At 34.3% G+C, this 128,043-nt stretch overlaps 13 protein-coding genes, 1 long non-coding RNA gene, 1 other non-coding gene and 5 pseudogenes across 21 annotated transcripts; 12 read left to right on the top strand and 8 right to left on the bottom strand.

Moving 5' to 3' along the window:
- The first annotated feature begins 7,927 nt into the window (after positions 1-7,927).
- Positions 7,928-12,914, top strand: LOC120193401. The gene is made up of 4 exons (XM_039195907.1): positions 7,928-8,432; positions 9,361-9,593; positions 9,741-10,521; positions 10,633-12,914. Exons 2-4 carry the CDS (start codon positions 9,363-9,365, stop codon positions 12,711-12,713), a joined length of 3,093 nt encoding a protein of 1,030 aa, XP_039051838.1. The 5' UTR covers positions 7,928-8,432; positions 9,361-9,362; the 3' UTR covers positions 12,714-12,914.
- Positions 12,915-14,351: 1,437 nt separating this feature from the next.
- LOC120193337 lies at positions 14,352-16,610 on the top strand (annotated as a pseudogene).
- A 460-nt stretch (positions 16,611-17,070) lies between these two features.
- LOC120193350 (probable LRR receptor-like serine/threonine-protein kinase At1g34110) lies at positions 17,071-20,662 on the bottom strand. Its single transcript, XM_039195860.1, has 9 exons — positions 20,520-20,662; positions 20,365-20,436; positions 20,204-20,277; positions 19,635-19,778; positions 19,436-19,516; positions 19,246-19,317; positions 19,091-19,162; positions 18,785-18,856; positions 17,071-17,226 (listed from the first exon to the last, which is right to left on the bottom strand). Exons 4-9 carry the CDS (start codon positions 19,673-19,675, stop codon positions 17,202-17,204), a joined length of 363 nt encoding a protein of 120 aa, XP_039051791.1. The 5' UTR covers positions 19,676-19,778; positions 20,204-20,277; positions 20,365-20,436; positions 20,520-20,662; the 3' UTR covers positions 17,071-17,201.
- Positions 18,197-18,279, bottom strand: TRNAL-UAA. Its single transcript has one exon. It is a non-coding gene; the product is annotated as a tRNA-Leu (tRNA).
- A 9,799-nt stretch (positions 20,663-30,461) lies between the features above and the next one.
- On the top strand, positions 30,462-35,030 carry LOC120193356 (probable WRKY transcription factor 57). 2 transcript variants are annotated; one of them, XM_039195867.1, is made up of 4 exons: positions 30,462-31,009; positions 31,845-31,988; positions 32,931-33,301; positions 34,935-35,030. In XM_039195867.1, exons 1-3 carry the CDS (start codon positions 30,597-30,599, stop codon positions 33,286-33,288), a joined length of 915 nt encoding a protein of 304 aa, XP_039051798.1. In that variant the 5' UTR covers positions 30,462-30,596; the 3' UTR covers positions 33,289-33,301; positions 34,935-35,030. The 2 variants fall into 2 exon arrangements, with proteins under 2 accessions (XP_039051798.1, XP_039051797.1); XM_039195866.1 differs by lacking the exon at positions 34,935-35,030 and having other exon boundaries at positions 32,931-33,416.
- Positions 35,031-38,541: 3,511 nt separating this feature from the next.
- On the bottom strand, positions 38,542-39,673 carry LOC120193417 (zinc finger protein ZAT1-like). The gene has a single exon (XM_039195918.1). It carries the CDS (start codon positions 39,598-39,600, stop codon positions 38,542-38,544), a length of 1,059 nt encoding a protein of 352 aa, XP_039051849.1. The 5' UTR covers positions 39,601-39,673.
- A 20,547-nt stretch (positions 39,674-60,220) lies between these two features.
- LOC120193435 (UDP-glucose 6-dehydrogenase 1-like) lies at positions 60,221-62,471 on the bottom strand. The gene is made up of 2 exons (XM_039195927.1): positions 62,377-62,471; positions 60,221-61,902 (listed from the first exon to the last, which is right to left on the bottom strand). The coding sequence occupies exon 2, from the start codon at positions 61,890-61,892 to the stop codon at positions 60,450-60,452; it is 1,443 nt and encodes a 480-aa protein (XP_039051858.1). The 5' UTR covers positions 61,893-61,902; positions 62,377-62,471; the 3' UTR covers positions 60,221-60,449.
- Positions 62,472-67,077: 4,606 nt separating this feature from the next.
- LOC120193335 (probable methyltransferase PMT5) lies at positions 67,078-68,715 on the top strand (the record flags this gene model as incomplete). Its single annotated transcript, XM_039195848.1, has 4 exons — positions 67,078-67,604; positions 67,791-67,926; positions 68,139-68,379; positions 68,461-68,715. Coding segments are annotated over 4 exons (1,134 nt in total), but the record flags the coding sequence as incomplete, so codon positions are not given.
- Positions 68,716-69,429: 714 nt separating this feature from the next.
- Positions 69,430-70,512, top strand: LOC120193299 (PLASMODESMATA CALLOSE-BINDING PROTEIN 3-like). The gene is made up of 4 exons (XM_039195822.1): positions 69,430-69,536; positions 69,666-69,908; positions 69,990-70,020; positions 70,112-70,512. Exons 1-4 carry the CDS (start codon positions 69,485-69,487, stop codon positions 70,467-70,469), a joined length of 684 nt encoding a protein of 227 aa, XP_039051753.1. The 5' UTR covers positions 69,430-69,484; the 3' UTR covers positions 70,470-70,512.
- A 1,393-nt stretch (positions 70,513-71,905) lies between these two features.
- Positions 71,906-73,783, bottom strand: LOC120193404 (histone H1-like). 4 transcript variants are annotated; one of them, XM_039195913.1, is made up of 5 exons: positions 73,708-73,783; positions 73,583-73,635; positions 72,771-73,549; positions 72,204-72,257; positions 71,906-72,104 (listed from the first exon to the last, which is right to left on the bottom strand). In XM_039195913.1, the coding sequence occupies exons 1-5, from the start codon at positions 73,728-73,730 to the stop codon at positions 71,910-71,912; spliced, it is 1,104 nt and encodes a 367-aa protein (XP_039051844.1). In that variant the 5' UTR covers positions 73,731-73,783; the 3' UTR covers positions 71,906-71,909. The 4 variants fall into 4 exon arrangements, with proteins under 4 accessions (XP_039051844.1, XP_039051842.1, XP_039051843.1 ...); XM_039195911.1 differs by having other exon boundaries at positions 73,583-73,776; XM_039195912.1 differs by having other exon boundaries at positions 72,771-73,635; positions 73,708-73,745.
- A 1,937-nt stretch (positions 73,784-75,720) lies between these two features.
- On the bottom strand, positions 75,721-79,374 carry LOC120193403 (magnesium transporter MRS2-5-like). Of its 2 annotated transcripts, none has more exons than XM_039195908.1 (7): positions 79,153-79,374; positions 77,979-78,528; positions 77,478-77,548; positions 76,837-76,965; positions 76,412-76,750; positions 76,106-76,153; positions 75,721-75,997 (listed from the first exon to the last, which is right to left on the bottom strand). In XM_039195908.1, exons 2-7 carry the CDS (start codon positions 78,409-78,411, stop codon positions 75,767-75,769), a joined length of 1,251 nt encoding a protein of 416 aa, XP_039051839.1. In that variant the 5' UTR covers positions 78,412-78,528; positions 79,153-79,374; the 3' UTR covers positions 75,721-75,766. The 2 variants fall into 2 exon arrangements, with proteins under 2 accessions (XP_039051839.1, XP_039051840.1); XM_039195909.1 differs by lacking the exon at positions 79,153-79,374 and adding an exon at positions 78,699-78,748 and having other exon boundaries at positions 77,979-78,521.
- Positions 79,375-81,035: 1,661 nt separating this feature from the next.
- LOC120193416 lies at positions 81,036-83,509 on the top strand (annotated as a pseudogene).
- Positions 83,510-84,592: 1,083 nt separating this feature from the next.
- On the top strand, positions 84,593-89,189 carry LOC120193338 (annotated as a pseudogene).
- Positions 89,190-90,357: 1,168 nt separating this feature from the next.
- On the top strand, positions 90,358-91,771 carry LOC120193414 (annotated as a pseudogene).
- An 862-nt stretch (positions 91,772-92,633) lies between these two features.
- On the top strand, positions 92,634-101,168 carry LOC120193339 (annotated as a pseudogene).
- Positions 101,169-101,836: 668 nt separating this feature from the next.
- Positions 101,837-104,327, bottom strand: LOC120193413 (fructokinase-like 2, chloroplastic). The gene is given in 4 exon segments (XM_039195917.1): positions 101,837-102,292; positions 102,830-103,269; positions 103,385-103,986; positions 104,309-104,327. Coding segments are annotated over 4 exon segments (1,383 nt in total). The 3' UTR covers positions 101,837-101,970.
- Positions 104,328-104,454: 127 nt separating this feature from the next.
- Positions 104,455-106,371, top strand: LOC120193436 (folate synthesis bifunctional protein, mitochondrial-like). Its single transcript, XM_039195928.1, has 2 exons — positions 104,455-104,582; positions 104,885-106,371. The coding sequence occupies exons 1-2, from the start codon at positions 104,516-104,518 to the stop codon at positions 106,348-106,350; spliced, it is 1,533 nt and encodes a 510-aa protein (XP_039051859.1). The 5' UTR covers positions 104,455-104,515; the 3' UTR covers positions 106,351-106,371.
- Positions 106,372-109,322: 2,951 nt separating this feature from the next.
- LOC120193361 lies at positions 109,323-116,931 on the top strand. Of its 2 annotated transcripts, XM_039195872.1 has the most exons (7): positions 109,323-109,328; positions 114,513-114,921; positions 115,018-115,121; positions 115,397-115,493; positions 115,587-115,778; positions 116,404-116,462; positions 116,649-116,931. In XM_039195872.1, exons 2-7 carry the CDS (start codon positions 114,522-114,524, stop codon positions 116,691-116,693), a joined length of 897 nt encoding a protein of 298 aa, XP_039051803.1. In that variant the 5' UTR covers positions 109,323-109,328; positions 114,513-114,521; the 3' UTR covers positions 116,694-116,931. The 2 variants fall into 2 exon arrangements, with proteins under 2 accessions (XP_039051803.1, XP_039051804.1); XM_039195873.1 differs by lacking the exons at positions 116,404-116,462; positions 116,649-116,931 and having other exon boundaries at positions 115,397-115,498; positions 115,588-115,707.
- Positions 115,793-116,214, top strand: LOC120193363. Its single transcript, XR_005522858.1, has 2 exons — positions 115,793-116,009; positions 116,089-116,214. It is a non-coding gene; the product is annotated as an uncharacterized LOC120193363 (long non-coding RNA).
- Positions 116,932-117,629: 698 nt separating the features above from the next.
- Positions 117,630-121,641, bottom strand: LOC120193362 (transcription factor BIM2-like). Its single transcript, XM_039195874.1, has 4 exons — positions 121,435-121,641; positions 120,587-120,918; positions 118,090-118,181; positions 117,630-117,894 (listed from the first exon to the last, which is right to left on the bottom strand). The coding sequence occupies exons 2-4, from the start codon at positions 120,713-120,715 to the stop codon at positions 117,804-117,806; spliced, it is 312 nt and encodes a 103-aa protein (XP_039051805.1). The 5' UTR covers positions 120,716-120,918; positions 121,435-121,641; the 3' UTR covers positions 117,630-117,803.
- Between the last annotated feature and the right edge of the window lie 6,402 nt (positions 121,642-128,043).

Below are 128,043 nucleotides of genomic sequence, written 5' to 3'. Positions count from 1 at the left end.
TATTTAAAATTTTCTATATTTGTATAGTTTAAATTTAAAATTTAAAATCTAAAGAAAAATCAAATAAGCCCTTGAACTTAAAAAAAACCAATTTGACCCTCGAATTCGATAAAAAAAATTAATTTAGCCCATCTGCCATGTCACCAACCACGGTGGGCTGCCACATCAACACCATAAAATATCACGTCAGTACCGTAATGGTTAACGATGGAAACTATTGATAAAATGATTACATTGAGTTTATTTTTAAAGTTTGAGGACCACATTGGTGAAAAAACTAACAAAGCCCACATTTATTTTAAGAAAAAAAATTATGAGGCCTCACCTTTTGCCTTGAAGTTTTAATTAGTTTATGAACGTTATATATATATATATATATAAATAAGTAATTAAATATTTTTATTAAAAATAGGTAAATTGTGCTAATAGTTCCTTTTGTTTAGGGTCTAATCGACTTTGGTCACTAATTTAAAAATTAAGCGTAAATGGTCCCTCACATTATCGGTATGTCCAATTTAAGTCCCTCAGCTATTAATTTTCGTTAACTCCCTTTTGTTTAAGCCTCTTTTGTTGAAGTCCCTAGCATGGCTGACGGATTATAATCGAACGGGAGTTAATGACTGAGGGACTAAAATTGAACGGATCGATAATGTTAGGGAATCAAATCGAATGGATCGATAACGTTAGGGATCATTTCCCCTTAATTTTTAAATTAGTGAACAAATTCAGTCAGAGTGAAAACATAAGGGATTATTCGTATAGTTTACCCAAAAAATACTAATCTAATTTTATTCAAAAATAGGAAATATCCTAAATCACAATAAAAAATTACTATCATAATCGTAAATTAAATACATAATTAGTACAAATTCCTATAATTATTGCAACAAAACTATAAACTTAAGATCACATAAGGACCATACAATGAAAGATTAAAATCTAACCAAGAAAACTCAAACAAAGATAGATCTAAGCAAATATGATCACATCAACAAACGAACCACAAAAGGAGATCAAGCTATTGAAAGACCACTGACAAACCGCAAATCAGACTTAAGCGACGTGAAAAGTTATCCACAAACACATAACGGGTATCCAAATCCAATCTGAGGGTCCAAAGCACGGTAAATCAATAATATAACATATAAATATCATCTTTATCAGTCATGACGATGTCTAGTCAACCCTTAGAAAAAGATAAGTGAAAACAACAGTCAAACGGCCGAAAAACATGACATAAAAGCAAATGAAAATGTGTCGTGCAGACATAATTATTGAAAATAAAAAATAAAAGAAAATAAAAAGACAATAAAAAATACTGACAGTCGACGACCAACATAAAAATTGGTGCCGTCGCAGGTCAACAAAGACAAAAAAAGAAGAAGATAAGAACGTCTTATCAATGAGAGAAAATTAGGAGAAAAAGAGATTAGTAATTGAAATTTTAATTATACATGTTATAAATATTAACTAAAAAATTATTTTAAAAAACGATTAATATAATTATATTATTGACAAGAAAATAAAATCGTTGAACAAATGTGCAAATTAATCTTTCAGAGGGACATTGTACTTGTACCATATTTTCAGATAAATGTATCGTATTATAATTGTTAAACAAGAGCAAAGTTAATCTATAGAAGTATTTGATAATCTTTTTCGAAATTTATACTCATGTTTAGATTAAATAAAATAATATTATATTCCCAATAATAATATTTCTACGGGTAGATATAGGAATATAATTTCCTTTAATTTCTTAGGTATTATATAATTTTTATCATTTGGACACTAATGCACCATTAGAGATTTATTTTACTTAGATTTTGGACAATAATTCCATTTAATTTCTTATGTATTATTAAATATATTTAATTTTTCAAATATTTTTATGTATTTAAAAGGTTCTTGGATGATCATATCACCATGAGTTGAACACCGCCAAAGGTAGGCAGTGACCTTGGCATCCAGAAAAAGGTAAATCTGAACTTTAATCCCTTTAAAAATTAAGAAATTATAACTTAATACAATAAGAAAATTACATTTTGATCCCTAACGGTCAATAAATAATTATGAACCATGCCACGTGAGTTCATAAAATTGTTTGCATTTTTAATAAAATGAGGCAATAATTTAGGAGTTAATGCTAGGCTGACGTCCAGACACTTAACCATTACTTATAGTAAAATAATATATTTTTAAAAGGCCTGATATTTTTCAAAAATGTATTTTTTGGTCCACCACCAGGGATGATGTAGCTAATTCTTATCATGGAAATAAAATGACTTCATTCCCAAATAAAACAAATAAATTGGACACATCATGGATGGTGAGATAAGCCTAAATATGACTCTGTACTTGTATTGCTTTCATATAATTTAAATATTTTTGTATTATTTATTAATAATATAATTTTATTTTCTTTAAAATTTTATAATCGCATATCTCTATACTTTTAATATAATTTTTTAAAATTTCTCGCTTTCGACCTAAAATATTATAGACCCAAATAGGCGGAAACTCTGAGTTAACAGTAGATAGTGTTAATAATATCTCCATCTGTTAAAACTTGTGGTGGTTCCAGTCATAAGAGTTGAAACCATTAAGTAATATAGGCTCGAATGGTACCGAAACAGGCCCTAAATTGCTCGGTCTCGAAGAGCTCCCACTCGACAAAACTATAAAATAGAACAGAAAAGCCCAATGCCTTTGATGTGTTTACGTACGTGGGTTGTACATATACTCTGTATCATTAAATTATAATTAAATTATCTTTATGAGTAATAAGATTTTTAAATATTGTAAAATAACTATTGAATTTATTAAATTATTATAAAATGATTTTAATACACTATATATAAAAATAAATTATGATAAGTTTAAAATATTATAATAAATTAAATTATTAGTACATAAATTTAGGAGGGTGGAAGATGACACAAATCTTTTTCCTACTGACTTTATCGGAAAAGCCGGGGAAAAGTAAACATGATGTTCTGTAAATTATGAAGCTCATCTCCTCGGAATTCGTGGAAAACAAAATCATTGATTTCCTTACTACCTCTTGTGTAGGGTTGGAAAAAGTAACGACGTTCGTTTAGTTAAAATAGTGGCCGACCTAATTTAATTACTATTAATTGAATTAATCAAATTTATTAACTGTTAATCGAATTAATTTTTTTAAAAATATTAATCAAACTGAATAAATTTCAGTTAATTCGGTTAATTTTTGAATTAATCGAATTTTTTTTAATTTTTCTAATTTATATAAAAATTGAATATTTTTTAATTCAAAAAAAATTACAATTAATTTAAATAATATATAATTATAAAATAAAAATTTTATATGAATTTTTAATTAGTTAATATTAATTTAAGTTTAAAAATTATTGGATCTTAAATTATTAATTGGGTTTTAGATGGTTTGGGCTTGAGTCCATATGTTATATGTAATATATTTAATATTTAAAATTTAATTTCGGTTAATTAACCGATTTCGAACCGAATTAACCGTTAACTGAATTCTTAAAATTTTATTAACCGTTCCCCGATCGAATTAATTTGGTGGCTGACCGAATTAACCGAACTAATTCGATTCGGTCGATTAATTCGGTTAAAACCGAAAAATGAACACCCCTAGGAAAAAATGTAGATTGGTCGGGATATTTCCAGTACAACATCTTTAATATACGATTAAGGAAATACATTATTAGAAATATTATTTTTTAAAAGTTTTTGGTAAAGTGTTATCTAAAATATTATTTTTTTTTCTATGTAAAATGTTAATAATGATCGCTACCTAAAATATTTAACATTTTCAGTAAAACACTATCTAAAACATTATTTTTTCTATCGAAAATATTAATATAGGGTTCTACTGGAAATTAGTTAGCGAAATTAAAATTTTCGATAAAAATAATGTTCTAGGTAACGCTTTACCGGAAATGTTAAAAAAATTAATATTTTCGATAAAATATTTCATTAACCGTATATTAAGGTTACCGTACAACAAAACTACCCAGGTCGATCGGGTTCGAATTGACTTGCTTTTATGGAATCAATTTTTCTAAACCATCTTTAATTTGTTACATATATATAACTTCTATTATATTTTTAAGTAGTTTGAAAATATATATGTTTAGATAGACTTTTAATTTTTTTATTAAAATTTAAAGTAAATTTAATTCTAATAATTATTTAAAATACCAGTAATATAATTTTTAATTCTAGAATAAAATTTAAAAAATAATCATGTATGCACGAACCAATCAATCTTAGTGATTAAAGAGATAATTATCATTCTTATAGGTTTAAAGTTTGAGCACGGCCTGTGTAGAGGTGTTTGAACGTTTGTTGTCAAATAATTGATAATATTACGAATATATACTGCCTTATATTCAACTAATAAAAATAAATATGTATAGTTAACTTTTATTTAAATTAACAAATAAACAAATGAGATACACCACATCATAAGGTAGTATGTAATTTTGATTGCAATATGGTATAAATAGACTATAAATCATGATACATAATATAAATAAAATATAAATATTTAAACGTATTAAAATCTTTATAAAATAAATTATTGTGTCAAATTTATAATAACTTAAATTCGATTGGAATACTTTAAAAAATAAAATACAGTATATATGGCACTAAGTTTATAGCCTTTAGGAAAAATGATTTCAGCTTATCAATCTCAATTTTAAAATTGTTTTATTTTATATACGTCTAGGGTAATATCATTTTAAAGACTCTCAACCAATTAACTATGGACGGTCAGACCCGGTCGGTGCTCAAACCCATGGCTTCGGGAGTAAATACACCAATGACTGTCATTTAAATTTTAGGATAAACTATAAGTTTAGTACCTAAATTTTGTTTCAAAATCATACCTAATATTTAGCTTAGGTTTCCATTTGGTACTATGTAGCTAAAAAATTAAAAGAATTGATGTTGTATATTTTTTTTTTCAATGATCGTTTTACATTACATTATGATGACACATCAACATCATATTAAGTTTTCAACGACAGTGTATCAAAATGAAATCTAAACTAAACATTAGGTATGATTTTGAAAAAAAAAATAAAGTTTGGATACCAAAATGAACTAAAAGTAATAGCTTAGGTACAAAACATGTATTCTACCCTAAATTTTACCAAGATTAATTTTACCCGTCTAAACAAAACTCTAAGAATGGATAAACTATCTTTGACCCCCTGAAATTCTTCAAATATCCATTCAATCATTTTAATCCTTGAAATAAATATGAAAAATGATAGATGGTTTAAATTTTAGTAAAATTGAACATTTTGTCCTCACTGTTTTTTAAATTAAATACATAATAAGTCTATATTATTTTAAATTTAAAAACTTTACTCGTCCCAATATTTGATCCTAGCTTCGCCACCGAAACATAATGAAAACTATAAATTATCATCATAATAAAAAAACAACAGGAAAAGTTTGAGGGACTAGATAATGAATAAAACTTTTCATATGATCTGTTGAAAAGCTGATAAGGAGACGGGCCACATTTATCTCATCCGATCTTCTTGAATTGTCATGGCGACTACATCTTGAACCCACCAAGTAATAATTGGTTGGGAGAAAGAGAAAATAAAATGTATGCAACTTTGAATTACTTCTTGCCTAATTGATACCTCATATTAATAAAATCACAATTTAACACTAATTAATGCATGCATTGTCAATTATTTAATAATCTAATTAACGTCCTCGTTTACATAGAAATTAATTTTTATACTATTAATTTCCTCCATAATAAAATAAAAATTAATTTTTAATAAGCTTTAAGCTAAACCCTTGATATAAAATAATTTTTATATTAAATGCTTAAATTTGAGTCAAAATTTTGATATTTAAAGAAACTATTGTTATCTTTTGAAATTCTGAATTTGAGCACAACGTCTGCACCTACAGGGTCACACACTAGGATTGAAACGAGCAAAGATGTACAATTTGTTGTACGTTACTAAAATATATATAGAGTTAATTAAGTATATATTTTAATAATCTTGAATATTTAATTTCAATTAATTAAATATAGATTTAATTAATTTGAGTTTATTTATTAAATTAAACAAATATGTGTAAATAAAAAATATTTATTTATTAAATAAATAAATTTAAACAAATATATGTTCAAGCCATTGATCTTACAGATTAATTTTTTATAATATTCATTTATTAATTGTTATAAAAACTCATATCTTTACATATCATTCAAAAACTCACTTTCTTAAAAAAGAAAACAAAATAAAAGGGAAATGAAAGAAAGTAGGTTAAGACATTTGGTATTTTTATATCGAATATTTATTATTATTTTTATGGTACTATTTTTTGGGTACAACTACATGTGTATTTATCAAAAAATTAATTTGGATTGGGAACTATAGATGCCTATTATGGAACAACTCTCTCACTATAATTTGCTTTATTTATGACGTCAAATTTCAAATTTTTAACTTTATTTAAAAAATCTAATGTATTATCTCGTTAAATCAACTGATTGTAAGTTTTATATTACTCATTTTAATGTTGGTTAAAATACTTAAAATAATATAATAGTTCTTGAATTTTGTTTCTTATTATATCTAAACAAATCTATAATTTATAATATTTAAATTTAAAAATTTATTATTTTTCTAACATTATATCATATACGATATTTTAAATATTATTGACATTCTTCAATATGACAACGTAGTTATATTTGGAACCACTTACATAAAAATGAAGAAAAAAACCTACGAAATATTCAAAATTTATTTATTTTTAAATAAATAAATTGTTTGTTTGTAAACATTCTAAGAAATGACCGACTTTTCTCTCTCTCTCTTCTTCTTGGCCACATGATCCCATGATAATCTCAAACAGAAGCCACGTCTTAGGTTTTTAGATTTGACAGCCCTTCACCCTTGTTTTTGGTAAAATTTATAATTAGTCCTTGTAGTATGTGGAAGATAATGATTTAATCTTTGTACACTAAGTTAGTAAATTATAATCTTTATACTTTTAAAATTTTAGACTATACCCAAACAATACAAATATAATGTAGTTAAAAATATCAAATCGAAGAACAATAAATGAATATATAACTTATGAACACACATAGTACATGTACTAATATAGCAGGACCTCACCTTATAAAAGATATTTTATTGAGAGAAAGTAATTTTTAATCTTTGAACTCGTCAAAATTTCTCAATCTGGTATTTAAATTTTTTAGCCCACATTGACCCTTAAACTTAAAATTTATTTTTCTTTTATCATTTTGGTAAGTGAAGGTTTGAGATTGTGCAACGTATCACAATATCAGAGTGTTATATCATCAAAAGAACTGAGAATATGAAAAGTTTTCAAACTGAAGGACTAAAGTGTACCAAAAAAAGTTGAGGGATCAAAATGGGAAGAGTTTCCAAGTTCAGGGACTAAAAGTTGCTTTATCCCTTTTATCAATAAACAGCCTTTGTTTGATGGTAAAGTAGAACAGAGGATCGACCAATCAAATTCAACATAAACAACGTCAGTAGGCGAAAAAAAATAAATAAATAAGAGCTAAATTTTGTAGTTATGTCTGATTGTGATTAATCAAACTGTTTTCTCTCTCTTAAACCTCAAGAAAACTCATCATTCACACAGTATCAGAGGGCCCCACCTATTGTCTGTTGTATTAATTAACTATCACCCAGGTAAACACCGATTAAAAATGCAAATTATCTCCAAAAAATACCCTAAAAATTGGATATTTTAAACTTTAATAAATTAGGGGGTTTATATTATAATGGAGGTTAAATATCTGTACCAAAAAGCAAGGAAGGTGGAGAGAATCTAGAAATGCTCATTTATTTTATAGTTCCTCAAAAAACCCAAAGGGGAGAGAAAATTATATAAAAAAATGTATAGAAATGAAGGAAATGTGAGAGAAAGATGTGAAGAAGAGCAAACAGAGAATAAAAAAAAAGGAGAAAGACCAGATGTTGACAAATTTAATGTCACTGCTCTTAGAAGATCGTTCGTTTCCTGAGAATATTTCTTCACCTGGGATCTCCATCTTTCTCTCTCTAACTCCATCCCAAAGCAATAAACTCCTCCATATATATTTCCCTTTTTCTTCTCAATATTCTCTCTCTAGAAGCAAAAATAAATATTAGAATTTTAACAAGATTATTTCTTTCTCTTTCGTCCCGATGACGATCTATAGTGTTAACAAAGCACCCACTTTGTTGTTTTAGCTGTATTGTCTTTTTATTACTATATTTTTGTTGTTTTAAAGCTTTAATCTTTTGTTGATATTCCGGGTAGTTTTGGGAGCTTTTGAATTTATCTATGATGGGGAAGTGTTCAAGCTAAATCCATGGGAGAATCTCGAATGAATTTTGATTAGAGGATGTGGGTCTGAGGTAAAATTTTGTTCCTTTTTCACTTTCTGGTAATTTGACTTATATATATATATATATATAATTTATTATCTTATGATTTTGTTAATTGGGTTTTCTTTATTTTCTTTAATTATTCATTACTTTTTCCTCTTTTTTGGCTAGTCTGATAAATTGTGGGGGTTATAATGGCTTTGCAATTGAGTTAATTAAGCCTAAATCTCAACTTTATTTATATTTTGAATTTTTGGATTTTGGTTGATGATTATTTTGATTGGATGGATGATCTCAGCTTTTGTAATGATATGTTCATCTGTTAATATTTGCTTAATTTCTGTATTAGTTATGTTGGATCTTTTGCCTTATTGATCATAGGATCCCTAACTTCCCTTCTTTATCAGTATCCGTTTCTGCAAAATTTTGCCTTTATATGGGAAGTTATAACATATAGGAAGTGTTGTGGTGATTAATTGATACTGTTGTTGCTTACATTATACTTGTATAAATCTTAGTGTATGTGTATGCTTTTGGTTGCATTGCTTATGGACTTATACGATCACGACTTATTTCATCGAGCTTCGATTGCTGTAATTGCATGCATCATATGAAATTGCAGATATCATCAATGAGGGTGTTTTCTTTAATACTATGATTCTTGGTACGAAGGTGAAACTCTGCAATTTTAGGTGGATTGTGCTCTTTATACTTGTGATAGTTTAAGGTAATCCCGATTGGCTGTTGAATTCACTCGTCTACTGGGAACCTAGGCCTTCAACTATATCGGATATTAGGCTTGGTTTAATGTTGGTAGTCGTTTTTGGGTAGAGCAAAAATGACTCCATAACTGATTACTCCATTCTAATGGTTATTGCTTTTAATGTTCATGGAGTCTGGCAACAATAGGGTTCTATTCTCCTTGTTATGTCATTCTGGTCTTGTTTATTGATTTCAGGAATGGGAACAAAAGTTCAGTTGAAAAGCTGTTTGCCCGGATATTTTTCAATGAGGGATCTCAACGAGGATTCAAATAGTTGTAGCTGGCCACATTATTATGAGGATAAAACCTTGACAAATGGTCAGCATTACAATGGCTTTTTCTCGAGGAATGTCGATGCATATCTCGGGCATGATAAGGACACATTGAAGAGAATAATGTTCAAGCACGAGGATATTTTTAAGAATCAGGTAATAAGATCTTTGCTGTTTTTGTGCCTTTATATATGGTCTTCACCTGCATGTTTGAATGGAGTTGAGTCACTGAATGTTGCTTGTTTATATAATAGACTTTGTTTCGAAGATATTTAAATATCTAAGTTCTTTTTATTCCTCTAGGTGTCTGAGCTTCACCGCTTGTACAGAATACAAAGGGAGTTGATGGATGAATTTAAAAAGAAAGATTTACAAAACAATCGGATTCCTATTGAGCCATCGTTATCATCAAGCCTGTTAGCGTCGCAAATTACAACCGAAGAGGCTAACAAATGGCATATCCCTAGCTTCCCGGTGGCAAACTCTCTTAATGGTCTACCATCAGTTTCTGCTGTTGAAGATACTTATTCTCGCCTTAGTTCAGTGAAGGGAAGTAGCAACCGAGCCGATCCCTTAACCCGGAATGGAGGTAACATAAAGGATGCTGAGGTGTTGGACTGCAGACCCACAAAAGTAAGAAGGAAAATGTTTGATCTTGAACTTCCAGCAGACGAGTACATTGACACTGAAGAAGCAGAACAGTTCAGAGATGACACAGCATCTGGCACGTCAAGTTATCTTCTGAATGGAAATGGGAAAATCAGGCCTGCGGGTGGTGGAAAGCCATTTCATGCAGGGAAGACTGATTGCCTCGAAGATGCTTCAAAGTCCAATTCATGCTTGAGGGGTAAAAATAGTTTGGCTGACTTGAATGAGCCTGCTCAGATCGAAGAAACTGATGGTTCTGCATTTTCACACTTTCTAGGCCATGAACTGTCTGCTAAGCTGAAGCAAGAGCTTCCTTGTTTTCCAAAAGACATTTCTGTGAATTCTCTTCGCGAAAGTGAGAAGAAGTCTGTAAGTAATGTACATGTTGAAAAAAACGGAACCGTGAGACGATTCTTCTGTGACGTGCTTGAAGCAGGTAATACTCACTTGTGAACTACTGAACTTAAAAAATCACTGATTGCCCTTCCTATCATAATGTTACATGTATTTATGATTATTCTTGTGTGGTTGTTATCTCCGTTTTCAGGGCACAGTGCAAGCAACTCAAAGTTGATTTCTAAAGGTTTTCAGCAACAGAAGTCGCCTGTATCTTCTCAGCAGGTACAGGTTCCTTATGAAAAAACTCCTGATCCTCGAACATTTTGGGCAATCGATCAAAGCAAGGCCGATCTCTCAAAAGAAATAATACTCCGAGGTTTAGAAGTTCCCAAAAGAAATGGTGAAATCTTTAATAACAGTCATCCCGAGTCGATTGTCATGTCTAATGTACGTAATTTGAATCCATTTGCTTCTTCTGAAGTCATAAAGCCGTGGTCTCATTCGGTTACTTATTGGGACAAGCCTTGCAGTAGCTTAAGCGAGAAGTCAATGACAGTTCCAACTCACCCATTTTTGAATTCACCTGGTCCTTCAAGTAAGAGTTCTGTGATGTCGTCTCCGAGCATTGGGATTTTCGGAGAGAAGTGGCAGATGAGTAGCAATTCTAGACTTAATCCAAGTTTCGGAAGTGAATTTTCCAATCGAAATGGTTTTTATTATGGTTCCTCATCGGTGTCCAAGGAATCTGCAGTTCGCTTCCCATCAGTGAGTTATGATAGTAAGGGGGTCTCTGAGCACTTCCCTTCTCATGGTTCAACTAAGCCTTACGGCTGTTCAACTAGCGGTGATATGAAGTCAACAAGTGTTGTAAATTTGAATGTCGTGCTTTCAAACAGGGCATCAGATGAGCCGGTTTTGCAATGCGGTACTCGAATAGATGGAGGAAGAAACCGTGAAGATCATCTCCGAGGGCTACCGTGGCTACAAACCATGCCTTTTTGTAAGAATGATGCCACAAGTGCTGGCAATGATTTCAATCAAAATGTTACACAGGATGTGAAGTCGGTTTCATTCTCCAATAATGTTGACACCAGCAGGAGTGAACATCTGCACAACGAAAAGATACTCGGGATCCCCATTTTCGAAAAGCCTTTTGTTTCTAAGAACGAATCTTCTTTGACTGCACCGCACACATCTGTTCCTCGATTTGCCGAAGTTGAAGCAGAAAATAAAGGAAGGAATAGGTTACTTGATATTAACTTACCTTGTGATGCAACTCTTCTGGACATGAACCAAGACATTGTTGCAGAGAATTCAGCCATAGAGAAGGAAACAAATACAAAGGTCTCAAGTTTCCGACTTCAGTTGGACTTGAACTCCTGTGTTGACGAGGATGAAGCTTCTTTTACACCCTCCGTTCCGAGCACCGGTACGAAGACAACTCCAGGGATAGATTTGGAAGCACCATTAATTTCGGACCCTGAAGATGTCATTCGTGGCGAAGAATTATTGGAAAAGGCATCTGAACCATCTTTGCAGTCAAAACAAAGTAAAGATCACTTTGTGCAGGATGAACTTGCAAAGATTGCAGCTGAGGCAATAGTTGCCATCTCATCATCTTGCCGGGACAGTAATTCGGATGATGTTGATTGCAATTCATCTGAAAACACTATGACAGACCCCCTAAATTGGTTTGTTGAGACAATTTCCTCTTTTGGAGAAGATCTCGAGAGGAAGTTCGAGGCTCTTACTAGCGGTAAAGATAGAGATCGAGATGAATCTTCCTTAGAAGAGATTGATTATTTTGAATCAATGGTTTTGAACTTAGCAGAAACCCGGGAAGAGGATTATATGCCTGAGCCTCTGGTACCTGAAAACTTCAGAGTAGAAGAAACAGGAGCTACATCTTTGTTAACGACTCGAGCACGAAGGGGACAGAGAAGGCGAGGAAGGCAGCAGAGGGACTTTCAAAGGGACATCCTTCCAGGCCTTGTTTCCCTATCAAGGTATGAGGTTACGGAAGATCTTCAGACATTTGGAGGACTTATGAGAGCAACCGGTTATTCATGGAACTCTACCAGAGCCGGGTGTGGCCGGGGGAGGCGACGGTCGGTAACTAGTTCCTCTACTCTAGTAGCTGCCACAACTTGCATGTCATTGACACAGGAGCTTAATAACATTGAAGTGGGGCTGGAGGATCGAAGCCTTACTGGATGGGGGAAGACAACTAGGCGGCCACGCAGGCAACGATGTCCAACGGGTAATCCTCCATCTATTGCATTAACCTAAGAAAAAAGAATTTGAGGCTTTATTCATCGAGATTGCTATAGAGAAAACTAGGTCATTATTGTTCATCTGCTTTGAGATTTCCTCTTAGCCTGAAATTAGGCAATACTTGATTTTCTGTCTTGGGGTGATTAAGAACAACTTGCATTACCCATAAATAATGTTGCATTATTTCTTCCAAGACATATAGGACAAACATGCCTTCAGTTTTGCCAATATAGTGAAACCACAAGAGCTTTTCTTGTGTCATTGCGGCTGTTTTGAACGGCGCCAAGTGTTTGTGGTTTGTTTGGTCTGGTTAATCACTAATCTACGTTCCTAGGATTCGGTTGTAAGTGTCGTCGGATATGGATGAGTGTCCAATATTGGTATGTTCAGTTTTGTTCAGGTTCTTTCATGTGTTTGGAGGATCTTTTCAGGGTCATATATCCATACTCATGTTCGGATACGCATTCATCGAATACGAGCATCGGTTCCTCCAACAGATATATAAATGTTAAAGATTTTCGAAACATTTTTCGGACAAAAGGGTAAATATCCCAGAAAGAATTTCGAATAACAGCTGAGAAAATATGGGAAAATTGTTTGTTTCATGAGAAAGTTGCAAAAGAAGAATGGAAAATTTGTGTGGTTCATGACAAAAGGTAAATATCCATTCAAAATTATGTGATTGAATTGGTACTAGGATTTTTTTTCTTCAAATTTTTGTAAATTATAAAAATAACAAAAAGGAGAATAAGAAAGTGAGAAGCACGGAGAGAAAGAGAGCGTGGAGAAGGATTGATAAGATGAAGGATTTCGTATGCAGCAGAAAAGGAGGTGTCCGAGTCCGAGTTGATTCGTAGTACAATATATCTCCCGATGGTCGTTAGTCAAATGCCCCATCGCTTTTAGATTCTCTCTTGCCCAATCACCATTCACTTTCCACTTTTCAATGTCGAGTCCCCCGTCTTATTTTATTTCTCCTTTTGAGGCTTGCTTAATTTTTCATTTGCACATTGATCCTCCATCTTTTATTTATCTATATGATAGCGCTCCATTCAAATAACTAATTAATGATAAAAATATATTAATATTAATATATACTACAATTAAATAAACTAGTTTAACTCCTTTAATAATTAAAAGTTTTAAATTAATACACCGCTTAAATATATTTTGGCCCCTCTAAAAGGGTTAAACTTCAGTTCAATCCTTTCAAAAAATTTAAAAGTGTAATAAGCTAAAGCAATGCTAAAACTACAATTTGACTAGAAATATAAAATTCAATTTCGACCCTCCAGGAAGTTTTGTGATTTCACCCCTAAGAAGGTTAAAATTTGACCTTTTTCTAAATATAGTTTTATATAAAAATATATTATTTGAATTAATCATCGGTATCCGATCTATTGATATATTAATTCAGTTGATCGAATCTAAATTTTTTAAGAATAATCATATTTTATTTTACCATTGAGGTGACCTGATAAGTTTGTAATTTTTTAAAGATAATTTAGATACCGTATAAAAGAATTTAATAAAATTAAATTAAATTAAATTATAAATAAAAATAAAAATATATAGATAAGAAACCTACCTCTTGGAATTACTTCAAAAATCAACTAACGAATCAATAACTGAGGAAACCAAACCGTACGACAAAAAATGGCGGGTGCGTTTAACTACAAAGCTTAAACGTTAAATAACAATGGTGACAAAACTTCTCGCTTTCTTTCACAGGCGAGTTTCTCGTCCTCTTACTAGGAGGGAGCCTTACTTTCAATGGAGATCTCTTTCTTACACTATTGACCGCCCTTCTGAATACCCTTCGTCTTCGAGCCATTCTTTTGCATCAGTGCTCTCGATTTCTTCGAACCCGTCTTTTGCTCTTCTGGGTTTTTGCAAGAACATCGATTGTCTGAAGAAAGTCCGCGCCTTGTTCGTTGTAAGTGGGATCAAAAGTGATCTTTTGTGCCATACCAAATTGGTTGGCCTTTATGGAACATTTGGGCATGTTGGTTGTGCCCGGTTGGTGTTCGATCGAATTCCTGAACCAGATTTTTATTCATGGAAAGTGATGATCAGGTGGTACTTTTTGAACAATTTGTATACGGAGATTATTGGGTTTTATACTCGTATGAGAATGTGTGTTGGAACGTGTGATAATGTCTTCTTTTCGATTGTGTTAAGGGCGTGTAGCGAATTGCAGGATATTGATGGAGTAAAGTACAATGTGAAATCATCAAGGTAGGGAATCCTGATAGTTTTGTTCAAACTGGCCTTGTTGATATGTACGCTAAATGTAGACAAATCGAATGTTCGCGGAAGGTTTTCGGTGAAATTCTTTGTAGAAACGTGGTTTCTTGGACTTCGATGCTCGCAGGATATGTACAGAATAATTGCGCTAAAGAAGCATTGGTTTTGTTTAATAGGATGAGAGAAGCAATGGTTGAGAGCAACCATTTCACGTTAGTTAGCTTAGTGACTGCTTGTGGAAAATTGGGGGCTTTGCATCAGGGGTGCATGGATATTTTATTAAGACAGGTATCGAACTTAATTCTTACTTGGTGACTGCTGTTCTAGACATGTATGTTAAGTGCGGTGGTCTACGGGATGCTCGTTCTGTATTCAACAAACTTTCTTCTGTTGATCTTGTATCAATGACTGCAATGATTGTCGGATATTCTCAGAGCAGATTTCCTGACGAGGCTTTGAAGTTGTTTGCTGATAAGAAAAGTTTTGGGATATTCCCCAATGCCGTTACCGTTGCAAGTTTGCTTTCAGCATGTGCACAGTTGAGCAATTTGAGCATTGGAAGGTTAGTTCATTCTTTGGGGATTCGGCTTGGAGTTATTGTTCCAACAGTGGTAAAAGCCCTAGTGGACATGTATGCAAAGTGTGGAGCGATTAGAGATGCTAGGTACTTATTTGAGACTGTCTCAGATTAGAATTTAATTGCCTGGAACACGATCATCTCTGGTTACTCACAAAATGGGTTTGCATATGATGCACTCGAACTGTTTCATCGAATGAGATCGAAATCAGTGTCACCTGATGCTGTCACACTGGTTAGCGTCTTGTCAGCCTGTGCTTCAGTTGGTGTTCTCCAAGTTGGTTCTTCACTTCATGCTTACTCTATAAAAAGCTGGCCTACTATCGTCTAGTGTTTATGTTGGCACTGCGCTTTTGAATTTCTACGCCAAATGTGGGGATTCTAAATCTGCTCGTGTCGTGTTTGACAGTATGGGAGAGAAAAACACTGTCACGTGGAGTGCAATGATTGGTGGTTATGGAATTCAAGGGGACAGTAGTGGTTTTCTTGCACTTTTCAGTGATATGATTAAGGAAAACTTAGAGCCAAATGAAGTAATCTTCACAAGGATTTTATCTGCATGTACCCATACGGGGAGGCTCGGGGAAGGATGGAAATATTTTAACTCAATGTGCCAGGACTATAACTTTGTTCCTTCTATGAAGCACTATGCATGCATGGTTGATATGTTGGCCCGTGCTGGAAGGCTTGAAGAAGCCTTTGATTTTATCGAAAAATTGCCTTTTAAACCAGATCTTACTTTGTTTGGAGCTTTTCTTCATGGATGCGGACTCCATTCGAGATTCGATCTCGGGGAAGTGGCTATCAAGAAAATGCTCGATCTGCATCCTGATAAGGCTTGTTATTACGTTCTTATTTCTAACTTGTATGCCTCGGATGGGAGATGGGCTCAGGTTAATCGGGTAAGGGAATTGATGAAGCAGAGTGGATTGAGCAAAAACCCTTGTTGCAGCATAACAGAGATGGAAACTAATAAAAACCTTTCGTTTTCTAGAGTAGCATGTCTTGCTTAATCTTTGACATGCTTCGTCAGAGTTGACCAGACCTTATCAGAAAAACTGAAGGTAATCTGGCACTGTGTTGACTTTGAAAGGCATGTCGAGTTCTAGATGTTGGTTTCTAGAGTAGCATGTCTTGCTTAATCTTTGACATGCTTCGTCAGAGTTGACCAGACCTTATCAGAAAAACTGAAGGTAATCTGGCACTGTGTTGACGTTACAAAGGTTCTTTGAAAGGCATGTCGAGTTCTAGATGTTGGTTTTGCACTAGAAGTCGTAGCTGGTTGAAGTTGAAATGTCCTGGATCTTCAATGGGTATCGGTAATGAAGCTTGTGGCAAGAAATAAGGTGCCGACGGAGAATATAGTTTCCGAGAGCAGTTTGAAGATTCATTGCTGTAACTTTCTTGTGTTATTACTCTAACATGCGAGCATTAATTATTAGCAATTTTCAAGGCCCGGGAAATCGTTCAGCCAATTCGAGCTCTATATATGGAAACATGAGATGTTATCCAGCATTTGGTAATCTATGAATACAAAATATAGTTCTTATGATATTGCAGAAGAATTCCCCTTGCCAACATTTTCAGTTCCAAATGGTTACAATATTAAACTAGAGAACACGAAATCGGGACGGCCAATCACTCGCGAGGAACGTAACTGAAGAGTCGCACAAGTTTATCTATTTACACGGCTTTCTTCCACACCTGTAGATAAGTTCCAAGAACAAATTACAGAATCATTTTTCAACGGCAAATATTTAAGACATACCGCATCCTCCACGAACGCTTGTAAAGCGAAAATGGTATCCTTTATTTATATTTGGCCGATTGGGCTTTATTTATATTCTTTTAGGTATAATGACAAAATTAAAACCTAATGTTTACATAAATTGTCACTTTACTCTTTTTGGGAGTATTTTAACTCAAATGTTTCAATTTTTTTTTTTTATCAAAATTACTCATATTGTATGAAAATCGTTAGTTAACTCACAATCAACACATGTTGCTAACGTAATATTTTTACATTTGTTTAACTGATGATGTGACATATATCAGATCATCACGTCATTTCTTCTTGTGTGACATAACAAATATCTTGTCATCATTTTGAGTAACATGATACATGATTGTTTTGATGACATGACACATATCAAATCATTAACTAAACATATAAATGTCCACATTAACAACATATGTTGACAATTAGTTAACTAATAATTTTCATCCAATATAAGTAAATTTAATTTAAAATGTTTTAATTAGAAGCTTTAATACTCCAAAAACGAGTAAGTAGCAAAGTGGTCATTTATATAAACGTTGAGAGTTAATTTTTTCATTAAAAATGGTTAATAAATTCTGAAAAATAAAATAAAATAAAATAATGGTTTCAATTTATCTACTATGTTAAAATTTGGAATGTAATCTCTAATTTAATTTAACATAACTTAATCCCTCTATTTTCATAATATTTGAATTAGATCTAAACTGACAACACCATTATTTTATTGCTAAAATGATGACATAAATTTTATAAAATAAAAATTACTTATTTGCTTGACATGTAAATTTATAATTGGACCAAGAACATTATATAAAAAAACAAATTATAAAAAAATTAAAATAGATATCAAAATAGAAGGACTAAAACCATAATTACACCAAACAAAAGAGAGCTTGCTGACTGTGAGGTTCGAACTCACGCGCATTTATATGCAGCAGATCTTAAGTCTGCCCCCTTAACCTCTCGGGCAAATCAGCTGATTGTTATATACTTAAAACAACATTTATACATATGATATTTTAGCAAAATAAAGTCAATAATCAAATTCATGCACCAAAATCACATTAACCTATTTTATTCATACCAAACTTATAAGACTGATGCTTGTTAAGCAGAATGATAAACAATTTTGATATCTTTCAAGTAAATCTAAGTTTTAAGTTTCAGAGAGTTTTTTCGTATTTGCAATTTGATACGACTCAAATTTGAAATAATCAGGCTCTAATGTGATTATCAGATACCGAGTCTTAGACTCAAAAATGAATCAGAAATGACAACCAGAAGAAATCATATATTGTTGTTTTGACTAAATTAGTAACTCCGAGTCTGTAATTTCGAGAAATATGTGCAAACCAATCAGGTTTACACCTTCAAGGAAAGAATTTCCTTCAATGTACCGGTAAAGAAAGTTAAATAACCTCCCAATTAACAGACATTATAAGAGTTAATTTTGCATGATCAGGGCGTTAAAGAGAAACTTACATTTCTTGCAAGAAGGGATGCTTATAGAATGCTTCAGGAATTCTTCTTGCAAATTGATTGTGATCTAAATACCTGCATTTCCAGTATGAGCAAATATTAAGAACATGTACGAAGACAAGTTCATACTATTATCTTGCTCCGACTCTTCATTCTACTTGAAGAGTTTGTATCGGACAGTTTAAGTTCACTCTATTATCAAGCAAACAAGCAAACCAATTAACATCAATGTTTTAATTCAACGAAACTGTACCCCAGGGCACCCGTGTCTTGTCAATCAGAACCAAAAATGTAAAGCAATGAACTTACAACGACATCAACGCACGGAGACGAGCAACTTCAGATGGTGTTTCTCCCGACAGTTTGTTGTGAGATAGGTACCTGTAATCAATATACCAATTAATGAAAATCAGAGTTATACTCCATGTCCTCAAAGGTTAAAAACTTAAAATGACTGTACTTACAAGATTTCTAAGTCGGTCAAGTTTGCGAGCTGTGCTGGAGTTCCACCGGTCAAGTAATTATTGTTTAGGTACCTATAGGCCATAGTTTCAAATAAAAAGGGCTGCCATTTAGACAATTCTTAAATACAGGGTTTCAAAAACACAACAAAGTCATTGTTAATACTCGACTGAAATGAATCTTGAATCTTACATGTTCCGAAGTGCTGGGAAGCAACCATCAATGCTTATGAGTTGTTTTATAGTACTGACCACATGATTGTTCCCGACATCCCTACAATGATAGTGTTAGAACACGATGCACAATAGAAACAATGGAAATAGAACAGATATCCTTATGTGCAAAGACTGATCAAGAATGTTAAACGTTTTATGGAGATTAGTAGTCTTACAAGAACTGAAGTTTGTTCAAACTGCCTAGCTCGGCCTGCATATGACCCAAGTAACGGTTTTGATGTAGATGTAGGTAGCGAAGTTCCGTAAGAGTTGCCAGCTCCTTTGGGATTTCCCCTTTCAAATTATTGAAGCTCAGGTACCTAAACAAGTTCCACTTGGTGATTTCAGAACAACTTAAGATACATACACTCACCACTCTCAAACTAATAAAGCAGGGAGAACATCCTGTAGCTTATTCCACCTCAAATTACTACACCAAAAACAAAAAATCAAAGAAACGGAATCAAACCAAAGTTACAAAAACCTGAGAAAGTTAACTTGTATTTGAATGTTACTCTGACATGGGTATATGTTTAAATTTTTCTATAGTTTTTCGTGTATTTGGTAGGTTATATTCTCGTATCCATGTCCGGAAATGTGTTGAGCACAGTTGTCGAACATAAATATTTGGAGAAAAATGAAGATGCAAAGCAATACAGCTTTATTCCATAGTCAAAGAATCTAGTTATGACGCTGCAGAACATATGATGTTGATTAAAACCAAAAGAAAAATAAGGTAACATACACAGCATTCGAAGATGTTTGAGCCGACCAATTTGAGGCGGAATCGGTCCGGTTAGCTTGTTGTTATGCATATCACTGCCATTTTCAACAATCATACTAGGTTTCAGTAAAAATCGTTCAATTAATTAACAGAAAAAAATTGAGAAAAATATTTAATCATACAGTCGAGTAAGATCTAGCAAATTCGTCACTGCAACAGGAAATGGCCCGACGATTTAAACTGCATAAACTTCCCTGCCAATTAAACGAACCAAACTAAAAACAAATAAAAACTGAAGCTAACTAAATTCAAGAGAGAGAGAGAAACGGAAAAGTACAGATCGGTGACAACTCTATAATCGCCGACGAAGGAACAGGTGACGATTGGCCACGGCGGAAGATTGCCGCCGCCACAAGGATCGTCGCCGACCCAGGTGTACACAACCGTCCATCCCTACGACGCCTTTACTTCATTCAATGCTTTAGCTGACAAAACCAAAACAAAACATATTACAAGAAAGAAAGAAAGAAAAGGAATTTTAACGTGGAAATTCAGGATAACTAAGTTCATTACCGTCGCGTTTGAGAGTTGTGCAAAAGGAAAAAAAGTTTTGGATTTAATTGATATTTTAGAAGAAATTAAGGATTAAATTGTAAAATTTTAAAGTTTGAAGACTGATTTATAAATTGTATGAAATTTAGTGGCTAAACTATTAATTTAGTCGATTTTCTATAGGTGATAATTATAAACTCTCCCCGCTAGTTTTCTAGAGAGATTTTTACAGTTTTTCTCTTTCCCTCAATCCTTTCGTTATGAATCGTCGTCGTTCGTCGTTAATTTCAGATGGAAGTATCGTCAATTTTAACTCGATTTCAGTTGATTTTTCGTCGATTCACGACAATCCGTTTTCGACACCTTCCGCACCATCGTGTTCCTTGTATCGTTCTGAGTCCATCGGTGTTCTCCGTTTCTCTGTCGTCGCCGCCACGTGGAGGGGGTGAGAAAGTCAAAGTTTTTGACGTTTCGGAATCGAGCTCTCCGCCGTTCAAAATTGTGAACCGAGCTTGGTAAGTGTCTCAAAATTCCTTAAAATAATTTTAGGAATTTTTCCGGGAATTTTCCGACACCGTATCACTGTTCACGCGCCACCCCCGATAGTGGGCATCGTCTGAGTGTTAATTTTGCAATAAATTTATGTTTAGGTATTATTTGTGTAAAATTTGGATGTTAGTTTTGTAAATAATTGTAGAAGGTGGCTAATTTTGTAATTAATTTTTGTTAGTGTGATATTTGTGTAAAATGATCGACTGTTGACTGCGTTGATCGTTGACCACAATTGACCAGAACTTTGACCAGCGTTGACCGGGCATTAAATGATATTTGAATTTGACCGAGAATACATATCCTAACGTTCTTCGACGTTCCGAATCCGATTCCGATGTCCGTTTTTCGAAATTCGAACCCGAATGCCTCGAAACTGCCAGTCAAAGCCGTTGTCTTTGACCGAAAATTCAAAATTTTCGAAAAGTTATATTTTATGTTTTTGATGTCTCAAATCTATTTTTGGGGTTCGTTTCGTCAAACTTGAACCCCGGTAAGCTATTTTTGACTGATTTATCACCCGATTCGATCCGTTTTTCGAAATTAAGCTTCATTTTTTTTGTAATTTCTGTTGATATGCATCTGAGGAATTATTGGAATATGATTTAAAGATCGAGAGCATTCGAATGGAATTTTTATAGTCGATCAGTATGTCACGAAAATCGAGGTAATATTTTACTACCTTTTTATGCTTTATGGAACATGTTGATATTGATAAATGTATGAATATAAAAATGTTTGGTCTCATTTGTGTAGTTAGTTAATTTCTACACTCGAACTGAATACAGTAAAAATGCGATAACTGAATATGATTCATATGATTAATATAAGAAATTGGAGGATAGTTGGAATTAAATTACAAGCTTTGTGATAAAGTGATAAATGAATCAGTCTGGTTGTGCAAATTATAATTTATTTCACCAAATGTACTTGGATTGGAAATTATGAAAATACTTCGATAGGGTAAAATTAAGAAAATACCCTTATGTTGTAAGATGACAAGAATTGTCTCTGAAAGTTGATTAATAACTTTTGAAAATATATATTGATCTGATAAAATTTCATATGTGCTTAGGAAGTGATAGTTTTACTTGGAAAATATGGATAAGCGGTTTTTAACCCCAAGAGGGTTTGTGCAAGATACTAGAAGTATGTTAAATAATCATTTCAAGATAAGAGAATGTTGGATAAAGCAATTAATCATAGGATCTCTAAATTATACTATTTTTGTTAAGATTTAATACCGAAATTATCTGGTTAAGAAATTATGAAAATGCCCTTGAGAGGTAAAAATAGCTCGAGTTGACCCTGAATGAGAAAGTACATTGAGGATTCGTACTTAACTCGATTTAAGTCCGTATTTGATTGTTAAGATCCTGACTTAGTGCAGAAAAATTCCTGATATTTCGTTTGTAAAATCTGAGAAGGCACTTGACCGAAAATATTCGAGTTATAAGTTAATACCTGAAGAATGATTTATCAATGGTGCTCTTTTGTCAGAATTGTTTGAATGGACTGAAATAAATGATAAGTTTTGAATTTAATAATAAGATTGGACGGAATGAATTATTGGACTACAATAGATCTGTAAAATGACCAGAATACCCTTAGAATGCAAATGACCAAGAATATCACCAAGCTCAGGAATGATTGGATATCCTCGAGCTCTGAAATGAATGGAATAAAGCTGAACACCAAAATAACCAAAATACCCTTATGGCATATACTAAGCATATGTTTTGAATTAATTAAGAAATCTAAGTAAATATGGGTGTTGTACTACCCTTAAAAGTTATGGAACACAACTTAAGTAAGTTGATCAACGTTAATGATATGTCAGTTCCTGATCTGCACAGATATCACTTGAATGAGTGTACGTCTACTCAAGTTTGGCTCGAAGATAATTTTTGGAAGTATTCAGCTCAGCTCAACTCTAGATCGCATTCAATACTAAGGATTTGATATTTGTTCGACAAATTAACCACGAAGACTGAACTGAACTGAAAGAAAGTACAATATATATCCGAAATTCAGAGACATCCAAACTAATCTGGAAAACCCTAAAGTAACTGAAATGAACTTGACTACTAAATGAATTAAGTAATATCAAGGACTGAGGATTAAGTAAGTGATTTGGATGAGTATAGAAACGTTAATGATCATACATGATGTAATTTTCTTATGGATCATGAACTATAAATCAAGCACGTCAGCAGTTCATGATATAATGAAAGCGTGAACATGAAATTAAGAGCATTAGAATATCTGTTAGTCTCCTTAAGATCTGTTCAGTGATGACTCGGAAGATGATCTATGGATAAGAATATTTGGTATTAAAGAGTAAATACCCGGGAAGGTTAATGAATTGACAATTATTAGTCCTGAGAGCTATTCATCTGGAGTTGTTCGATAATCCGAGTAATCGACATAGATTGTAAAGGTCATGAACCTTCATTTCTTCCTTACCAACTCAAGTCATATTCTGAATAACTGATGATTTCGTCAGTTATTGAACTCTTCCAATAGTGATTCTAAATTCTGATATTCTATCGGTATACTGAAGATCTGTATTCCTCCACCTGTTAAGATTATCCAATATCTTTGAATAATATCTATAAATTCTGGTGTGTTCCCTACTCACATGAATATTTTATCTGATTTTCGATTTGAATTCTGATCTGATACTTGACATGGATTCTGATATGATATCTGACATGGATTCTGATATGATACTTGACTTGGATTCTGATTTGATACTTGACCTGGATTTTGATATGATACTTGACATGAATTATGCTTTGATTTTTGATATATCCGTTTACGGACGGAACATATTTTATTTGGGGGGTATTGTTGGAGGAAGAATACTTGGAGGCTCTTCGGCTGTGTGCTCAGGGCCTTACTGGACGTGACGGGGTTGTATGGTTCTGGGGAACCTACACATTTTGTTCGTGACGGATGGGGATATATATATATATATATATGTTTTAAAAGATATGTATCTTTTTACTGGTTTTACGGTAACACACTAGATAACCTATTCTGATATCCTGAACTTAGTCGTCTGAAATATTTCTTTGAACTGAAAGCTCATTGTCCGTTACCATTTGAAATACCAGTAGGATTTCTGCTCAACATAAATATTTGTAGATGTCTGAACCGATAAGAAAAATATATGTTTATATGTATCTGCACGTTCATCAGCATCATCTGGTAGTTCTGTATTACTGAGCATTTCAAAGCTCACTCTATTACTCACCTTTGTAGGTTAAAAGAATCGTACAAGTATATCAATCAACATCAGTAAGGAAGTTCTTCCGGGGTTACTTGCAGAGTACGCTACATGTGATTAGGGAGCATGTAATTATATTTTATTTTATATATGAGTTTGAAAATCTATTTTTTTCTGCATATTAATAAATCATTTTATAAGTTACATGTTTTAAGAAATTTTTTAAATTTTCCGCTATTTTTACAGTGAGTTGCTCCGGTGGCCCTAATGTGACACTCCAGATCGGATCAGGTTATCCGTATCGGTCTGAGGAGGTTACATTTAGTAGTATTATAGCTTTGGTTTGAGTCAAAATTTTCAAGATAGACCGGCCGGTCGAATTTTAAAAGGCGTTTGATCAGTACATGCCCCTAGACTACAATCGTACTTCTCTGAGCCGAAACTCCAAGGTTGGGTCCCTATCTGTAACGAGCAAACCTAAGTTTTTATCCATTAAGGTTCTACCCTTGCATAAAGGAATACCAGTAACGTCTGTCTAAATTATGTAAAGTACCCTACGAGTAATGTGAGAGTTACTCATTCGAGAAATTTTAACATGACTCCGGAAATGAAATTGGGATATGTTGCTACTCTATGAGCCTATTCTCGTAACCAAGACTAAATTGATTTCACAAGGATAAAGTTGTTTTGATTATTTATTGAAATGAGAGAGAGTTCTAATGAGAATATATACTCAGCTCGTTAAGAATTTGTAGAGGATCTGTACTTTTGGTAAAAATAATGTGAAGCTATGAAAGATCTGAAGGAAGTTTCATTTCTGAAATAATGTGACATGAATGAATTTCGAGGACGAAATTATTTTAAGGAGAGGATAATTGTACACCCCAATTTAGAGGCTAAATTTTAGAAATTATAAAGTATTGGATTTAATTGGTATTTTAGAAGAAATTAAGGATTAAATTATAAAATTTCAAAGTTAGAAGACTATTTTATAAAGTGTATGAAATTCAGTGGCTAAACTATTAATTTAGCCAATTTTCTATAGGAGAGAATTATAAACTCTCCCCCGTTAGTTTTTCAGAGAAATTTTCCCAATTTTCCTCTTCCCCTCAACCCCCTTTCAACTCCGATCTACTCACCATCCGACGTCCGATCGACGAACCGAAACTACCATCGTGTACGTTGTTGACCAAACAAAACCCTTCAAACCTTTCGTTATGAATCGTCGTCGTTCGTCGTTAATTTCAGTTGGAAGTATCGTCGATTTTAACTCGATTTCAGTTGATTTTTTATCGATTCACGACGATCCGACAATCCGTTTTCAACAACTCCTGCACCATCGTGTTCCTTGCATCATTTCGTGTCAACCGGTGTTCTCCGTTTCTCCGTTGTCACCGGCGCGTAGAGGGGTAAGAAAGTCAAAGTTTCCAACGTTTCGGGATCGAGCTCTCCACCGTTCAAAATTGTGAACCGAGCTTGGTAGGTGTCACAAAATGCCTTAAAATAATTTTTAGGAATTTTAGTGGGAATTTTCCGACACCGTATCACTGTTCACGCGCCACCCCCCGAGAGTGGGCATCGTCTAGGTGTTAATTTTATAATAAATTTCTATTTGGGTGATATTCGTGTAAAATTCAGGTGTTAGTTTTGTAAATAATTGCAAAAGGTGGCTAATTTTGTAATTAATTTCTGTTAGGGTGATATTTGTGTAAAATGGTCGACTGTTGATCGTTGACATGTGTTGATCATTGACCGGCGTTGACCATTGTTGACCAGCGTTGATCGGGCATTAAACGACCTTTGACTTTGATCAAGTATACCTATCCTGACGTTTTTCGACGTTTCGAATCCGATTCAGTAGTCCGTTTTTCAAAATTTGGACCTGAAGGCCTCGAAATTGCCAGTTAAACACATTGACTTTGACCGAAAATTTAAAATTTTCGAAAAGTCATATTTTATGTTTTTTATGTCCCAAATCCGATTCGATCCGTTTTTCGAAATCAATCTCCGTTTTTTATGTAATTTCTGTTGATATGCATATGAGGAATTATTGAAAGATGATTTAAAGATCGAGGGCGTTCGAATGAAATTTTTATGGTCGATCAGTATGTCACGAAAATCGAGGTAATACTTTACTACCTCTTTATGCTTTATGGAACATGTTGATATTGGTAAATGCATGAATAAAAAAAATGTTTGGTCTCATTTGTGTAGTTAATTAATTTCTACACTCGATCTGAATACAGTAAAAATACGATAACTGAATATGGTTCATATGATTAATATAAGAAATTGGAGGATAGTTGGAATTAAATTACAAGCTTTGTGATAAAGTGATAAATGAATCAGTCTGGTTATGTAAATTATAATTTATTTCATCAAAGATACTTGGATTGGAAATTATCAAAATACTTCGATAGGGTAAAATTATGAAAATACCCTTATGTTGTAAGATGACAAGAATTGTCTCTGAAAGTTGATTAATAACTTTTGAAAATATATATTGATTTGATAAAGTTTCATATGTGCTTAGGAAATGATAGTTTTACTTGGAAAATATCGATAAGCGGTTTTTAACCCCAAGAGGGTTTGTGCAAGATACTAGAAGTCTGTTAAAGAATCATTTCAAGATAAGAGAATGTTCGAGAAAGCAATTAATCATAGGATCTCTAAATTATATTATTTTTGTTAAGATTTAATACCGAAATTATCTGGTTAAGAAATTACGAAAATGCCCTTGAGAGATAAAATAATTCGAGTTAACCCTAAATGAAAAAGTACATTGAGGATTTGTACTTACGTTGATATTTAAAATTGTATTGTACCAACTGTTGATTAGTTTAATGGGATGAATTGTTAGATTTTTTTGTCAAAATTTCAAATTATAACATTATAAGTAAATAATTAAATTAAAAACTCAATCTTTTAATTAATATTTATAATATTTGATACAAATTAATTTAATTAATAGATCAAATTTTACCGACAAAATTGAGATTGAATGGTTTGTAAGTTCAGGTGAGAAAAGAGGTTGATTTAATCTTATATGTTAGGGCAATGCATTCTACAAATTTGGAAGAAAATTATAATGGTATCTATAGATTATCCTTTTTAATAAGAATATCTATGAATTTCATATAATGATATTCACAATTTTTTTGTTTAATCAAATCATAATACTAATAAAATAATTAATGAAATTTATATATTTGTATTCTATTAGATATTTTACTATTTTTTGTATAACCACTTATTTTTCATTTATTAATCGACTAATTTTGATCGGGTACTACAGAGACAATAGCGTCAACCATCCCAATCCAGTTTGCTCCATTCGTAAACGTCAAGATTCGAATATCTATATAAAGGCTAAGCAAAGCATCTACAATTAAACAACAAATTAAGGGTCGGTGGGTAAGCACCTCATGTTTTAGTTTTGGAGTGTATGAAATAATACATGCTTCGGTTATTATGATGCATGGCAATCACATACATATAAACGCCACGCGTGTCGGAGTTGATTAATTGATCATATACGTTAAACCTAATTAATTAATTAACATTAATTGGATATCGACAACGCTGTGTTTGATCCTCATAAAGTAGTTGTTTCCCATAATGGGTTCAAGTAATGTGCGGTTTCTTACAATAGGTGGACTGACAAATTATGAATACAATATACTTCAAAATAATTATAAATTTTAATTAAATAAGAATTTGTAGAGCACTATTGGCTAAATTAAATAAGAATTTCGTGGTGTTATTTTTTAAATTAAATAATATTAAAGATGATTATGACAAGTGTGGTGGGATTACTTATATTGATTTCGCAATATAAAATATAGGAGTAAAATCTTATTGAAATAATTAAGTGGGATCCAAACCAGCTTTGTATGCTGAAGACGAGACTGCAACCGAATCAATTTGGCTTATCAAATTAGTCACACAAAAGATGGCTAATCAAATGAACATCATGTATAAGGGAATCTATCTAAATTGGTTACTTTAAGTGGTAGTAATATATTTTTTAGGATAAACCACATATTTGGTCACCTACCTATTACTCAATTTATGTTTTAGTCACTAATTATTATTTTTTTCAACATCGTATCTAAAGTTACGTTTTAGTTACCCACCGTCAAAAAATTAATAGTGATGATGATGTAGCATCTTTTTTAAAAAAAATTAATATTGACATGACATTAACTTATGGTGACATATCATCATCACCGTTAATTAGATTTAAACTAAAATAATATCATATTTAAAAAACTAAAATAAAATCGAATCTAAAACTTCAACTATCAGTTTCAACCTTGATCAATTGTGCTAAAGATTCAGTTTTTAATTTTATATCATAATTAAAATTATAATAGTAAGATGAATAAATTTTAATTAACTACCAATTAATCTAACACATTAGATCTCTTAAATAACATTTATTATTTAATTTTTGACGTAATTAAAGAAGTAAATTAGACTGAGTAGATATAGGCCTAAACATATATATATATATATATATATATATATATATATATATATAATATATATATATATATATATATATATATATATATATAATTTCTACAATATTCTCTTTAAAATAATCAATCAAAAAATTATATATATTTATATCAAACTTCCACGAAATTCCAATAAAATTTCCACATCTCCTTATTTATATTGTTAAGAATTTCAATCTTAAACCAGTTAAAAAAATTCTTAACCAAAATATAAACAACTTACCAAAATGCCGCTAATAAGTTAACATGGGAAAGTCTTACGTACGACAACTTTAATATATAATTAAGGAAATGTGATACAATTTTTTTATTATTTTTTAATAAAAATAGTAAAAAATTTACGGAAACATTATTATTTCTACCGGTTTTATTATTATTAGGTGTTTTACCGATTTTGTTAATATATTCGATAAATTATTACTTAAAATATTATTTTTTTCTACTGATTTTTTTATTATTTAACACTTTACCGAAAATATTAAAAAATATTAATATTTTAAATAAAAATAATAATATTTTAAATAATTTTTACCGATTTTATTAAAAATAACAATAATAAAAAAACCGGTAATATATTAAAGCTACCGCTGAGTAGAACTTTCCAAGTTAACATAGGCGACGCGCCAACAGACTGTCGCCCTTTCTCTTTTTCCCAATCCCGTTGCTCAAATATCAGCCTCGCGTCACTATTCTGGTTTGACGCCAATACTTGGTTTAATTTTGCTATAGTCCCTTTCATTTTTTTTCAGTTTATAAATCTAATCTTATTTTTAATCTCGAAAATTTAGTTCCTTCATTAGTGTTGGTCTAATAATTGAAGTGTAATTAATAATACTTCAAAAATATTTCATTAAAATGAATTCTTTTGAATTCTCAAGCTAACAAATTTGCTTACGATACCTATATTACTCATAAGTAAATATTTTTTTTGAATATTCTACTATAGATAATTAAAGTGACAGTTGATAATATTTTTTACACGATTTTTTAAAGCGTTAAGTTGATTGCGTGAGCTTTTTTTCTCTAAAAAATTCATATAATCTATTTGAAATAGAGACAAAACTGAGATTAAAGATTAAAAAAGGTTAAATTATTTCACATTAGAAGAATAAGGGTATATTAGATATTTAAATTTAAAAATTTGAAAGAAAAAAGTATTATCTAATTAGAACTAAAACTAAAAAAAAGTCTCAAAATACTATTATTCCAAACAATTTGGAATCAATTATTAAACTAAAAGAGCAAGAAATATTAAAATCACAAAATTAAAGGTAGATGGACTAAATTTCAAATATACAAATATTATATGGACTGAAAGCAAATTAGTCTTTTTTGTGTAACTTTTAATTTTTTTCCCTTAGTCGTTTCCTTCACCTCTTTCGATCGATGGGAGAAAAAGAAAGTTTTTCAAAAACCACGCGTGCCTTCTCCAGCACTAAAACTCACACATACGCAGAACGCCAAAACCCTAGCTCTTCTTATTTCTCTCTCCGCGTTTCTTTTAGATTCTGTTTGGATGCTTTGAATCCTTTGATTTTCCACCCTTTAGTTTGCTGATATGGAAGATAAAGAGGGGAGCAATCCAGGAGGTGAGTTTACATCGGAGTCGAGCTGGACACTTTCCGAGGGAGGACCTGACTCGGTGTCCAACAGCGTTAATTACTTCTTCGACTGGGAGAGTAGTATACTCAGTGAATTCGGCTTGGATCTACGGCAGGGTCATGCTGACAAGTTCGGACGGTTCGCTGAACTAGATCGGCCTGAAGCCAGGCCTGAATTGGCGGGAAAATTTAGCGGCTCACAAAGCTGCGCTGCAGCTGATGATGTTGCTCGTTGTTCAGTTTCGGGGACGGCTTCGAATCCGGGTGGGTCAGCTGTCGTGTCGACGTCGAATCTGTCGGGGTATTCGAGCTCCAGCGAGGATCTGCCGGAGAAATCTACGGGATCCGGCAGAAAACCGCCCGAGATACCGTGAGTAGTAGTGAACATAACCTTCGCCAATGATGAAAATGAGATAAAAAATCATTAAATAAATTGACCGTTTATTTATTTCTTTATTTTTATTATTTCGAGGACTGAGTCGCAACTACGTACAGATCCTGGTGGTAAAATAACAGATTGTAGTACAGAGGGTGCAATTTTCGGTGTCAGTACATTCTGAAACTGTAGAAATAAACAAATTGTTTCGTGCAAGTTGGGGAATGAGGTAAGGTAGTCTCGTAATTTTTGTGAAACAATGCGTTTAAGGGAATATAGGCGTGAAACCAAGAGGGACTTTTCGGCTATTAACGAAATGGCATTGAACGCCGTTACGCCGCCGCTATTGCGGCTGGAATATGCCGCTCTTCCTTTTCTTTTACTTATTCTTCCCTTTCGGTTCTTGTTTCAAGTTTTAATCACGTTAATTTTAAGGCAAACAGTGGGAATATAGCTGGTAAAATCCCTCTTTAGATAACGTAAATCATAGAGTTTAGATCATATTTTCTTCCACGATTTTTTTATGAAGTCTCTTTTTTGTTCTAAATTCATCCCCTCCTGTAAAAGTGAAACGGGCGTTGCAAATCATTCATTATATGTTATCTGAGTGTTATTTTTTAGGCGGGTTTCTCGATTGCTTTAGGAATCTGCGAATGCCGTTCATATGGTATTGCATTTCATGTTCTAAGAAAGTTGCTTGTTATTTGCATAGTATTAAGTACAAGTATCTTAATTCTTCGCATTTAATTCTTTTTTCAAACAGAAGCTTTTAATATTTAGGGATTTTCTTCTTTTCATTTTGATAATTGTAGGTGGGATGTTTTTGTAGGAGTAAGGTGAGGAAGAAGGGGCAAAAACGAATACGGCAGCCACGTTTTGCATTTATGACCAAGAGTGAGGTTGATCATCTTGAAGACGGCTACCGATGGCGGAAATATGGGCAAAAAGCTGTTAAAAACAGTCCATTTCCTCGGTCTGTTGCTATTTCTCTATTATTGATGATACACAGAAATTTGACATTTTACCCACTTTTAGAACTGATTCAATGCCATATTTCTGTTAAAAAATTAAACAATATACTGAAACATGGTTTCTATCAGTTCTTTTCTGTTTGTCATAGGGGTGGTTTCTATCGGTATACTGACAAAAAAGGGTGGAAAAATGAAATCAAAGGGTTATTATAAAGTAGAGTTAATAATGCCGTTCTTCAACAACGTTAAATTTTGGTTATTAATTAGTTCAGTGTTTTTCATAGTCTCGGAAAGGGAGATTCAAACAGTTCATGAGTATGCCATCTTTAGCACAAGGACGAAGCCATTAAGGATTTGGGAGGGACTGTGACCCTAAATTTGTTATATAATGATACATTAGATTTTTTCTAATTTAAATATTAATTAAATAAAAATTTTGTTTCTTTTAAATTTTAGATTTAAATACTTATTAAATTCTTGTTCTCTTTGTGTAAAATAATTTAATTCATCCCAATGTTTAATTCTAGCTTCATCCTTGTCTAACATCCTAAAAATTGATTCTCTATTTTCTTAAACCACAAGTCTGAATTTTTTGCTGCATAAATAGTTTTGTTCAGCCTTATTTATGCGAGAAAAAGTTTACTTTGCATTATCTAAAGTGGTCAAATTTATAAAGCAAAGTCTTCAATAAGGGAAGGGGTAGGGTTGTTCAGGAATCGAATCTAAAATTTTGTAAGTTAATTTGATATAAATCTTCTAAATTCTAACACTCCCTTTATGGTTTAGTTTAGATTCTTTTATCAAGTAGCAAAAACATGATATTGTTTTTCATAGAATCATTATGTTAGAGCGAAGTCAAATAAGGAATTCATGTTTAAAATAATTAATGGAAGTAAAATTTTCATATTGTTGTGCAAATCTAAGACACATAATTGGTCTTACAGGAGCTACTATCGCTGTACAAACAGCAAATGTACAGTGAAGAAGAGGGTAGAACGCTCTTCTGAAGATCCTACCGTTGTCATTACTACATATGAAGGTCAACACTGTCATCACAGTGTAGCATTCCCCAGAGGGGGACTCATCAGCCATGAAGCTGCCTTTGGTGGTCAATTGACGCCGGCAGTCTCACAATTTTATCATCCAGAGGTACAGTTACATAAGGAAATTCCTCCAAGCAGGACACAATCACAGTTACAGGCACACGAAACACCGATTGACGTAGGAGAAACTCGTTCAGAGCCCCCGACAGATGAAGGGTTACTCGGTGATATCGTCCCTTCCGGAATGCATAACAGATGAGAAAGAAAATATGGTATGCATATCTTCCTTTAACTAAATCAAGTTAATTAACTTACTTCCATGCTCTGCATGTGGTTGTCCATTTGAATTTGTGTGCTTTAAAGGGAGGAATGCAGTATCATTTTTTATCTCAAATTAGGAGGAACAATCAGTACCGAAGTAGCTTGATGCCAAATGGAAATTATGAAGGCATAAGGAAGATGCATAGCTTTGTTATTGATGTGTAATTCAATCTACCATAGCCATGAGGGCTGAGGCTTTCACATGTCTAGACCTTCTTAGCTATACTAGCTAGTGGACCACTGTAATGTTTTTTATATTAAACCCCACAAGCATGAGATATATAGAAAGCTCTTTGATTGATCAGTCTTAATCCATATTGGAACAGTTTAACTGTATTGGAGTACTAATAAATAGGATAGAATATTAAAATAGGACCCTTAATGTTTATCGATATACTGGTATCTATAGTGATATATCCACAGTCATACTTGTGATTTCTTCGCTTGTTTCCACATCATGAATAATGTCTGGTGCATAATTTTATCGACTACTGTTTCTTAGGATTCAGCGTTTGTAGATTGCCTAATTGTTTCTTGATGTTGCCCGCTTACTTGTGTTTATCAGGCATTTGGAAAGGCCTTTCTAGACATGGGTTTTGATAGATTAATGCAACTTTAGTGATTGTGAAAAGATTCTAAAGTACCTGTAGAATCATTTAGATTGACGTTTTAGACGTTCCTTTGCCACTATTCCAGTTGCGTTCTTCGATGAATCACTCCAAATATCAACTAATTGTCTTGTTATATTTTTTATTACTCTTTTAGTTTATACTTTTTCAAATATCTTAAAATTTTGTGAAATTTCAATTCAAAACTTAGAGAAAAATAATTCTGATCTACTTTCTCCATCATCTTCAAATGAAGATATATTGTTCGTCTTCTCCTTCTTCACCTCTTCACTTCTAGAATTTAGAAAATAAATGTTCCAGTGTTGAAAAATTAGAGGAAGTCCGAAAAATTAGATTAAAAATTCAAGAAGGAAGATTTTAGGAATATTTTTCACTAATTTAGAATAAAATTTTAGGATTTCATTATAATTTCTTACATATAGATGTCTTATCATAACACTTTTAAATATTTAATAATGAAATGATGTAAAAATAATTTAAAAATGCATGAAATAAGATTAAAAACAATTGAGCCATGAAATGTATAGTTTACCATTCTTTTAATGTTGTTTAAGTAACAAAACAAAAGATCATGATTATCACTAAATTACTCTTTCCTAATCACATCAAAACACAGTAAGTGAACCTTCAATTTTACTGTTACTTATAATATTACTTTCAGAACTAAATGTAAACTGAGTAAATTGTTCACTGTAGAGTATTAATCCTATGGTACAGGAAGTACAATATCTTTTATTTCTAAATAGTCATGGTCTACAGGATTATGCCAACCGATCATATGATAGGAGGAACCATAGAACTTTCTGTTTTATATAATGTGGGGGGAAAAACAAAAAGCATGTGACAGTTTGCCGACAAAAAAAAAAGTCCATAGAACTAGGGTTTGCCGTTCTCTTTGATGTTTTTCTCATTAAGAGAGTTAGTATTACAAAAATAATGCTGATCGTATCTACAGGCATGTTATTGATTGGTAGAAGCTGAAGAGCAGGCACGCCATGCATGCAAGGCGATTTTTAATCAAGTGGAAGTGAGTACTTCACCAGTTTATCAGATATAATGGCTATAGCTTCTGATCAGTTCATAATCTTATGCTCAGATTTATCTAATCTCAACCCTTGAGTTCTAATTTATGCATCTGAATATTGATATTCTTGGTTATTAGTTTTAGATGTTTAGGAGCATATATAGACGGGGATGGATAGGAACAGTCACTCTTAAAAAAATTAAAATTATTACATATTTTAAATATATTTTATATTTTTTCACCTCCTAAATTATATAACTTTATTCCTACTAAAATTAAAAAAAAATTATTCTTCTAACTTAAAATTCTACGTGGGTCCTTATTCTGGATATTAATCACCGTTAAAGCTGGATTGAAGTAGTTAACTGTTGGTGGTGGTCTACGTGAATGTGAAATGCAGGAATCCATAATAATAATATGAGCATATAGTAAAAGAAAATGGTCCACTTGTTTTGTTCTTTGTTCGTCAGTTGCGTGGATTTCAAAGTTGCTTCAGAGTTGGCAGCCAGCCGACATTGCTTTCTTCTCAAAGCCTGCCCCTACCCAATTACTGTTTCTCAGTACTCCACCAGTTCTTTATGCCGTTGCCTTTATATTATAGTTTCATTGATGTCATCATTATTAGATATGACGGCATATTTAAAATCTGATTATTTCGAATAATTTTTTTAAAAAAATTATAAAATATTATTTATTGGATAATCAATTAAATTTCATTAATCAATTAGGAATTGAGAAAAATTCGACTGAGTTTAAAAATTTGATTTCTTTACTCGTAATATCAAAAATTTAACTCGACTACAAAATTTAAATCAAATTTAAGTTATAAAATAAGACTTGAATAATTTAAATATCTCAAAATTTTTAATAATTAGTGGATTAATTTTTAAGTTTGAGTCGAATCCCTAAACTACGAATGATACGTGTATCTTATATAAAAAATATGAATAAATATGTCTATAATATATGTTTATAAAAAGCCATTTAAATTAAAATTATTTAGTATTAGAAAACATTATAAATACTTTCTATTGAATGTAAATAGGAACTCGAACCAACTCGATTCAAATTTATTAAACTCAAATTGACTTGAAATTTTTTAAATAAAGTTTATATTGTGAAATAAAACTCGTCAATTCAAATAATTTAATTTTTTTAACTCGACTCGATCAAATGCTCATCCCTACAATTAAATACTATTTTAAATCAATTTTTTTAATTCCTTAAGAGTTATTAGAAAATTCACATAGTTAAAAAGGTAGTTTTTTTATTTTAAATAATAATATTATTTGTAAAATTATGAATAAATTTGCTATGTTGTTACTCTATTTGTGAAATATCAAATAATTGTCCGATAAATAAATGCAGGGATTGTCAAAAACTAATGTGCGCGCGTGAACGTATTTATTCTTTCCAATCCATTCAACACGTGAATGTGGTGTTGTTTTCGGATGTAAAGGCCACTTGTTACCGTACACGTGTCATTGTATTTCTCCCGTCCCCACGATCATCGTACGACGGTGGTAAGATGTGTTGCTTTATTCGCCTCTTTCTTTGGGAGTTAATTCGAAGGTTTAATGTATATTTTGTTTTCTGAATTTCTCCTTTAAGTATTTGATTAGTCTTTTAAATTTTTCTAAATTAATTTAGGGTTAGTTTGTTTCACAAAAAAAATGGATTTTTTTTGTAAAATTAGTTATATCTTATGAAAAATATTTTTTGAAAAAGAATTTACGGTATTTAGAAGATATTGTGTAAACCATTTTCCAATAGTTGAAAAATTTTATAGAAATCATTTATTGTAAATATGAAATATAATAAATAATATTATTTATCATAAAAACTTAATATTATTATATTAAAAATATTAGAATAATTTATTTAATTTTATTTATGCAAATAATATTATTAAAATATTATTTCTAAAATTTTATAAATAAAAATGTTAAGATGAGTATAATCTATTAAAATAAAAATATTATAAATTATATTAAAGTTTTATTAAAATAAAAATAATATTTATGTTTTTAAAATTATTAATAAATATATTTTAAATATTTTTATTAAAATATTATTTGACTATTATATTAATATTAAATACATAAATAATATTATTTATTATTATTAATTCAATAATATTTTTAAGAAATTAAGAAATAATATAAATTTTATTAATAATTTATTATATATTATTAAAATAAAATATAATAATATCATGTATTATTATAATATAACTAACTATAATAGTAATATTATTATAATATATTATATTGTTAAAAATATTAATAAATAATATTTTAAATAAATTAATAATTAATATTTTTATTAAAATGATACTAAAATATCATATTAATATTAAATACATAAAATAATATTATTTTAAGTATTTATGCTTTGAAGTGAAAAGTTCATAAAATGACTTACGAAAAATCAAACCGTAAGTCATTTTCCAGAAAATGTAAAAAAAATTATGTTGACTAGTAAAATGTTTTACATTGACCAATCTGCTTTCTTCCAACCAAACACTGAAAAAAATGAGGAAAATGTTTTCCGGAAAAATATTTTACATGAAACAAATAAACCCTAATATCTAGATTTAGTTTTAAATAATTAGTTAATATTCGAGTGATGAAAGGCAAATATATATACATATATATTAATAGTTATATGACCCTATCAATATCTAATATTTATTTTGAAATTTTGCTTTTTATATTTTTTTTTCTTTTTATTTACTGAGACGTTAATTCAGTAAAAAAATTATAAATAAAACGTAGATATTATGTCGATAATTGTTCTAGTGATTTGTGAAAACCGAATCAAATCATAATTTCAAGTACGTGATTGTATAAAATCAAAATCCATGTATCGCATTGTATATTATACCAAAGTTTATGAGTAGCTTTGATATTTATCCAAATTAAACTACATAACAAGACTTCCACTAATAGCAAGCTCAGGAGTTTGGGAAATTTGAGATTTTATGTTTAAATTCGTATATGATGGAATTTTACCTTAGCAAAAAGAAAACAAGTTTTAGATGCAAGAGAACAGGTTGAGGAGGTAAATTCACTTGTCTATACTCTCTAAAACCTCTTGCATCATGAGGAACCTGTGCCCAAAAGTTTGTTAACTTGGAAAATATCAAACTCAGATAGCAACGTGCCGACACTTAATCCGGATGCAGGACCGTCTAGACTCTAGAACCATCGGTTGAACACCGATACAGGCAGCCGGTGACCCTGAGTTATGACTCAAGTCTACCAAGACATGAATCCAACAGCATTCCCCACTGCATCTTCCTTGACAGGAGCCGGAAGGTTAAGGTCAATTAGAGCCGGCATGTCGGCCGTCTTGTTTGATCACCAATGTTCTGTCATCCGAACCTCCTCCGACAAAATGCGACCTTTTATGACCCCCCAAAGCTTGGCCTGGCCTGAAAACCCTGAAGCAAAATGGACACTCATGGCCTTTGTTCTTCTTTGAACCCAATATTTTCTCAGCATTGCTAGATTAACCTTTAGCAACACCAAGGCTCTTAGACTTGGTAACTTTGGTATGACTCGTAGGAGCCGTAAATACGACTCTCATGTATTGATTCGTTGCAGTCGTTTGCCTTCTTATGGCTCGCTCGGTGTCCTCCAAGGGCCCTATGGGAATCAAAGGTCTTGTTACAGGTTAAACACTCGTATTTGCTTCCCATTTGAGGACTGTAATAAGCATTCTTTCCATTCCTTCTTAAATCATACTTGAATTTGCTTTTAAACCCTGATCCAGACACCATTTTAGCCTTCTTGGACCCGCGAAACTCATAGACAGAATCCTCCGATTCCACCTTCTTTGGTCCATTTCTAAAATACCCTGAATCAGAATCCTCGGAAGAATGACAAGTTTCAGCAGATTCCTTCAACTTGTTCTTGTTGGAAACACATTTCATGGCATTCTCAATGGTGATCCTCACATCGATCAACGACGATTTTTCTTCCAACGAGAGCAAGTTGTTGTCCGAAGAATCGGCAACTGAATTCGGCCCTTTCTTATTACAGGAATCCCTCGACAACATCACCAAACACATCGCCACCTCCTCCTGTTCTTGCCCTATCTCCGAAACAGATGAAGAACCATTCCCCAAATTGTCCGAATTATTCGGCTGAACACCGATCGTCTTATACTTAACCCTCTTAAATCTCCTTCGACTCGGAGTCGTCGACGTTTCGGTATTCGACTGACTATCCATAATCAGCTTATGTTTATCGCCACTGTTGAAATGATAAACTCTCTCCTTGTCGGAATGACAAGACATATGACCGCAAAGAGCTTTCATTGATCTAAAACCCTTACCGCATTCTTTACAAATCATCTCTTTAAACGAAGAGCCATTGCTTGAATCCGAAAACCTCTTGGTTTTCTTTGGATTTTCCCTCAAACCAGCAAATCTCTTGAGCTTGTTTAAGGGTAAATCAGCTGATTCTTCTTTAGTTTCAGCATAATTATCGTTGTTCATATGAATTCTTATGTGACCACCTAATGATTTCCCACAAGGGTACCTTTTGTTGCAAAATTTGCAAACGAACTTCTTTTCTTGGTTTAACTCCATTAATGAATCAATGAAACAAACAGAACAAAAAGAAAGAAAACAAAAACCCAGTAAAGGGGACAAGATCAGTAGCTCATTTCTTACTTCAAATCTTCAAAAGAATACTGCATTTTTTCTCTCCGGGATTGCTTCTTTGCTGTAACCAAGAAGCAGAGAAAATAAGCAATTACAGATCGAGAAAATAAAACAGATCATAAAGTTGCTTGCTTTTTTTTTGTTTTCAATGGAGATGATGATCAGACAAAAACCAAGAGCTGTGATGTAACACTTCTTCGTTTCAAGTACAACGAAGAGGTCCAAATTCAATTCTTTATCACTCTTGACTGTTGAAACAGATTAAAATTAAAAGAAAAATATGGGGGTTTTTTTCGAACTGAGGGAAATCAAAAGGAAAGAGATGACGAGTCGCTAATGATGGCGATTGAAGATACTATTTTTTATCCATATTATTATTATTATTATTATTATTATTATTATTATTATTATTATTATCATTATTAATATTATTATTATTATTTTTATTTTTATTATTATTATTATTATTTTATTATTAAATATATTAAATACATATAAATCACAAACCAATTACAATTCAACCGGCCCAGTTATAAACCAACTGAAACCGGTCCAAATCCAACCAGAAACCCTAAATATTTGGGTTTTCAGTTAGGGTTTCCTAACCCTAATCATCCTCAGCCGCCTCATCACATCCGTTGGATCTGGCACGATCCAACGGTCCACATAGCTCCAGAGAGGAACCCTAGGGTTTGATACCCTAGGGCCACGCGGCGCCGCCCCAGCTTCCACGCGGCTGTCGACAGTCTTCTCGCCGCCTCCGGCGCTGCCACGTCCCGAATGAAGGCTCCAGAAGATCATACCAGCCGTCCACGCCATGGCTACTCGGTGAGTCACCACTGGTAGTCCGGTGACTCACCGAGAGCCCTTCTTCGGACCGGTCCGACGGCTACAACGGTGGTGGCTATAAAAGCCACCACCCCACCTGCAAAAAAAAAAAAAGAGACAGAGACAGAGACAGAGACAGAACCGGAGAGAAAGAAAAAAAAAAGACAAAGAAAAGAAAAACAAACAAACTATACCAACGATCTCAGCAGCAAAGAACCAGAAGAAAAAAAAAAAGAAAGAAAAAGGAAGAAGAGGCTTACCAAGGAAACCTTGACCGTCGCCGGAAACACTGAACATCGCCGGAGAACCAAAAATACCGAAGGTACTTTTGTAGATTTGCTCCGATTGGGAGCCTTTTAGGAAGAAATAACACCGGAACCGTCCTTAGGACGGTCCGATCTATATATTAGTGTAAAGAAAAATTTTTCCGGCCACCGGATGCGGTGGCCGGCGGTGATGGTCACGGCGGCAGACGGTTGCCGTCCGGTGACCGGCTTCCCTCCGGTGAGGGAAGCTAGAGAGAAGGCAGAGAGTTTTAAAACTCTCTCTGCTAGAGAGAGAAAAAAAAAAGAAATGAAATGGCTGGCCCTTCGGGCCAGCCGGTTTGGACCATTTATAGTCCTTCCCAAACGACGTCGTTTCGGGAAGGACTATACGTGTAATTATGAAATAGTTAAACCCCGTCCGCAGTCCTCCGGATTTGTAAAATTTACATTTTAGTCACTAAATTAAATTTATAATATTCTTAATTTAGTCTTCGAATTTTAATTTAATTTATTTTAGTCCTTCATATTAAAATAATATATTTAGGATAAATTACAGATTTGATCCATTAATTTCTATAAATAATTTTTTAATCCCTAGTTTATATTTTTAATTTATTTCATTATAAAAATTCGAATTTTAGATAATTTTATTTTAGTCACTAAATCATTAAATCAGAAAATAACATATTTGATCCCTATAATTTTGATTAATTACGAATTAGACTTTTAATTTTATTTTTACTGTAATTTAGTCATTTATTTTATATGTTTTCTTTTATTTTATTGTTTTTAAATATATTGTTTTAATAGTATTTTTATTTTTATGAATAAATATTTTTATATATTCATAAATATATATATAATAGTAATTTTTAAATATTTATCTTAATAAATCGAAGAAAATGAAAGTCTTAATACAACTGGATGTCCTATTCTGATATTTTAAAATTAAAAATTAAATAATATTATTTATCAATATCAAAGAAAAAGAGCTGTCTTAAGGCACCTAGAAGTTCTTTTTAGATATTTTTAAATAAATAAATATTATATATATATATAATTTTGAAAATAATAGAATTAAATAAATTTTCGAATTTTTAAATTTTAATAATAGAGACAATTTATAATTGCAAAGTACCAATTTTGGGCATTGTAGGGGTGCTAATCCTTCCCTAAACGTAACCGACCACGAATCCCTTTTTATTACTAAAAAGAACGAATTTTTGGTTATAAACGCAGATCAGTTTAATTTTTTTTAATTGATGTTTTCTTAAAACTCTTTTAAAAGATATTTTTTAGGTATTCGACCTACCTGACCCAAAAGGCCGATGGCGACTCTTAAATTATTTTCAAAATTATTTATTCACATCAATTTCCTCGCCCAATTTAATATTTCGTGCCCGGACGAAAATCGGTTACGACAGCTTGGCGACTCTGCTGGGGACTGGTCAAACTTTTAAAAAAATCAATTATAAATTGTCTCTATTAGTTAAAAATTAAAAATTTATATATTTAATTTTTAATTCTTTTTTTCAAACTTTTTATTTATTTATTATTTTTATAATATTTATATGTTTTATTTTCTTTGCAAGTATTTCATTTCATTATTTATTTTTCTAAAGTTTGAACATTTCTCCTCACACACAACACTTGCATTGCATAACATAAAGCTCTATAATTGAGTTGTCCCTTTTAAGTGAAAGTGAAAGCAACGTCTTCGTGAGAATTTATTCTCCGTGTCAGACCTAGCAAGTAACTTTCGGGGTTCATATGCTCTCTGTCTTCGTGAGAATTTATTCTCCGTGTCAGGCATAGAGAAATGTATCCCCTCGAATTGAACTCGATCCACTTTAGTCTGTAATGGACTAGGATTGAGGGTTAGCAACCCAAGGGGGCACTAACAAGGACAATTCGGGTACCTTTACTCCTAGTTCTGAAACCCTGCATATAAAAAACCTTAGAAACTCTTCCAATCAGAAGTCATGCCGAAATTTTGTCCAAAATAGGTGTACACACAGGAGAAATGAATTATGTCTTTCCTGTTAATTTATTTTATATGTTTATTTAAATTATTTAGAAAAGCATGTTTAAATTAAATAAATGTTATTATCCTTTAAACTAACTTATTTTCTTTTTGTGTGTTCATTATTTTTCTGTTTGCATTGCATCATACAGGATAAAAGACATTGATCCTTGTGTTAATTGTCGCATTGGAAAGCCTTCATCTATGGATAAAAAGTGTTCAAATCAAATAATTCTGAACTCAGAAGTAAGACAGTGGGCTGAGGATTTACAAAGACAAGAAGGAGATAGTCTGCAGGATGATTATGTATCTGACTTGGCCAGTTATGCTTCAGTTTCACTAAAAAGAAATGATATGCAAGATTTGCGAAGCATTTGGGAAAGTTGGGATTCAAACAAAAAATTGCAGTTTTATCAGACTTACGGAGACATCCCATATCTGCTCTATGTAGAAGTTGATGATGAATTACTCCGAGCCCTAGTTCAATTCTGGAATCCAGGGTACAATTGCTTCACTTTCAATAAGGAGGACTTGGTCCCTACTATTGAAGAATACACAACTTTGTTACATATCGAAGGGGCTTTGGAGAATCGAATCTATTCAAAGTCAATTAAAACTCAACCCTTCCGAGTTAAATTAGCAAAAATTGCCGGGGTACGAGAAGAATGGGTAGCATCCCGTACAAAACAAAAAGGCGAAAGCGAAGGCATTGCTTGGACCAACATCAAAGAACTTATTCAGAGTCATCCAGATATTAAAGTACGATTCGATCTATTTGCTCTGGGTATATATGGTATGGTCATATTCCCAAAAGTATTGGGATATATTGAAGCTGCAGTGGTAGACTTGTTTGAACAACTACCGAAGAAGATTAATCCTGTTTCTGCCATCCTAGCAGAGACCTTCAGATCATTAAATGCTTGCAGAAGGCTAGGAGGTGGACGATTCTCAGGGTGTACTCAGTTGTTATATGTTTGGATCCGTAGTCATTTCTGGAGAACAGAAAAGGTTTCATACCGACGCTTTAATACGGATTATTCACCATTAAAGGAATTTCTGGAGCAGGAATGGCCGAAAGAAATTAAGAAAGATATGTGGATTAATGCCTTTCGAAATTTGCAAAGCAATGACGTTGTTTGGCGAGCCCCGTGGCAAATACAAAGGGAATTCATTTACAGATGTGGGGATTACAACTGGATAATGCTGCTCGGATTATGGGGAGGAATTGGATATGCACCACTTCTGGTTATAAGACAATATGAAGGTCGTCAATTTGTACCTGTCACTGCTGGATTACAGTCATCTGAGTTCGCATTTCACAGCAAAAATTATAAAAGAAATATCATGGAAGCCGTTACAGCTTGGAAAACAACTTTTTGTATTCGAGCTAAAGCAGCAAAAGAAATGCTAACTCCTGATTATGAAGATTGGAGATCTGTCAGAAAAAACGAAAATATTCCTCTACCAGATCAAAATGAGGATATCTCTATGGAAGATCGCATTAAGGTGGTTCCATCAGAGATTGAAATCCTGAGAGCTGAGTTTGAAACAGAAAGAGATGGTTGGTCGAAAGAGTTAGAGCAAATGAGACAAGATAAAGCTATGTTAGGGGTTGACATTGACTTTCATTCATCACAATGTGCAATGTTGAGAAGAGATAAAGAAAAAGGTGAGGATGAGTACAGAGCCTTACAGAAAGATTATCAGGAGTTATATAAATCCCGAAAAGCATCAGGACCTAGCCAATCGACGGTACAGATGACCAGAGAATTGAACATCGAGAAAAGACGAGTTGAAGATCTGAAAGAAAAGAATAGCCGTCTACTCAAAAGCCTGGAAAAAGGAAAGCAAAAAATGGAAGATTTTGAGGTCGACAGACGAGAGCGAATTATAAAGCACAAGGCTGAGCACCGCGAGATCATGAATGAAATACAAAGAGAAAGGAATCGAGCCAAAGATTTAGAAGAGATGAAGAATGACATCTTTGATAAATTTGAAGGCGAGAAAAATATCATGTTCAAGGGATTTGAATCTGAAATGAACCAGTTGATTGCTGAACTTGAAGTCAGAGGCCAAAAGATGGAAGAATCCAATGTTGAAAAAGAAAATGGGAGTTAGAAAGAAAAATTTCAATACCAGACTTGAGGTAGAGCAAGAGGTGGCTAGCAATTGGATGCAAAGATGCAGAAACAAGATGTTCAAATCCAGAAGCTTAATCAAAGAACGCAAGAAGCACGAACAAAACTTGAAGAGGATTTGGATCAGTCTAGAAACAAAAACTCAGAGTTTAATGCTTACATTTTGCAACTGGAAGAATCATTGTTTCAAGAAAAGGTTCGTCTAGGACCTAATGATCTCAAAGAAAGTAATGAGGAAAATGCTTCACTGCGAAGACGCATTAGAGATCTTGAAAAAATTCTGCACAATTGTCAAGTCAGAATCACTGAGTTAGAGCAAACTCTTGAAGGAACAACTGAACGATGGCAAAAGTCAACTGAGTTCTATGTCGAAAGAAGTGAAGAAAGAAGCAATATGGTGTTCGAGGCCATGGTACAAATGAGCGAGGTTGCCAGATATGTTGGGGAACTAGCTGTTGAAGCCGAAATAATTGAGCATCACGTTGATCCAGTTTCTAAGTGTGGAAAGAAGGTGTCATGGTTAATGAAAGAAATTATAGAGCTTAATAGGAAAGCTACGCCTTATCTGTAGTTCTGAACTATTATAAAGAAACTTTTGTATGCCGATGAAAGTTGTTCTATGACAGTTAACTTTTTGGGATCAATATCTTTTTTGCATACATACATTTTGCATACATTCATCATTCATTTCATAATTTTCGCTATGAATTATTTTATTTATTAAGTTAAAATTCATTAATTAAAATTTGAAAAAATAATATTAAGAGATTTTTCAATCGCAGTTACTCTGGCCAAAAGAGAAATACTACATCACTACGGTACTAGACAAGCTACTAAGAGAATTATGGAGGATAAATACAGCGTATTGAAGAACAGCATCATAAAGAACAAGAAGAAATGAGAATGAAGTTGGAAAAAATTGAAGCCAGCATTGCAAATTCACAAGACAGTATGATGAAGAAGATAGAGGATATGTTTAAAAGGCAGGCTATTATTGGAAAAATGCCTGAAAATCCTGTATCTTTTGATCAAGAATCTATGTATCCTCTAGGTTTTCCACCAGAACCAATTTATCATTCTGGTACTACCCCTATACAAATCAATGCTCGTACATCTGCATTACAAGAAGTCAAATCACATGAAGATCAACAAGTGGATCCTGCATCTTCAAACAAAAATCCGCTTATATCAGATGTGAAAGTAGGGGATCTTAATACTGAGCATTTGATCCCAGATTTAAATGAGCTGAATGAGAAACAAAAAGTAAATGAAGAACTGACCAGACAGATCAAGAGTTTAGAAGAGCGAATGAAATCCGTGGAAATAACTGAATCATTCTATGGATTTGATGCTAGTGAGTTGAGTTTGGTTCCAGACCTAATCCTCCCTATCAAGTTCAAAGCTCCCGAATTTGATAAATATAACGGTACTACATGCCCTTCATCCCACATTACTATGTTTTGTCGAAGAATGGCAGGATATGTGAAGGACGAAAAATTGTTAATTCACTGCTTCCAGGATAGTTTGACAGGACCGGCTTTAAAATGGTATACTCAATTGACCAAAGCCAACATTAGATCTTGGAAAGATTTGGCTAAAGCATTTTTAGAGCAGTACCGCCATGTGACAGACATGGTCCCTGATAGATGGACTCTTCAAAACTTGGAGAAAAAGAATAATGAAACATTCAGACAGTATGCCCAGAGATGGCGTGACACTGCAGCCCAAGTTCAACCACCTTTATCAGAAAAAGAGGCCACAGTAATGTTTGTCCATACATTGAAGGCCCCTTATTTAAACCATTTAATGGGGAATGCAACAAGAAATTTTGCAGATTTGGTCATTTCTGGAGAATTAATTGAAAATGTCTTGAAAAGTGGCAAGATTGAATCAAATGATGGGTCTAGTTCCAAAAGACCTACGTACCGGAAAAAGGAGAATGAAGTCAACAATGCAAACTCTTATAGCAAGGATTTATCTAAAAGTGTTACAATAACCCAACCAAGGGTTAAGAAAGAGGAAACAAACACTAATCGAGCAGAGTCCAGAGGATCTCGAAAAGAAAACGAAAGGTTGTCTTTTACACCTTTACCAGTACCATATGCAGAGGTCTATGATTCGCTGTTAAAAGCAGATGTTATACGGCCCTACCCTTTGGTTCCCATGCAACCACCATTCCCTCCTTGGTATGATACAAAGGCACACTGTGTTTACCATGAAGGAATTACAGGACATTCTATTGAAAACTGTCTAGCATTCAAAAGGGTGGTTCAAAATTTGATTAACACTGGGAAGTTGGAATTCAATACACCATCCGCATCAAGTCATCCATTGCCAAATCATGGAGATAAAAACGTGAATGCAATTCATGAAGAGAACAGAAAGAAAGCAAAGACTGACATTTCTGAAATTAAATCTCCATTTGTTTGGATATTCCAACAGCTTTCTTTAGCCGGTATAATTCCACAACAATTCAGGCCAAAGCAGAATGAAGGCAAGAATTATTGTGAATATCATCAGGAGAAAGGGCATAAAATTCAACTATGTCCTGAGTTTAGAAACTTGGTGCAAAAATTGATGAACAACAGAGAAATAGAATTCTTTGAAGAAGAACCCGGGAAAAAAGAAGATGATGTTTGCTCATCAGAGGATTCTAAACCAAATCAAAGAATAAATGATCCTGTGATCATTAATGTGAAATCATCCACGGTGATTCCGGCACCAATAAGGCCAAAAGTAGTCATTACCACTCCTCTACCATTTCCATACAAAGATACCCGCAGGGTACCTTGGAATTATACTACCCATGTTTCAATGGTAGGAGGATCTGATTCTCTAGATAAAACAGAAGAGAAAATACAGAGTTTGAGTACTACATTGACGTCTGAAGCAGTGAGCGAGGTCGGTTTCTTTACAAGAAGTGGGAGATGTTATTCTCCCGAAACATCCAATGCTTCAGAACAAGTGAAAGCAAAAGGAAAAGCCATGGCAATACCTCAGAAGGTATTTGAGGATGAATCCCTTCCAGCATTCAATGAACCTGTGACAGAAAAACAAGCTCAAGAATTTTTGAAATTCTTGAAACATAGTGAGTATAGTGTGGTTGAACAACTACACAAACAACAAGCGAGAATTTCTATTCTTGATCTATTGATGAATTCAGAAGCGCATAGGAATGCTTTGATGAAAATTCTTAATCAAACATTTATCCCCGAAGATATATCCCTCAATAAACTTGACAGAATTGTGGGACATATAGCCGCTGACAATTATATAACATTCACAGATGATGAAATACCGGAAGGCGGAATGGGGTCAGTAAAAGCTTTGAACATCACGACACATTGTCATGGTCATGTGTTACCAGGAGTATTGATTGACAATGGGTCTGCTCTCAATTTGATGCCTCTAATCACACTTCAAAGAATGCCTTTGGATCAATCACACATGAAGAGTTATCAGAATGTGGTACGAGCATTTGATGGTACTAAAAAAGAAGTGCTTGGGAAAATGGAAATACCTTTGTTAATCGGCCCAGTCGTGTACAATATTGACTTTGTGGTGATGGACATCCACCCCACATATAATTGTCTCTTAGGGAGGCCATGGATTCACTCAGCAGGAGCCGTTCCTTCTTCATTACATCAGAAATTGAAATTTGTTGTTGATGGACAACTAATATGCGTCAATGCTGAAGAAGAAATCATTGCGTCTGTAACAAGCGATGTTCCATATATCGATACCAATGATGAGGCTCTTGAATGCTCTTTTCGAGCTCTTGAATTTGTAAATACAACTTTTGTTGCAGAAGGAAGGAAAATTCCATATCCCAGATTGTCTGATTGCACCAAGATGACAGTACAACAAACTTTAGGCATCGGAGCTAAAACTGGGAGAGGTCTAGGAAAGAATCTTCAAGGGATTTCAGTTCCTGTCAGTATAAAGATGAAAAAAGACCGTTTTGGGCTGGGGTTTAAGCCTAATTTTCAACAAAAGAACAAAGAGATGAAAAGAAGATGTGAAGACAGAAAGGCAAAATTGAAAGGAGGAGAAATCCTTTGGAAACACATGTCTTTCCCACAGTTGAGGACAACATTCAGATCAGGGGGAACAATTAATGTGGAACAGCAGCTTGTTGAAGCCTTTAAAGAAGAAAAGTTGACGAAAGATCAAGACATAGTTGAAGAAGCTATGAATGGATTATTTATCAACATGATCACGAATAACAACAAGACTGGCAAGTACTTGGATATGATTCGACCATGCCTTCCTGGAGAAACACTCACCAATTGGACCACTGAAGATCTTCCTATAGTTTTTAATATTAATACAGAGTAATATTCAGAACTAATCTTTATGTTTAGCTCAAAAATATGAAAACTTTTTGTTATCTTGTAAAAGAAATTATGTTAAATATAAGAAATTTTCTTTAAAATTTTCAGATGGCAATCATTCTTTACATTTTCTTACATTTTTACATTTATTTATTTTCATAAATTTACTATATTCTTTCGGAAATGTTCCGACTTAAATTTGCAGGTGTCACCGTGTTAATAGCATGTTTATTCCTAGATTTAATCCAGTGATAAATTTAGAGCAGCCTATATGTCTGGAAGAAATCAATGGTTGTGAAGATGAACTAGAACGTGATGTTCCTACTGAACTATTAAGATTGGTAGAAAAAGAAGACAAACAAATTCTACCCCACAAAGAAGAGGTTGAGACTGTGAATTTGGGAACAGATGAAGAAAGAAAAGAGGTGAAAATTGGTACCACTCTGACAATCCAGATAAAACAAGAATTGATAAATCTCCTTCAAGAGTTCAAAGATATCTTTGCATGGTCTTATCAAGATATGCCTGGTTTGAGCATAGATATAGTGATACACAAGCTTCCAATCAATCCAGAATATAAACCGGTCCAACAAAAGCTCAGAAGAATGAGGCCAGAAATGTTGTTGCAAATCAAAGAAGAAGTGATGAAACAAATCAATGCAGGTTTCCTACAGGCATCTAAATACCCAGAATGGGTAGCCAACATTGTTCCCGTACCAAAGAAAAATGGAAAAGTTCGAATGTGCGTGGATTACAGAGATCTCAACAAAGCTAGTCCGAAAGATAGTTTTCCCTTACCCCACATAGACACATTAGTGGACAATACTGCAGGGCATGCATGGTTTTCATTTATGGATGGCTTTTCAGGATATAATCAGATAAAAATGAATCCTGAAGACATGGAAAAGACAACATTTATAACCATGTGGGGCACATTCTGTTATAAAGTGATGCCATTTGGATTGAAAAATGCAGGGGCAACATATCAAAGAGCCATGGTAACTTTGTTTCATGACATGATGCACAAAGAGATTGAAGTATATGTAGATGACATGATTGCCAAATCCAAAACGGAAAAAGAACATATTCAAAATTTGAGGAAGCTTTTCCAGAGATTGAGGAAGTATCAATTAAAGCTTAACCCCGCTAAATGCACTTTTGGGGTAACTTCTGGGAAACTTTTGGGATTTGTAGTCAGCAAAAAAGGAATTGAGATTGATCCAGATAAAGTAAAAGCAATTCAAGATCTTCCACCACCCAACACAAAAAAAGAAGTTCGAGGCTTTTTGGGGAGATTAAATTATATATCTCGTTTCATTTCTCAATTGACTGACAAATGTGATCCAGTGTTCAAATTACTTCGAAAGAACAATCCTGAAGTCTGGAATGAAGAATGTCAGGAAACTTTGGATATTATTAAGAAATATTTATCCAATGCCCCAATTTTAGTATCACCAATGCCTGATAGACCATTAATTCTCTATTTGACGGTCTTCGAAAATTCGATGGGATGTGTACTAGGACAGCATGATGAATCAGGAAGGAAAGAAAAAGCTATTTATTATCTGAGCAAGAAATTTACCGATTGTGAAGTTCGATATCCACCAATACAAAAATTATGTTGTGCTTTGGTGTGGACTACTCGAAGACTCAGACAATATATGTTATACCATACTACTTGGTTGATATCCAAACTTGATCCTTTAAAGTTCTTAATGGAATCACCAGCTTTGACAGGCAGAATGGCTAGATGGCAGATGTTATTATCTGAGTTTGACATTATCTATGTCAACCAAAAAGCAATAAAAGGAAGTGTCATAGCTGATTTTTTGGCCAGTCGTGTATCAAATGATTATCAGCCTTTGAACTTCAATTTTCCCGATGAAGATCTGTTGTACATATCCATGAATGAAGAAGTCAGAACAAATGATGAATTTACAACTTGGAAACTTTATTTTGACGGAGCATCTAATGCTTTGGGACGAGGAATCGGGGCAGTGTTAATTTCTCCAGAAAATGTTTATTATCCCTTTACAAGTAGACTGGAGTTCTTTTGCACCAATAACATGGCGGAATATGAAGCTTGTGTCATGGGGTTGAAAGCAGCTATAGAAAGAAAAATCAAATTTCTCAAGATATATGGAGATTCATCTTTAGTGGTGTATCAATTGCGAGGAGAATGGGAAACAAAAGATCCCAAATTGTTGGAATATCGAAATTTTACCCTCGAATTAGTGAAAGAATTTGAGAAAATTACCTTCAATTATCTCCCTCGAGAAGAAAATCAAATGGCAGATGCTTTGGCTACATTAGCTGCTATGTTTCAGGCAACTAAGAAAGTTGATATGATGCCAATCAAAATGCAAGTATATGAAATTCCTGCACATTGTTATAGTGTGGAAGAAGAGGTAGATGGTAAACCATGGTATCATGATATCCTGCAATATATCAAAAATCAAAGTTATCCACCGAATGCATCGGAAATTGATAAAAGAACCTTGAGAAGAATGGCTGCTGGATATCTTCTTGATGGAGAGATTATGTATAGAAGAAGCAGTGATCAAATGCTATTGAGATGTTTAAATACCAGCGAAGCTAGAAACGTCATTGAAGAAGTACACAGTGGAATATGTGGAACACATGCAAATGGTCTTTCCATGGCCAGAAAAATAATGAGATATGGATATTATTGGGCTACCATGTACACAGATTGCATTGATTACGCAAGGAAATGTCATAAATGCCAGATATATGCAGACAAGATTCATGTACCCCCATCTCCTTTACATGTAATGACAGCACCCTGGCCATTTTCTATGTGGGGAATAGATGTCATTGGGGCAATCACACCAAAAGCATCAAATGGACATTGCTTCATCCTTGTGGCAATTGATTATTTTACCAAATGGGTTGAAGCTGCTTCATACACCAATATTAAGAGATCCACAGTCTGCAAGTTCATAAAGAAAGAGATAGTTTGCCGGTATGGTCTACCAGAAAGGATCATTACAGATAATGCTCTGAACCTGAACAACAAAATGATGACCGAACTTTGTACACAGTTCAAGATCAAACATGCAAATTCAGTGGCATACCGTCCAAAGATGAATGGGGCAGTTGAAGCAGCAAATAAGAACATCAAGAGAATCATTACAAAGACTACTGAAACTTACAAAGATTGGCACGAGAAGTTACCTTTTGCTCTATATGCATACCGAACTACTGTTCGAACATCTACTGGGGCAACGCCTTTTTCTTTAGTCTACGGGATGGAAGCAGTCTTACCAATTGAAGTTGAGATTCCATCGCTTCGAATATTGAGAGAAACAAAATTGGATGAATCTGAATGGATCCAAGCTAGAGTTGATCAATTGAACCTTATTGAGGAGAAAAGATTGAAAGCTATTTGCCATGGACAGATGTATCAGAAACGGATGATGAAGTCTCATGACAAAAAAGTACATCCAAGAGAATTCCAAGAGGGTGATCTAGTATTAAAAAAGATCTTGCCTATACATAAGGATTTCCGTGGGAAATGGATGCCTAATTGGGAAGGGCCATACGTTGTGAAAAAGCCTTTTCCGGAGGAGCGTTGATCTTGGCAGAAATGGATGGAAAAATTCTGAGAAATCCAATAAACTCGGATTCTGTCAAGAAATATTATGCTTGAAGAAAAAAGAAAAGAAAAAGAAAAGAAAGAAAGAAAAAGAAAAGAAAAAATAGAAAATGAAAAAAGAGAAGAAAAAGAAAGGGGGTCAAGGTGAAAACCCGCAAAGGGCATCTTGTAACCAAATGAAGGATTTGAGTTGAAAACCTGAAAAGGCGGCTCAAAGGCAGGTTGATATTAGGCATCCGGCAATTGAATTCTCTTAAGATTTTGGTAGTTTGGAAGAAACTTCACATCTACAAGCATTTCAACAACGTTTGAGATCTTCCAGACAAAAGCTTACATCATCTCTAAATTGTGTCAACTTGATTAATTTAGAAATACTTATGCTTGTAATTTGTTGAGACATTTGAATTTTTATTCTTATGCTTGCCATAACTTTGAATACAATTATATCTATTTCAAGTTCAATTTATTTGAGATTCAATTTATTTTTGGAAATTCAATTTATTCTTTTCTATTGAATTAACATAATTTTGAAATAAATTAAAGATTTCTGAATATCACTTTATGTTAATACTTTTAAATACATGGAATACAAAATAAGCAAATCATCACCATTTTGAACAATAAGGGTGTTATGCTAGATATAACCTACAACAAGGTCGAATCCGCCAAATCTACTCATCAATTGCTCCAACCGATCACCATTCAGTTCTTGCACATCTGTTTTCAAAGATATACTAAAACAGTAGAAGATGATCTTTGCAGTACTGATTCCAGCAAAAAGAAACAAGACATTGATATCACTGAGAAACATATCTCTATACAGATTCTTGTGTATGGTTTTTAAGGAAACCTAGAAGTATTTCCACCTCATCAGGTTCAAATGGAGCAACTTTATTCCTTCCAACCCATACTAGATTCCATTTTCAGCACTCATTAAGAACATACTTCTGGACACTTGAAGGTGGCTCATCGTCATAAGCTTCAAGAGCCTTACAGATCCTTTCTGTCAATTTGGCACTTCCTGTACATGTTTATAAACAATTCGACTTTGTTCTTGGATCCCACGAAAGCCATCATTTCTTTGTCAATGGAAAAGCATCAGCACATGGAGGAAGCAGAATAAGAGAAACTCTGTTCTTAATTGATAAAATTATGAATATAGCCTTTTCAGTATAGTAGCATGGAAATGCTTCGAATTTACAAATTTTGGCTCTACATCAAATGAGCACTGTGATATCTTAGTCCAAACATTAATTGAAAGAGACTAATAGCATCTTCTGGAAGTGTTCTTTGAGTTATCTGATCTGGTTTGCCAATAGCATCTTCTGGAAGTGTTCTTTGAGTTATCTGATCTGGTTGGGCAGAACAAATCATTGAATTTAGAAGATGAATTTGCCAATAGCATCTTCTGGAAGTGTTCTTTGAGTTATCTGATCTGTTTTGGTAAGAACTACAGAACCAATAATTAGAATTAAAAGATGAACTGCATGATCTTCTTCATTAAGAAGTTTCTTTTCAAGCTTCTTTTGCTTATTCCTTTCCCAAAAATCATAGCACAAGTTTCGCCTTTGCTTGTAACTGGGATCATCACATAATGGCTTCCCATCTTTTACCGGAAGAAGGCTATTGAAGCTTCAGCCTCTGAGAATCCCATTTTTGTCATGTATAACAGTTTATTCTCCTCATCAGAATCAGAATTCAAGATTTCTCGGTATTAGAAGAACTATCGATATCTGTGAAATCATCCTGAAAGGTTACTTCATAATCAGATGAGTTGTTATCAGAATCAACATGTTGCCTGAATGCAAGCTTTTCAAGAGCCTATACTATTGAATTTTATTCTCAAGAAATTTTTGTGACATATTATCTACATTTGTCAAAGATGATAGATTTCTTTCATTTGAAGAAGAAAAATCTATTGGGTTTTTACAATTGAAGAAATAATCAATTCACCAATCTGAAATCAAATAACTCAACATTCATGCATCATATTTTAAGTGTTTACAAAAATAGGTGCATTTTCATTCATTTTCATCTATGTTGAATTTTTAACAGGAATTTCAAAGATTTTAGCAAAGATTTGAATCCATCACTTGATGGATCATTCTTTTCCAGAGAAAGTTCATAATGAGAAGAACTCATCTGAAGAAGGAAGAGGAAGTTCATAATGAGAAGAACTTGTTCAACCTTTTGCTTGAATTCATCACTTGATGGATCAATCTTTTCCAGAGGAAGAGTTCATAATGAGAAGAACTCGTCATCTGAAGAAGGAAGAAGAAGTTCATAATGAGAAGAACTTGTTCAACCTTTTGCTTGAATTCATCACTTGATGGATCATCATTTCCAGAGAAAGAGTTCATAATGAGAAGAACTCGTCATCTGAAGAAGGAAGAAGAAGTTCATAATGAGAAGAACTTGTTCAACCTTTTGCTTGAATTCATCACTTGATGGATCATCATTTCCAGAGAAAGAGTTCATAATGAGAAGAACTCGTCATCTGAAGAAGGAAGAAGAAGTTCATAATGAGAAGAACTTGTTCAACCTTTTGCTTGAATTCATCACTTGATGGATCATCATTTCCAGAGAAAGAGTTCATAATGAGAAGAACTCGTCATCTGAAGAAGGAAGAAGAAGTTCATAATGAGAAGAACTTGTTCAATCTTTTGCTTGAATTCATCATTTGATGGAACATCATCCCCAGCAGAAAGTTCGTAATGAGAAGAACTCATCTGGAGAAAAAGAAGAATTTATTCAATATCTCCAAAATGATCAAAGTAAAGTCAAATGGATAAAAAATTTTATTATCTTTTCATCTTTGCCCTATTCTTGTTAACACAAGAATGAGCAAAGAGGGGCAGCTGAAGATACTATTTTTTATCCATATTATTATTATTATTATTATTATTATAAATATTATTATTATCATTATTAATATTATTATTATTTTTATTATTATTATTATTATTATTATTTTATTATTAATATATTAAATACATATAAATCACAAACCAATTACAATTCAACCGGCCCAGTTACAAACCAACTGAAACCGGTCCAAATCCAACCAGAAACCCTAAATATTTGGGTTTCCAGTTAGGGTTTCCTAACCCTAATCATCCTCAGCCGTCTCATCACAGCCGTTGGATCTGGCACGATCCAACGGTCCACATAGCTCCAGAGAGGAACCCTAGGGTTTGATACCCTAGGGCCACGCGGCGCCGCCCCAGCTTCCACGCGGCTGCCGACAGTCTTCTCGCCGCCTCCGCCGCTGCCACGTCCCGAATGAAGGCTCCAGAAGATCATACCAGCCGTCCACGCCATGGCTACTCGGTGAGTCACCACTGGTAGTCCGGTGACTCACCGAGAGCCCTTCTTCGGACCGGTCCGACGGCTACAACGGTGGTGGCTATAAAAGCCACCACCCCACCTGCAAAAAAAAAAAGAGACAGAGACAGAGACAGAGACAGAACCGGAGAGAAAGAAAAAAAAAAGACAAAGAAAAGAAAAACAAACAAACTATACCAACGATCTCAGCAGCAAAGAACCAGAAGAAAAAAAAAAGAAAGAAAAAGGAAGAAGAGGCTTACCAAGGAAACCTTGACCGTCGCCGGAAACACTGAACATCGCCGGAGAACCAAAAATACCGAAGGTACTTTTGTAGATTTGCTCCGATTGGGAGCCTTTTAGGAAGAAATAACACCGGAACCGTCCTTAGGACGGTCCGATCTATATATTAGTGTAAAGAAAAATTTTTCCGGCCACCGCATGCGGTGGCCGGCGGTGATGGTCACGGCGGCAGACGGTTGCCGTCCGGTGACCGGCTTCCCTCCGGTGAGGGAAGCTAGAGAGAAGGCAGAGAGTTTTAAAACTCTCTCTGCTAGAGAGAGAAAAAAAAAAGAAATGAAATGGCTGGCCCTTCGGGCCAGCCGGTTTGGACCATTTATAGTCCTTCCCAAACGACGTCGTTTCGGGAAGGACTATACGCGTAATTATGAAATAGTTAAACCCCGTCCGCAGTCCTCCGGATTTGTAAAATTTACATTTTAGTCACTAAATTAAATTTATAATATTCTTAATTTAGTCTTCGAATTTTAATTTAATTTATTTTAGTCCTTCATATTAAAATAATATATTTAGGATAAATTACAGATTTGATCCATTAATTTCTATAAATAATTTTTTAATCCCTAGTTTATATTTTTAATTTATTTCATTATAAAATTCGAATTTTAGATAATTTTATTTTAGTCACTAAATCATTAAATCAGAAAATAACATATTTGATCCCTATAATTTTGATTAATTACGAATTAGACTTTTAATTTTATTTTTACTGTAATTTAGTCATTTATTTTATATGTTTTCTTTTATTTTATTGTTTTTAAATATATTGTTTTAATAGTATTTTTATTTTTATGAATAAATATTTTTATATTCATAAATATATATAATAGTAATTTTTAAATATTTATCTTAATAAATCGAAGAAAAGGAAAGTCTTAATACAACTGGATGTCCTATTCTGATATTTTAAAATTAAAAATTAAATAATATTATTTATCAATATCAAAGAAAAAGAGCTGTCTTAAGGCACCTAGAAGTTCTTTTTAGATATTTTTAAATAAATAAATATTTTATATATATAATTTTGAAAATAATAGAATTAAATAAATTTTCGAATTTTTAAATTTTAATAATAGAGACAATTTATAATTGCAAAGTACCAATTTTGGGCGTTGTAGGGGTGCTAATCCTTCCCTAAACGTAACCGACCACGAATCCCTTTTTATTACTAAAAAGAACGAATTTTTGGTTATAAACGCAGATCAGTTTAATTTTTTTTAATTGATATTTTCTTAAAACTCTTTTAAAAGATATTTTTTAGGTATTCAACCTACCTGACCCAAAAGGCCGATGGCGACTCTTAAATTATTTTCAAAATTATTTATTCACATCAATTTCCTCGCCCAATTTAATATTTCGTGCCCGGACGAAAATCGGTTACGACAGCGATGAACAGTTCTAGGAGAAGAACAACAAAGCAAAAAACCATGACTATTTCTCTCTGTGTTTTCTATCTCTCTCTCTCTCCATTTGTTTATGTGTTGTAGCTGAAGGAGAATTACATGCATGGAAGGCTAAAGATTAAAAAAGGGAAGTAAACGATAGGCACCGCGTGTAGTCTATTGCGAACCATTCGCTGCTGGATTCAACGATCATGATTTCTCCAGTTTGTTTCAATTTATTATAAATAGATTCTGTATTTAAACTAATCTTCACCAACATATTTATTCGTCTCATCTTAGTTAAAGTGACCGCAACCACATTTTATTCTCTTTTGATCAATCGGGTATAGACCTTCCAATAATCTCGGAGTCGGTTTAAAATCATTTTCATAAGTGCATGGAGTTGATGATTTATGAGTAATTTTGGCCACCTCGACGTTATCCGTTTCGACTTCAAACTTCTGAATACCCAGTCTCTTCGCATGTTTGAGAATTTCATGCAATGCCCATAATTCTGCTATCTAAGCCGAACAACAACTCCCAAGGCTCTTGGTGAAACCAAATATTCGTTTTTTCAGTTCATCTCTAATGACACCACCTACCGACGCATCTTGATTGGTACCATGGACGACGCCGTCTGAATTTGCTTTTAGTCAACCACGAGGAGGGCGTACCCAAGGTGTAACTTTTTGTTGAACTCTACTCCTCTATAGGGATGGCAATAGATACCCTCCGTTCAAACCCTACCAAACCCGAAAATATATACTCTTCACTCGACTTGAAAAATATGTATAATTAAATCGATCCGATCCCGATCCAAATTTTTAAAGTATAAATCTAACCCGATCATATATAAAATGACTTAATTAAAAAATAAAAAAAGAGAGGATATTATAACAATTATCCATAAATTTATTTGAAGAAATTACACTATTACCTCGATCGGGTTGAGTCGAAGTTTTTTTTACCCTCTACCGACCCAACCCAACCCGACCTCACACCTTTATAAAATCTAACCTGACCCGAAATCAATTTTTTTTTTAAAAAAAATCAACACTATCGAATTAGATCAAATCTAAATCCTTTGGTTTCGGGTAAATTACCATCCCTACTCCTCTCTGTCTCTTCTCTCCCTTGTGCATGCATACATATAAACATACATAAGGCTGGCAATGAGTTAGGTTAGATAGGATTTTTAATCAATACAAATATGATCCGAGAATTATATCATTCATTTGACATTTAATCCGACTCAGATTTAAATTTTTTAACCGAATCGAGTCTTGATCGAAATTTTAAGATAAAAGCTCAAACCGACTCAAATATAAAAAAATCATTTTTATTCGATAAAATAAGATCTAATTGAAAAAAAAATATAAAGAGAATGATATAATACTAATTATCCTTAAATACATAAAGGTCAATTATACTATTATTTTTGTATTAAGCATTTTTATCTTAAATTCAAGTCTGATCCGATCTAATTTTAAATTTTAATTTAACTTTATAAAATTATATCAAATTGAAACACGTTGGTTTTTTTTATCAAATTATCATCCCTATACATATACATTTTGCCATTTTGGTTGCCACCCATGTGTGCGTTTATTTTCTTTTCTCAATTTTCCTCTTTTATCTTTAAATAGAAATATATTATCTTTAAATTTAATATTTTTATTTCAATTTAGATCATAATTTTTTATATTAATTTTTAAATTTATTTTTAAAAATCCTTTTAATGATATAAAACATTAAAATTATATTCACTCAGATTTATCAAGAAAAATGTTGAATTTGACAAAAAATAACTAGACACTTAAATTATATTAAAAAAAAGCATATTTTAAGCACCTACTTTTCAAATAAATATTTTTAAAAAAAATAATCATCTAATAATGTGTTTTGATTATGGATAAATATTTGATACACTGAAGGTGTATAATTTTCTACACTATCATTAAAAGTATCATCAAAATAGATAAAACATTAAACACACTAAAAATATATAAAATTATATATTATTAGTGCATCAAATATTAATCATTTTATTAACTTACTACTATTAATTATTTTCCAGTTGTCTTTTCATTAATTTTCAATAAGTAAATAGTAAGTTTTATTTTAAGTTTAGTTAAAATTTATTATTATTTTAATTTAATCAGATTATAAAAGTCAACTAGATGAAATTAAAACAAAAATCAAATCACTCGAATAACTTAATTCAAATTATTAAATAATTTGATTTGATTAACCCTAATCACGTCGGTTCCAGAAAAATATGAACACGCATCACCATGATTCATGCATAAAAAAGCTCTGATTCAATAACATGCATCACCATCAACATTATTCATGCATAAGATAATTGGTAATATAATTCACTAATACAGGTTCTATTATAATAAAACAACTATAAAATCGGTAAAGACAGAGAGCCACATACTGCTACTGTGTCATGTAATAACTCAGTATAACTCCGAACATAAACTTGGAACTATAACAAATGAAAATGTGGTGCAAATGAAATTTGTATAATCGGATTATTGTCTCTGAAAAATGTGGTCTATGCCACGGCTGGCATGTCCTTCAGCCATTGATCCAATGGCTTGCCGATGGAGTAGACGATGAACCCGATTTCCCGCAGCTTAGCCTCGTCTACGATGTTCCGACCATCGAAGATGAATGCAGGCTTCCTCATGTTGTCATAAATCCTTTGGTAATCGAGGGTTTTAAACTCGTCCCATTCCGTCAGAATGCAAACCCCGTGAGCATCCTTTGTTGCTGCATAGGTATCCCAAACAACGTTGACTTGCTTGATCGAAGTAGGGCTCATTGGCTGAAGGTGAACCGGATGGTCCCAATCGAACTTCTTCATTGCAAGGTCCCTCTGAATCTGCTCCTCGTTGACTTGAGGGTCGTAGATGCTCAGTAGAGCCTTGTCGCCCAACAGCCCTTTGCATACGTCGATTGCTGGGGTCTCACGAGTGTCACCGGTGTCCTTCTTGAAAGCAAACCCGAGAATGGCAATCTTCTTGCCTGAAACAGTGTTAAACATTGAGGAAACAATCCGGTTTACAAACCGAGTTTTCTGGTAGTCGTTGATCTTGATGACTTGTTTCCAGTAATTGGCAACCTCGGGAAGGCCATTGCATTCACATATATAGACCAAGTTCAGAATATCCTTTTGGAAACATGATCCACCAAAACCGACACTAGCATTCAAGAACTTGGGTCCGATCCTCGTGTCTTTCCCGACAGCATGTGACACTTGACTCACGTCAGCGCCGGTTGCCTCGCACAAGGCGGACATAGCATTAACCGAAGAGATTCTCTGTGCCAAGAAGGCATTGGCAGCAAGCTTTGATAACTCCGCAGACCAGAGGTTGGTGCATATGATCCGGTCCGCAGGGACCCAATTCGCATACACGTCCCTCAACGCTTCAATTGCCTTTTGACCTTCTGGGGTCTCCCTGCCTCCGATAAGAACCCGGTCAGGATTGAAAAGGTCCTGAATCGCGGTTCCCTCGGCAAGGAATTCCGGGTTCGAGAGAATCTGAAAATCGATGCCTTTACTATTGTGGTTCAAAATTTTCTCTATCGCCTCAGCTGTTTTAACAGGAACAGTGGATTTCTCGACCACAATCTTGTTAGATTTGGATACATCAGCAATCATACGAGCAGCACTCTCCCAGTAAGTCAGATCAGCAGCTTTCCCAGCTCCGAGACCTTGCGTTTTCGTCGGGGTGTTAACCGAAACAAACACGATATCAGCCTCCGAAACAAGCTTCTCCACATCGGTGCTAAAGAAAAGATTCTTCCCTCTACACTTCTTAACAACCTCGTCAAGCCCGGGCTCGTAGATCGGAAGCACATCACTGTTCCAGGCAGTGATTCTCGAGACAGATATATCGACAACGGCCACTTCAATTTCAGGGCATTTCAATGCAATAACAGCCATTGTCGGCCCACCGACATAACCAGCACCAATGCAACAAATCTTCACCATTTTCAATATCCTACGAACATAAAAAATAAAACACCCGATTTCTTATCAGATCATGTAGTGTTTAAAGAACAGCTCCCTAAGATATTACTAATTAAACATCGGAATTAGCAAATAATGATGTCCGCAGCAATAAAATAATCGGATCCATTTCTAAGTAAAACAAAAACAAGACAAACATCGATGAAACTACTGACAGAAATCAGATCTATGGTTTCCGGAATAAAAAACAGGGAATTAAAACATCAGAGTTCCGACATGTAAACCGACCAAGAACATGCAGTCAAATTTACTAATTCCTTTTAAAAAAAATAAACTAGAACTTCAAGTAAAGACATTTATCTTAGAGATCTGATAAAAAAAACAACAGATCCACCAACTAACAAATCCAAAAAGGAACAAAACGGAGTCAAAATTGTAGACCCCAAGGGAATAAAGTTGACAAGTGCAAAATCAAAGCCGAAAAGAGAAGAAGAGATTAAATTACCTTCGTGGGTCTTGAGTTGTTAGATCAAAAGGGAAGGAAACAAAATTTGTGTGAAGAATGAGAACAGGGAAAATATTTTGAGGTGAAGAATGAGAAAGACCGACGACCTTTTAAACTGTATTTATAGAGTCACCTAATTGCCTTGAAGACCCAACTTTATTATTTTTTAACTCAATTTAATAGTTCTACCATAAACTATACCTTTAGTACCTAAACTATTACTTTTATTCTATTTCTGTATCTAAATTTTATTTTTCTTAAAATTATGCCTAACTTTTAGTTTATGTTTCGTTTTGGTACTCTATTGTTAAAAATTTAGTGGTGATGTTGATGTGTCACAATAAGTTAATGCCACATCAATATTGAGAAAAAATAAAAAAAATATTACGTCAACAATTATGTTAGTTTTTTATAACAAAATATCAGATTTAAACCTAAACTAAATATCATGTATGATTTTGAAAACATATATAGTTTAGGAACCAAAACATAACATAAGTAATAATCTAGATACTAAACATGTAGTTTACCCATAGTTTAGATAAATTACACTAGGACGAATCAAGCGACATCGGTGCTAAATGAATTATTGTTATTCATTGAGGTCTCGGGTTCGAGCAGCATGAGCCAAGAGTGTAAGCGTTCAATATTAAATGATTAATAGTTATCTTTAAACAGATATTGCCTTGTACTCACCCTAAATTAATATAAATAAATAAACTAGTGGTAGCTTAACTACATTCAAATGATCATTTTGATCATTGAACTTTTAAAAAATTACAAAATAATAATTACTCCTATTATATTTTATCAAATTGTTATAAAATATTCATTAAATTTATCAAAAATTTACTCTTATTATAACATCTTAGTAACAATTTTATTATCATATCATAATTTGTGATATAATAATTTTAAAAATAACTCATAATTTGCAATTTGAAAATTTTGATCGTAATTTTAACGTCTATTTAATTTTACCGTTAATTGATGATATAAAAACTATAAAAATATAAAATAATTGTCAGTCCTTAATGTTTATAAAGCTTTTATCAATTTTATTATTGAAAAGTTGTAAAAATATATTATTGAAAAATCACATTATTTAATTAATAATAATTATATATTTTTAAATCAATTTAAAATTTTATAAAAACTATAATTATAAGGGGCCAAAAAGTTATTTACCTTGCAATTAGCAGCAAAATTGAATAAAAATTTGGGATGAGATCAAAATATTCAAATAGAAAATAATACAAGGATTCGATTTTATAAAAATAAAGTAAAAAGACTAAAGTTTAGAATATTAAATAACCCAGGGACCTCTCATATATTAAACCACTTATTTATATAATATGTTTGTTGGAATTTCCAGAGCATTTAGAAGCAGTTGTATAAGGCCAGATGTGCAAAAGCTTTATATTTTGTTAATATTATTAAGCATGAGAGCGTGACAGATAGTTTGTCTATTTTGCATATTTGATTCCTTAAGGACCACTTTTACTACCATGATTGCGATTCTATTTTGATTTTTTTAATTAATTATTATTATCCGATCTATTGACCGACTAATTCAGATTAGATACCGCAGAGGTGAGGGCGACCCTCCCAACTCAGTTTGCTCCATTCACAAACATCAATATTCGAACCCCTAACCTTACTTAAGGGACATGTGTTTAATCCCACTAAACCAACTGATTGTTGGTGATTCCATTTTGATTTTAAAATGTGATTATTTTTCTGTATTTTAATTGATTTTAGATGTCATATATTCATATTCTTTTTACACTTTTTGTTATTTATTATGTTATTATCATAATCTATTTCAACGTCGTTTGACGAATTTAAAAATTGTCATTAAATATAATATAATTGACGTGTGACGTGGTAATTAATTTTGTCCAGATTAATGGTGCCTCTCATCATATCATTCGCGTTACTGTGTCGTTAAGCCTTTAAAACAATGCCATAATGAGTTAATGACAAAAATCACAACTTTCATCGACGGTCAAATAAAGAATAAATTATTCATTGTCTTATTTTATAATTGTATATAGATATTAAAATGAGATTTTTTTTATTAAATGATATTTAAATAAAAAGTTGATGATAAACTCTGTTTATATTTTGTTATGTGACAATTATTGATTAAAAATTAGTGCAATTTAAACGTTATGATGTAAACTATGTATCAACATTCAACAACTTAATAATTTGATGGGTGGAGGAAGAATTTCTTTGAACAAAACTGGCAATTGAAATAGACCTAAAACCTACCACCTAATCGTGCACAAGTTAGGGCATCGTTTTCAAAGTTGCAAGCAACTAACTAAATATTTAAGTCAAGATCTCAAGTGTTAAACCCAAATTGGAAGATGACCAAACTACAAGGAATTGACACAACAACTTAAAAACATTACATTGATTTCTATATATATTTTTTATAATTTCGAATGATTATGAAATAGTACGTGTTCGGAAATTTTTTAATCTATTTGTAATATGTATATATGGTATATCTTGTAGACATACCTGATTGAACTCGAATAGTTTAAAAAGAATAATATTTTTTTCTGCCGTGGACTACACAATAAATTATGGTGTTGGATGTAAATGATAGGTCATCGAATATATATATATATATATTCATATTCAATAGATTTATAATTCTAATAATTCGAAGAGGAAAATAGAAATTTAACATGTGATTATTTTATGAAGTAAACAATACATCAGCAAATGTTACAGGCAAAGGTGGTGGGATTCCATTGCTGTTGAGGCCAAACCGCATAAGGATTCCATTGTCGACCTTCCATACGTTTACGGTAAGGAGGCGTTTTTTTGAAAATAAGATAATTAGAATACAATATTACTTGATATATTATGGAATATCATATTATTGTATTTGGCATATATGGTAAAAATGTAATATTACAGTATTTGATTGAAGGAATAAAAAATTATTGAAATATATATAAATACTAAGGATGATGGCTAGAAGTTTATAAGTCTTGAAAATTGTGTATAACCGTAATCATATTGTATTCTTATTATTTTTGAGATTGATGAAGTTTTCTTCTTTTACTCGTAATTTTTCAATTAAAATCTCGATCGATTAAGTCTCGAAAATCATTGATAATCACAATACTCTTATGTTATTATCATTATTCTTTATTGTTTAATGAATAATTAAGATTGTTATAAAATAAATTTAAAATATTATTTTAAAATTTAAATTTTAGCACAATTTATAAAAAAATAATGAACATAAATAGAAATAGATTGAGATATAATAAGTGGATGGTAAGATCTTTTAACTAGAAAACTTATTAGATTTGATAGTTTTTAAAAATATTTAAGAGATATATATATATATATATATATATATATATATATATATTGATAAGATAAATATTTTTAAATTATTGCAGTTAAGTAAATGATAATTCTTTAAAAAATATAAAAATTGGTTATGTTTGAAATTTTGAAATTTTGAATGTTTTGACAGTTTTAATAAAATTGGATTTTAATATGAATATATTTATTTCAATTTAAATTATTATTATTTAGTGTATTGATAAGTGAAAAATAATTAAAAAATTATTATATCTACCGTAAAAATTAGAAAATATACTTTCCTTTTAAAAATATTTTATTTACTAAAAAAAAATATTTTCTTCTTCACTCGTTCACTCTGTCGTTCTCTGCATTTGTCAAATTCGGATTTTGAATCTCCACCGGTACGCTCCCATGTAAACCCTAATTTGCTTCTTCTTTATTTTAAACTTTTCCAGTTTTCGATTTACTATTCTTTTTTTTTTTGCTTTTTCAATGATTATTGTTTCCTTTTTGAGATCTAACTTTCCTTTAACGGATTCCCCCAAACGGAACGATTTACATTTTTATAGGAAGTCTGCATTTTATGTGTACTAAATTTTATGTTGTAAGCTCTAGAATACCGTAGTTTCAATACCGTTTCATCTGCCAAAGAGACCGTTAAATTATTCTCTCGTGTGAAATCCTGATTTCATTGGATTATTTGCAGCTTGATGCAATTGGTTGCTTGCTTGTTGCAAACTGAGGAGTTGGCATTACTCAAAATTTAGTTCCGATCGGCTCTGTTTGGAGTACGGTGAAAAAATATATAGTGCAATAAATTTCGGTTCAGTTTTGATTTTCGTAGCTTTTCTTTATACTGGCCGTGGTGGATTTATGGTGAACTTTGGTATTTTCCGTTATCTTCTTATCTATTGCTTGTGATGATTGGGTAGAGATCCGTGAGAACAGGAGTGTAGAGGAGTGCAATTGGTTGTTTACTTGTTGGAAACTGAAGAGTTGGCATTACTCAAAATTTAGTACAGATCGGCTCTGTTTGGAGTAAGGTGAAAAAGAATATAGTGCAGTAAATTTCGGTTCACTTTTTATTTTCGTAGCTTTTCTTTATACTGGTTATGGTGGATTTTTGTTGAACTTTGGTATTTTCACTATCTTCTCATAAGTTGCTTGTGATGATTGGGGAAAGATCCGGGAGGGCAGGAGTGTAGAGGAGGTGGTTTCAATGCTTATTGGTCTTGTTCTGGTTAATGCTAACACATATATAGAAGATTATATGTGATGATAGGTTATGTTTTCCGTGGTTCTTGTAGATTTAAACTAAATGGACTGGTTATTTAGTGGTTTTCCCAGACCTCTATTGTTTAAAGCTTTGGACATGAGAAGAGAAGTCCTTGGGTTAATAAACTTTCTGTTTCTTGCGGCCGTAGACTGCCGGTCTGTTGGTTGTTATTGTGCTTCGTCTGCTTGCTTGTACTGATTGCAGTCTTAGGATCGATATTTTCTAATTCCTTTGACTCCATAACTTTCACTCCGGTACCTGAGATTTATTCAAACTATAGAAGGTTAAAGGAGCAAGTGGCAGTCGATTATTTTCAGCTGAGAACTGTCTCGTCAGGAGCTGGTCACCAAGAGGAGGTTGGCTTATGCGCAAAAGAAAGAGAAAATTATGTTCCTTGTTACAATGTGACGGAAAATTTATTGTTAGGGTTTACAGATGGAGAGGAGTTTGATCGGCATTGTGAAGTATCAAGCCAAGGAAAGTTTTGTTTAGTCCGCCCACCAAAGGATTATAAGATTCCACTTCGTTGGCCTGCTGGTAGGGATGTAATATGGAGTGGGAATGTCATGATAACCAAAGACCAATTCCTTTCTTCTGGAAGCATAACAAAGAGGTATTTATTAAATGCATTTGGATGTTTCCCAAAAGTAGGAGAAAGTATCAGGCATGTCTCCCTTTGTTACAAACTTTGCCTTTTAGAATTTGCTATGTAGCAGCTTATATCCTTCATTCTTTGTTCTTTATGCGATCAAATACAGCTTTCTAATCTACCTTCATAATCTTTTAATGAACTGTATAGAATGATGTTGCTCGAAGAGAATCAAATTGCTTTTCACTCTCAGGACGGCTTAATCTTTGATGGTGTCAAAGATTATACTCGCCAGTTTGCAGAGATGATGGGACTGGGAAGTGACTCTGAATTTTTTCAAGCTGGCGTAAGTCTTTAATTCATTCCATGATGCAATTTTTTCCCTTTTGGGGTACCATGAGCTATGAGTGTTTGGTATTTCAGAATCGTTTTTCCCCAATATTTTAGATTGTCATGTTTACTAATATGAGAAAGATAATTTATGTGTACGGTCTTCAAGGTAAAGTAAAACTGTCTGCCTGCATTACATGGTATCTAATGATCCTACTTTGGTTACAGGTACGCACTGTTCTTGATATTGGTTGTGGATTTGGAAGTTTTGGAGCTCATTTAGTTTCACTAAGGTTGATGGCTCTTTGTGTTGCTGCATATGAGGCAACCGGAAGCCAAGTTCAAATAGCTCTGGAGAGAGGTCTTCCAGCAATAATTGGCAATTTTATATCAAGACAACTACCATATCCATCATTATCATTTGACATGGTTCATTGTGCACAGTGTGGTATTGTTTGGGACAAGAAAGGTACTTTCAGAGGTTAATAGTATTGCTTCCTGTGGTAAAATTACTTATGCTTTACTTTCTAACTATGATTTTATAAAATAGAGGGGATGTTTCTTATAGAATTTGATCGGTTACTCAAGCCTGGAGGTTATTTTGTTATAACCTCTCCCATTAGTAAGTTACATGGACGTGCAGCAAGTAAGAAGAAAAGAAGCATGTTAACACCACTGGCAGAATTCACTGAAAAAATTTGTTGGAGTCTTATTGCTCAGCAAGACGAGACATTCATCTGGCAGAAAACTGCTGATGCTCACTGCTATTCTTCTCTGTGAGCATACACTGATAATTTTCATTCTTTTCAAAGTGACATTCAATTTCATTGAGTAATGAGTTCGAGTAATTGTGTCAGTAGAATATGTGTGTTACCCACTAATTTAAAAAGAATATTATATTGTAATTACCCTAAACTATTAAAAAAAAAAACTCTCTCCCCATAATCACAATCTTAAAGATGTCCATTGTCTACTTGATTTGATTAAAAAACTAAAAGAAAATGAGTTTTTAATTGAGTTACTCGTTTTTTTAGTTTAAGTCGAATTATTATTATTTTTTAACTCAAATAAACTGTGGTGTAAAAACGAGTATCTATCAATTATGAAAATATACAAATAGATAAACTTCAATTTAAAAAAAATCATTTTTTATAATAAATTAGTTTAAATATTTAAGAAATAATATAGTAAAAATATTAATTATAGATATCCTATTATCTAATCTTGACTCCATTTCTAATTCTCCTCGAATTTATTTTCATGGCCGATAATAGAAACCTAATTCAAATAAGCGATCCTCTTACGGTAGCCAACTCATGTTTTTAGTTTTATAAGCTTAATATTGTTTTGTTTGATTGGTTGGAACTTTAGTCACTTATTATATTTAAAAAAAAACATTTTACTCAATTTTATTTTATTATACTCAACTTTAATTATTTTGTTGGTAAAACTTTGATTATGATGAATTGTAGTATACTGTTAGAAAGAACACTACACCTCCATAATTATTAGTAATCCTGAAACCAACAGTATATATCTTTGAAATCAGTAGTTGTTCCGATTCTTCCTCGATCATGGTCCCTTTACTTTACCTAGTGGTGTTCTTAGCCCTCACTGGTCATTCAAGTAAGATCCTTGTTTTTCAACTTAAGATCCATAGCTCAAGATTTCTGAGATGGGTTTCAAGGATTCTGATAGCAATATTTGTTGATTTCTGAGGAAAGGGTGTTTTGATCTGTTTATGCTTTGCTGCAGGTGCCACTTACTGTTTGTGCAAAGATGGAGTGAGTGAGCAGGTGCTTCAGAAAACACTGGATTATGCGTGTGGAGCAGGAGCTGATTGTTCTCCGATTAATCAGAATGGTGCTTGTTATAATCCCAACACTGTGAAAGATCACTGCAATTATGCAGTCAATAGTTATTTCCAGAAGAAAGGTCAAGCTCAAGGGAGCTGTGATTTTTCTGGCACTGTCACTGTTAGTGCAAATCCTCCTCCAAGTAAATTCCCTTCAAACTCAATCCATTTCACAACATATAAATGTTTTGGATTTTTCGTGATTTTCTTTGTGATTTTTGCAGATGTGCCTTCTTCTTGCAGTTTTCCTTCAAGGTATGGTTATTGGTACCCTTTGTTTGGTCTCTCGGAAAATTTTATTTATGAATGGATGTGTCATGTGTGTTTATTTTGTTAAATTTTGCAGTAGCTCAAGCTCGACACCAACAACGCCGACCATGGGTACTCCTCCGACAACTCCGAGCATGGGTACTCCTCCGACAACGCCGACCATGGGTACTCCTCCGACAACTCCGACCATGGGTACTCCTCCAACAAATCCAACCCCGTGTACTCCGACAACGCCGAGCACGGGGACAAACAGCGGCTCGACCAACGAGACTCCGGTATTCGTTGGTGGTGGCAGCTCCACGCTGGGACCAACGGGGACAACCACAGGATTCGCTGATCCCAATCGTGCTGTATCTCTCTTCACAAGCACCATCAACATTCTCTTCACTTCTGCCATCACACTTTGGATTGTTGTAGGCTGCTCTTGGATCTGAGGAGGCAGCATCAACATTCATGCATGTGTATGTATGCATGTTATGTATGTATGTATGTAGAGCGAAAACATGAGATTTGGACATGAGCAGATATGTTTTAAGATTCATATATGGATGTAGTTGTAGTAATCCTATGTACAAAAGTCATGGGAATTTGATTCCCTTTGAGAAAGGCTTCTCTCTCTCGCTGAAGTTTGACACATCAAAAGCTTCATCGTAAACGTGTTATTGTTTTATTAGTTCGTTTATGTTTGCCCCTTCCTACTAGGGGTGACTCATTGGGCATTTCATTAAATAGTTGATAAACTAACCTAATTAATTAAAATATATAATCGACATAATTAAAAACTAATTATAAATATTATTTTTATAAATGATTTATTTATTAAATAATTAAAGAATAATATTATTTTAGCACATTAGCCAGTACTTTCTCCTGTCCACATGGGCAGGAGCAACATTTTTACACCGATTTTAATTTTTTATAAAAAGATCCCGCAAGGACCATTTTTAAGTGAACATTGTTAGCTTAGAATTTAGATGGTTAAAGCTACATAAAAAATTATAAAAATCTAAAACCATCCCGTCACACCATACTTAGTCTCAAGTAAGGGGTAAATGAGATGAAACAGATAGAAAACTACTTGAGGTTGATTTGATCAAAGCTCGATAAATATTCAGATCGAATGGACTCGAATTCGGGCTCAACTCGAGTTCTTAACGAGCCGAAACGAGCTACTTGATATTCGACATAAAAAGCTCGTGAGCAGCTCGAAAATATAATATATTAAGATTTTATTTTTTAAAAAATAAATTATTAATAATATTAATATTTATGTATTTTTTTAAATACAATAAGATTTTTATGTATTTAAGATTCAAGTTCGAATTTGAGGCTTCAATCGAGTTAAGTTTAATTTTTTTTTCATTTCGAGTTGCTCACGAACTTCAGTTCAGGATTTCGAGTTCGAGTCGAGCTTGAAATTTTTAAGCTCGCGAGTTTTCGAGTTGAGTCGAGCTCCATTTCAGAGTTTTCGAGTCAAGTCGAGCTCAACGATACTCGAGCTCGACTCGGCTCGTTTACAACCCCTAGTCTCAAGACCATCTAATTCCCGTCATTTTAAATTTAAAAAAATGAAAAATGCATCAAACAATGAGTGCAAATACACAAAATGATAGTAAACTGGAAATAATATATGAAAATAGACTAATGTCAATACATATTAGTACCAAAGCAAAAGCCCCAGCCAAGGATGATGCCTGGATAGTGTTGCACTACATGGAAGTAATTAAAGGTTTTACAAACAACACACCTCAACAACAATAAACAACACCTGCAACTTCCTACTCTTCCCTTTACACAAAATATCATCACATTTTTTTATGTCTAGGGTCAGAACATTTTTTTCCCATAATCATACAGGGGGGAAAGGGATTTTATCAATACAATTGTCCTTCGTTTTGCGGCACCAGTGGTGGTTGTGTCAGTTCCGGCGGCTGAGCATCCTCTTGAATTGGTTTGCCGATGTCCATCGTGGCAAGTCCTTCCAACTCTTGGATTGCATCGATTGTACTGATGTTTTCTCTGCTGTACTGAGACTTTAGTACTTCAACTGCTTGCTTCACTTTCGATTGCTGCAATCAACATTTTCCAATCATATATAATACTAAACTTAAACTACTTGATACCGGCAGATACGAGTACAGTAGCATGATTAAAATCATCTCACTTACAAAGAATTCAAGTTTTCTCTTCAAATCTGCATATGTTGCTGCTCCGCCCGATGTCTTCATATAAAAAAGAAGAACAAGGTCAGTGACATTAGATCAACATAAGAACATCAAGCAGAAGATAAAAATTAAAACAAAACTGAAAAGCTTAGTGGCCTGTTATTACAAGTTGCAACATCATAGTGCTTATTTTATTGACCTAAATATCACTTAATCTACATACTCCCACTCTTCGTTGTCCCCTAAAATATCCGTATCCGACATATATCCAAACACGAGTACAGAACTTTGATCCTCCAAATTCGAGCACTGCGATGTTGCATTCATCCCAAGTCCGAGTAACGTATATCATTCTCTTAAATATTATGCATTTCTTCATCAAATTTCCCCATAATCTTTGTAAAGAATGATAAAAGTGACTAAAAGGATTAAGTCTGTTGTTTACTTCGAATACTTTTACATTGTAAGACGCCGCATTTATGACAAGTTATGCTTAGAATTATGCCCCAAGCTTAGACAGTTCCAGTCTAGTCTTCTACAGAAAACCATATATAAGTAAAGTGGTTTTACCTTCTTGGGACGGCCAACGGGTTTTCCAGTTGAAGTCCTGGGCTTGGCGGCGACCCCACCGATCTTCGGTGGTCGACCTCTCCCCTTTCCACGGACGGCATCGCCACCAGTAGCAGCTACGGTCGTGCCCTTGGGCCTTCCTCTGGGTCTCGGACTAGCAGCAATGACAGTCGTAGCAGCAGCAGTATCAGCATAAGGAACGGCCACGGGCTGACCCTGGTTCGGTATAGTAGCCGATTGAGGCAACTGGTTCAGGGCCTTGGGAGGCCGTCCGCGACCCCTTTTGATCGCATTGGCCCCCACCACTGACCTCACCGTCTTGGGCTTCCTCGGTCGACCTGGACTTTTCTTAGGTCCGGTTTTGGGTGGCCGACCCCGACCCTTCCTAACCCCAAGTTGATCGACCGGACCATTTTTCCGCGGCCTACCGGGTGTCCTTTTAGTCACATCGGGAATCGGAGCCGGCTGTTGCTGAGCCGGAACGGGTTCAGCGCCAGCAGCGGGGATTGCGGGTTTGGGTTTAGGAGGACGGCCACGGCTTCGTTTGAGGCCGGTCGAAGCATCGGGAGGAGTAGAATCGGGGATCGGAACTTCAGATCTGGTAGCATCAGAAGCCAGCTTGTAAGATTTCTTCACCATAACTAAGATGCCGTTGTTTTTCAAGCGCTTCAAGTGGTGAGTCAACAAGGCCGAGTGAGTTGGTGGCAAGTCCTTGTGAGCTGACTCTATGTATTTGGCTATAGCCCTTTTGCTTGACCCGTTGGCGTCTTTTAAACCCGCGATAGCCTCGCATATCATATCAGAGTAAGACGGGTGGTCGAAGCTCAGAGGAGGACCACCGGCCACCGTCGTAGCGGGCGGGGGGTTGGAAGCGAAGGGAGGTGCGACGACGGTGATGACGGGCGGGGGAGGGATCGGGGTCTGAGGACCTATAGCGATGGAAGAGAAAAAAGGGTCCATTTTTAGGTAGGGTGAAACGTCAGGAAATAGATAATTCTAGTAGAAATAAAGATGAATAAAATACAAAATTGGTTTTTAATTTTTCAAATGTAATAAATGTTATTTTAAATAAAAAAAAAAGTCAGATCTGGTTCTAATATAAGTGGGACCCACCATTATCCCTCCTTCAGCCAGAAAACCTTTTTTTTTTTTTACCGTTTGTTTGTTTGGCATTTTGAATTTAATTCAAAATGTTTTCATTTGCACTTGGATGCACCCCTGAATTTAATTGTATCCAGAAACATTATAGTCTCATATGTACTTATAAGCCCGTTAGATATACATAACTATTGAACATAAAAGCATCCCCAGCAGTATTCTTCTCTTCTAATTCACAATCAAAGCCTTGTTTCTACATATAGATAAGAGTACATTCAACGAGTGTTACACGAATGCGAGACTTTACATTAGTGGACGAATAAAATTTTAAGAGAAGATAAATTTATAAAAATTTTAGTGGAAAAAAAACAAATTATAAAAAAATCTTTAAAAATCTAATTTTTTTATGGAAATGACTGCTCCTTTCATTTTCTCTCGGGTCATCTCTGTAAACAAGTGAAGTATTGACCGAGGGATAAGGGTCAAACTCTAAATGAAGAGGTATCAATACGATTCTAGTATTGGGATATTAAGAGTATCAGCTCAACATATAGGGAGGAAGTCATAGCTAAGCATTGTTCTTAGCTTTTAGGACACGGAGCACGCGAAGATCAAATTAGAGTGTAGAAGAAACTTCATGGCCTTTTACTAACAAAGAATTATTACCCACTAATAAAATAATTATGATTTGAAATACACAAATGCAATATTTTGGTGTTCATCATGTCCATGTCTTCATCTGTATTTTTTAAACTTTTGATTTCTTCCGTTTGTTTTGGCAGAAACGAAGGGAACTTATCAACCGCCGCAACCGAAACGGTGAATAGACGCCGGTGGGTTTTGCATTGCGGGAACAAGGTGAGGGTGAGCATTTTTCGTCACCGGACGAATGGAATTAGCAACGCCCGGAGATTTACTTGTCCCTCCTCCATGAAGTGAGTGGTTGAGCATGCTTATAACTGACACTAACTGATAAACCTCGCAATCTGGACTTTTGCAATGGAGCTTCCTCTTCAGGCTAGTGGATGGCGCGTGCCATAACATCTTTTTCTATAACATCTTGCTAGCAATACTGATATATTAAAGGTGGATTTAGTTTGCGGAATAAAACAATATTTTTTTTAAAATAAAGTTTTTGAAACTAAAGATTATCTTTAAAAATATTTTTTATGTAATCTTTTTCTAAAGAAAATTCTAGAAAAGATAAACATGGATATTTATCACTAATTTTATAAGGCAGAATGTATAAATTGACACTAAATTATATTAAAATGATCATTTTAGGCATCAAACTTTCAAAAGTTATATAATAACATTATTTATTATAAAATAAAATGGGCACATCACTATTATTTATCGTTAAAGAAGTGATGTGGCATGCAACAGGATGGTTTTGGGAATGGTCCATGGTACAGGATCGATGATCTAACGATGAGAAATGGTATTATAGGGTGTGCTGAAGGGAACGATAATGTCAGGAACTCGGGTGGGGGAGGACTGAGGAGCAAGCCTTTCACCATTCACCACTCTCGAGACCAAATGGAGTTTATATATATATATTATGATTATGGATTTGTTAAACTTACAGCATTCGATCATTCGAACTTTGATGTTTGAATACAAGAAGAGCAGTGACAGGGAGAGTTATGATTCTTTCAGAATATCCCGGGATTATCGAGACATCTTGACCTGCACTGTGGATAGTTGCTCAGCTACAACACTTGTATCCTGAAAATAATTCAGTTTGCTGGTATTGTCTTGGGTCACCAGCCCGTGCATGCTGTCTGAAAATATTGCATGTGAATCCTACCCTCAAAACTGAATTTTTTGCAGTATTTCTGCCGGTAAATAAACTACTTGATAAAAGAATAATAATAAGCATCTTCAAGCTCACCGGCTTACAATGGGAATACTTTCTTGTACCTGAAATATAACAAGAATGAACAGTACAATAACCCACATCCAGCACCTGTTATAACCAGAACCCAAGTAAATGCAGATGGGTAATCGAAAACTGAAGCTACAAAGTTCATTCCAAAGACGCCTGCTACAGCAGCAAATAATGTGGCCACAAAAGTCGCTGCGGTGAGAAGCAACTCGAATTGAATCAGATGGTTTTGAACATTGCCCTGTTTGGGAAAAGAGGAAGAAAAATGATCTTTATTATTATTTTCATTTCCTATTTCCCAATGCATGGTAAAGAGAGGGCATCATTGAGACAGTAAATCAATCCTCACCAACTTAATGTTGATCAGATCTTCAGTATCATCGATGTACTCTTTCAGCTGAATAATCAATAAGATTGGGCATCAGTGGTTTACAAGGCATAGGCCATTCTCAACAATCTTAGAAATGTAATTGTTAGTTTCAAGTTGCCAGAACACTATTTGTGGTGCCTAAAGTCAATGCAACATCTATATGTTAAACTTAGCAGTGGCAAAAATAGACACATTGTTGATTCTTGTACCTCATCTGATTAGTGGTAGACCAGTAGGATACGATCAAACTAACATATCTATGGTAGGAAGTCAAAGGTCTCTTACCGATAACAACTTGCTGAGTGTATGATCAATAACAACAAAGTATGCTTCAAGTAACATTTCAAGTTGTTCAATATTTTCCCCATCATGTGAACTACTTAAGCTTCCTTGTTTGCTTGTCACAATACTGCTAAATGCCCTTTGCAGTCTCGGGGCTCCATTGGTCGATGCTATTGGTGAAACAGGAGCAGATTTTGAAACTAATCTGATCCCACTGAAAAAATTATTTTGAGCATTTAGTTCGCTGGGGGTGTTACCCTCTGACCTTTGTTTTTTCTCTGTGAGATACATCTCAGCCATGTCACCGTCATCATCCATAAGATGCTCTAATTCATCTCGTACCTGAAATTTCAATCTAAAATCAATTATATAAGAAACAAGACTACAGTAGGTGTATTCCACAAGGTACTGTATATAAACATCCGTACCTTCTGAACTCGCTGGGTTAATGTAAGGAGTTGACCCTTCAATCTACGAACACGTTCCAGGTTAAGGGTATTAATGGATGATGCTAATTCATCTAGCACTGGGTATATCTCCATTTCCAGTTCTCTCACCTATAGAAAAGAAATTTCCAGAATGTGAAGGATTTGGGCTAATATTGATTTTGTAATAACATGAACAATGATTCCATCCAATATCAGTTTACTTTGGTTTGAATCAACCTAACTACCCTAACCTTTTCTAGAAGACCAGATCCTATATCATCAGACAGACATTTGGCTTGATGAGATTACAATTGCATGCCAAATACAAAGATCTAGACATTGGGTGGAAAGAATCAACTATGGAAATAACAGATACTATCAGATCAGAACCTATCCAGTGTGTCGATTTATATGTATCTCTCAGTTTTTGACACCTCGTTGAAAGAGTCAGCTAGGAAAATAAAAAGTACCTCAAAGGATATCTACTTGAAAATAATTTTAGGATCTTAAAGACCATACAGGATGCACCTCTAGGATATCACCTCAGTGACGAGTAAAAGAAATTCAATGGGTTACATAACTGAAAAAAAAGGATTTGACGCATTCTTAACATTTAGGTAGTGATGGAGGTTATGGCATACCTTTACATCAAGGGACATGCAAGTTAGTTCCAATGCTAGTTCCAATGCCTTAAATTCAAACGGAAGGTCATCTGAATCAAACCAGCAGATGAATGTAAGCATGTTATATGACAATTTTATAAAAGTTCCAAACTGCCAAATAAATTAAGAAAGATGACACAATTAGAACTGTCATCAAAATCCCTAAGGAGACAAATAAATTTTGAAAGAATCATTAGAGTTAAATTTGTAACTTTTTTCTGAACTCAGAGAGATGTCTTTGTTTTTTCAGGAACAGCATAGCAGTCGAATTCAGTTACATTATCAAATGCTTCTCCACACACTATAACAAGTCAGTGGATATTGTGGAGATAGAGCCTAGGGCCTAGAGAAGAGCATATCAGATATTTTGCAACAATGGTTTCAACAGAAAATAGCAATCAAAATTGTTTATTGGTAAATATGTCAGCCATCCACTTGAAAACCAAATTAAACTACAGGCTAGTAAGAATGCATTTTTACCCGCTTGGTCTTTTTTCGTCTGAAGACGCTTGCATAATTCAGAATTGTATTGAACAACATTTATATCCAAAGAATTCATCAAGATAACCTCCTCAGCTGTGATTATACATCTTATTTGCTCAAGATTGACCACAATAGCCTTCTCCCTTCCTAGTATTGTTGAAGGATAAATAAATAAAGGGTCCAAAAGCCTTAGGTCTCTGGATGGCAAAGAACAGTGCCTCATAATTTTGGCTTTATCAAGCTCCAAAACCTTCGAATTCCCATCTTGATCAATCTTTATCCACGAACGACTGCTGAGTCCTCTCTTCTTCACACCTGGAAAGCCAGACCCACGATTGGCATGTGCACTTGAAGTAAGCCTTTCACCAATATTAGAAGATGTAGATTCAGGAACATCTGAGGGAAGAACATGCCCCCATGATTCTTCCATTGATCTTTGGTTTTTCCTCCTTTAATTCCAGGAAACAGTTTTGTGAAGAGGTAATTTATCAGTTGACATAGTAACAACAGCAGCTTGCTCACGAGATGGTAATGAGAATCTTGACAACTTCAGGTAGGTATATGAGAAAGCAAGCAATGTATCACTTTAGTGTGTGTGTGTGTATATATATATATACTGCTTTCAATGAAGAAAAATCACAGAATTAATAAAAGGAAACCCAAACTAATAAATCAATCATAGAAAAACTCGGCTCATTTTAGCAGCTGAAAATTTACAAGCAGAAAAGAAGGAAGAGGAATCCACTTTTAATCTCATGCTTCATTAGTCAATTCAACAAGGATCAAAAACCACAAATTCAACGGTAGAATGAAGTTAACTCAAACAGGTGTAATTCTCTATCGAAAAGCACAAATCCCAACACTCAAAACCCCTAAAATAGCATAAAAATACCAAATTAAGAAACATTTAATATGGTTCATTAATAAAATACACAGTATATAGTTAACTGAAACCGGTACAATCTTATAACAACAAGCAAAATTCCTAAGATTCCAAAACCCTAAAATAGCATTCGAGTACTAAAAATGTCAATTTATCTAGACACCCAAATATATAACAACAACCCAATCTTGTTCAGAAGATTAAGCGATAAAGCAAGCAAATTCCATGAACAATTTTTTTTTAAAAAAAAGACGAATAAGAAAAGGGGGAGAATACAAATGATTATACCACTTAAAAGGAAAGGTTCAAACTCCGCAAAAGTGGTGGAATGATGACATCTAGGATCCGCGATGTTGCATTTAATGGAAAGGAAGGGAGCGAGTGAAACAGCGGATGAAAACTGATTTGCCACCATTAAACAATTTCCATAAGCGTTTCTTGCGTTTTGGCTGTCTTGTTTTACACTTTACTACGTAACATTTTAACTTAATCTGTTTATCAACAAATAATCCAATCGTTAGATACATATTAAAATTACTTTTTTCTTTTTAATATTTTAGTATTACGTACGTATTTATTTATTTGACTCAATTATTGGTTAAATTAAATCTAATATTTTCATCTAACACAGTTTCCAAGTATAAAAAAAAATTAATTGATCTTATTCTCATATGTAATGGGATAAGGGAGAGGTAGGATAGTAGGTTGCCCTAACGTCAGGTTGAGAGCAGCTTCTGTGGAAGACATCCGTTATGAATTGTCCTCAGTGAGACTCGATCCTACGACCACAATATTAAGAGCCTTACACTCTACCAACTGAGCTTTGCGGTCTACCAACTGAACTAGACGAGCAATTCCAAATATGTTGATTAAAAAATAAAAATCTCTAAAGGAATAACTGCTATTATATAACGATAAAAGTATTATGTATAATTGTTACTGTACAATTGTGATACCCGTAATGACTGTAATAATACCTATTATTATCGTAATAGTAATAAACACAATGTAACTAAATATAACAACAACTTAAATTCATGATATCGATCACTATCACGAGAACTCATAGGTCTTGAGAAGACTAGTCATAAGATAATATAGTGATTAAAAAGGATAGAAGTCCAACAAACTCGAAAGAGAACAAAATCAGCTTTCCGGGGAGGAATCAAAATTCTTAAAGATCTATAATTGCCATGGTTATCCATTATATATGAAAAATTCAAAAATCATCATATAATAATCCAGAAATAGAAAAGAAAAAGAGAGGTTAATGATGATTTTAAAAATTTTTATACCAAAGAATCTAAATTTCTTATGCATGAAGATAATAAAGTCCGACCATAACGACGTTATGGTCGGACTTTATTATGGATTTCTAACTATATTATCCATAGGTTCCTCTTATATTATCCTTCTACGAGCTCGAGTTATGGAAGAAGGAACCCATAACAAGGTATCAACAACAACTGGTTTTATTGTAATATTGATAAGGAAACAAAGTAAATAATTTATCGTCGGAAAATAAACTTATATCACTGAAAGGTTCCAGATGAAGAGTTAATATCCACCACAATTATTTGCTGAATATGGAATAAAAATAAATTAAAATGAGAAAAATAAAAAATAAAAAGAACAAAACGAAACTAGAAAGCGACAACCTTTCTTTTGATCTTCTAGTGACCTTTGCTGATAAGGGAGAACATTGATCCTCCACCTAAAATGACTCGATAATAGATTAAAAAGGGAAAAAAATAGATCTGAATCATAAAAAGAAGGCACATTGATAATATAAATTGAAAAGGAAAAACTGAGAGAAGAAGAAGAAGAAAATATCATTAGAAGTAGATTTTAATCGATGATGTTGGTGAGTAATAATCGAAGACAAGAGATTTTGATTAGATTTAAAAATTAAATTAATATTATTAAAATAAATAATTTTCAAATTAAATGTCAAATTTATATTTACTAATATTAAAATAAAAATCAACTTTTTCACTATAACAACATTAAATAATGTTTAAATCATCATAATATTATAAATCGATAATATAAATATTCAAAGTATTACTATTTTCTTAGAATTAATTTAAAAAATCAAAAATAAACTAGGTTGACCAATTTATGGTTTACCCTAGTATAATATATAGTATCACATCGTTTGGAAAAGAGAGATGCTGATGCTGATGGAAAGAATTAGATGGGATGCAAAATGGGACCCACAATCAGCCTGGTCTTCCATGAAGCCGCCTTGTGTGGATGAACGGTTCAGACTCACAATTTCCTCCCCCTAAGAAAACAACGCATTACAACCATTTTTCTGCCGTTATGAAACAAAGAGGACATCCCGGGATCTCTGTCCAAATTTGTGAATTTGGAGGTTTTGAATTTAGCTGGGAGTAAGCTGAAGGGGTCTATGCGTGGTTATCTTGGAGGTTTCTACAAGTTGAAGGGTCTTTATTTGTCTAATAATCAGATAAACGGGTCGATTTTCGAGAATTTTGGACGTAATTGTCGGTATCTAGAGTATCTTGATCTGTCGGGGAATTTCTTAGTTGGGAGGATTCCTGATAGTCTGGGGAATTGTCAACGTTTACAGACTCTTTTGTTGTTTTCGAACATGTTGGATGGTGTTATTCCTAATGAACTCGGCCAACTGCATAAGCTCGAGATTCTCGATGTTTCTAGAAGCAAACATAGCGGTTTAATCCCCGCAGAGCTTGAAAATTTTGTTTGGTTGTCGGTTCTTGTCCTTTCTAATCTCTTTGATCATGTGCTGAGTGAGCAGAGTTCAAGTGCAGAGCTATCATTTAGATTGCCACTTGCTACGACTGATGAGCATAATCGTTTACGAGGCTCCATTCCCATGACAACTACTACCCTTCCGAAGCTTAGAATGCTTTGGGTGCCGAGGGCAAATCTTGGGGGAAGTTGGCAAGGAATTGGCACAGCTGTGAGAATTTGGAAATCGTGAACTTAGCTCATAACAACTTCAGTGGGGAAATATTTGGAGTGTTCAATGGATGCAAGAAATTGCAGCATCTAGATTTGAGCTCGAACAGGCTAACCGGCCAGCTTGATGATAAACTTCCAGTTCCTTGTATGTCACGCTTTGATATCAGTGGAAACCTCATGTCTGGATCAATCCCCGGATTTAATCACAGAGTATGCCCTGGCTTTTCCTCCTCGAGTTATGAACTTCTCCGAATCCGTGATCTGGCATCTGCATATTTATCATTCTTTAAATATAAAAACAACTTGCAATGATTTTGCCATTTTCCGGTTTGAAAGCGATGTTAGTTCACAATTTTGGCCGAAATAACTTCTCTGGTTCGCTCCCAAGGCTGCCAATTGCATCAACGAGAACGGAGGACCAGATTGTTTATGCATTTCTCGCTGGTGGAAACAAGCTCACTGGATCAATTCGAAGTTTGTTTGGGAACTGTAACAAGGTCCATGGGATGATTGCTAATGTCAGCATGAACCGATTGTCCGGTCATATTCCGTTAAGAATTGGTGCAATCTGCATATCTCTTAGATATTTGGATGCCTCCGAGAATCAAATTACCGAGATAATTCCCCAAAAGCTTCAGGGACTTGAAGTCTCTTGTTTTTCTTGACCTAAGTGGAAACAAGCTTAGAGGTTTGATTCCCAAAGGGCTTCATCAGTTGAAGCACCAGGAAATGGGTCTTCCCTTCCAGGGCACAGGTTTCCGAATCAAGGGAAATAACCACTTTCGTTGACATTGGGGTTCCATTGACATATGAAAAAATTGTCCAGGCCACGGGGAAATTTAGTGTTGGCAACTGCATTGGGAACGGAGGTTTTGGTGCGACTTACAAGGCTGAAATAGCTCCGGAAACCCTAGTTGCAGTGAAGAGGCTTGCTGTCAGTAGGTTCCAAGGTGATCAGCAGTTCTATGCTGAGGTAAAGACCCTCAAAACAATGAGGCACCCTAATCTTGTGACTCTAATAGGGTATCATGCCAGTGAAACAGAGATGTTTCTCATATACAATTATTTTTCAGGTGGTAATTTAGAAAATTTTATTAAGGAAAGGTCCGCAAGAGCTGTGGATTGGAAGATTATTCACAATATTGCTCTGGATATAGCCCATGCACTTGTATACCTGCATGACCAATGCACTCCGAAGGTTCTGCATCGGGACGTCAAGCCAAGTAACATATTGTTGGACGATGATTGTAATGCTCATGTGTCTGATTTCGGATTTTCAAGGCTTTTGGGTACCTCCAAAACCCACGCAACAAAAGTGTGGGTGTGGCTGGAACATTCAGATATGTTGCACCAGAGTATGCTATGACCTGTCGTGTATCTGAGAAGGCCGATGTCTACAACTATGGGGTCGTGCTGTTTGAGTTGATATCATATAAGAAAGCCTTGGATCCTTCGTTTTTTGCTCATGAAAATGGCTTCAATATCATCTCTTGGGCCTGCATGATGTTGCGATAGGGTCAAGCAAATGATGTGTTCACTACAAGGTTGTGGGAAAACAGTCCGCACGACCACCTCATGGAACTGCTGCACTTGGCCATTACGTGCACGGTCGATAGCCTCTCAATTAACGAGGCCAACGATGAGGCAAGTTGTCCATTGGTTAAAGCGAATTCGACCTCCTCCGGAAGTTTAATATGGTTTATTTGAGCATGCTATGATCCCGATGGAACTGCTTAATTGCACAAAACAATGAAAATCATAACAGACTTGTAGTTTTTACATTCGCACCTAAAATAAGAACTGTCTTCCCCTGGCTGAGAATAACCCTAAATGATCTGCAGAAAAATAAAAGATGAGAATTTGGGAGAAAAAAAAAGTGTTTGTACGCTGCTTTATGCATGTTTTCCATTTCCATTGCTTTTGTAATGCTGAACTTGGTAGGTTTAGCAATTTAATATGTTCCTTATTTGATATCTTGAGCTTTCTATGAACAATGTTGAAAATCTAATGAGATATTGCAACTTTCGTGTTTATTTTCATGGATCCTATCATTTATTTCCTTCTTTATGGTATCAATATCTTTTACTCTCTTGGTAAAGATTTTTTATGAGTAAATATTGTAGCTTTATATCTTAGATTATATCTTTCCATGTCAGACACATTATCCTCGCTTCTTCTCCCTTACCATACTTGTATAGAATGCCGTTTACTCCATTCCCGTTCAGACCGTCTCCCCTCGTGAAAACGCAAGGCATGTCCTCGTTCTCTACCTCTATTTTCGACCATTTTACGAAGTGTTTCGACCTCGGATCCAAGAGTTTTGAGGGATTCGTTTATTTTTTACCTTGGAAGAATATGTAGCCTCTTGGTTGATTTGATCTTGCAAGGACTGAGTGCAACCGGAGCTTCCTGCTTCACCAGAATTGCTTGCTCCTGCAATGCATGGGATCAGAAGAATATGAAAACCGGCTGCAATCAATTGCCTAGTCATAAATTCTCAAGAACGATGATCGACGTGTCGCTAATATTGAAATACATTTTGGTGGTCGTGATGGTTCCTTTGGAAAGCTGCAGCTCGTTGGTGGGACGACAGAATGACTAAAATAACTCACCCAATTAGTCACAGAAAACTATTTTTTAATCAAATGACTAAAATGTAATTTAATTAATAGTCAAATGATCGTGTATATAATTTTCCCACTCTTTAAATCATTCTCACTTAAAAGGAATTTATTGGAGTGCTGCTTCCTATCATGGTCAAAACTCAAAAGTCAAAACTCAAAAGTCAAAACCCTCAAAACAACTGAGAAATCCGAGTGGACAGAGCGAGCCGCCGGCAACAAGATGTGTGGAATTGCTTTACTTGTCTCCGGCATTCGCTTCGACTTATCGGCTCAAAATATCGATTCCGTATCTTCATCCTCTAAAACTCATATGGTTTTTTCATTAGATGATCTTAAAGCAGCTTTACAAAGACGAGGTCCCGACTGTTTAGGCGCCAAGAAGCTTCTTCTTCTTCACATAGACACTTCAAATTCTTTAAACTCTTGGGTTTCTTCTGTTCATGAGGAATCTCACGTGCTTGAAAGCGGGTCAAACATTTCTGGATGTTTTGCAGAACTTGTTTTTCTAGGAGCTACGTTGCAGTTAAGGGGAGTAGCTCCTGTTATTCAGCCATTGGTAGATTCTTTTGGGAATATTCTTGTTTATAACGGTAAAGTTTGTTACTTTATGTTGATTTGATAGTTTGGTTTATGGTCCTTTGTTTTGTAAGGTAGTGAATTGTCCCATGGCGTAGTTTTCTTTTTTCTTGTTGTATGGTTAAAGATGAAATATGTGGGGGAATTGAGGTTGGGAGTGACAACAATGACACTGCAATTCTTATGCAATCTCTGGGAAACTGCTGTTCCTGTTGTTCTCAGGAACATAAGACGACATGTGATTTTAATGGACAAGGGAAAGGTTCTGTTCCTGATGTTCTTTCAGTTATAAAAGGACCATGGGCTATCATTTACTGGCAGGTAACCCCCAGTGGTAAGTCACTGTGCGTCATTTTTTAATTTGGTAGAGAATGATATTTTCTTTAGGCAATCTGTTAGTGAGGATTTATTCTTTTTTCATTGCCAGGAAAGCTCAAAAACCCTGTGGTTTGGTCGAGATGCATTTGGTAGGCGAAGCCTTATTGTTCATTGGCCAACTGTGGATGATCCTCGGTTTCTGCTTTCTTCGGTGTCACCGACTTCTTCAAGCCTACTAGATTCAGGTATATAATTGATTCACTGTTTATCCCATTGATCAAATCTAACTATGATACCACGAGTCATAACTTTTGATCTATTGTAGACTATGCATCTATGAATGTTATGAATGTTACTGCTTGTGTATCAAACAATGCCACCCTGTTGCAGATTTTGAAGTTGAAAATGGGTCTAATGGCATCAATTTTTGGGAAGAGCTTTCGTGTGGGATATATAGCATGTCAGTAGATGCTACAAAATCAGATAGGAGATTTCTTGGTGATATCATTATCAAGAAACATGAGTGGTCAAATGTTATGCTGAAAGAACTGATTGAATGGGAAAGAGTTTCAGTCAAACCTGAACCCGCACAGTTGATTTTTTCCCGTTCTAGGAATTTAAGTGCTGAACTTGACATCAATTCAGCTTCGTCAGGTACGTTGGTGTTGAACTACAATTATGCATAAACCTGGTTCTTTTTATTGAATTATACTAGTATGCAACTTTTAGATTATTTGGTAGTATGTTTTTGTGGTCTTGTTCCTTTTTTAAAAATTTCTTTCCGAATGAGTTTTCTTATGTGGTTTATTGATTTAAAATTCATGATGATTTGTTATCATCGATTCTTTATTTTGATTGAATAGGGCCTACTCATGCTTCAGCTTCAGTGTTGGCGCAAAATGTGCTGACAGCTTTGAGGGAATCAATGATGCGACGCACATCACTGCATAATATTTATCAGGTCTAACTGAGTGAGCCGACTTACTTTTGCTGTTCTTACAGTTAGGAAAAGATATGTTGGGTTAAGTTCTTCACTTCTTTATGGATAAAAGTTCAATTCAAGACTAAAAAGTTGGTCTGCTGCTCACATCAGGAGTGTAGTTTGACTTGTTGAAGCTTGAATGCTTTATCTTAGTGGTTGGAACTATAATTGATTTTAAAATTTTTTAACTTATTTTTGCTTAAATGGATGTATAGGCCCAAAAAGAAACTGTTCCCGTGGCTGTTCTCTTTTCTGGTGGATTGGATTCTATGATCCTTGCTGCATTATTGGATCAATGCCTAGATCCTAATTGTAAGTATTGCTATCCATCTTCTTTTATATATGCACGTATTTATTTCTTGTAAATTAACTTGTTGGAAACTGTATAATTTATTAGGAACTCATCCATGTGCCTTGTTTCGAACCAGAAATATAGCTGGCCATATACAATCTGTAATTCAATGGATAGAGAACTATTATTATTTTGCACTAACTAAATCATATGTCTTATATGAGTGAATTTTAGTGATGCAAAACAACTTACTGGTCTTTCATTTACGATATAGAGGTTGATTTTGACGTGGACCTTTGAGTGTGACATTCAAGGTGGTGTTATTCACAATTTTGGTCTTAGCTATTCTTTTACCCTTCACCTTTGTTAAGCACAAGAGGTTTGAAGGAGTTTAAAAGCGAGATATAATGGGATGTAAACCACCTCTTTCTTTTGGTGCTGAAATGTCATTCTTTTACTCTAGAAAGCGTTATTTTCTTTAACTAAACTGAAGTATGTCATTTGGACTTTTATCTGAGGCTTTTGTGTATTCTGATATCTCTTGGCAGATTAGATTGATCTCCTTAATGTGAGCTTTGATGGTGAATCTGCTCCTGACAGAATCAGCGCAGAAGCAGGAGTTAAGGAGCTTAGAAGGGTTGCACCCGTAAGAAGGTTCAATGTTTAGCTTCCTTGAAAGTGAAAAATAACGTTTTATCTAAGCATCACAATTTTAATTTTGTTGCTTGTTGAAATGCAAATCTGTTGGGAATACAGGTGGAGACTTGTTCATATCGATGCTGATTTATCAAAGTTGACCTGGGAAACAAAGCGTGTCTTATCACTCATTAATCCTGCAAATACGTACATGGTACTTGTTTTTATTCCATGATCCTATTGACTGCTAGCTTCCACCGAAGTACTTGACTATCTAACATTCTTCTTTGTTCAATATTTAAAAACAATGTCGCACCTTCAGTGAAAATGGAATACAATTTGCTTTTAAACATTCTGAACCAACTACTTAGGTACTTATATCATGTGTATATATAAATCGCTTGGTACTAATTTACCTAACTGGTGAAACCCCATTTTGCATTTTAACTTTCAGGACCTGAATATAGGAATAGCCTTGTGGCCTGCTGCTCGTGGAGAAGGTTGGACATGTAATCACGGGATTGATGAAGATAAACATCTTAAGTACACATCGAGGGCCAGAATATTGCTTGTTGGCTCTGGTGCAGATGAGCAATGTGCTGGATATGGTCGGCACAAAACGAAGTATAGGCATGAAAGGTCTGTTTCTGTTGTGGATGAAAAATATGTTGTCTATAAACATGTTGTCCTTATTTTAAGGGAAATTACTTGATTCTCTGTCAATAGTTAGCTCGGGCTACATGAGGAAATGAAATTGGACATGCAGAGAATTTGGAAAAGAAATCTAGGAAGAGATGATAGATGTATAGCTGATAGCGGAAAGGAGGTACTGCTAATAGTCTTATTCTCTTAGTCTTGCTGCCGACCGTTGCATTCCATCTGAACTCTTTATCGTGTCCTTTATTAGGCTAGATTTCCGTTCTTAGATGAAGACGTTATTAGGACACTTTTGGATATTCCCCTTTGGGAGGTTGCAGATCTTGATCAGCCAAGTGGAAAAGGTGATAAGAAGATTCTTAGAGAGGTCAGCATATTAACTTTTCACATTTGATTCACCGAAAGTATTTCTTTTGTAGAAGTCGATTTTTTTTTTAAAACTTTTGTCGTATTCACGACTTCATTCATGTTCAAATGTTATTGTACCTTGCAATTTTAGTTTCGGGGTTAAAACTGATCAAACACAACTTGTTTTAGGTAGCACAAATGCTTGGTTTGCATAATGCTGCAATTCTTCCCAAGAGAGCTATTCAGGTCCGTTTTTTTTTTTTCTTTTTCCCCTTTTTCGGGTTATTTTATGCTCTTCTGTATAATATTCAACTTTACGAGAACTCTATCGTTCTTCTTGCTAAAAGAGTAAAACTATTTCCAGGGATCTGCTAATTATATATAGTTTGCACAAAAACTGGCTAAGAAACAAGTTCTATCATGTTATCCCTATGCCTTCTTTGATTAGTTGCTTAATGTTCGAGATGGTATGTTTCTTATGACTTGATTTAAATTTCTTTCGATTTGGTTGGTTAGTTTGGATCAAGAATTGCTAAGGAGTCAAACCGAAAGAACTTTGGAAGTAATCGAGCAGCCAATCTGGCATCTGCAGGAAGTGCAGTAATTAACATACCATCTTACTTCAGTTGATGCTCGCGGGATTTGAAGGTTGTTTCGGCCAGTTTAAATACAGGATTTCCTTCTCACTTCTCAGAGCGTATCTATGGCGATGATGGTGATAACTTTGACAAGCCAACTGATTCCGATGCCATCGGAATCAATGCAGGATCCTTGTTATTCACACTATTCTCAAAATTATGAAGCTGCTTGAGAACGAGTTTCGCTGGCTGATGATATTCATGCAAAATTTGAGTATGCGTGTCGGATATAGGTATATTTAACTCAGTCATATCCGATTTCCGATTTTGTGTCAAACAGGAACGTTTTTAGAAAATTGAATGGTGTGTATATGTTTATGGCTCGATCTTTAGAGGAGCTAATTGTAATAATATTATGTTACATTGTGCTTGATTCTAGATTTGATGGCGTTTGAACAATCTCCTATTACATTTTTTTCTCCCTTTTCATCATTATAATAACAACAATGATCATAATTGTAATAAATGTAAACTACATAAAACATTGCTCAACTTTAGACATATCATTTATAGTACTGAACTTTAAATTTTTTTATAAGACTAAATTTTCTTTTTAGTTTCAATTATATTACTGGACAATTAATTTGATACCAATATGATACTATAAATGATAATTGTTGATGTAGATGTCATACCTAGAGATGCACATAGCCGGATTTAAATCCGATCCGATTTTTTCACCAAGTCAAAAAATCGGTTTATAAAAAAATCGGTTCGGATCATAATCGGTTTAGAGGGCCGGATGATGTAATCGGTTTCGGTTTGAAAAAATTCGTTTTTTAAAAAAACCGGTTTTTAATCCGGTAAAAAATCCGGTCATCCAATTTTTTAAACTCCAGACCGGATTTTTAAACCCCAGACCGGATTTTTTTCCGGATAAAAAACCAGTTTTTTATCCGTTTTTTTCAAACCGGTTTTTAATCCGGTAAAAAATCCGGTCGTCTAATTTTTTTCCAAACCGGTTATACTATCCAGTTTTAAAATATCCGATCCGGTTTAAAAAAACCGATTTTTCTCAAATCCGATTTCGGATATTTTTTTACGTAAAATCAAATATTCGGATTTTTTGTGCACCTCTAATCATACCTAAACAATATCATTTAGTTGTGTAATTTTAAAATGATTTAAAACGATGTCGTATACATTATTTATAGTTGAGTAATATTTGATATAGTTTAATAATTATTAGGTTAGTAATGTTGGATAAGTATAACACAATTCATACGATATGACTTGAAATCAAAAGTTTATATAAATAAATAGACATGTTAAAATTTGTATAAATATAATTATTAATATGTTAATGATTATAAGTATATAAAATATTTTAAATGATGTTTATAATAGAAAATTTAGAAATACAAATATGAAAATTATGGATATTTAATAATATTTTTAATATTATTTAATATTTGAGTTTATGGAAAAAGATTGAACGACTGCTACTTATCATAACTCTGTAAGGTGAATATGGTCACCGACAAACTAGTGCCGCTCCCTCTTTCTTTTTTTTGCCTCGTTTTGTTTTGTTTCAAACTCACGCCGTTTCTCATTCCCACTAAGTGCCGCAGTTTTGCCGATAGGCCGGTGAAGGAGTCAGCCTATGAGCTTTTGTTTCACAGAGCAATGGGGTTCGCTCCTTATGGTGATTATTGGAGGAATCTGAGGTGAATCTCAGCTAACCATTTATTCAGCCCCAAGAGAATCGCTGGCTTTGAAGTGTTCAGGCGCGAGATTGGTGCCAAAATGGTGGAGGAGATAAAGTGTTTGATGGAAACAAGAGACGATGTTTTAATAAGGAAGGTGCTCCATTTCGGGTCGTTGAACACTGTGATGGCGACTGTCTTTGGCAAAAAATACGACTTCGAGAACCCTGATATAGAAGGGCTGGAACTCGAGGAACTTGTGAGTGAAGGGTACTAGTTGTTGGGAATATTCAATTGGAGCAACCATTTCTCTCTCATTAGCTTGCTTGATCTGCAAGAAGTGAGGAAAAGATGCAGGAATTTGGTTTCGAGAGTTAATGTTTTCGTCGGCAAAATCATCAAATAACATGCACTGAAAAGGATTAGTGGTGATGATGGCAATAATGCAGCGGACTTTGTTGATGTATTGCTTGATTTAGAGAAACATGAAAAACTCAACAACTCCGATATGATTGTTGTTTTATGGGTCGGCCATTTATACTAATTTGATCACCTTCAAGAATCTGTCTTTTGTTTTGTTTCAAGCTTTTACTTGTGTGTTTACAGGTGATGATCTTCAGGGGGGCTGATACTGTGGCAATCTTGCTGGAATGGATCCTACCGAGGCTTGTTTTAAACCCAGAAATCCAAGCCAAGGCTCATGCCGAGATCGATGCTGTCGTCGTAAGATCCAACCGGGTTTCCGATTTCGACATTGAAAACCTGCCTTATATTCAAGCCATCGTGAAGGAGATTCTTCGTGTTCACCCTCCGGGGCCACTTCTTTCATGGGCTCGTCTCGCCATCCACGACGTTCACGTCTGGGAGCACTTGGTTCCTGCGGGAAACACAACGATGGTTAACATGTGTGCAATCACTCATAACGAAAAAGTCTGGCCGAACCCAGAAAACTTCAACCCCGAGCGGTTCATGGAAGAGGAAGTGAGTGTCATTGGTTCTGATCTTAGGTTGGCATCATTCGGATCTGGTCGTAGGGTTTGCCCCGGCAAAGTCATGGGTCTGGCGACGGTTCTTCTATGGTTGGTTCAGTTACTTCAAGCCTTCTAATGGGTTGCCTGTGAGGATGATGGTGATGCGGTGGATTTGACTGAACATTTGAAGCTATCCATGGAAATGAAGAAGCCCTCGGTTTGCAAGGCAATACCAAGGGTTTGTTGAAAATGTCTTCTGGTGCATGGCCTGGGGGGGCAAAACTTTCTAGATAATGTTCTTAAAGAAATTAATTCACGAGCTAATGCACTCCAAGATTAATTGCTCAAATAGAATGAAATCCACAGTGTTGGCCGTAGGTCGCCATGCCTTCCGGGCGACCTTGTAGGCCGTCATGTACTCCGGGCGACCTTGTAGGTCGCCATGCACTCCGGGCGACCTACCCTTGCTCAAACAGAGAGAATGAACGTGTTGCATGGCACATGCATGTCCCAACACATAGGTCGTCATGCCCTCCGGGCGACCTTGTAGGTCACCACAAGGTCGCCATGCACTCCGGGCGACCTACCCTTGCTCGACTGCCCTCGGATTCCCTCGCATAGCTCGCTCGGCTGCCCTCGGATGTCCTCGCATAGCTCGTTCGGATGGTCTCGGATGCTCTCGGATGGCCTCTGATGCTCTCGGATGGCCTCTGATGCTCTCGGATAGCCTCGGTCGGATGGCCTCGGTCGCCCGGAGTGCATGGCGACCTACAAGGTCGCCCGAAAGGTATGACGACCTACGGCCAACACTGTGGATTTCACTCTATTTGAGCAATTAATCTTGGGAGTGCATTAGTTCGTGAATTAATTTCTTTTAGAACATTATCTCGAAAAGTTTTGCTTGGGGTATGGACTTTGCTTTTCTTTTAGTTTCCATTTAGGTTTTTTTTTTTAATTTGTTAGGTCTCGGCAGAATCCATAAATAGCCTTTAATCATTTTTTTCTTTTCTTGGGCCAATATAAAATGTAGTTAAATGTATGGGCTTTAGCAATATCAAATACATTGCATTGGCGAGGCCCACCAAATTTCCAGTGTAACGGAAATTTCGGTCTTTGTTTATTCAGCGCGCAACGGCTATTTTGCGGTTATGCGTTTACTGCTCTGAGTTGCTTTGACTTTCAACGAGCTTACTGTCTGCGAGAGTGGAAAGGGAACAGTCATGAATTACCCGCCCAGCACTCGTCGGACCCGTAAAGCTCCGGCGAAATCCGACCTTTACTCTACTTTCGTTGTCCACTCAGGATCCGAATCTGAATCCGACTCCGGTTCTGGTAGATCCAAACCTAAAGCACAAGGTCCTCGTGAGTCGGACCTTTACGCCACAATGATTTACAAGGACGGCTACGAAGAAGATGAAGACGACTCCTCCCTCCTTCCTCTCCTCAAACGTCTACCTAAAGACTTTGGCGGCGGTCCTACCGATTTTGACGTCGACGTCGATGACGGAGATTTTGGGACCGTGATCGTGAAATCCGATCGCGGACGTAGCACTCGCGGTCAAGCATCGTATTCGTTTAAGTCACCGCAAGCGCCCGTGGCGAGCCCGATGGGGGCTATGAGAGATGGATTTGACGTTGATGATGATGAAGAGGAGGAGGAGGAGGAGGAAGATGGGGAAGGTTTTGGGACGTTTGTGGTGAGATCAACGGTGAGGTGCGAGAGGGAAGGGAGTGGAACTGTGGTTAAGAGAGCGGTTGCGAGTATGGGAGAGCTAGGGTTTGGGAAACAAAGGAGCTCTACTTCGTCTACGTCTTTGCAAGGGGAAGAGAGTCGGTTCTTGCAAAATAGTAAGGCTTCCTTGAGTTCGATTCCAGATAACGTCACTAGAGAAGATCCTTCCACTAAATATGAGTTGCTCAATGAGCTGGGTAAGTTTTTATTTGTACTAATTTAAGACAATTGAGTGATGTTCATCCTCATGCTCACATGTTTATCATGTAAATGCTAAGTGAACTGTGATTTTGTCTTTTAATGACTGGGAATTCTTGATTTTAGGGAAAGTACAATTGTTAACTGATATTGGAATTTTGGTGGCAGGGAAAGGTTCTTATGGGGCTGTTTACAAGGCCAGAGATATAAAAACTTCTGAGCTTGTTGCCATTAAAGTTCTATCTTTATCGGAAGGGGTATGTACGGTTTTCTTTTTTATATTTGATGTAGTCTGTAATACTGGCTGAATAATCAACTGGGAATATGCTATTAATTTTGTTTACTTTTAGGAACAAGGGTATGAAAAAATTCGTGGTGAAATTGAGATGTTGCAGCAATGTAGTCATCCAAATGTTGTTCGGTACCATGGGAGCTATCAAGGGGATGAATATCTTTGGGTTAGTGTAATAAACATTTTTCTCCATCAAGATTTTATTTCTTGATTGTTTGAGTTGAGTTCAGTTTCTAGATTGTATTGATTTAATTTAATTTGTGTTTGAAGCATTTGCTTTTTCCTGATATTTGTGTTTTTTGAATAACTTATGTTCATTTTTGGGCAGATAGTAATGGAATACTGTGGAGGTGGAAGTGTTGCTGATTTAATTCATGTTACTGAGGAGCCTTTAGAGGAATATCAGATAGCATATATATGTAGGGAAGCTTTAAAGGTATTATTAAGTCAATTTAGTGTGGAATTAAATAATACTCCACAACAATGTTCATGCATTCTCTGATTTGTATCAACTTTCTTATTTAACATCATCTCTTTTTATTTTTTTTCTCATGCAGGGCCTTGAATATTTGCACATGATTTTCAAAGTTCATAGAGATATCAAAGGTGGTAATATCTTGTTAACTGAACAAGGAGAGGTAAAATTAGGTGAGTACACTTTGTGCAACTTTTTTTCAGATTGAAGTCAATGGCAAATTAGGAAGTTCAAATTTTTTTGTTGTTGTCTTTGATATGATTAGTAACTATTCAATAACTATTTTCTTGACAATTGCGCACTTTGCATGATAAAAAAGTTTCTATCCGGTCTGTCAATAGTATTTAGCAAAGAAGGTGTCCTAGAAACACATTTTACCTGCTACCCTTTCTTTTTATATAAGACAATACAGCGGAAACAATAAAATTGCATTAATATCCTTTTGCTAGAGATTATCAATTTGATATGTGACTAATCTGCCTAAGACATTGCTTTTATTAATTTGGATGGTGCTTTTAATTTATAGAAAGATTGGAATGATAGTGCTTTTCTTTCTAATTGAATATTGAGCATAATCTTAGGTGACAAATGTGGTAAACATATGGGCCCCTTTGGAACATTTCACTTTTTAATTGAATTTGAATGATATGCCCTAGAAGTTGGAAGACATGAGTATTGACTTGAGATGTCTTGAAGATGGTCAAGAAAATCTTTGAGACAAAGTTGAGGGGAAATGGTTTATGTGAAAGCTGTTCCCATCTGGGCTTAAAGTTTTACCTTTTTTCCCCTTTGACAGCTTGTTGATATGAAAATATGGTGATATTCTGATTATTATTTTTTTGATAGAAAGAGGCCTCATTAAAATCCTCCTTCAATCCCTCCATGTTATGAGAGTAACATGAAGGAACAACGAAGGAGGAAAAGAGAGCCAAGAAAACTTTTATTCACAAGAACCAGATTACAAGATTGAACAAACTCCTACACTTCCAACAGAAGAACATAAAACTTAACACAAAACATCCAACAAGAACCATGTCAAAGCCGAATACAGTATGTAGTTCTCTGTCTAGTTCACAATGTTTTCTAATGTTTCACTTCTTTTGAGCATTCTTTGGTTTATCTAAGCCAGCATATCTACAGAAGAAAAGACTTGACTGAAATAAAAATCATCCTACACTTTCTTATCAATGTCAGTGATAAACTGAATTAATAATTTTAAGAGGTTAGCTCTTTAGATTTCATGTTAAAGGCACGAAACAACAGATTATACACAACAGGCATACCAAAAACTCCACAACTTCCTTTATTATGGAAACCTTATGGTGCGTGCAACTGTTCAGGAGATGAATGCTGCAGCTTATGTAGTAATAGCTATCTTTTGCCTCACCTTATTTTGACTGGTGGATATTTGTGTTATTGATATCTTGATTTGGTGATTTATTGTTCTCAACTACTGGAAGTGTGTGAATAACACTGTTCTTGTTCTGTTTCCAGTTTATTGGCACTCCACATTGGATGGCTCCAGAAGTTATTCAGGAAAGTCGCTATGATGGAAAGGTATCTTATCAATTGAGCTGCATGGTTTGGTCTTCGTTCAGGTTTTGCGTTTAATGCTTAGCCTCTCTCCCTTTTTCCTTTGATAGAACTGGGAATGGGTTATTTGTTTTGTATGTTGACATTGATGTTTCTTGATCCATTGCATGATGTGTTGGTTGGAAATTGCATAAACTTTTATTAAAACTATCAATTTTTAAGCAGCAAGAAAGGAAAATAATAGTTTTCTATGGCTCCTAGGATCAGTTAATAAAGTATAATTAATGTTTTGTGTGAAACAGACCTTCGTTATATTGGGAAAACAGAAAATATAGGATACCTTCCTATCTAGATATGTAGTACAATCCTGAAGTATGACACCTAAAGTTGGAGATCTTAGCACTCGGAGAATGGGCCTTTCTAATGAAAAGATCACAGCATGCTTTCTTCCACTGGTCTAAAAGCTTGAAAGTTTGGAATTGCAGTATGTAGCTTAGATGGTAAAACAAATTTGGGAAAATCCAAAAGCAAAAGAAATAGTTCGTAAAATCCCAAATTTCTTGAAAACCAGTGGAAGATTCTGCCTTATCAGAATTCTTATGGAAAGTTTTTCTTGCTAGTAAATATTGTATGGATGATGTTAGTATGAATGGTTGATTTGATTCTTATGGAAAATTCTTTAATTTCTTTGTAGCAGTAAAGTTGTCCCTTGTCTAACTTTTGTGTTTTAAACATTTTACTTCCAGGTGGATTTGTGAGCACTTGGTATATCTGCAATTGAAATGGCAGAGGTATTCTTATTATTTCTGTCTATTGCTTTGCAGCTCTCAGCAAAAGCTTTAAAGGGCAATGCATCTTATTCCTTCTGTTTACATTTCTAAAAGAATGCATTTGGACTTGTTGAGTTATCTGAATCGAATATATTAGCCTGCCAAGTAATTTTTTAATAAAGATTTTTTATTATTAGTTCATAGCGTTAGGACTGAGAAGTCAAATGACAACTTTTATGGGCAAAATAGGGGACACTCATTTAATAGTTGTCTTGTAGCTCCAATTTTTGTAATCGAATCTTGTGTACAATTAATGACTTTTGAGAAAGAAACATTGAAGGTGAATGAAATTGATAACCACCATTGAATCTGATTGATTTCTTTGATTTTTTAGGGGCTTCCTCCAAGAGCAGCAGTGCATCCAATGAGGGTAAGTAGTGCGTGCATGATGCAAAACATTTAAAGTTCGATTTGTTTTAAGCATTAGCATACTTGCATCCTGCCTTAAATCTCTCTCCGTATGAATTAGTTATCCTTGGCAAAGACATGATTAATGATATGGGATAGAATTTCTTCAAAAACTAGTGCCCCTGGGACTGGTCCTCTGATGTGGTACATATTAAAGCAATTTATCAATATCAGAGATTTGGCGTTGTCATAAACCCTGGGGCTGAGCCATAAGCTAGTGTCTTTCTACAATGGTTGTAGAATGTGAGTATGAATTTCACATTTGGCACCCCATTACTGTTATTTTTTGATTCAATTAGACCTCTTGGTTTTCTGAGGACATCTACTCCGGGTATTGGGTATATGGCTGCAGGATATAATGTGAGAACTTGGCTTTTGTTTGTTGTGGTAGGTATATCAGCTGAAATTTAGTGTTTGAGCAGTTGCAGGGTACGCATATACTCCCATTTGATAGCATTTCTGTGATTGGCTCTTTTAGCATATGTAAAATATTTTGCTCAGTGTTTCTGGATCTCTATGCTTTTCTTTTTATTGTTGTTTTTTATGATGTATTCTTCTATTCTCAATCAGTCTTTGGATGATAACATCATTGGTGTTTGCAATAGGTTATTTTTATGATATCAAGAGAGCCAGCTCCAATGCTTGAGGACAAAGAAAAATGGTTAAGCTACTAGCAGCTTTCAAATATGAGTTAATTAAAAACATCACATATCTCTGTTTTCTAACTTAGGTAAGTTTGACATGCAGGTCTCTCATCTTTCATGATTTTGTTGCTAAGAGCCTTACAAAGGATCCACGTCTACGGCCTACTGCATCTGAGATGTTGAAGGTATGGTAATATAACTTTTTCTACCTCTATCACAGGAATTTATATTTTTTGGAGTTTTCATCTGTCTTTCATATGCATTTACTACATATACCATAATGTGAAGGTGTTTTCACTTCTCGGTCTCAGATTAGGCATTTCAAATCTGTTTTATAAACTTGTCATCTGTGCTAGTAAGTGTTAAATCATCTAAGGACAACCTTATCCACATGCTAGTGACATAAAATTTTCTCTATGACCATTCAAGTCACATGTAAAGCTTCAATGCTTAATGCACTTTTATTATCTTCAGGGGTAGTTAAAAACTCTTATTTGCTGCTTGATGGCTGTTTGGTTTCATAGAATTGGGAATCCAAACTGGTCCTTACGATGTTTGTTGTGAGAAGTATATTTCACATTGCTCTTTTCTAAGTCTTTGTAAAAGCAAATATCTGGATGCTTAGGTTTTATTTAGGGGCGCATTGGTGGACTTGGATCTCTAATCCTTGACTGCACTCCATCTACCACTGCTCCCTGCATATTCCATCTCTTTCCCCTCCTCCAAAATAGTCGTACATAAATCTAAATTTTTTTGGTTTGGGCCCCTCTATGCACTAATAATACGGTTAGACTCAGATGTCAGTTTGATTTTGCCCTTTCGTCTTGTACTTATGTTTCATTCTTTATTGTATAATAACACTGCTTTGATTTTAACCATGCTCGAACTTGTACTGTTGGAAGGATAGTTCTTTCAGGTCTGATTATACACTTTATATGGGCTCTTGTAAAAGTTCTATTTTTTTAGTGGCTGGAAATTTGAATCTAGTGTCAATATCATCATTGATTGGTCTATAAGTAAAATCAGGTGATCTTGCAAGTCTGCGTGTGTTGTAGGAATGATGATTAGCGTAGGTTCTAGATATAGTTTGTAATAGCATTTGTCTGATATTTACGGGAGTTTCTGGTTTCTTTATATGACTTTCAGGAGTTTCAATATGGTCACGACATGTAACAAACTGCATAGAGTTGAAATGAAGCATTTTTTTAATAGTTAGAGGGGAAAGGATTGCTGCTTTAATATGCTTATTTAGTTATTTACACATTTCTTTACCACCTTCCTTTCCTTTGGTTCTTTCATTTATTTATTTGTACTTCTTGGCTGAAATCATCCTGTCTTTTAAAACTTAGCACAAATTCATTGAGAAATGCAAAAGTGGAGCTTCTGTAATGTTGCCAAAGATTGAGAAGGCTAGGCAAATAAGGGCTGCAATGGTTCGACAAGAAAAAACTCTTGCTCCCGCCGTTTCTGGACTTGATGTATGTATATTCTTGCTCCAAATGCAGTCAATCTTCTTTTTTTCAATTAAAAAAAAAACATGATCATCTAGTTGTGGACAGTCATACATTCTCAGAGTTAGACACACTAACTAGTGTCATTGTATGCATGTTTATGCATCTCTTTTGGTTCTGAATTCTCTGAACTTGGAGCAGCCGGTGGTAGGTTCAAATTCGAATGATGATTATGGAGAAACTGTTCCATCAAGGCCTCAAAATATGGGTCTTCAAGTTGCAAATGAGGTTTCTGCATCTGGCACTTCGAAGAAGCAGCAGATATTAGATGGTGTGGAAGTGACTGGTGAAGGTATGGAGTCCTTGTTTGCACGTCAAATCTAATAATATAAAGAAAGTTCCGAGGTTTTCGTTTTTAGTTGACATCTCAAATGGAGCAGACTGGAACTAAGTCAATTATACTTTTCTTTATTACTTTTCGAACAAAATTTGTTGGTCAGTTTGTTTTTTCATTTTCTGATCATTTTATGATCGACAGGGGAGTTTGGCACTGTAATAGTTCACGGTGAGGATGAATCTTGGAAGTCACTTTCTCAAATTGAACCCCACAGTAGTAAAGAAGCTTCAGCTGGTCTAGAACACTTTGAAAGCAAGTTGATTAATAATGGCACAGCTCGGCAGTTACCTGAATCACAGCACTTGCCTTCCTATACGCTTCAGAGTTCAATAAGTTCCAGTACTTGCTTCTATGTGTGAATAAACTTTATTTGTCGTGTGTGTCTATATCACTGAAGTAGTGAAGTTGTTCCTCTATTTGTCAACTCAAGCATCCAATTCCTTGGGCCTGTTTTCTATGTTGGATAACAGAAAGGGTGCTTCAGCAAACAATACTACCATGGAAGAATCGAACATAATGGTTCAGGGATCTTCTCCTTCAATATCTGTCCTTGGTGACCAGAAACTGAGGTCAGACAGTGTTCCACAGGCAAGGACGAAAGATAGCAGTGATATCAGTAGTAGCACATTGAAGAATGAAACCGTCAGCAACAAAAAGGCCTTTGCTTTACAAGATAAGGTTATTCCCATTCTGTAATCTATATCCGCCCAAATCAATTAATGAGTGGTACACTAATTCTCTATGAGAAAGTAAGGTCAGAACTTCGTTGATTTCACTGGAATTCAAATGAAATTAGGAATCTACAATGGTTGTGCCGAGAATTGCGGCCCTTCTTTTAGAAGTTTAACTTGCTTGAATTTAAGCATGAGGAACTTGTGGTTATTTATCTTGATATTAGTCAAGTTTGCTTTCTGTTTGGTCGCATCCTGTTATTCATCACTACAAATGGTTTACGTACTCCCATATTATTCCTACTTTTGCAGCTACTGCAGCTGAGATTCCTTTTGTCAATTGTTTTGCAGCTCTTTTCTATATACGCAGCCGGTAATACAGTACCCATTCCATTCTTGAGGGCATCAGATATATCCCCAATTGTCCTTTTATCGGACAATATACTCAGAGGCATGAAGCAAGATCGTACTGGAACCGTGGCAGTGGAAGCGCTGCAGGAACTTTTTGCTGGTGATGGACAACTGAAAAAGGGTCGAAGAACACAAAATGAGGTCACTTCCTATCTTTGTCCTTTTCTCGATTCCTCTCCTATATTGGTTTGTGAATAATTTACAAGTTTAACAATCTGTAGGTGCCACTCCCTCCTAGTGTTTATCAAAGGCTCACTTCAAGTTCTACACTAATGAATCTGGCACAGGCTCTAGCATACCACAAAATGTAAGAACTAGTAAATTTTCCGAATTATCAGCTACCATTTATTTTGTTCTTTCTAACGGCTTTTTCATTGCAGGTGCTACGAGGAGATGCCACTTCAAGAATTACAGGCAACTCAGGAGCAGCAAACCATTCAAAACCTATGCGACACACTACGAACCATTCTCCGGTTATAGGGTGTAGACGAATGCTACATTTCCTTTTTGTTGTTGTATGCTATTTTTCTTATCCCCCTTTGCTCTAAGATTATGTGGGGTCATGTATCATATACAAGGTTACATGATGGCAAAAATGAAATGTAATCGATAATTTCTCGTATACATTTCCATCATCAAGGATAATAAACGGCGTTTAATGCCTTTGGTTCAGAAGCACAAATGGTTAGGGGTGTTCATTCGGTTAAAACGGTGGACGACTGAACCGAATTACTATTAATCGAATTTTTTTTCTTTAACCGTTGACCGAACCGAATTTTTTTTTGAAAATATTAACCGAACCGAATAAATTTCGGTTAATTTTCGAATTAACCGAAATTTTTTAAATTATATAAAAATTGAATATTTTTTAATTCAAAAAACCAATTTACAATTAATTTAAATAATATATAATTATAAAATAAAAATTTTATATGAATTTTTTAATTAATTAATATTGATTTAGGTTTAAAAGTTATTGGATCTTAAATTATTAATTGGGTTTTAAATAGTTTGGGTTGAACCCATATATTATATATATTATATTTAATATTTAAAGGTTAATTCGGTTAATTAATCGATTTCGAACCGAATTAACCGTTAATCGAATTCCAAAAAAACCTTAACCGTTTCCCGACTGAACTAATTCGGTGGCCGACCGAATTAATCGAACTAATTCAGTTCGGTCGATTAATTCGATTAAAACCGAATTTTGAACACCCCTACAAATGGTAAGTATAGAAAAGCGAGCTCAATTTTCGCATGAACAAGCTCGAACAGATCGCTCTTTCATTCATTCAAAATTTGGTTTCTAAGTTGACAAGATACATTTAAATGGGGACCAAAACACTAGTTTACTTCACAGTGGGTAGAAGCTTCTTGTCCAAGGCATAAAATGAAATGAACTATACGAATCAGGATTACATCTAAGATATTCTTACCAATTCCAATATATTTCCATGTTCCGATATATCTGCGGTGTCCACTAACGTAAGGTATTCCCTTTCCGTTATCGATCTTATGCCATTTGGATCAGGGACTCTGTCTTCTGTTTCTTCCTCTTCTTCTTCAATACCTTCCCTTGGTTGGAAGCCCCAGGTGCGCGAAACTATCCATTGGTCTATGACCCCACAGTCAATTGCATACTTGAGAGTGTGTTCCAAGTATCCTTTATCTGTAATCAGATCTGGTTGAACCGTTAACATTCTCAGGATTCTGAAAATATGTTCCCCCAAAAAAAAAGATCGGGTGAGCTGAAGTTCGAACAACACCAAATAACCATGATTTCATATTTAAGAATTTATACCCTATTGTCATTATCCGATTGTGTCAGACATGAATTTAAAATTTCAGATATAAATGCTTTAGGGAAGATAAATGTTAACCACTACGACCCGACCCAGTCTGATGGGCCGCATCAGGAGATCATAACTCAAAATTGTTCAATTTGGGTAGTAGATCAATTGGCATGCGTTCTATAGAGTGCACTCTTTCGTATGTTATGTTTCAGGTTCGAATCTGTGAGATGCACCTCGGCATGACAAAACTTTGAGGGGGAACTAATTAGTAACTAGAGAGGACAATTTCAGAGTATGCTCTAGCGATACAGACCAACGAGTCAGGTTGGGTTGTGACACCTACTCTCGGGCTTCTCCCTAAAAAACAATATGTTTTGAATAGAAAAGGTAAGATTTGTAAGGTGTCAAGCTCAAAAAGCCCCAAAGTAGTGGTTCCGAAGTATCATGCACACTTTAATGTTAGCATAAGCAGAAATAGGTCGTAGATCCACAGGTCTGTACCTGCAGCGATGCCATCTCCATCCCATGCACTGCGCCATTTTGCTCCTTAGTGTAATAGTGTATCTTGGAAGTCCCATTTGGTACAAACAAAGCCTTGAGGTTCTCATGCCAAATTGGTGCAACCACGTCAGGATCATAATGGACAAATTTCGAGCTCACGTTGTTCTTGGTGTCAAATTCTTCCGTAGGCTTTATTCCACACAAGAACTCCAGTTCTTGCTTAGTGACCTCGATAACATTAGCAAGGTTCCATGCTTCTTGTATGAACATCTTGGTCTCTTCATCGGACTGCCAAAGTGGCAGTGGAAGGTTTACATCGTAGAAAATAATGCCTCCTAGTTTCTTGGAAATCTTGATAGCTCTCAACGAAGTTGATCTCATGTTACGATCGAGCAGAGAATGTGTGCTGAAGTAGAACATTTTCGCCTTCAAGGAGGTTGTTAAATAAGTCTAACTTCTGGGACTATTACAGCTTTATCATAATATAAAACCTTAAACATTTGGATTGACTACTTTTAGCTTATTTACTAAAATCTATTACCTCTTTCAGCACGTCGATATTGATCTCGGACTTGGAAAGAGAATCCTCAGCACATGATTTAAGATTAGTCATTCTCAAGCGACCTCTCTTGCTAATTTTCATCTGCGACATAGCTGTTGGTCTTTTTTTATCAATTTGAACCGATCGTGTTTGAACATTGTTCACGTTTAAGTAGCATAGCATGGCCTGACCATAGTCATCATCGCCGAGCTTCCCCATGAAGGCAACTTTACCACCCAGCCTAGCAAGAGCAAGAGCAACATTGCCAGCGCAACTCCCGGGTGCCCTAACGATTTTTTCTGGTGCCCATCGAGCTCCTTTCATTCTCTCATTAATTTCGTAATCCACAAGTCTGTTGGCTGGTCTTCCAGAAGGAACAAAAGCAAGCTGTGCAGCCCCGAAGCAACAAACGAGCGGAGGCCATCCGTAGGTAAAATTAATATCTTCACCTTCATCTATGTTCAATTCAAGGTCTTCCTCACTCTCATCACCTGCATTTGACATTAAAGCCGATTCCTCCATGTCACAAATTTCAGATTCACTTTATTGCACTCCTTTATCATCATCCTTCTTCGTCGTCCTTCTCCTCCTCACCTTTTTCTCTGGTGTTGGATTTAGGAATTAAAATAAAAAATTTAATTATTTATTGTTTATTTTAATCCTTTATGAAAAAAATATTGATAAAATATGCCATGTCATAGGTAATTAATAATAAAATAAGCCATATCTTCCTGGAGGGACTAAAATAGGAGTAATTCAAAAGTTTAGTAAACAAATTAAAAAAAATAAAAATACTGTGAGTGAAATAGGAGAGAAAGTATAATTAAATAAAGAATGATGTAATTTACCCCTATTTTACCGAACACTAAATTATAGGGCCTCAAACGGCGCAAAATCTCTCTCCACACTGCAGTGCCTCGGTACTTGTATTCATTAAAGTCATCACTTGTATTTCTTCTTGGACGAACTTGCAGGCAAGGAACTCTTGTTTAATTTTTTCGTATTTTATTAGTAAATTGAAAGGTTTTGTTTTCTGTAAACTTGGGTATGTCTAAATTTGATCTCATTTCTTCAATTTATAACTGCAGTTTGATGCTGGTAATAGAAGCAGTTGAAGAAACTTATTGATAAATGAATCTTTTCAAGAAGCTTTTGCCCACCAAACATGAGATTATTGGTGCCCAAAAGTATTGCAAAGGTAAATATCAAATTTAGACCTTTTTATATATGGGTTTTAACAATGGTCAAATTCAGCTTTTGGATGTGTTTATTGCACTCATTCACTAGGGATTCTTCGAATTGTTCGAAACTCGATGCTAAAGTTCAGGTTTTCCCCGGATTTACTTGTGGGTGTTAGTTTCAGAATGTAAACTTTCTTTGCTTTAGTTATTTGAATTGGTGATTGGTTTAAATGGAAAAGAAACTTGAATCTGTTAATTCTATACAAATTAATCACTTTATAGCTTTTTGGTAGTAACTTTTTGTTAACCTTTACTGCAGCATCTTTCTCTGCATTTCTGCACTCAGCCCCAGATCACTCCGTTGAAGTTCATTCTCCGGAACAGGAAGTGGTGATTGCTTTAGGAAGCAATGTTGGTGATAGACTTGATAATTTCAATCAAGCCTTGCAGTTGATGAGGAAATCGGGTATCGATATCATAAGATATGGTTGTTTATACGAGACAGCACCTGCTTACGTCACTGATCAGCCTCGATTTCTAAACTCTGCAGTTAGAGCTGTTACAAAGCTAGGTCCTCATGAACTTTTGGGTATTCTTAAGACAATTGAGCGGAACATGGGTCGTACCGGTGGAATAAGGTATGGTCCGAGGCCAATTGATCTAGACATCTTGTTTTATGGAAAGTACCGAATTGGTTCTGATATACTTACAGTCCCCCATGAGAGAATTTGGGAGCGACCATTTGTAATGGCTCCATTAGTGGATTTACTAGGATCGGTTATCGACAGTGATACTGTTGCTTGCTGGAATTCTTTTTCAATAGATTCAGATGGACTATTTGGTTTATGGGAGAAATTGGGTGGTGAATCCCTCATTGGAAAGGAAGGGATGAAGAGGGTTTTACCGATTAGGAATCACTTGTGGGATTGGTCGGAGAAAACCTCTGTCATGGGTGTTCTCAATCTGACTCCAGATAGTTTTAGCGATGGTGGAAAGTTTGTATCGGTGGAGACTGCAGTTTCTCATGTTTGTTCAATGATTTCAGAAGGAGCAGATATAGTAGATATTGGAGCACAGTCTACCCGACCAATGGCCTCTAGGATATCCGTGGAAGAAGAATTAGATAGGTTAATCCCTGTCTTAGAAGCTGTTCTTGGAATGCCTGAGATGGAGGGGAAGCTCGTATCCGTGGATACTTTCTATTCGGATGTTGCTGCAGAGGCAGTAAATAAAGGAGCTCATATTATAAATGATGTATCTGCCGGGCAGTTAGATACTAACATGCATAAGATGGTTGCTAACCTTAATGTTCCTTATATCATGATGCACATGAGGGGAGACCCTACTACGATGCAGAATAATGAGAACCTGCAATACAGTGATGTTCGTTCTCAGGTTGCCTCTGAGTTGTTGTCGAGAGTTAGGGATGCAGAGTTATCCGGAGTTCCGGCTTGGAGGATTATTCTCGACCCCGGAATCGGATTTTCCAAGAATACTGAACATAATTTGGACATCCTCAGAGGCTTACCAGTCATTCGTTCGGAGATTGCTATGCAAAGTTTGGCAGCCTCTCATGCTCCTTTACTTATCGGACCATCAAGAAAACGTTTTTTAGGTGAAATTTGTGACCGCCCGGATGCAGTCGAAAGAGATCCTGCAACCATTTCTTGTGTCACAGCTGGGATTTTAGGAGGGGCAAACATTGTTAGGGTGCACAATATTAAAGACAATGTGGATGCTGTGAAAGTTTGTGATGCAATGCTGAAAGAGAGATCTCCTTTATAAACCAGTCTTGAACTTCAGAACTCATGAAGTTTTCGTACCAAACTTGTATTTGGAAATCAGATTGGATTGATAATTTTGTTGTGAACTGAAATTTGCAGACAATGGAATAATATCAATTAATATCAACTTGACACTTACGATTTTTTTTTGGTCCAATTAGGTACATGAACTTTTCTCAAATTGATCCATACAATAAATGGTTTGTTTGAATCATGAATCCAAGTTTAGATATCAATTTAAACCAAAAGACCAAATATAATAACCTAATTGGACCAAAAAAGTTCATGTACCAAATTAAACATTGAGGTCAACTTAAAGTAAAAATATATCAAATTGAACATTAAATTCAAATACCAAAATATGCTTTTAACCATATTTTAAAGATAATTGCATTTGGATAGGTCCGGTATTCAAAACAAGCAATCTTTCAAGTAAAATCACATTTACTAGTAACCGCTAGTAGCTGGCCTTATGGAGCTCCATGCATCATTGAAGTCTATCGTGCCTTCTTATATAGGCTTTTTTTAATTTTAGTGCTCTACAATACATGCCAAAATCTACGTAAAAGAGAAGATCATATCAGTTATCGCAATCAAAGGGCACCATTGGAAACCGATGCTCCCCTCTTGAAGCTATCCCTCTTCGTAGTTTCAAACACATGCAAACCACTTGAATAGATGCTTTTACTTGCATTGTATTATAACCTTTGTTCTTCAGATAGGATTTTGTAGTAATAAGTTTAAAAACAAAAACAGATGAACATGCAAGCTACCGAGTACTTTTTATTTAATCCGCTTACTTTCCATTAAACATTTTAGAAAAAGCCGTTCATACAGAGAAATCACAACACAGAATGAGACGATCATAGCATTTCACTCTGTAATCCCATAATCTTGTTCATCCACTTTTGCGCAGATCACGAAAATAGCTTGCCGGATCATGTTCGAAATCGTCTCGGACAATACGATAGTTTCTTCCGGGAGCCTTCATTGTTTTCTTATCCTTCACTGTCTTCTCATCGCTGCTTGATCCCAGGAGCTTAAAACCGCCAACTACCAGCCCCACAGCCAGAGCTGCTCCAACCGCCACATTTGCCAGAATCGACTGAGCACCATTTTCGGTTTGTTCGACATCGCCATTGCCATCGCCGTGCTTGCCACCGCCGTGCTTGCCACCCATTTTCGATGTGCTTCAAAGGGAATAGAATTAGAGTTGGTTAAATAGTGATGTTTTGGACACTTGCTTAATTAATTATTCTGAGGCTCTGTTTTTTCTTTCCAAGTTTTCTTATCGTATGGTCCTCTTTTATAGCTAACTTCTTTTCTTTTCGTATTAGTTGAGCTTTTGCTCTTTCTATAGTCTTTATCATTTTAATCATAATTTCTATATCATTCATATCTATCTTATATCCATGGATTAAATCTAATAATTCAACATTTCTATGCATGCTTAATGATGAAATAACTCTAATGAAAGACAATTAATAATGAAGATATTCTTTTTATGAACATTTTAAAGTATTCACCCCTTATCCTAGCCAACAAATAAAATATTATAAGCATACTTGTGAATCTTAGTTAACTATCTTATACTTCTCGTACATAACTCGCTCATCATTTCCTCACAAACAGTTCTGTATATAACTCGCGCACCATATCCTCACAAACGGTTAATCAAGTGTTATATCTCTCTTATCTAGGTTCCCATGGCTCTTCCAACTGCAATTCCCCTCAAACGCCCACATGGCTAAAACGGGTACTTCGTGCAAGGACGTTCCCCTCTTGAACCAGAGGAACAGAACATAACATAGACAACCATTTCATGTTTGGATTAGGTGAGAAATATGTAACTGTTTCATGTTCTGATTAGGTGAGAAAGATCTCAAAGTAAAGAAGTTTTCTAAGAATCAAAGTAAAATATGTTATTTATTCATTAGTCTAAGGAAGTGAATAAAGTTAGTTCATAATATAAGAATATACCTCTTTCTTGTCTATCTTTCCTGAGAGCGCTTCTATAATGAGAGAGAATTGATGAAAACCTTTTGAGAATTTTATTACTGAAATGAGAGCTTCTCCGTTAGGATCTGCCGCTCTTCGTTTCTTACATTTCATTTTATAGAGAAGTCCTACTGCTCCATTACATCATCATTGCTTATGTATTCTATTTTACAGTCGTTACATACTTTAATAAAGCAGATTCTTTTCAGAGTACATTATTGCTAAAATACAAAATATGTTATTTTCATGCTGAGTGTTCAAAATGTCTATGGAGCTTGGTTTTCTAGTTTTCGTGTTGAAAATTGGTGTGAATCACCCAATTCCACCGAAAGTGCAGCTTTGAAAATATGGTAATGAGAAAATTGTTCATTTAATCTTTAAACTTTAGGGTATTTATAATATTAGTCCTTAAGCTTCAACTATAAATACGCTAACTCATTTAGCTTCAAAATCATCCCAAATCATTCTAGCTTTCTCCCAATACTAGAGAATTTAGAGAGTTTTCTTGAGAGTTATTTTCTCATTTCTATCAAGAGAGAATTGTTATTGTTTGCTACTTGTTAGATCGAGAGAAGTTGTAATTCCTATTTTCCCATAGTGAAATTCTTCTACCATTGCCCGTGGTTTTTATCTTATATTATTTAGGGGTTTTCCACGAAAAATTTGTGTCTTCTTTATCTTCATTTTTATTTTCTTAAATTATTAGTTGCGATTTTGCTCTATCCGATAGTCGTATTCCACGTATTCTATTTTACAGTCGTTACATACTTTAATAAAGCAGATTCTTTTCAGAGTACATTATTGCTAAAATACAAAATATGTTATTTTCATGTTAAGTGTTCAAAATGTCTGTGGTGCTTGGTTTTCTAGTGTTTCGATCACTATTGTTAAGCTTCGAAGCATTTCTATGGGCTTTGGTCATCGTGGGTCGGCACTAATGTAACACTCTCAACCCGTATCCGACCCGGATTCAAGTCTGAGGTATCACATTGACTTTTCAAAACTTTTGCTTGTACAAAATTAGTGAATAATTTAAAACTAAAACTTTAGTTGTTAACATACATATTATTCATCTTTCTTCTGATCTGACCTTCAGTAAGGAGAACTGACCTTTCTTGCTCCACATTGCTCTTTACTCTTCTCACTTCTGTAACCTACGTGTGAAACAATCACACGCTAAGTCTATAACTTAGTGAGACAATAAACATATAATGTAAACATTTACTAGTAATCATTTCTTACAACTCATATATTGTTATATGTAACAAATACATACATACATATATGTCATTATCATTCATATCTATTATCTCCTGTTCCTATGATCTTTTATGTCCATATTATATATCTGATAGACTTGTTATTATATCATCATGTCAATCAATTATACTCATTCACATATACCTTAACATGTACTCACGTATACCATATAATATATATATATATATATATATATATATATCATGTTATGTAAAACATATATACTATCGTAAATCAAACACACAAGCAACTATATCATCATCTTCATTCTTATCACTATCATTGATTCATTTTATCATATAATCTTATAATTACCATTTGTACCATCATATATCACACATAACATTTCATAAGGAAACAAACATATCATCATATCCAATTTATTAATATTATCTCTTTATTAGCCCATGGTACACATGTGAGAACTGTAGATACGTGAGTCTATTGAGGTTGTGCACCACTATGTTGTCACCACAGCTCGTATAAATGTCACGAATGACCTATCCAGAGGTCATAAAGATCCTCGGTAACTATCCATAGGTCCCGAAGAACCTAGGTAAACTGTCCATATGTTCCTTAGAACATAGGTAAACCCTCGACTCTTGGCATGCCAACTATATCTCTAGCTCTCAATACACATAACATGAGCATTTTCACTTATACACTTTCATTGCTCTTATGATCACATATTACTTTTCTTCTGTCACATATCACATGTGCATATAGTCATATAGTTTACTTTCATGTAATTCATGTCACTTTTCATATAAACATATGATTCACTTTCACGTATCACATATACTTTCTCTTTCATATAACTCATGTCTTGTGATCATGTAAACACGTACCACATATCATATGAATCATATAAATAATGTTACATATACTTATGCATACATAGAATTCACAACTCAAATAACATTTTACGAGTTACTTATTACCATAGTAACTCCGTCACTGGCTCATCGCAAGCCAATGCTTATTCGATAACATAAGTACAATGAAATTGCATTCACCTTGGCCTTACTAAGTTTCAATACACTTTATGATTTCCTCTCTTTTGATCGGATCTTAACTTGATACACAACCCGGAACTTGTTCGTGTTCGATATCTACATAATTATACATTGATACATATCAGTATCCCATTGTTATAATCTAATCTATCATTTCTTATACCAGAAGAAATGTCTATTTCAATTTCCCCTTGAAGTGTATCGATGCATGCTACAGTGCATCGATGCATTCTTTAACATGTGCATCGATGCACTACCCATGCATCGATACACAAATTACCTTCGATGTTTTCATTTTAAAGAGATGCATCGATGCACTCCTTATGCATCGATTCACCATTTGCATTCGATGATTCTTCTTTAAAGAGTTCATCGATGCTCATTCAATGTGCATCGATACACCTTGCCCAGAATTTGCATTTTAAGCTCGAAAATCCATTTAATTCAACTCAAATGCTTCATATTTCATCCCCTTTCATATTCCTTACTTACATATATATATTTGCCCTCATTTCTACTAATAATCACTTCTTTAACCTCCATATCCTATTATCCTTAAGAAATTCAAGAATCATACCCAAATTTTAACATGTTACAAATCCAATTCTAATACTTCATACATGTTAATTAGATTGATGACAAGTCAAATTCACTCTAAAACCTCGTTAAAGAACCCTCTTTCAAGATTTCACTTATTCCTCCCTTTTCTTTAATCCCCTCTATTCTCTTCATCTTATTGTTTCAAGATAATTTAAGCTCTTCTTATGCTTAATTATCACCTAATAATCAAAATTCAACCTTAAATTTCAGCTAATAATCAACAAATAAAGAAACTCACCTTTGCCTAGCTTGGGCACGTTGGAGAAGAAGAAAGCAAGTGAAGAAGAAGAGAGTTTTCATCTTCCTCTCCCCTACGTGTTAATCTCCTAATAAAGGGGAGAAAATATCTTTCTTTGTCAATTGACCATTTTACCCTTTACTTTATTTAATAATTACCAACAACTTTTATTATTTATTTCCAAATAAATCATTGAACTAATCCATGGTTCTACTCTAGTCACCAAATTCTGAAACTTTACAATTTGATCACTAACCTGGTATTGAGGATGTTACAACTAATCTAGGGGCAAGTTAGCCTTAAACGAAACCCCTTCTCACATTTAACCCGAAAACCAAGCCTAAATCCCCTAAAACATAACCCCTCTCCTTAGATCTAAAATATAAATCTAGTGATTACCTTCGAAAGTTGAAGACTTTGGCTTGATGGAGATCACGGTTCCAAGTAAGAACAAAGGTAATATCTTTTCTTTTTTTTTGAGGGGTTGTTTGTTCGAAAATGGTGGTTTTTATTTCGACCGTTTCCTTCTTTCTCTTGGTTCGAATGTCTCGATTTATGGTGATTTTCGGATGAAAATCATGAGGTCTTGCCATAGGGGAATGATTTCCTTGTCTTTTGACTGATTTGAGTGATTTTTTGTACTTTTTGGCAGGATTTGATGACAACGGTGGCTCGGGGACTCACCGGCGGCAACTCATGCGACGGGGAAACAAAAGGTTAGGCACGTGTACCACACGCGCCGGTGACGATCGGTCCATTTTGGGTCGGCAACGGCTGTTGTGGGGAACATTAGGGTGAAAACCCTAATTTGTTGTTGGATGTTGTATTGGGCTTGCTGAATAACATGTATTGGACTTGGGGTGTATTTTGGGCTACAAAAATGTAAAAGAATATTGTATGTTAGTATTTTGTTTATAATAATAATAGTAATAATAATAATTAATAATAACAATTACTATTAATAACAATAATACTTAGTAATAATAAATAATAATTATTATAATAATCAATAATTATTATTATCAATAATGATTAATAATACTAATAATATGCAAAATTTATGAGAATTGGCTCTGGACAAAATTAGGTGTCTACGGGCACCATTCGGGTCTGGTCGTAGGGTTTGCCCCGGCAAAGCCATGGGTCTGGCGACGGTTCATCTATGGTTGGTTCAGTTACTTCGTGCCTTCGAATGGGTTACCTGTGAGGATGATGGTGATGCGCTGGACTTGACTGAGCATTTGAAGCAATCCATGGAAATGAAGAAGTCTTTGGTTTGCAAGGCAATACCAAGGGTTTGTTGAAACTGTCTTCTGGTGCATGGCTTGGAGTTTGGACTTTGCTTTTCTTTTAGTTTCCATTTAGGGTTTATTTTTTTTAATATTATCTTCTATTAGATGCTACTGCTTGGATTTTATTTGTAGTTGGGGGAAACTAAGGATGACGTAGATGAGCTTAGCTTTGTACAATGTTTTCTCAGAACGTTTCTATTTTGCTATACTTACATTGTATTATAACCTTTGTTCTTCAGTTAGGATTTTGTAGTAAAAGTTTAAAAACAAAAACAGGTGAGCATGCAAGCCACCAAGTACTTTTTATTTAATCCGCTTACTTTCAGTTAAACATTTTAGAAAAAGCCATTCATACAGAGAAATCACAACACAAAATGAGACAGTCATAGCATTTCACTCTGTAATCCCATAATCTTGTTCATCCACTTTTGCGCAGATCACGAAAATAGCTTGCCGGATCATGTTCGAAATCGTCTCGGACAATACGATAGCTTCTTCCGGGAGCCTTCATTGTTTTCTTATCGCTGCTTGATCCCAGGAGCATAAAACCGCAAACTACCAGCCCCACAGCCAGGGCTGCTCCAACCGCCACATCTGCCGGAGTCAACTCACGGTCGAGAACAGAACAACGCAGTTGATCACCATTTTCGGTTCGTTCGCCATTGCCATTGCCGTTGCCGTGCCTTGGGTTCTTGCTCTGGATGCCACCCATTTTCGATGCTCTTCAAAGGGAATAGAATTAGAGTTGGTTAAATAGTGGAGTTTGGGACACTTGATAACGGAGCTTAATTAATTATTCTGAGGTTCTTGGGACGGGGTGCCATTTATTAGTTCACTGCTCAAGAATCTTCCTTCAACATTTGATTAGACTCGCAGAAGCCTAACAGACTAGAAACAAGAAACGTATATAGCCCAAGTTCAAAGCAACAACCAATACCCTTCAAACGTATCGTACTGCTCCATTAATCATCCTTCAACGTTTCTTTTATTAGCAGCGCGCACACATGTATAATACAGTCCAAGTTCAAAGCTATATCCCACACCCAAAGAACCTAAGCCACCGTAGCTGAAACTATGCAGCAATAATTTTTGAATGTATGATGGTTTTTCCAGTTTATAAATTCCAAAATCGGATAATTATCTCTAGATATGATTAAAAGTTCTTGATTGACACTTTTCATTTTCTCATGTTCAATATCTATTTAGAACAAAATTTCTCTTTCCTTCTCTTAGATAGAAATAGTACAAAAAAATTCAATAATCGATCATAATAACCAATACAATCAATCATTCATAATCGAATCGAATTAATTGAAAGGATAGATTTTAGGGATCCAACTAGAGATTGGATACACAATTGCCTAATTACTCTCGGGTGTAAGAGTGATAAGGCATAGGCTCATTAATCGCTTCTTATAATATATTCTAAATCTAAATTAATCCAAAAAAACTTATAATAGATTTCAATTAATTTAAAATCGACTGAACTAAATGATTTTTTTCAAATTGATTAATAATTTTAAAAAAATAATTTGATTATCAATTAAATAAAAAATTAATTAATTTGATTTTAGTAATTTGATATGGATCACTAAATTAAAATACTTTAAATATTTAATAAATAGGACCGTGACCGGGATCTACAAATCTGCGGGCTGAGGTAAAACGACGCCATTTCATGACAACTCTACAAGAAGTAAAAGCAAGAAAACCGAAGTACGTACGACACCAAAGAAAGAAGGATAAAATATTCTATTAGATCACAGAAATGGAAGATTTTTGGAAGCGAGCGAAATCCTTCGCGGAAGAAGCGGCTAGGAAATCACAGTCTCTAACGGCGCCGAGCAAAATCGCCGATCTTGTAGCCGAAACTGCCAAGAAGTCAAAGGAACTTGCTGCAGAAGCCACCAAGAGAGCCGATGAGCTCAAAACTGCCGCTCTCAAGCAAGCCGATCAAATCCAAATTCAAGGCATTTCCAACTCCATTTCCGATTTTATCCCTCCTCAACTCTCCTCCCTCTCCATTACCTCTCCCGCCTCCACTTCTTCCGATTCTCAACCAATCTCTGATTCGGAGCTCCAGAAGTTCGGAATCACCGATGATTTGAGAGACTTTGTCAAAGGCTTTACTCCAAGTACTTTCCAGAACTTCCCTTCCCCTGTCCAAGGTAAAATTTTCGTTTAAGTTAAAAAAAAAATTTCTTAAAGAGAAAATTGTCTGAATGAATGTTAAAAAAGACTGAATGTTTTGGATTTCCTTGTAGATGAACCAGAGCCGTCCGATGTGACTACTACGGAGTCCAATGTACGTAAGGATCTGAGTGAATGGCAAGAGAGGCATGCGACACTTGTTCTTACTACTGTGAAGGTAGAGAGAGAGAGAGAGAGAGAGAGAGAGAGAGAGAGAGAGAATGGTACATTTCATCGTAGATTTTATCACAATAAGGCTGCGTTTGAGGATCCTAATTGCTGAATTTGGCATTGAGATTAACTTCTTTTTAGGTCAACTCTTTTTTGTCGTTGTAATTTTTAATTGCAAAGGAAATGCCAAAATAGACATAAGTTTACTAGGAATTGCAGTAATCATGTCAGATTTTATACTTGTAATACTTGATTAATGTGAAACGTATTATTCTTATGCAGGAAATCAAGAAATTAAGATATGAATTGTGTCCACGTTTGATGAAAGAAAGGAGTTTTTGGAGGATATATTTCACTCTCGTTAGCACTCATGTTGCACGATAAGTTTTGAATTATTGTTGTTGTGATAATGATGATAATTTAGGGTTAGGGATCCAATTCTAATTATGATGTACGCTGTTTACATTTATCAGTTATGAGAGGCAGTACATGGAGGAAGTTAAACAGAGAGAAGTGGAGGGGGAAAAAGAGGATAAACCCAAGGAAAAACCTGTTGTGAAGGCAGAACCGGAAAGTAGTTTGAAAACTAAAACATCGAGCTCATCTGCCAAGCAAGATTTGGATACGTTTTTGTTGGGAGATTTTGATAGTGATGGGGGTGGTGGTATGTTCATTGGAATTCTTTCTATTGGTTTCTGATTTGTACTATCTTCATGTGTTTCTCTTTTCCTTTAGATTCTATATTATATTGAATTGCTTGCTCCTGAAATAACTTAATGGTTTTTAACATTTTATGTCGATGACTTCATTTTGAAATCATTTGATTGTTTCTTCCGATTGTCAAAGCCTGATCATGTATTTGTTGTGTTGTCTAACTTTATTTGGCTGATTTAATGTTACATGTATATCTTGGCGGAGGTGTTTTATCCACGTTAAGACATGTCTATGTTACTCGGTTTTGGGTGTGAGTGTAGGATTCATGTATATATCCGACACAGATATGTTCTATCTTTTTATAGTGTTTCCATGTATTTTGAGGATCTTAAGAGGGCCATATTCCTGTACCCATGTCCAAATGTGTTTTGGAAACGGTCACTTCATGAAAAATGAAGAGTTGGAGACGTGCTGAACTGGGTAAACTTAAATGAGGCAATCATTGCGACAATGTGTTGTGTTTCTTTGTTCATAGAAAACAATGTAGCAATGAATGGGACTCAGATGTTATGTTTTTTCTTTTTTTGATTCTTTCTTTTATCATCTTATACTGTAAGTATCTAATTTATTCGCAGATGGTGTTGTTGATGCTGGTGGGAGCCTGGATGATGATTTTGACAAGATTGAAAATTCTGTAAGCTTGAATAATTTTTTTCTTCCTCTTATTAAGGTGCCCAAACTATAAACAGTGCTGCCTGTTGCATCGTTTGATCTATGTTTCATGTCATATTTAAGTTTCGCCCCAACAATGCCTGTGCTAAGATTCTTCGTTTCCTGAATTGGTTGTAACATTTGATTAAAGCTCCATGGAAACTTTCAGGATGTTGAAGATGAGAAGAAGAATGCTGCAGGAACAAAAGCTTAGAGTTGGACTATGTTAACACATTGGAGTGAGAGGTCTGAACTTTGCTGCCATGGTGAGGAAAAGAGGGGAGTAGTGATGGCAGAAGCTGTTAATGGTTATCCGAAAATATGATTTCGGTGGTTGAAATTTGGTACTTGTATTTTATGTTTGGTCGATTGGAAGAGAGAAGATTTGGTATTTGTTTATTTATTATAATTCAAGAAACAATTGCAGGTTCTGGGGCCAGAACATCATTATATGCCGTGTACAGAGAATTCTTTCTACTATTCTAATTATTCTTGTTAATGCTTCTGAATATTGAATTTCTCTTTAAAAAAGAATACCCTTTATCCTTTTCCCTATTATTTATCTCATATATCCCATATATACTGGTAGGATTCGATTATACAGTACAACAAGAAAAAGAAAATTAATACAGTTTCAGTCAATGATTTATATTAATTTAATATTATAAATTAGTGGAGAATTTGTTAATTTTATGCAGCATAATTGAATCAATATATATATTATTTTCTGTTTTTGTTTAAGTTTATTATTATAAATTATCAATTTAATTATACAAATTAAAAATCAAAATCAAAATCATAATTACAATATAGAGATAATAATCCTCTCGGTTTTTTAGAACTTTGTCCTAATTAATTTGGACTGATTCGTGTTGTACATTTGATTTTGGTTGGTAAGTCTGTCAACGAGAATTTTCTATATACACAATGTCTCAAACTCAGGCATACTTACGCGTATAAAATTGCTTACCCCTTTTAATTTTTAATTAACAACTATTCCAAATATAATCGTTCACTGGAAATTAATTAATCTCAAATCCAATCCTAGTCAAACCTTAAAAGTTTGGAAACATTATCTCTAAAAGCCTACTTTATTCTTAATAATTACTATTTTTCAACTTTATCACTTATATTTTCATGAATGCCTGCTTCCTTCATACTTCTGCCATGGCTTTAGTTCTTCGCACAGAACTTGAATGCATCCATTAACTTCCTGCAAGATCCAGGGTTACATGACCTAATCTTGTTAATAAAGAACATGGAACACTTTCCGAGATCCATGATCTTTCTTTAATCATGTTGTACCTTAGCATGCGTTATCCCCCTATTCGAACGCTTTCCGAGATCCATCTGCACTGAGATGTTCGCCTGTGACAGATCCAAACCGCAGTGCTTGTGTGAGAGAGTTCAATAACCTGCTCGACATCAAACATTACCAACTTGTTCATCATCGAAACTTTCAACGAGAACGTTTAACAACACAGGTGCCTCGCAATCTATAACAAGCAATGATTTACGAGCTTGCAGGGGAAAATCCTACCACGAGCAGAACTTATATTTCGACGGTAATAAACTCTCTGAACACGAAAAGCACAAGAATATATACTCACCCTTGAGAGTAGACGCTAGAGATGCTAATCGTTCCTCCTTCGATTGTCAGATCATCCTGTTGGTTCGACGTACCATTGCGGATAAGACAGTTGATTGAACCTTGGACACTAGTCCTTCGGTAATAATTATTAATATTATTCTTTCATTTTACATTACATTTGTGCATGCAAAAGTGCATCTTTGTATTGTTCCTTTACGATGTATTTGTCTGTTCTTTAGTGCTTTCGATCCAAAATTTGTTCTTGAATACCATTTAGCTTTTTATTTTTTAAAACGGAAATGAATTTTCCAGCCGTTTCGTTTTTAACAAAAGGTTCATCTTTATTATCCTGTATCTGTATGATTTAGTTTTCTGTATATATAGCTTCAAAAATCTTTTAACTTTGATCAAAGCATAGTTTTTGGATGGAGAAAACAGCGATGGGAGAGTTCTATCCCGGTTTAAAGTTCAACCCGGTTCAACACCGGATATAATCCGGGCCATGTAAGTCGTAGACAGAAAATGTATTAGCAGTCACTTATAGTAATAACTCAAAAAATGGAAATAAAATAATGTTCTCCTGGTTCAATGGACTATTCTTCTTGTATTTTTAGTCAAAATACGTGGCTTGATGTATATGGATAATGTTCATGAGAAAAGTCAGTACTTTATACTTCACTTCATACGTTGAACTGACGAAACACCAAACCTTATTTTCAACGATGACTGTTGAAAAATACACCGTTTTTGTGGACAGAAGTCACAGAACTTATACGGAAACTGCAGATATTATTTTACAGTAATCCTTTTTCATTGGCTGTTGCTGTTAGTCAATAAGTCTATTAGACAATTACTTTTGTTTTTTTATAATTGTTTCAATCAAAAGATCTCTAAGTCGAACCAATTGTTATCAACCAACTTGTTAGAAAAATGTGCTCTAAAAGTCAAGCTTAACTTTTTATAATTATATAGCTATATATGTTTTACAGAACTGTTCACATGTAAGCACATGGTCAGTTTTGTAATATAATTCTTTCAGACCAGACAAAAGCTTTTTTTCCTTTCTTATTCTTGGAGTAGGACAGCTCTATGTATGTATGTACGTATGTACGTATGTACGTAAGTATGCATGTATGCATGTACGTATATACGCATGTACGCATGTACGTATGTATGCGTGTACGCATGTACGCGTGTACGCATGTACGTATGTACGCGTGTACGCATGTACGTATGTATGTATGTACGCATGTACGCATGTACGCATGTACGCATGTACGCATGTACGCATGTACGCATGTACGCATGTACGCATGTACGCATGTACGCATGTACGCATGTACGCATGTACGCATGTACGCATGTACGCATGTACGCATGTACGCATGTATGTATGTATGTATGTATGTATGTATGTATGTATGTATGTATGTATGCATGCATGTATGTATGTATGTATGTATGTATGTATGTATGCATGCATGCATGTATGCATGCATGTATGCATGTATGCATGCATGTATGCATGTATGCATGTATGCATGCATGTATGCATACATGTATGTATGTACGTATGTATTTGTTGCTGTCAAGCTTAAAGGAGAATTGTGTACCATTTGTGAATCACAGGTACAAGAAAAATCAGAGAAGCAGAAAGCAATTGATGATTGGCTACCTATTAACTCATCAAGAAATAGAAAATGGTGATTTTCAGCTTTCCACAATGTCACTGCCATGCCATGGCCGAGCTTGGATGGTATGTTACGATACTTCAACGCAAAAGGAATATGGAAATTGAATTCGATAGATTTATCTCTCGTTTTTGTTTTGTTTTCAGGGGTCCTGGTGTGTTTATCATGGTCTTCTCGTGGATCATTACCTTGTATACTCTATGGCAAATGGTCGAGATGCATGAGCTTGTTCCCGAGAAACGTTTCGATCGGTACCATGAACTGGGACAATATGCCTTTGGCGAAAAACTCGGTCTCTACATTGTGGTGCCACAGCAACTTGTGGAAGTTGGTCTCTGTATTGTTTACATGGTTACCGGCGGTCAATCGTTGAAGAAGTTCCACGACACTGTCTGTCTTAGCTACAAACAAATTAAGCTGACGTATTTCATCATGATTTTTGCCTCTGTTTAATTTGTGCTGTCTCACCTTCCTGATTTCGACTCGATTTTTGGTGTTTCCTTGGCTGCTGCTGTCATGTCCTTGAGGTATATAACAAATTCACAATTCACATCCTCTGTTGTGCCTTATTGATAAATGTTAACTTATAACGATAACGTTTAACAACACAGGTGCCTCGCAATCTATAACAAGCAATGATTTACGAGCTTGCAGGGGAAAATCCTACCACGAACAGAACTTATATTTCGACGGTAATAAACTCTCAGAACACGACTAGCACAAGAATATATACTCACCCTTGAGAGTAGACGCTAGAGATGCTAATCGTTCCTCCGATGATTGTCAGATCATTCTGTTGGTTCGACGTACCATTGCTGATAAGAAAGTTGATTGAACCTCGGACACTAGTCTCTGAAGTGGATGACCAAACACATTATCACCCGAAACTGACAGAGCATTCCCATGTTCGCCAACTGGGTTGCTGATCCATAGCTTTGGATGTCGCATCTGCATCTCTGATAGGATCAACTTCCACAGGATTCAGTGCACTTGTGGTCAGGGCTGATATTGATGTTATTCTCATCTATCTTCCCGGGAAACCCGGGAAACGTTGACAACGGGCCAGAATCATTTTTAATAGCTTGCGGTTGACCAGCAAAGCTCTGAACATGCCAAGGACTGATTCTCTATTCAATCACATGCCAAGGACTGATTCTCTATTCAATCAAGGCAAGTGTAAGCTATTAGTCAGGAGTTTAATATAAAAAATAAGCAAGCTCTATTTACAGCTGCTTTCTTCAAGACCAAGTAAATCATTAATGCAATGAAATTTAAGCAAACATCGTCAATTCACATGGAAAAAGCACCTAAATTTCAGTGCCATTTCAAGTACTTAAAACGTTTTATAAACTGAACTTAACATTTCTTCCTAAAATAATCGGATGGCTTCACACAAAAAGATCTCTCTTCCATAAAAGCTCAGTAGAATCATCTTGAATTCATGATTCAGTGAGTTAGATGGGTAGCAACAATATTTACATAACAAAAGTAAACCTCGCAGTAATAAAGTTCAAACTTTCATAGGATCAACCTATCCTAAGCCATTACAATCAATGATTTATGCAATTGCCGTAACTTTAACTCCCTAAACAAATAGAACTAGTTGAAGGGTAAGGCTAAAAAACCTCCAATTTCCATGGAAATGAACTAATGATAAAAAGATGGACACATACCTCTCATTTATCTTACTCCTCTGCTCGGTGACTATGTTTTGATCGCATAGTTTTAGCCTTATCACTGTTCTTCCCATCTGCCTCTACAACCCCAGAAAAAGAGAAGAATAATAAACAAAAGAAAACAAAAGGCACCATTTAAGAAACAATCATATAGAAATATGGTAATAGAGAGGAGAGGGAAAAGTGTAGGATCCAATGTAATAAAAATAACATTGCTGATGTCGGCGTTGTTATTGGCGTTGACAAAGAGAGTATGAGCAGAAGAAGGTCCTGTTCTTTTTTTAGCCAAACTCATCTTCCTCTTGACTTCCGATTCCTGTTTTCATTTCTTTTTTCTTCCCCGGATGTCGCAAACAATTAAAAGGAAACCACAGAAAAGTAAAAGATTGAAAAAGGTGAAACTTTCTGTTAGATTGATCGGAAAAAAGTGGAAGAAAATTATGGAGTTTTGTTGGTTGGTGCCGACGAGAACACAAACAGTGTAATTCAACTGAACAAAGATCATCGCTTTGATGGAAGGAAAGTGGCGACAACAACAAACAATGATGGTGGAAAGTGAGTCATGTGAGTGAAAATGAAATTTCCTGGATTTCCCGCCAACTTTTTACTTTAATTGAGCCTTCATTTGTTCTTTACCATGTCATATTGGCCCCATGATGATAATGACGAAAATAGTTAGTAACAAATTTGTAGATATTGTCGGTGTTTATAAATCGGGTCTAGTTATATATATACATGAATTTAGATGTTAAATAATTAAACTCGTTAAATTATTTTAACGATAATAGAAAATATTAATATTTTAAAAAAAAATAAATTTTATAACTACGTCTATATAATATTTTTACGTTATCATTGTACGATTTAATACGGATTATCCCTTGAGGCACATAACATATTTTTATGGGTCATAGGCCAAGGATTCCTTCCCGGGCCTAGCCGTGGCCTAGTTCCTAAATATAATTTATATTCATGCTTAAATTTGATTTGAATAATTTTTTTTCTATTTTTACATTATAAATAAATCTTTTATTATTTAATTTAATTTGAATTAGATTAATTTAAATCTAAAAAAGAAATTACAACCGGCCTTTGAACATTGTCTATAAACCTTTGAAAGTTGGACTCATGGTTTGAAGTTAGACCAAATAGGTCCAAACAAAATATGAGCTAAAAAAGCCCGCAATATATTGAGAATTTGTGGTGTTTTTATATTTTTAAATATACACTAAAATAAATAAAATATTAATGATAATTAATCAAATATAATAACTATTTAATATATTAACAATATGTTTTTCTAAAAATGATATTAATTGACCGTCATATAAAATATAATTGATTTTTTATTTATGTTTATAATAATATTTAGGTTATCTATAGTCGATCATTTAATGATAACAATATATAGATGATGAGTGGTGCCCTATGCTTTCAGAGAGGAAGAAGATGTGATGGTCCAAGATCTTTTCTTTTGGTTTTGACTGTGGTAACTCTTAATGTTAATGTTAGATGTAGGGTTAAAATGACTGCTCGTAAATTAATAAATTAAAAAATATGATTGTTTGACAATATATTTGACTTTGATATATTATGTGGATCTAATAGAAATCATGTTGAATGATCGTGACTGATCGAAAGATATAATTTTTCAAAGAATTCAGTCAACAAAAATACTTTTCCAATATATTAATATAAGAAAAAACGATTTAAAAAGAACCTAAAATAAGTACAACAATTCAATAAATTATAAATAAATTTATAATTTATATAAAAGGTCGGTACTAAAATATCAAATCGGTTTTCTTAAAAATCATATCAGCTCAATTAAATTTCAAAATTATGACTAATGGCCTTTCTTTTTGTATGGTACTAAATTGTTTTAGTAGTATTTATCACTAATTAAATTGCTTGATTAGATATTTTTATAATTTATTAACTTGGACTACCCCACCTTTCGTTATAAAAGTCAGTAGCGAATAGCAACGATGCTTACGTGGGAATTAATTAACCGGTTGCCTACCTATGGTCTACATATTCAACATTTGTTTCATATAAGGATGGTTATTATCGGTTCGGTTAAATTTTTTATCTATTTATATTCGATTTAAGTAAAAACTTATTAAGTGATTTTAATTGTTAAAGAATTTTTTTGAGGTTATTTATTTGAGCAGTTGCGTCTGTAAGGTATTGGCGTGTTTTTAATAGGTTCAGAAAGTTATGAATATATACTATCTTGTACAAACTATTTATTATATTCAGGTCGGATCGGATATTCTTATCGTAAATCCCAACTCAATCCTATATTATCATTCAAAAAACTGATTGACTTGATTCAAACCTCAATCTTCAACAACAAAAACCATATCGAATAAAAAATCATTGAATTCGAATCAAATGTTTCTTCAATTTCATTTAAAATTTTTAAATGTGAATAAATAAAATCCAAACGTTAGTTCAATCATTAATTGGACCATTAGAATTGCTGCCTGAAAATAAATATAAATGTTACACATGGATTTTCAATTAGCAAGTTAATGCAAAAATAATGATGTGAATAGGGACTGATGGAGGTTGGTTAATCAATAATTTTTTTTTTATTTTATCTTGGTAGGCGTTCATAGTTACATTGAATATATTATATTAAGTTCTCATAAAATTTGAGTGTTGATATTATTTACTCATCATTATCGATGATATCTGTATTTTTAAAATTATTTAATTGGATTTATTTTTTTTTTCCTGGAATTATTTAAAATATATAAAAACTATATGTATAAATTAACTTAGAGTTGCTTGAAGGACATGCATTGCGTTGGAGGGTCAGAGTCTGAAAACGTGAGGCGCAATCATGCAGGAAATTCTGTGTACAACCGCCCATAGCAAATCTTAACAACAGGCAACCTATGATTCATCATCTTCTGCTCCAATTAATATCCTTAAAACGACAACTTCGCTGTCCTTGGACGCTCGTTTTGTCGGATCTTCACCTCTTCCCTGTTCAATGTATCTGTTCAATAATATTGTGGGTGATTTATTTATTTATTTTAATACGAAGGAAACAAAGCTTTACAAATTAATGGTCTCTTTATTTGCTTCTTAATGGAATCATTCAGCGTGTTTGTTTTGTACCTCTGAATGATTCAGTAGTAACTGATTCAGCAAAATAGTGTTGAATGATTCAGCATCAAAGTACATTCTGAATGATTCAGAGCCATTATCAAACAGCATGCCACATTCAGAACTAATTCATACAGAGCCTCTGAATCATTCAGTATTTAAATCATTCAACGCTTAATCATTCTGAAGTAAACAAACAGCCCCGAAGACATCTTGGTATAATTATGATAAAAATTATAATAAATAAAACAAGAAACTCGTTGAAATTTAAAATAAATCTAAACGAGACTTTCATAAATAATAAAATTTAGAATTAAGAATTTAATAAATCGAGCTGGCTGTCATAGTATTTATGCATTTGTATATAACTACAAGTAGTATTTAGTTTCAATTATTATATATAATTACTAATTAGTAGTACATATAATAAGATAAATGAAATACTGCCAAAAAAGACGTGACAGGATAATACCACGAAAAGGGTTGGATTTAAAAAGGAAAATATAAATAAAATGATGTTGAGTCACCATCACGTGCACAGTCATTATTTAATTTATTAACTAATTATTTTAAACCAAATATTATATAATAATATTATTAAAATAATTATCTTAATCTAATTTATTTTATTTAAAATATTAAAATCTAACTTATTAATTTATTTATGATATAATGTTTCACATACCTAGATTAATTAATTATTAATATTAATCTTTATTTTAGTTACCCAACACATGGACATGGTACCGTTGTGCACCATCTAAAACTTATTCAACCATATCCATACAGACAGTGATGTGTGATTAAATAGATTATAAAATTTATTTTGCGGTGTTATTATTAAATTCAAAATATATAAAATATATTTAATTCCTTACCTTCATACACATGGATTATTATATGTATAAATATCTTTACTCGCTTTACATTAATATTTATTTGGAGATTTAATAATATCCCTTATTATTATAAGACGCCGATAAAGTTTTAATTTCCCAAAAAAAAACAAATGCAAGGGGAGAGAATGGCTTGCCATCCTAAACTATAAAAACTTTTTTAAAGTTCCTTTAAAACTAATATTTTTAAATTAAATATAAAGGTAAAATTTCCCTTTGACCCTCCGAAATATTATAATTCAATTATTATATGGATTCGTTCAACTTGAGGTCTTGTGACTTTGACTGTTTGAGTTCGAGCTTGCTATGTGTAAATTATGTGTGTTGTTTGTCTAGATTTTGATTTTTACTTGAATCTAGTCACATGTGAATAAGGATGGGAATGAGATCAGCCCCGACGAGTTTCGACCTGACCTAATTTTATAGGTCAAATTTTAAAAAAAACAAGTTTTTTTAGAGAATAAGGTCGGGATAATTCGAATTTGAGCTTAGGATGAAAAATCTACAACACAACCTGAAATAATGGTGTAATCATCCCTTATATATATTAGTGATAAATGCAATAATACTCATCTTTATATATATATTTTTTCAATTAAGCTCTAATGTTATCAAATAAAAATAAAAAGTATATATATTTTTATCGGCTAGAATCTATTAAAATTTTTACTCTAGAAATTGAATCAAATAATAGATGTAGGGTATAATACTTAAGTCGAATTCAAGTAAATCAAAAACTGAACCCAACCTGAAGCAAGCCAATCCCTACGTGTGAATCTAGTAAAATATCATTCTAGCCTAAGTTACGTTGTAATTATCTATTCGTATAATTGTATTGAAATCTTATAAATGCTAAATGTTCAAACTATAAAGGACATGATTTCTTAGAGAACTTATTAACAAGCTAATATTTTAAGATAATCGAATTACATTTACTTTACTTAAAGAAAGGTATAACCTTTCAAAAAGTTTAAATAAATGTATGATGTTTTAACGTCTACTCATGTAAGGATACTATATTTTATAATATACACTAACATAAATATTTATTTATTTATTTATTTTCGAGAAAATAACAACAATATATCATTATCTATGAATGACATATAAAATAAAGACATCGAAAAATCAAGTTAAAAAATCTTATGCATCATAAAAAAGACTAACCACAGATAACAAAATGTACAAGATCATAAGCCGCAATATTTATTAAATCATATAAGAAAACTTATTTATTAAATTTTGATATATATATATATATATATATATATTATACAATTTTGTATAAGAAAACTTATTTATTAAATCATATATTTTCTCCTTAAATATGATTTAAACATATATATCAACTTTGATAATTTAAATATTCTTTATTCAAAATCGTAAATAGATGTAAATCATATTTAGATTATATTTAAATTTATTATAACATAAACATTATCGAGATTTAATATAATTTATATTTGTACATATTTTAATTATTAACTAATTAAAATTTTATTTGACTATGATGAAAAAATATTTTTTTAAAAATTATAATATGGGGATTTATTTATTTTTTAATGTTTCTAAAATTATTTTCAATGAAAGTTGAAAATTTCCTTTTTATCCAGTCACTAAACTGGTTAATCTTCTGGGCCACAAAGAAAAAGACTGATTAATATTGGAAAGTCAAAGTCAAATTAAAAAAGTCAAAGATGGTGAATTCCAGCAAATGACAAATAACATGAAAAAGAAGTCATCAGGTACGCTCGGACTCAGCTTAAGCAGACGAACAATTCCCTCTTTTCAAGAGACTTGGGGTACTTCCGTTATTTCATCAACAAACGAGGGTCAATTAGAGATGGCAAACGGGCGGGTCGGGTGCGGATACCCCCTCCCCCATCCCCATACTCACCTAATATTTTTCAATCCATCATCCGCCCACTACCCATAATGGGTACAAATTTTCAAATCAACACCCGCCCACGCGGGTACATTTTCAAATCCATCCCCACACCCACTACCACTAACGACATACCCATCTAGACCCGCCTGACAACAAACTAATGAGATGTTGGAGTTGGTTCCCAGACAGTTCATGATGTGGTAGCAGCGCATGCTTCAATTTGTCAGAGGAGTAGCTCTATGAATGTTATGGAGACATATTGTAGGGAGCATGTAGTCGTAGAGCTGGATTGTTATGTTGCTTTCGATGTTAATGCTCATAGTGCGTCTAATATGGGTTTTGAGGGGTTAAAGAACATGGAAACTGCTGATTTTGACGTTAATGCTTATAGTACGGTTAATTTGTGTTTGGATGGACAACACGGGCTAAAGAACATGGAAAATGACGTGGTTAGTGAGATTATGAGTTTAATCAAAGAGTCGAATATTTCCCTAATTAAAGACCAGATTAAAGACTAAATATCCTTAATATTTGGATAAATTATATGTTATATATTATACAATATTAAAATTTATAAATTAGTCTCTAAAATTACACCTAAATTCATAATGGTCCAAAATTTAATAGATATTTAGCTGGGTGGGAGGATGTGGGACGGGCGGATGCGGGGCGGGTAATGTCTTAAACCCATTACCCGCCCAC

The sequence above is a fragment of the Hibiscus syriacus genome, unplaced genomic scaffold, assembly GCF_006381635.1.
Source record: "Hibiscus syriacus cultivar Baekdansim isolate YM2019G1 unplaced genomic scaffold, ASM638163v2 tig00116995_pilon, whole genome shotgun sequence".
Lineage (NCBI taxonomy): Eukaryota > Viridiplantae > Streptophyta > Magnoliopsida > Malvales > Malvaceae > Hibiscus > Hibiscus syriacus.
The sequence above is the reverse complement of the archived record's forward strand: the minus strand, read 5'-3'. Positions and strand labels throughout refer to the sequence as shown.

Bases quoted from the DNA above. Each gene is read 5' to 3' on its own strand.
- LOC120193417 (XM_039195918.1), bottom strand. From the start codon at position 39,600: ATGGAGTTAAACCAAGAAAAGAAGTTCGTTTGCAAATTTTGCAACAAA.
- LOC120193356 (XM_039195867.1), top strand. From the start codon at position 30,597: ATGGAAGATAAAGAGGGGAGCAATCCAGGAGGTGAGTTTACATCGGAG. The intron at 31,010-31,844 runs GTGAGTAGTAGT...ATGTTTTTGTAG, and splicing joins AGAAAACCGCCCGAGATACC to GAGTAAGGTGAGGAAGAAGG. The intron at 31,989-32,930 runs GTCTGTTGCTAT...TTGGTCTTACAG, and splicing joins AAAAACAGTCCATTTCCTCG to GAGCTACTATCGCTGTACAA.
- LOC120193401 (XM_039195907.1), top strand. From the start codon at position 9,363: ATGGGAACAAAAGTTCAGTTGAAAAGCTGTTTGCCCGGATATTTTTCA. The intron at 9,594-9,740 runs GTAATAAGATCT...TTATTCCTCTAG, and splicing joins AGGATATTTTTAAGAATCAG to GTGTCTGAGCTTCACCGCTT. The intron at 10,522-10,632 runs GTAATACTCACT...CTCCGTTTTCAG, and splicing joins CTGTGACGTGCTTGAAGCAG to GGCACAGTGCAAGCAACTCA.
- LOC120193350 (XM_039195860.1), bottom strand. From the start codon at position 19,675: ATGCAGGCCGAGCTAGGCAGTTTGAACAAACTTCAGTTCTT. The intron at 19,517-19,634 runs GTAAGACTACTA...CTATCATTGTAG, and splicing joins TTGAACAAACTTCAGTTCTT to GGATGTCGGGAACAATCATG. The intron at 18,857-19,090 runs GTAAGTTCATTG...CTGGAAATGCAG, and splicing joins CTCCGTGCGTTGATGTCGTT to GTATTTAGATCACAATCAAT.
- LOC120193361 (XM_039195872.1), top strand. From the start codon at position 114,522: ATGGAAGATTTTTGGAAGCGAGCGAAATCCTTCGCGGAAGAAGCGGCT. The intron at 114,922-115,017 runs GTAAAATTTTCG...ATTTCCTTGTAG, and splicing joins CTTCCCTTCCCCTGTCCAAG to ATGAACCAGAGCCGTCCGAT. The intron at 115,494-115,586 runs GATAAGTTTTGA...TTACATTTATCA, and splicing joins CGTTAGCACTCATGTTGCAC to GTTATGAGAGGCAGTACATG.
- LOC120193436 (XM_039195928.1), top strand. From the start codon at position 104,516: ATGAATCTTTTCAAGAAGCTTTTGCCCACCAAACATGAGATTATTGGT. The intron at 104,583-104,884 runs GTAAATATCAAA...CCTTTACTGCAG, and splicing joins TGCCCAAAAGTATTGCAAAG to CATCTTTCTCTGCATTTCTG.
- LOC120193435 (XM_039195927.1), bottom strand. From the start codon at position 61,892: ATGGTGAAGATTTGTTGCATTGGTGCTGGTTATGTCGGTGGGCCGACA.
- LOC120193299 (XM_039195822.1), top strand. From the start codon at position 69,485: ATGGTCCCTTTACTTTACCTAGTGGTGTTCTTAGCCCTCACTGGTCAT. The intron at 69,909-69,989 runs GTAAATTCCCTT...TGATTTTTGCAG, and splicing joins TAGTGCAAATCCTCCTCCAA to ATGTGCCTTCTTCTTGCAGT. The intron at 70,021-70,111 runs GTATGGTTATTG...TAAATTTTGCAG, and splicing joins TCTTGCAGTTTTCCTTCAAG to TAGCTCAAGCTCGACACCAA.
- LOC120193362 (XM_039195874.1), bottom strand. From the start codon at position 120,715: ATGCAGATGCGACATCCAAAGCTATGGATCAGCAACCCAGTTGGCGAA. The intron at 118,182-120,586 runs TTCTTATCAGCA...CAAGGTTCAATC, and splicing joins TGTCCGAGGTTCAATCAACT to AACTGTCTTATCCGCAATGG. The intron at 117,895-118,089 runs GTGAGTATATAT...GATGTCGAGCAG, and splicing joins TCTAGCGTCTACTCTCAAGG to GTTATTGAACTCTCTCACAC.
- LOC120193404 (XM_039195910.1), bottom strand. From the start codon at position 73,730: ATGGACCCTTTTTTCTCTTCCATCGCTATAGGTCCTCAGACCCCGATC. The intron at 72,258-72,770 runs GTAAAACCACTT...TTTTATATGAAG, and splicing joins CCGTTGGCCGTCCCAAGAAG to ACATCGGGCGGAGCAGCAAC. The intron at 72,105-72,203 runs GTAAGTGAGATG...TGTTGATTGCAG, and splicing joins AGAGAAAACTTGAATTCTTT to CAATCGAAAGTGAAGCAAGC.
- LOC120193403 (XM_039195908.1), bottom strand. From the start codon at position 78,411: ATGGAAGAATCATGGGGGCATGTTCTTCCCTCAGATGTTCCTGAATCT. The intron at 76,966-77,477 runs GTATGCCATAAC...TCTTTTCTATAG, and splicing joins GCATGTCCCTTGATGTAAAG to GTGAGAGAACTGGAAATGGA. The intron at 75,998-76,105 runs GTGAGGATTGAT...TTTCCCAAACAG, and splicing joins ATCTGATCAACATTAAGTTG to GGCAATGTTCAAAACCATCT.